The sequence below is a fragment of the Colossoma macropomum genome, unplaced genomic scaffold (genome assembly GCF_904425465.1).
Source record: "Colossoma macropomum unplaced genomic scaffold, Colossoma_macropomum, whole genome shotgun sequence".
NCBI classification, from domain to species: domain Eukaryota; kingdom Metazoa; phylum Chordata; class Actinopteri; order Characiformes; family Serrasalmidae; genus Colossoma; species Colossoma macropomum.
Genome location: NW_023494806.1, coordinates 26,558,577 through 26,676,650, shown reverse-complemented (window position 1 = coordinate 26,676,650; position 118,074 = coordinate 26,558,577). Strand labels below are relative to the sequence as shown.

The 118,074-nt window shown below is 37.3% G+C and overlaps 1 protein-coding gene across 1 annotated transcript; it reads right to left on the bottom strand.

Annotated features, from left to right (window-relative positions):
• Positions 1-19,467: 19,467 nt before the first annotated feature.
• arid3c (AT rich interactive domain 3C (BRIGHT-like)) lies at positions 19,468-114,337 on the bottom strand. Its single transcript, XM_036598889.1, has 8 exons — positions 113,984-114,337; positions 112,670-113,371; positions 52,100-52,172; positions 33,923-34,106; positions 30,239-30,483; positions 27,733-28,023; positions 22,864-22,953; positions 19,468-19,771 (listed from the first exon to the last, which is right to left on the bottom strand). Exons 1-8 carry the CDS (start codon positions 114,020-114,022, stop codon positions 19,599-19,601), a joined length of 1,797 nt encoding a protein of 598 aa, XP_036454782.1. The 5' UTR covers positions 114,023-114,337; the 3' UTR covers positions 19,468-19,598.
• Positions 114,338-118,074: the final 3,737 nt, after the last annotated feature.

The following is a 118,074-nucleotide window of genomic DNA, read 5'->3' as shown; positions in this document are numbered from 1 at the left end:
ACATTTCGCAAACCTGAGAGGTCATTTTGATTTCAGGTTGACTTTAATAACGTCTCCACCCATTCCTTTAATTTTAAGTTCAAAAGTGAAATGCATTGTGTAGTTACAGTCATATGCAAATGACATGTTGTGTTGATTTTCTAAGTGAAAAGAAATGAACACATCCTCTACAGAGAACACACTTCTGCACATTTTAATGCACAATTACTGTGTATTTGCTGAATTTTGTTTGGAAAAATGATACATAAACATAAAATGTGGCCTGTGCAAAAGTTATGGCACATTTTAAATAGACTATTCCACCAAATTAATTCAGTCTGTGGTCCCACAGTAAAAAACCTGTTTAAAAATACTATGACGTGTACAGACTTAAGATACTTACAAGGATTATGTTATGATCTATTTATGAAACCAAAGGTATTACATAATATAGTAATAAACAAAATATATGCAAAATCATCATTTATAGGGTACTTTCTACTACCTAACCTCTAAATTTCAACTTGTGAAAATAAAACTTCCTTTTTTTGCTGTTTTGTTTCAATATTGTTTTTAAAAATATCTTTTTTAAAAAGGTTTGTTCCATGTTTTAATGTCACTACTGAAATAGAGTTTTAGTCCATAGGCAGAATCTTATTTTAGCCACACCCCTGCATTTTAGAGCCAGAAGTGAGACTGTATCCTAATTTTTTAAATGTGTCCCAAAGGCTGAAAATCACTGTGTAACATTAAAAATGGTCACTACCGAAACACATTTTCTGAAAGTAAGTAGTTTTTTTGTGTTTCAATGATAATGTTATGATTTGATGTGTGTACAACTGTTCAAAGCTGTGTTCACTAGTCATGTACTGCCTAGCGTTTTTGAGTTCTGCTCAAAATTAGCTAAAATTGTCACTACCGAAACAGTCACTACAGAAAGGAGACTGAAAATCAGCTAAACATGTCATTTGTCCAGGAGTGTTTAAACTTTTACAAATAAATATATGGACTTTGAGATGTTTTATGACGACGCATGCCATACAAAGCTGTGTTAGAAATATTTATCTCATAATTAATAGTGTCAATGAGAGTACAGGCTAACTGTGAAGTGTTAGATGGTGTAAAAACTGAACTGTTTTCTGCTGTTTTGCTGGGTTATGGTACAAGTGATTGATAAGGGCACAGAGTGTAGCCATTTAAGCCCATAGCCTAGCTAAAGTGCCGATGGCATCTAATTACCTAGCCTCTCCCACCTGAACAATCTGCCAAAGGAACATACACGCGCACACACACACCTGAGACCTTGCCTTTATTAACCTTCACTAGTGTTATTGGCAGCGCTTTGACAGAAGCAAGACCCCAATTATTGTTAGAATCAAAGCTGCTGCTACTAAGCTCAGGCAGAAGCATACAGAAGCTTGTAGCGTTGGAGTGGCTTGTTAGGCCGCTTAGTGTTGACTCCACTGGGACTCGCTCTCAAGTACCTGTCTCTCCCAGCGTTGTTATTCGAACGTAAAATCGAACGGGTGGACGTTGCTCCAGCCATTTTTGTCAAGTACGAGCAGTGCTGTTCTCGAGTGCTAGCAGCAATTTGTGGTGTATCCCATGTCAGTTCCTGATCTAATATCAGGTTGGTGGATTCTACCACTAATTTGTTACTGTTGACATATTGATTGCTTAAGGTTGAGTGCATTATCACTAGCACTAATTAATTTAATGACAGATTCTATTTACTGTATTTGACTGACTGATAGAGTGAGCAGGTTCTCCTTTAAGCTGGATAACATCACCTGTCAAGCAGCTATTCCCATGCCCAGCAATCAGTAATTCCAAACCTTTACTTATTAGATCTTCACAAATGTCCTTTCTAGATCTCCATTTATCTGGAATATCATTAATGCCCAATAAACATATATTGCTGTTGCCATATCAAAACCTCATATTTATTTTTTTGAACCATTTTTAAACACCAGCTTTACACTGTGTGCACATTTTATGAACAGTGGACCAATAGGAATGGTCCAAAATGACTTAACGTCTCATCACAGTAGCATACATTGCAGTTGAGAACATGCCCTATATAAAGTTTCCAGTTTAAAGACTTTTTATGACAGTGAGAATGTGTAGGAAGAATCTGATAGACACTAATTAATGTGCTAATGTGAAATATGGCCAGATTGCAGAAAAGAAACGAGAATAAACAGCATATGTAGAGCTTAACAGAGAACAGTATTACGTAAAATCAACATGTTTGTGAGATGCTGTCTTTAGAAATGAACGCCTTTCATATATTAAATGAGGTGGTTATAAGGAGAACTGTCTCCCAAAATCCTTTAGCATCCATTAGTTTTAGTGGTGTAGATATTTCGTGTTCAGTACCATTTCAAATCTAGGTTCTCTGATGTAAAACAAATCTGGATCATTCTGCTGAATTGGTTTAAATTTGGCGTTTTCACTTTAAACTCACTTTTCACTGACTTGGACTTTAGACTGAAATCCTTTTGCTTTGAGTGATCCTATACTTTAATAATGTTTATATTATTAAAATAAATGATTTTACATTCCATTTAGTCACTAACAAAACAATCATAACCCTGCCAAAAGTTTACCAAATGTTTCAGTAGTGACTGTTTCGGTAGTGATAATTTTAGCTAGTTTTGAGCAGAACTCAGAAATGCTGTGACACAGCTTTGAACAGTTCTACACACATAAAATCATAACATTTTAATTAAAACACAAATAAGTTTACTTACTTGCAGAAAATAGTGTTTCGGTAGTGATAATTCAATGATTTTCAGACTTTGGGACATTCATTGTTTACTTCAAAACAATCTAACTGCTCACCATGTGGCCATGAGGGACAGTGATGCAGTCTCACCAGTCTCTCAGACTAAAACTCTTTGTGTAATATGAAAATGTGGGACAGCAAGTGTTTTTATTTAAATATTATAATTGTGATAAAATATTTCAACTTTACTTTAAAAGAAATTAAAAAGATCTTTAAAAACATAGAAAAACTTACAAAAAATGCAAGTAAAGCTTTTTCACAAGTTGACATTTAGAGGTTAGAGAGGGTTCGGGACAGACACCTCCCAATAGAAAGTACTCTGTACATGATGACTTGTGTATATTTAGCTTATTACTATCTCAATTATTGCCTTGGGTTTATTTATTTATTTATCTATTTATTTTTAACATATAGTACCATACAAAAGTTTGGAAATACTTGTTTGTAATAATAGTTGCTGTTATTTTATTTAACAGTGATTATTAGTATGACAAGTGATTCCATAGCAATAGAATAAAATATTTTGTGATGTCAAGCTTATAGTAGTTCAATCTACAACAGGTTAAACAGTGTTTTTTAAATTCTGCTCAAAATTACCCCAATTTGTCAGTACAGAAATGGTCACTACTGAAATATTCGATAACAAGTTTTGTTAGTGTTGTGATTGTTTGGTTAGTGACAAAATGGAATATTCAATCATTTATTTTAACGAAACAAACACAATTGTAGTTTAGGGTCACTCAAAGCAAAGGGATTTTAGTCTGAAGTCCAAGTCTGAAGTATACAAAAAGTGGCTGTAATTGCAGAAACAATTAATGAAAATAGTGATTTCAAACTTTTAGGCCGCAACAATACAAAAAATAGCTGCAAAATCCTGGTGGGTCTGCTTTCAACCAGGTGTTGCAAGACAGAATCATTTCCTATTCCTGTACATTAAATTACTATTTCCACCATATCAGTCTCAACATTCTCAAATCACATGTCCACATTTTTTTCCCAAAGTAGTAGCATTCCCACTGCAGGTTACGTGAATAGCTAGAAGCAGCCTATAGGCTGGTGATCAAACCACCATTCATGTGGTGGTACCATGTCCCTTTGTGATGTGGAAAAGCTGTGATCATGAACAAGGCCCTCCATTTGTAAGGCAAAACAGAAACATAAGCAAAGGCTAGCACAGGCCAGCTGTGTTTGTTAGGATGTCAGCATGTTTGTAGCGATGCATTCATCACTTGGCTTCATAGCTTCGGCCCCGGCTTTGTGTGTTTTGGTGAATTTGCATTCTAAATGTTTCATATCATCCACACAATGGCGGCTACTGAGTCAGTGTAGTGTTCGGACAGCCGGTCTGGAAAAATAGACGAACAAAAGGGGCGCATTGTGAAGTGTTGGCTGATTTATCTGTGCTTGGGCTTGATGAGTGGGGCCTATGATTGGAGGTTCAGGTCTTAGCTTTAATGATGCCGGTTCGGGTTAGAAAGACAAGTTCTATCTGGTGTGTTGCGGGAAAAAGGTAAGCTATTTCAGGCTCAAGCAATCCTGCAACATTTATTTTTCCCAATAAAGGAGTAGGCGCATCATTTTAATGTTCCACTATTAACATTCCATACTGACAGAAGGCCTTATGGCAGGTTAAGTTCGATTTATGGTTGGTCGATGAAATCCAGGCCAGAGGCAATTTACAGTGAATCTGAAGTGATCAATGGCTGATTTGTTCATTGACTACCTATCCTGTTACCATGGTATTTGTCACCATAGCAACTACTGGTAATTATGGCAACGCCATTTCCAGTAACATGGAAAAGTAAAAAAAACAACTTCATTGTCGAATGCGAGAGAGAAGGCATTAGCACGAGTTGATCACTAGCAATTTGGCAGTTGGCAGTCGATGAAGGAAACCACTACACTGTGCTGTTTAAATGATCATATTTGCCTTTTGTTGATCTTGATTGTCACAAATTGCCCCCTCTTGGAGTTCAATAAGCTTAAAACTCATGACAAGCAGGTGAAATTATGGAATGTCGGAACCATCAAACCATTAATTTCCAACAATGAGCAGGAATGGTGAAAAAAAAAATTGCTAAACACCCATCATTACTTGGGGTCTTAGTACAGGAGATCACCTCAGAGAGAGTGAGAGTATTTAAGGTCCTTCTACGTGCAACATGGAAGGAATCCACTCATTTTAGAATACGGGTGATGGACTGTGACCTGGATAGCTGCCTGAAGAAAATAATCCCATCACAATGCATTAGCCCTTCACTAACCCCTAGTTAATAACAGGAATGTACAGCCCCTCCCCCCCTCCGCTCGGATATCTTTCATGCTCACAGCGTCAACAGAACAAACAGGAGAGGCACATCCCATCAGTGCTTGTTTGTGCCCTTTGACAACCAAGTTTTACTCCGTTCCGAGTCAAAGAAGGGAAATGACCCCACAATCTGTGAGAAAAAAAGGAAGACAGTTGATCCGCGTGGAGAACTAGAATATAACATCCACAATGACCAGAATTTCACAACATTTCTTTGAAGGTTCTTTCAGAATTTCTTTGGAACTGAACTAAAACTGGTTTCCAGAATTAGAGCTGGTGTAAGAAGCGCCCTCAGAAGTCCCGAGGGCCCTGATGAGGGTGTGAGGAAAACAAAAACAAAGTGGGGAGATACCTTATCGCAAGGTAGCAGATACAGCAGATTACAACTGGCTAATTTACCTTGTGTAGCAAACCAGCTTTACAAGTCAATATAATGGTGCACACGTACATTCTAAGGCTACATAGTGCTATTTACTATTTCACTAGCTGCATTTGTTAATGAGCAACAAAAAGGTTCAAACACACACCTAAGAGCGACTTTTACTATTTAAATAGTGAATGTACTAAACTGGAGAACCAAGTATGTGGACCTTAATGAACTGTCCTCTTAGGTTCCCTTTGAAGTGCTGCTTCCTTTGGGGCTTGGGCAGCCCAATAAATCTCAACAGTGACCTCATCTGACCACACCCCCAAGGCAGGCCCAGCTGCAGAAAACAGCCACCTGATCCAGGCTAGCTTCCTTCTAACCGTTTCGTTTGAAAGATTTTTTTTCGGATTTTGGCGGGGCGTATGAAAAAAGGTTTAGGATATGAAAGGCCTCTTCAAACTGTGGCCTGCAGGCCAAACATTTTCTTTTGTCTGGCACATCAGGTAACACTAATGACTGTTATACAGTCAGTAGCATCACAGATATGGAGAAGTTTTGTTATTTTGTGGAGTTAGGCTCCACAGTCAGTTTACATTTTAGTACAATGGTTCAATTATCCAATTATAGAGTTTATAGACACAAAATGAGCTGGAGCTAGATTTAGCAAAACTTACATAACCAATAATTTCATAGGTTTTATGTTTCAGGCTGATGTTTTAAAACCATGAATGTCTAATTTAGTGTTCCTGAAGTAAGAACTATTCTGATGTGGAGATAATTGAGTCCAGACTTTCTTGAAAACTTCTTGGGAACTGCATGAGGCCAATAGACAACACTAGTTTTCTAACTTTGTTGTTTGGCTAAAAAGGCTGTTCATTTGCATGCAGGGCCTATTTGTTCTAGACAAACTGTGTATATGAGTAGGTTGTGAGGAAGTCGGTCACTGCACAATCACGCATGTGCAAAGTTTAGTTATTAAGTGTCACATGAAAGGTGATGGAAGGTTGCTGTGCCCAAAGCTTCGAGTCTATTTTTTGCCACATGCAACTAGAAATGTACAAAAGTTCTCACATTTAAAATATTCCCTTTTTTTCCTGGTGATGCAGTAGCGATCGTTATGCTGAAAGCAAAGACAATCCGAGCACAGTGTTTGTCTACTAAGCTAACTAACAACATTGACCACAGCAGAGACGTGTAGGGCCAGATTCATAAAACTATGTTACGCTGTTGGCACAGTAAATAAGAGCATATTTGCATTAGTGCACCGGTGTCTTTGTAACACCTACAGTGTCCTAAGCAAGAGCCAATCAAAATGTACATGAGGTCATACATATTAAAGACCCACACCAAGGCTGCATTCAGCCCCAACAAACATAGCAAAACGTTTATTTACATGGAAACGGTAATGCATTAAACACTTAACTATGTCAGCTGAGAAGGCCGTTCTTGTCTTTTCTTTTTAAGCAAAACGATGAAGGTGCCCCAAGTGACGCTCTGCTCACCTGACAAAATAAATATGATGAAAAAATTAAAACAAAGAAACAAAGAAAACTTGATTCTCAGGAACAGAGCTGTGAATTTTAAGGAAAGAAGTGCTAACAAATAATAATAAATTGTTTGGTAAAGATGCTTTTAACTTTTAAGTTTCTTTATCGGAAAATGTTTATGCTAGAAAAAAATGACAGGCATGTAAAAATGAACTTTTAATTGTGGGAATTAAATTTCATTTCTCATAAAAAATGTTATTCAAAAATGTTGTTCAATTAGTTATAATTTTATTTAGTTTTTAGTGTTTTTTAACATTTTTAACATCATTTTTTTATTACAACTAAAAATGAAACTTACATGCTGAGATTCTAATTACTATGGCAAGCTGTTCTAGCTTTTATTTCCTATTTTTTCTTCTCAGGAATTCAATTTACACATGTGAAAATTAAACCTCAACTAGTAAATATTTCCTTTGTGACCTCAGGAATTCAATTTGCATGTGTGAAAATTAAAATTCCACCAATAATATTAAATGTTGACAAAAATTCAATTTACACTAGTAAGAAATGAATTTACTCTAGTAAATATGTCATTTTCACATGTGTAAAATCCATTCTAAATTTAAATATAGGATAACAATTTAAAACTGCTTGTAATAAAATCAATTTTGAAATTTGAATTTGATGCAGGAAGAAGAGGCTGTTTTAAGTACAGTGCCAGTTAATTCTGCCGATCTGAAATTCTGCTCAAGCAAGCTGTTAAGGTGTGTCATGATGTTCAGTCCAAACAGATTAAAAAAGTGTTTTTGAAATATATGGGTTAATCAGCTGAGTGTGTATGTTTGTGTGATTTGTTGATTACTTCCATGAGTGAACAAACATGTCTGGAAACATTGCAGTAAATCTAATTTAATCCATGTCATTTCCTTACCAGGAAAAGTGACCGTCAGAGCGGCTCAGGTCTTATTATTATGGGATCGTGTTATGTTATGAATCTCTAGCAGCAGATGTAAATGAAGGAAACATGCAGCCGTGTCTTACATCACACAAACAGTAAAACATGCCGGTAATCCTTGTTAATGAATGAGCAGATGTGGCACCATCACGCTATTTGCACTTAATGTCACGATAAATCTGGTGCTGAGTTTTATGAATCTGGCCAAAATATTAATGAAAATTATAGATGTGTTCATACTGAAGGTAAGAGCTGAATTGATTACCTCCAAATACAGAATAAATGAGTGCTGTCAATATTTTAGCATTTTTCTATTGCACAATTAAGTATGTAACTGTAAACCTCTATATGTTCTGTCATTGTGTGCTATTGCTAAATGAAAGAGCAGTAATACTGAGAGTGGACTGAAAGTTTAACTTCAGTAGAAAAGTTTAAGTTTAAGTTCACTTCATAGAACATTGAGTGGGTCTTGGGACAAACGCTACCACTGCACTTGAAAAAGATGGTTTTTCAGGGTTCTTTAGTAAAGACACTTGTCATGGATTGAAACATAAATACACAAAGAACCATATGCATGCTTACGTGGTTCTTTGCATGGTGCAATGGTTCTTCAGAATGATGGAGAATATGTTGTATATGGTTCTGTATAGCACCAAAAAAAGGTTTCTTTTAGAGTTATGGTGTCAGGCTTGGTGCTATATAGAACCAGCATATCAATTTTTCTCTGGCTTGAGGCTTGATTGCAAAACATAGCACACCAGACCAGCAGTTCATTGTGGTTGTGGATGTTTAGTTGCTTCTGACTTGTCTAACTCATCTACATACGGTTCACAAGCTCCATGTTATCAGGTTAAATTTACCCACCTAGAATTTCTTAAGAAAACATTGTTGATAGAATAGACTGTAATAAAAATGGCAGCTCTTGTGATTTGAAAATTGCATTCGATATAAAAATAATGAATCATTCAACCCTGCTTTGTATTTGTAAGAAGTACACGGCCAAAAAAACTGAATCTGGGGAGAAGATGGACATTTCAACAAGACAACAATCCCAAACATACAGCCAAAGTAACTCAAGACTGGTTTCTAAAAAAGATGAAGGTGCTTGCATGGTCTAGCCTATTTATGGAAAAATTTATGGAAAATTTTGAAATTCTAACAGAGGGACCCTCATAACTTAAGGGTTTGCGGTCTCAGAATACTTTTTCCCTTATTGTTTACATTTTCTAAATATGTCTCTGTTTATGCTTATGAATATGTACATTTTTATTCATATTTTTTAAAGTAGATATATGCTTTGGAAGTATATTAAACACCAAAACCATAGTGCATGAATACTTGCTCCCTCACACTGTGTGAGTCACTACCTACACAAATAAGAACCACCAAGAAATATCAGCTTTGTGCAAAAAATTGGAATAACCCATGAGGAATATCAGGGGAATTTGACTGGATTTGGTACATATCACTATGTAGACCTTCCATGACCAATTTTTTGCATTTTACATCAGTATATAACCACTGCCAGAACTGAACCTCATATCTCCAAAAAAGTTACTTTGCGAGAGAAGGAAAAACATTCATAACTTTTAATGGAAGTTAATGGAGAAATGATTTATTTCAAGTCATCATGGAGCATTTCTATTAGTCCATTCATCTTAAGATTGTGACACAATGTAAAGGGCAGCTGTCGATTTCAAATTTTCAAAAAATGACAACAAAAGAGAAAAATGGACATTTGAGTTTTTGTCCTGACAGCGAAGATATTTTGCTTGGCGTTTAACCACAGCAGCGGCTGGTAGGACAAAACCATGTTAACTGCTGTGTGTTGTATGTATAATGAACTGGGAGGCCAATTAATTGCTATGGCTGGCTTATTACAGCACAGGTATATGCTGAAGTTGCTAATTGGTATTGACAGACCACGATCCAGTCTTTTCAGATCAGCTGAGCTAATCACCCCTGACAGCTATTAGGAGATTTTGGTGTGGAATTTTACTCCTGGGGTGAAAGTTCATCAACTAATCGATGGCTACTAAGAAAACAGGGAGCAGACGGCACTATTGTGTTACTTCCATTGAGTAGTTGTTAATCAGTAATAAACACGTATATAGAAATATAGGAGAATAAAAATAAAGGTACAATTTCTGTTTTTTTAATTGAGGTGAAAGCTCACGCTCTTATTTTGTATCTGTTCATTCTTTTTTTCAAGAGTAGAGCTAAATGTAGGAGGAATAACAGTTGTGTGTATTGTTGACGGTACAATAGAAAAGGAAGGTAAAACTTCCACCATTAGTTCAGGATTTACGTCTCAGAGCACTAGAAGTCAGAGCAGAGCATGAACAGCAGACTAGGCCGCAAGTTGTTACTTGTAAATATGCAATTGGATTAGCAGTGCTAAAATGACCCCAGGCACTGGTAATCTGACCCCTTGATCATGTGAGCACTTTAATGCCTGACTGTAGTGGAGGTCTATTTGGGACGCATGATGGATGTGGAGCAGTACAGCCTCAGGTCAGTCTACCATCAGATCATATGTACAGAGCTGTACGGGAATGCTGCAGTGATGCACTGCTTCACCTCTCCACACTGGAACAGACATTTTTCTATTCTTGGAGGCTGAGTAGTTGATATTAGTTAGATGTCTCACTGGTGCCATGGAAAGAGTTTATCTGCTAATTTGAGGGGGTTGTAAATAAAGCAGTGCCTGTTATTATAAATTCTGCTGAATTTCCAGCATTATGAGGAAGTTCGATGTGGAGTGTTACCATGGTTGCATGTAAGTCCACTAGGGCTGTCAGGATTACTCAATTAAACTTGATTAAAAATATGCACAACAAATTAGCATTGATTAGTTTGCATTATATATATATATATATATATCCTCTCTAACACTATGAGTCTGAAAGGATGTGTTGCTGTCAAGAAGCTGTTACTGAGAAAAGAAATTTCAAAAAAGCTGGTGCTGTTCTCAGTTCAATGTACTGACCACCTCACCATCACTTGGATCATGAGAAGCAGAAAAGGAAACTAAGTTCTAAGACGTAAAGTTCTAAGACTAATTCTAAGACTTAACTTTGGAAATAAATATCCTTTTTTACAACTTTTGGGAAGAATAGACGTTGTAATAAAGGCAAAGGTGGACACACTGAATACAGAAAAGGTTTAGCTGTTGAAGCTTCTGTGTAATGTGGTTCAATATGTTTTCTGTTGAGTTTTGACTGAAGATTGAATAAATAAAAGGTTGGTCTTTGACATTGGCACAGTACTGTACATTTTTGCAGCTAGAGGCCGGTTTCCTGGACAGAGATTAAGCCTAGCCCTGAACTATTGTAAGAGTGGCCATGGTGAATCTTTTTGCGTATTCTTTTTAGTCTGAAATGAGCTGTTAATCTGGTGTTTTACACCATCTGTAGTGTTTTAAAATATTTCTTTTTAAAGATCTAGTTTATCTATTTCAAGTAATTTTTGAATGGCTATGTATGGTTCATTATTGATGCCAGTAATATGAGAAGTCTCAATTAATTATCAAAAATAGTTGGTAGATTACTAAATTATTAATGTAATTGATAGTACACTCTTACAAATAGTGCCTCAAAGGTTATTTTCATGATGCCATAGAAAAACCTTAAGAACCAGAAATATGTGAGTGTGAAGAACCTTTTAGTTTTAAAGCAGTTCTATACAAAGTGAAGTGAACTTTAAAAAAGGTTCTTCACACTCAATCGTATCATTTACAGCAATGTTATCATACTGAAAGTTCTACAGGGAACCAAAACTGGTTCTTTTATGGCTCTGCACGAAGAAACATTTTCAGCTCCTTCTTTTTTGAGAGTGTAACAGCCCTGAAGTCCACCACCAAAATAAGACAAGGTTATACACTTGTGTATAAGTGAGATAAGGTAATAATCAGGTTTTTATTTAATAAATCAATAATCAATGATTTTTGTTTACTAAATATATTTAAATAACCTATAAGGCACAGAGTTCTGACACTGAATACAAGCTATAAACTTTTCCGCCAGGCCAGCCAAAACAGAGATTGATGTGTCAGTGGTGGCCGCCACCTTGTGAAACAGTGCAGCACTTTAGTTTGGAGTAAACTCTTCCTCAGGAAATAATGTGCTAACTGTGAAGTCTACGAAAAACAGCACCGAGGCAAGAAAAAAAAAATCTCCTCCTGCACCTGTCCTCAAGCCGGATTGATGGCCTCCCCTACTTTATAGTAGCCATATTGATTGTGACGGTGGTTGTCAGTGGTGCATAAAATTAACACTGTGTTATAGGGCATGGATTTCTGTCAGGGCCTGACAAGATAACCCATTATCGGCCGACGCCGCTAATTTGTTTTTGTTTATTCTGAAGTGTAATGTAACACTGCTTGAGCCCACGATGATAACTCTATTACCTGCAAATCCCAGGCCAGACCATTGACAGCCACTAATCTTGGCCCGGCTCCTAATTACATCAGGTTCTCAGCCCTTAATTAACCAATCTTTACTCCATTTTAGCTGCTTAATGCTGCACACACCCCTGGCATCATTAGTTTAATTACCCGCGTTTGCAGACTAGGATTCTGACCTTTGTCCTGCCAAGTCATCTTTTTTCCGCCCCCATTTTGTCTTTGCACTAGTTACATCGGCTAATGGCTTATTTCCCCCCTTAATGCTCAACACCTGTGTTTATATTTCGGACCAACTGCCGTTCCCAGTCAATCCAATTATGTTTTGATTGTAATGAGATTGAACGGCGCTTCGTACTGTTTATCACATTTAATGAACAGTAGCTACTCAAGTAGCTACTGGTCTTCAGAACGGTGCTTTTGACGTTATCCGATTAATCTGTTAAGAAATCCGATGAAAAAAGCTAGACTTTAGCTCAGTAGTCAGACTTCTCAGTGCATGTATACTCTTACTCGGATTTTCTCAGTCTGTGCATGTGCAAAAACAGACCACGGTGCTGGAAATAAGCAAACAGCGTTTAACACAGCACCCATGAGATGGCAAAAAACACTTTCGGGCGATGCTGAAACCAACTACATGCTTGACGAAATGATGGTTTTCAATATTTTTTATCTTCTAGATGATGCATTTATATTTTCAGGTATAAAATGTAGACCCAGAGTTTCCCATTGTCTGATTACTCAAGTGCATCTTAACACGGTAATCAGATTTCTGACAAAATCAGTTTTTTTTGTTCTGCAGTTATCAGATTATTAAGTGCATGTAAATGCACTCCCTGTTTTTAAGATGCACTATGCTAGTTTGGGGGATTTGGAGACCTCTCTGGTGGAAACGTGTAATTGCATGCAACATGCAGAAGAACATTTTTAAACGACAGTTATTCTTCAGAACCCTTCTTCGAGACGATGAAGCTCATGACTGTGAGTGCGGTAAAAGAGTATTTGTAGAGAACGCAGTCAAAACTTGGTGAAGGATGTGGAGCTTTGTCCTTCTTTTTGAGCATCCTGCAAAATCAGATCCGACTTTTAAATAATTATTTTAGGTTTTACATGGTAACTCACAGAAGTACACACACCATATTTTTTCCTCCTCACTCAGAAATGTTACCTTTTCAGTTTTAACAAAAAACGTAGAACATTTTGAATGCAAATCATATTAAATCATTAAGTAATATAAACAACAAATTTTTGTTAAAAATGATTTCACCTCTTGTTTTGAAAGCTGAAGAGTGTGTTTATAAGCTCCTGCTGGTGTGGGTTCATGGTGATTTCTTCTCTTTAAATGATGCACACAAATTGTAGGACAGTTTAATAGCCCCCCTTTGTTTGCTTTCACTGTTACAGAGGTGCTCTGGGCTGCCTGTGGGAAACCATGAAGTCTTAAACTGTACACAGTGCTTAACATTCTTCCCAGATGGTAAGTTATGATCTGGGATGCCTGCAGCAGAGACAGTGTGGAATTTGCTCTAGTGCAGCCCAATGGCTTATTAATGTCCCATAATAACTCACTGATTTAGCAGTAAAGGGAATGAAACATATGTACATATTATTCAATATTTTTTAGCAAGCTGTTTGAAATTAAATTACACCTCTCTAGTTATTTTTCCTTTATTTGTCTATCATCCCAATATATTATCTCACTCTATTGCACAAGCCTGTCTACATTCTGTGTTGATACAGACAGCGCATGTTTCACTTTTTTCCTATTTGTTTCAATGCTAAGAAATGATAAAACATGGCAAAAATGTAGTGTTGTTTTTCTTTTTCACAAGCAAAACTATGTATTTTCTTTCCTTTTTAACTTTTCATCAAATTCAAAAATCATAATAAAATACAACCCCATTTCCAAAAAACGCTGTGCAAATGTAAATAAAAACAGTGCAATGATATGCAAATCATTTAAACATATATTTCATTGAAAATAGTACAACAGACAAGAATAGGAAAAGACAACATATCAAATGTTGAAACTGAGAAATTTTGTTGTTTTTTGAAAAATATATGTCCATTTTGAATTTGATGCCAACAACACGTTTCAAAAAAGTTTGGACAGGTTAACAAATGGCTGGTAAAGTTGTGTAATGCTAAATAAAACACCTGGTGGTTAATTGGCAACAGGTCAGTAGCATGACAATATAAAAAGAGCATCTCAGAGAGGCTGAGACTTTCAGAAGTAAAGATGAGGAGGGATTCACCACTCTGTGAAAGTCTGCACAAGCAAAGTGCAACAATTGAATAACGTTTCTCAACATAAAATAGCAACAAACTTAGAGATTTCTTCATTTATGCTACATAATATCATTAAAAGCTTCAAAGAATCTGGAGAAATATCTGTATGTAAGCGACAAGGCCAAAAACCAGTATTTGCTGGCAACGATCTTTGGGCCCTCAAGCGGCACTGCATTAAAAATATACATGATTCTGTAGTGGAAATCACTGCATGGGCTCAGAAACACTTGTGAAAACCAGTGTCTGAGAACACAGTTCATCGCTTTGTCCACAAATGCAAGTTAAAACTCTAAAACGCAAAGAAGAAACAACATATAAACAGGATCCAGAAACGCAGCCACCTTCTCTGGGCCTGAGCTCATTTAAAATGGACTGACGTGAAGTGGAAAAGTGTCCTGTGGTCTGACAAATTAACATTTGAAATTCTTTTTGGAAATCATGGACGCTCTGGGCTAAAGACCACTCAGCATGTTATCAGTGCACAATTCTAAAGCCAGTTTTCATGATGGTATGGGGCGCATTAGTGCACATGGCATGGGTGCCTTGCACATCTGTGTAAGTGTTAATGCTGAACGATATATACATGTTTTGGCAAAATATGCTGCCATCCAGATGACGTCTTTTTCAAAAGGCCTTGATTAATTCAGTAAGACAGTGTCAAATCACATTCTGCATGTATTACAACAACATGGCTCTGTATTAAAAGAGTCTGGGTGCTAAACTGGCCTGCCTGCAGTCCAGACCTGTCACCAGTGAAAACATTTTGCGCATTATGAAATGAAAAATACGGCAAATGAGACCCTGAACTGTTGAGAAGCTGAAATTCTATATCAAACAAGAACAGGAAAACATTTCACTTTCAAAACTACAGCAGTGTCTCCTCAGTTCCCAAATGTTTACAGAGTGTGGTTAAAAGAAGAGGTGATGAGAAACAGTGGTAAACATGCCCCCGTCCCAACTTTTTCAGAACGTTGGCGTCAAATTCAAAATGGGCATATATTTATCAAAAAACAATAATATTTCTCAGTTTCAACATTTGGTATGTTGTCTTTGTAGTATTTTCCTTTATTTTTTTCCTCCTATTTTCCATGGTTTACATGATTTGCATATCATTGCATTCTATTTTTATTTACATTCTGCACACCTTCCCACCTTGTTGGGAAATGGGGTTGTATTTCTCTTCTTTTTATGGACACAAATGTGGTATCAATAGAAATAATATGCATTTCTGACAGAATTCCACCACGTTTCAATGAGCTGCAAGTGAAAAATCAAATTACATCACATGCTTTTGTTAACATCAACTTCAAAACAAAAAGCTGAACTTTCTTTATATGAGCATTCGGGCACTATTTTGTCTATTATTTACAGCTAAAGATTTTAAGCAACCTTTTTGTATTAATGAAGTAATGACAACATCCAGTTGTTGGTAAAGTTGAAAGCAGTACTTTATTTCTAATTATGCTACAAGTTAATGGCAAAACAAACAAACAAACAAAAAAAAATCTCTTTCACCTGTTTTTTTTGTACTTTTTTTTAACCCCTGAGCACCACAATCCAGCTTTCCCATAATGCACTGGATTTATCCAAAGTAAATAAAAGATAAAATAAAAAGAAATGTTTGAAGCTTCATACACAGCGAATAGGATCTAAAATCTACCAGCATAGCATTGTTTACATATCTAACAAAGTAAACATATTATTTTTTCTTTTGTAAGCACATGAGTGAACCCTTTTCTTTTCTTAACCTTCAGCAAAATGATAACATTCGTTGTTAACAAGCTTTCTGATGGTTATCTTGTACTTGTACAAGAATGAGTGAACATCGTTTCTTTTTTTGGAAAAAGCTTTGGTTTCAGGAATCGTTCTTGTTTCACAGTCTACAAACACTCCAGAGATTCCAGCAAAAATCTCCGCAGCTTAGCGATATGGGTCGAAGGGGGAGCTGACAGCTGTTATGAAAGAAGAGACTGTGCCACTGATATGGAAAATAAATAATAAGAGCACATCCCTTGATATGTCAATCAGCAAATTCGAGTGAACAATTGGAATAGTGACAGTTGTGCGTTGATTGTGCTCCGTTGCGATGTTCCGTAAATATATTCATATATTTCCTTCAGTTTTTTGCTTTTATACAATGACAAAAATGATCGTCAAGCTACAATATGTTGTGTCGTTGTGCTAAATTCTAAATTATGGAAACATCCGTTATGTTTCTTAGGTTAGCATCTGTCAACCAAGGCCTGAAGTGAAAACATATCTGCGTTTTCCCAGAATATTTTGGAGCCAAGTGCTAAAAATTCCATTTGAACAATAAAAATTATAAAGATGGTTTGAGTGGAAGGTGACCAAACTATGAGAAGGTCCATATAAAAACTACATTTGACCTTGGGTGAACATCCTCAATCTCCGATGACTGTGAAGTTTCTAGAGCACGGTTCAACATTCAGATGAAACCTCGAAGAAGTTCCAAGTTTTTGGTTTTTGTTTTGAAGGGCCAGGTTTGCTGCCGCCATTTGCAAGTGCATCGTTTCCAAGCTTAAGCTTAAGTGACTGAGCAGCAGATTTCTCATTGTTTAGTCATCATCATAGCAAAATCTCCCATGTCTGGATTGGTAACTTTACTGGAGAAAGGAAAACTGTCAACTTTTAACTTGAATTACTGAAACAAGTCATTTTAGACCATCTGTATTGTCCCATTTGTGAAAGACAGCTAACGTTTTAAACGATGTAAGAAATAAACAAATCAAAAGATTACAAGGAACAAGGTTTTGATATGATGGCGATGAAATGCTTTAGCAAACCTAGCCCTCGTTTTCCTGAAGCCTAAAACATTGTGCATGAAAAACAGTGATTCAAGTAAAACACTGGAATTTATAAAATATACGCTCCAAACCACTGTGCATATACAGACACGTGAAATCCAAAGCAATATCAGTGGTTGTAGCTTTGCTTATATAGTCTATTAGTACGTATTTGGTGCAGAATAAAAACATTTGCGGTGCAGTAACCGATCTATCTGATGTGTCCTGTTTACTAACCCTATATCACATCTATATTAAATAGCTTGGAGAAGATTGTGTACATACAATAAAATCCTTCTGGCATTCTTTTCCATACACAAAAAAGACAATGCCACAGACAAAGACACTAAGCAATGCAAATTACAGCAGAGCCTGGACCAAAAAAGAAAAAGGAAAAAGAAAAGAGTTTACACTTAGCAACTGGCGATTGTGGTCGTGTTTGTTGGCACAGTCTGTAACAAATGAGGTAGATGTGTGTTAATAATATATTCCCTTCTTTGGTATAACGATACAAAATATGATCCAGTGATCTGTTGAAACAAAAGCATTGATTTTCAAGTGGCTTCACAACAATAATAGAAATGAAATAAATGAGGTATATCTTGTATTCATAATCTATTATATGTATGTACAGGTAGATCTGTGAGGTATCTGGCTGTATGTAAAATAACTTTTGGGGTTTTTTGGAAAAAGAAAAAAAAAACATGATTGAACATGGAGCTGCTGCATCGATACAGCCCCAGATTAAAAACAGTAAGATGAAAATTATAATAATAAATAGAATTTGAAATCATATGTTTACAGACTTCTAAAATAATAAAAAAAACAAAAGAATATCCTCCGAATTCCCTTACAGGCAGAAAGAAAAGCAGAGGTAACAAAGAGCATGAGCAGTAGCTGAAAAGAGGGATAAAAAAGAGTAACTTTCAAGTCGTCGCTTCTGTTGACTTTTAAATCAGATCTTTTCACAATAAAGAAACTGTCTCATAAACTACTACTGGTTTGACTTAATCAAGTCCCATTTGCCCTTCTTGCCATATTTGTATATTTTTTTCTCATATCAAGTATAATGTGGCGCTCACCCATATTTTCTTTGTAATTTCAAAATACAAAATCCACTGAGTAGCTTTGAAAGCCTATACTGACACATCTAACCAGCTTACAATGATAATTTAATTATGGAATCTTTCATTTCATTTAATGAACACTTGCCATTAAAGACTGGTGGGAAAGCCTCCTCCAAAAGAACTCTCCAAGCAGTTCTGTCCCCACAACCAGCAAAGAGGCAACATAAAATACCACCAAAGTTACCCTCTTTGCTTTTTCCACGAGGAAATAATATCTGATGTCATGATTTTTGATGATTGTCCCAATCTATAAAAGATTATATGGACGCAGGCCTCGAAGGGGATATTCAATTGATGTCTTTTCTTTACAGAAGAAAAGCCAAAGCTATAATTGGGTACAGAAAGTACACTTATCTCCCTGACTGTTTGATACCCTCAGTTAAGTGAGATGTGCTTAATTATTTTTTTTATATTCCATTTCTGCATGGGCATCATCTAAATGTGGGGATGATGGAAGAAGCTGTGCGTATGCAAAGGACGTCACAAACACCATTACAATGTTACCCATATGCTCTTTGGTATTAGCTGAAAGTAGAGCTAGTCTGTTGTTTGATCCAACAATTCACATGAAGATACTTGAAAAAGACAAGGTGTACTTTCATGCTCAATGGCCAACAAGTATGTACTTATGTGGAGAATCCGGCAGAAATGCCTCATTTGAACATCTGAAGCATTCTGTTCTTGAGCTTTTTGTCCGTTTTCCCCATCTTACGGCCGCATGTGTTTGTGGCACTGTCACGTAGCGAGCCTCGCAAAGAAGCTTCACACTTAAAAACATGTCCTCAGAGGGAAAATAAAAGCTTGCTCCGTATGTATATTTAATGCACTTCACACGTGCTGCCATAAGCTGCTGCTTAATTCGCCTGGACAAAGCAGTAACCTTTTATTCTCTCTTAGAAGTACTTTGCAGGAGATAGTTGTCGGATTCCGCCACAAGGATCATAGGAGGACGTGTAAAAAAGAAAAAAAAAAAGATCTGGGAGCCACCATCAGAGGATACGAAGAAAAGAAAAAGAGAAGCGGATAGTACAGCAGCCTGCTTGGGTCTTTGAGAGAAGTGGAGCAGGTTCGGTGGCTTTTGGGGGGAGCGGCTCAAGGTGAGGCAGCTGGTCCGTGCAAGGAGGATGTGGAGGAGGAGGAAGAGGACGGCTGGATGTGGCTGCTGAGCCCGGGGCTGCTGCTCTTTCCCTGAGAGCCGGCGTGGTGCTGGACTCGCTGGCTGCCCGGCATGACCGAAATGGCTGGCTTGCGAGCAAACAGCACACCTGCGGTCAGTGCAAGACAATGATGTGTCACTAAATGGCAAATCAGCATTCTGAAATACCATATGAATCATAAAAAAAAACTATTTGTGTTTACTCTTTACTCCTCAAACTTCAAAAACCTGTCTGTGGTTCCAGACTCACCCTCGCAACTACATAGCCAACACAGTATTTTCATAGGAATTACTGAATAATTCATAGTAAAGCTCAAATTATTTAATTTTTCTGCAAAATGCACCAGCAAAGCACCAGTGACACATTTACAAAAGGCTATCAAAACTGACAATGGGCTGACATTCAATCAGCTACTTGTTACTATGCAGTTTATGAAGTTAATATACACTGATTGTTCGTTATAGGCACAAACATTACAAAGGAGGAAGAGACAGTGCACTGGTTGGAAAACAGGAAAGCTTTTAACCTTAACATGACTTCAGTTTACAGGGAAAGTCAATCCCTTCAATAACATGAGCTTGCTGGTAAAGCTGCTTGCAGCTTGCAGAAAATGCCCTCCATCGTTGTGGATATACGCTACATACAATAATTGGACAAAAGTATTGGGACACACCTCTTGAGCACTGAATTCATGTGTTTCATTCAGTCTCATTGCCACAGGTGTATAATATCAAGCACCTAGCCATGCAGTCTTCCTTTACAAACATTTGTGAATGGGTTGTTCTAAAGAGCAAAGTGAACTTGAGTGTGGTACTTTAATACGATGCCACCATAGCAACAAGTCGGTTTGCGATATTTCTTGCCTCCTGTTTATTCCACAATCAACTGTAAGTGGTGTTAATGAAAAGTTTAAGCGTTTAGGAACAACAGCAACTCAGCCAAAAAAGTGGCAGATCATGTAAAGTTACAGAGCAGGGTCATGGGTGCAGAGGCACATGGTAATAAAAGTCAGCAACGCTCTGCTGAACCTCCTCTGGCATTAACATCAGCACAAAAACTGTGCGCCAGGGAGCCTCATGGCATGGGTTTCAGTGGCCGAGCAGCTGCAAGCAAACCTTACATCACTAAGCACAATGTCAAGCGTCAGGTGGAGAAGTGTAAAGCACACCGCCACTGGACACTCTCGAGCTGTGGAAACGTATTCTGTGGAGTGATGAATCATGGTTCTCTATCTGGCAGTCTGATGGACGAGTCCAAGTTTGGCAAATGCCAGGAGAACATTATCTGCCTGACTACATTGTGCCAAGTTTGGTGGAGGAGGGATAATGCTATGGGGTTGTTTTTCAGGGGTTGGCCTAGACCCCTTAGTTCCAGTGAAGGCAAATCTTAATGCTTCAGCATAACAAGAGATTTCGAACAATTGTATGCTTCCAACTTTGTGTGAACAGTTTGGGGAAGACCCTTTTCTGTTCCAGCATGACTGAGCCCCAGTGCACAAAGCAAGGTCCATAAAGGCATGGCTGTGTGAGTTTGGTGTAGAAGAACTTGACTGGCCTGCAAAGAGCCCTGACCTTGACCCCATCAAACATCTTTGGGATGAACTAGAAATGGAGATTTTGAGCCAGGCCCCCTCATCCAACATCAGTGTCTGACCTCACAAATGCTCTTCTGGATGAAAATTCCCACAGACACACTGCAAAATCTGGTAGAAAGCTTCCCAGAAGAGTGGAAGCTGTTATAGATGCGAAGGAGGGACCAACTCCATATTAATGCCTATGGATTTAGAATGGCATAAAAGCTCCTGCAGGTGTCCTAATACTTTTGTCCATATAGTGTATATCTTGCCAGAACAAGCTTAAAACAGCATCTGAGCTGAATGCTACAAATTTTTATGCAATTTTTGTCACATTTTGAATATGTTTTGAAACATTAACCTGGCTTTCAGATTCAGGTTTTTAGTTGTATCTGCATTCAGAGAGAAATACACATAAAGATGAATGTTATTGCATATCGCTGCTGTCAGAACAAACCCTTGCATCTCCAAAAAGGTAACTATACAGGACAAGGAAAAACATTTAACTTTTAATGGAAGTAAACAGAGAAAGATATGTGTATATACACATCATATTTCAAAAATCTCAAGACAGAGAGATAAAATTAATGTAAACAGATATTTACAGTATATTATTTATCATCATTTATCCTCAGTTCTTAAAATATTGAGCAAAAACATTCACTATTCACAATTCACTAAGCGACTAGTTTTACATCTACACTACACTATGTTATTATTATATATAACAAACAAAATTAATATGGCAAGTGATTTGAAACTTTTGAACTATATACTTTGCGTATATATTATGATAAAACTGTCTAAAACATTCTGTACTGTGCAGTAGTCGGAAGTGCTTGACTAACAATTGAATAATAAGACTGACATAATGACTACAACTGCTAATAATGAAACTACAACCACTGCAATATGCATGCAAACTTCACACAGTTCAAGTGGTTGAATCAGTTCAAGCAGCTGAATCAAGCAAATTTACAGTGACCCACATGTGTGATGGTGAAACAACCTTGTGTGTTCCAAGGAAATCAAAAAGAAATAGCAGCCACCCCAGAACATCGTGTAATAGCATGCCTTTTTATCAGGTGACACATTTTGACAGCAATCCCTTGCATAATGGTTTTAGACACCATGGCAGTGTTGGTGTGAAATCTTCATTGATTCAGTCTCTAAATCTGTCCTTTTACTGTGAATAAGAAAGAATGAAACCTTCTGAGAAATTTTAGTTTGGCTGTTTTGCTTTTGAAACTGGCTTCCAGTAAAAAAAAAAAAATTCATTTGATCTAATTCTCAGAAAAGTTTCCAGGCACACTTATGGAGGCCACTCCAATGGGCCATCTTCAGGTAATTACAGTCGCTTGCTTGCCAGGCACAAGCACTGTATCCACCTTGAGCAGGAGCCCTTTCCACTCAGGCACGAAAGACAATAAGCCCCATCGACCTCACAGCGCCTGGGCCCAATTTCAAGATATTTAACTTTTTTAACTCTATTGGACTTGCCACTTCATTACAATGGATTTTATAGCAAAGACATCAAATTGTGTGGAGGACTAAGCGCAGGGGGTGCTGCTATAACTTATTGAATTTCCTGCCTGCAATTACATCAGCAAACGGCCGCTCTATTTACCTGTGTAGACAACTCCATTTATTTCTATTGACATGTTGATGCTGCTAATGCCGTTGGTAGACAGGTTCAATGCGGTCTCTTGTCTATCATCTGTCAAGAGAGGAGCCGGAGAGCGAGGGAGAGAAAAACTCAATATGAGCATTTATAAAAGGAACACAAGAAGCAAGAGGAGCGCGCCGCTGACTATCGGCGATAACTCATGAGTGACAGGATAAGGAGCAGTTTATTAAAAGAGTTCAGAAGGAGGGAGAGGAAGTGGGGTGGGGGGGGCTGTCAAAACCATGTCGCATCCATTTGAACTTTCCAGTTATCTCAGGAGAAGGTACTACATAGAGGGTCTGTATCATAACACACAGGCCATTCTGAATATTGTTTTATGGTACGGAGAGATACATTCACAGACTTGTGAATTCACTCTTAGTTAAGGGGGGTTAAGAGGCTTTTTGCTGCTGATAACAAAAGCATGCTGTAATTTTAGGTGGGACAGTATGTGAAATGCTAATAAAAACAGAAAGCAGTGATTACTAAATTCTGTTTGACCTGTATTAAATACAGAAGTTTTACCTTATTTACTTTGCTTTTTTTGTTAACTGTTGCTCATTCCAAATTTGATGTGCTAAAATGTGCTAAAATTGTACAAAAACTACTGATACACAAACTGAAAGTATTTCACCAATTATTATACTGAATACTTCTGGTTGCATAAACAGTTTTGGTTTGTACTATTGTCCTACTGCTGCAGGCACATGCAAACTGTGAACCACACGGCAATGAACCACAAACTAGCAACAGAGATGTTCAGTAAAGTTGATACATAAAATCTGTGCATGTGATGATAATTTTTCACCAGACGATTACAAGGAAGGTCTCCAGCGGGATATTCTAAATTCACTTTTTCTCTGTCTGACGAGGCTGAAGTTGGTTTCCTATATTTTCTTATATTTCTTATTCAAAGTTTACACCTTAAATGGTGCAGCACTTAAATTCTGACAACTGGATGCGGTTTGAGTGCATTGAGAAAAACTGTATTATTCGCTGATGCAATTTTTGTCAAAGTGGCGACCCTCTTTCTCAGATGCTCCTTTTATACCCAAGCATGATTTCATCACCTGATTACTGATGTTTTTTGAACATTTCACAATGTTCCTAGTCCTAAATTTCCTAACTTACTTGGAATGTGCTGCAGGCACCAATTTCAAAATGAGCGTGTTTTTACAAAGAACAATGAAACTGCTTCCTGTTTTTATTTACATTTCACATACTGTCCTGCTGTTTTTTGGAACTGAGGTTTGTATTTCTCACTTGTTGCTTGTTGAAACAACTAGAAAAAATTGTTCGAGAAGAACAATCGATACTGCTAATTATTTTGGAAAAAGAAAAGGAGATATTTTATGATTTAAACTTGATGAAAAGATACTGTTGTGCATGCAGTCTTATTTCGTCCTTTCTAATCAAATAATTCAAATGAAGTCAGTAGTGGAGACCTGAACTTCATACAGAATAGAGAGCAAATCTCAACGCAATTTATTACATCACTGACTACAATATTATGTTAAACAGTATAGAAAAACAACAATGTAGTCTTATGCAAAAGTTTGGGCACCCCTGGTAAATTAACACGCTTTGTTGATTTTCTAATTGCATCACCAGGGAACAAACTTAAGTAAGGTATTTTATTTGCTGAACATTTTGAAATGTGCACATCTACCCAAACTTTTGCACGTGGCACATTTTATGTTTCATATTTCCCAAGTTAATTTCAGTGAATAAATAGAAATCATGCATTAAAATCTACAGAGGAGTGTTTCCTGTACACTCAAAAACAGAGCTGTTGGACATGTTGAAAATATGTTGAAATTAAATCGATTCAATTAAATGAATTACGTTGCCTTTAAGTAACTGGTTTATGTGAAAAATGATAAAATGTATTTCAATTAATGAAAACTCTATGAAACTTCATGGAGCCAACAGTTAAAATGCACTGAAATATTTTAATTTCGTACCATCAGTTTATGTTGAAGAAATCTGTGTATACTGAATGTATTTTATTTGATTATGGAAATGTGTGGTATAATCGAAATAAGTTCACTGAACTTTTTTTTTTGACTGTAGAGGATGCATGAACTTATTGTGAAGTAGCAACAAAACAGGTCATTTGACATTTGGGGTGCCCAAACATTTGCATAAGACTGTAATTATATCACTTCTAAAGGTTAAACAACCAAATGAAAAAGGATATACACACTGCCAATATCAGAGGAAAATCTCACAATTTTTTGTCTTTTCATTTTTTACACATCTGAAAACAGCAGATGCTCTTTATATTGTGGGAACATTTCATAACAAATGAACAAACAAAAATTTTGAAAAGCAAACCTTTCAAGATTTGCAAGAACATATTTCCTGTTTCCTACAAACTTACTGCACTGTATCAGATAAGATTCAGAGATACAATAGTCATAATATTTGAGCGGTAGCAACGTTTTTTGGTTCTCTTTGGTTCTCTTATTGAGGGAAAAGGCTTGAAGGCCCTGACGGAGGCTAAATTATTTGTTGCATCATTTTTGGGGCTGCAGCTACAATAAAGAGCTCTTTAATGTCTATCATTTCTATCTCATGTGTCATTACTAGGGACGCCTCAATGTATTTCCAGACGTGGTTAAAGCAAATAACATTTAAAATAATCTTTAAATTGCAGAGTGTTTGACTCTATTACATCAAGGCCCTGCCCAGCGCTATGGAATTATGCTTCATTTTCCCATCGTACAGTATATAAAGCACAGTCTGTCATTATGACTGATACAAGAGTAACACTCATGCAGAAATAACATATTGCTCATGGAAAGATAGACCCCGCAATCTTCTCACGGACTCTGTCATTATGAAATGCATGACTTATGGCTCATCTTCAAGCCAGGTGTAGTGAAATCATTATCATTTTACTTGTAGCCAGACAGCAGCATTTTTATTCATTTAGAAACAGCTCGTATTTGACCTGAATTTAGAAGGGTTATTTCTCTACAACATTTATACGCTCAGCACACATAATATATTGAATTAAATGTGATGGATCTTTGGAAGCTTAATATTTTGCAATGACGACCTGAGCCGAGCTCTCTGCTTTCATAGTCTGCTATCCTTTACTCTCTGTGGCTTATATACAGTTAAAGGAGTTATTCATCAACTACATAGCCTCAGTATGGGTGAAAATTATAGTGACCCTCTGTTTCCAGCACTAGATTTGGGATTTCGCCAGCTGCTAACTGTCCAGTCTAAACAGCAGAGAGTGTTCCATCCACTCATTTAAACCTATAATGGCCCTTAGAAAAAACACATTGGATTTAATTTCAATATGTTGTACATAGATAGAATCTTCAGACATGTATAGTCACTATACTGCTTTGCTACACATTTGATTTACATTATATAATTATTTTTATGACGGCTCTCATGATGCAATCGGATAATGGAGCTGATCCAGGCATATTTTAATGTATCGGTTATCAGCCATAATAAGCCCCTTTTGTTTCTTTTTGGCGCTCTATAAAACCACTGTTAGCAGTAACAGTGCACTTAAACCTGCATGCATGTAGCTTTACTTTCTGTATCTGACTGCATAATTCATTAAATATCTGACTATGTAATTACTTTTAAATAGGCATGTCCCTGATCTAGCAAATTTGTATAATTACATAGTCAGACATTTAATGAATTACATTATTACATATATTACTTACATATTACATATATTAGCTTTACTTTCTGTACTGAAGTTCAGGTCTACACTTCTGACTTTTCTGTTTCTTTTAATGCTGAACAATAACTAAAACTTATAATAACGTATGTAAAAAAAAGGTTTTATTTACACAAAACAATACATTTCTGTCCAATTCAAATCATAATAAAATATCTCCTTGTATTCCTTCATATTGCTGCTGTCAGAACAAAACCTTGTACCTCTGTAAATGATAACTTTACAGGAGAAGGAAAAAATATGCTTTACTTTTAATGTTAGTCAATGGAACCAGCCTTTTCCCAAGTAATTTTGGGCCGTTTTTCTTAGTCCATTCATCATGAAATTTATAATTTATAATAAACAATGTAAAGGGCAACAGGCATTTTAAAATTATGACAAAAACTGAAAAATGGCAAACTGGAAATACAAGGTTTTCTCCCGACAGCAGCGATATACAAATGTGATACCGATTGAAAGTTGAAGTTTTGACTATATTTCTTGTTTCCGTGAGCTATGCCAAATAATTATAACAGAATTACACCATGCTTTTGTTGTCGGCAACAACGGCGGGAGGTGTTTAAGGTTTTACCTTTTGATCTCTACTTCTATTGCTTTGCAATACCAATCTGTGGCTGTGATTTGATTTTAAGATGCGACCCCTCCTTAAATACTAGAACAGCTGCAGGCCAACATTATATGTGTAAGACTACACAGAATTCTGTGGGTCTGCCAACTGCTGGGAGTAAGTGTGCTATGATATAGTGTGAGATAGCTGAAGTTTTCCTTCAGTGACATTAAAAATTACACATAAAGTGATGGTTAGGACCAGCTCAGCTCTTAAATTACAGAGCCATAGCATAACCCAGACAGATCTATTATTACTCTACTACAAATGCTGTAATTACAGTGAAATATATACATTTTAATGGTAGGAGTTGTTTTTTCACGATCAATTCAATATCATTACATGTTTAATGAGAATCCTGGATTAGACACTACAAGGCCACAGTGTACTATGCTGTAATTAAACTTTAGTATATTCTAGCAGGAATAGAAGTCTCATATATATTCTGTCAGTATAGGGCTACACACCCCTCCCTTCCACACACACACACATGCACACACACACACACCTCTGTTGTTCAGCTTGATGTTCATAGGCAGCTGGGTTGCCATGGCAAAGAGGTTGTGCTGCAGCGCGTGCTGCATGATCCTTTGCTGCTCCTCGGCCATCAGCATCACCTTCTTCTCTGGTGGCTCTCCAGCCTCCAGTTTCTCCCGCAGCTGCTCCAACGCAGCCGCCTGAACTGCCGCAGCAGCCGCAGCCTGGGCAGCTGCAGCCTGAGCCGCTGCGCTGTGGTGTCCTGTCAGAGACACGGGGATGCCCACTCGGTTGGTCAAACAGCCAGGCAGCATGGGGTCTTCTGTGGAACAGAGAACAGGGATACAGTGAGACCTACTGAACTGTCCTTGGTCTTGATAAGAGACAAAAAAGGTCCAAAAATGTTTAAAAATATAGGAACTTAAAGAATGATTAAGTAGGTAACTCTCTTACCTTACAGTGATGCAGTTTGATTATGATTCTTTAGGAAACAATTCAGTGCATCATGAAACCTCACATTTCACCATGATCTGACTGGTTTATTTTGGTCTAATTCAAATTATAATGAAGAAATATTCTCCATCACATGAATAAAGCTCGATGAACTGTTTGCTTTTTTTGTGGAAAACAGATAAAAAAAAACTTTCCAATATTGATGACAGAAAACCACCTTCACACTTATGCATCACAAAGCATTTTTATGCCTATATGATAACAGTGTACCTCTTTTGTGCAATTAGAAGTAGTAAGTCTGTTTTTGATTCATTACTAAAGGTAAATGCATTAAAATAATAAAAGCTGAACCACCAGTTTTAGGACTGAAGTTACTTTTAACCCTTTCAGACTGATGCAAAAATGGGTCTATTTCTGCCGTTTAATCTGTTCTTCTTTTTCAGTGATGATTTCTCAGTGCTGTTGTATTTATTTAATATGTAAAGAATATTATCTAAGCTGAAAATTTGCCGATGTTTATTTAGTTTGTATCACAATCAACATTTTTAAAAAAGAAAACATATAAATAGGAATACAAGTTACCCATCAGTAGTGTAGTTTTGATAAACTCAACAATAAGTCAAAAATAAGTGTGCTTTGAATGAGCTTAACATGCCCCACTCTGAAAAAAGGGTGCATCCAACAGTAAAGGAAGTCTTGTGCATATTTTATACAGTGAAAGAAAACACAGCTGCACAAAGAAAACTCAGATTCTACACGCCAACGCACTCTGGCCAACATGGACATGCACACGCCCCAAATCCTCCATCGCCAAATTTTCAGAACGGATCACCAGCAAGATGCTCAGTTTGATAGACTTAACTGCCATCACTGGTATTTTGCTGCATAAGTAGGGATACATAACTAATCTGTATTAACATTCAACTCTATATATCTGTCTGTTTTAAATGGGAAGTGTTAATTAATAGATGCATTTATATGATGCATGTACAGTTGCATCAGAAACATAGTTACAGAGAATCCTATCTTGTGGTCATGAGAAACACCAAATCATGATCCACACACTCTGATCTATTTTAATCGCTGTGGTGACCACCCTATAAATACCAACAGACCTTAAAAAAGCCTTTGATCCTTTAAGTAGGAAGCTTTGCGTGACTGTGTCTTTTTCCATGTGGGAGCTGTAGTGAATCATTCTCGCTGCACTCCATCGCTCCCACCGCTCTAAGGCGGAAACTGGCAGCCTGGGCAAGAGGAAGTCCTGCAAGCTGTTTCCTGTCTGCAGCCACGACCATCCAAGCCACAATGCGCAACGAGCGTGAGCAAAAGAAGGATCGTGCCATTGCGCAAGAGATACGACTTCTCCTTCAAGCCAGTTTGTGATATGGATTTGAATGAACTCCCACTCGGGTCAAACCACACTCCAATCCAATACATCTAAACATGCATGTGTACAGATCAGGGTTTACTAGTCACTTAATTACAAATAATGATTGATTCTTCTTATTAAAATCTACCTTTTCAATGAATTGCTAGTGATTCCTACAAGGCAAGATGCATAATGATAATATTTGTTATAAATTGTCCTACTGATCTCTCTTACAGTAAGAAACAGAGCCTGATACACATGCATCTTTTTACATTCTTTTGAAATTTCTCCTAGTATTTGTTTAGGAGTGTATTTTATATCTTTGTGGCTTTACAAAACTGCTTTAAAATAAACACTGATGTAGGATTGTTTATTGCCGATTCTACAGTATTTATATCATATAAAATGATTATAGTATGTATGATTCACAACTGACGAATCTAACATTCGCATGCAGTGCTTGAATAAACACAGTTTACTTTTTTATTTAGTACAGATGGCTGTGTCTGCTGTTTTGTGATTAATAAAGAACAGGGCTTATTTGAATACACTGAAATTTGAAAGCTATGCGGCAGAAGTCACAGTTGTGCCCAAAGTTATTTAATGTCATTTAGGTTACTGGGCACTGACCAGGTACAGCCTATCATCATAGGATAAGGTATAATTATGTGATTTCTTTACTGCGCTTCCCACAGAAAACGGAAATGTTCCTCACCTTTCTTGATGACGGGGGTGTGGGCCATTTGTGCTCCGTTGGGGCTGGGCATGCTGATGTGGGGCATGGTGAGCTTGGGGGAGGGCAGCAGCGTGGGTGTGCCTACAGGGGAATAGTTGAAGAGGGCGGAGCCGTAGCTCTGTCGGCGGCCCTCGCGGCGGTTGCTGTCGATAGCTGCCTGCAGCTCCCCGGGCGAACTGAGTCCCCGCTTTTCACATTCATAGGGATATAGGTACTTCATATACCTGAGGAAAGGAGGAAGACTGGGGTTAGAGCAGCATGTTTGGACATTTCATCATGTTTTCATCATTTTATTGTGAAATCAACTCATCTCAACATATTTTCAGTAATGTCAGCAAATTACTGTGAGATTAATCAAAAGGAGGTAGAACAGTCCAATAAAAACATTTTAAATAATTTCATTCTGATGATTCAGGTTTTGGTGTTTTAAAGACTCATGGCCAGGGCCTGCTGGCAGGGCCAAAGTTTTATTACACACTTTTATAACCTGAGAGTAGCTGAGCCAGTTTGCACTGAAGTCCCTGTAGTTACTGAATAATAAGTCTTAGTATGTATTAAGCCTGGGATTTTACAGTGGATTTTTTGGGTGAGTTTTTGATTGTCTATGCAAATTATAAGCAAAGTTAAACTTGCCTGTAAAATGTGTTTTTGAATTTTAAAGTGTTTACTTGAGACATTCTTTGCATATAAAGTGCAAAACATGCTGAAAAATATGTTTATTGATTTAATTAAAAACTTCAATTAAAATAATACAATTTTATTGAAATTTAATTGATATTTAATTTAGTTTATCTTTAACTTTAAAAAAAAAAAAACATATTTATTGTTCTGGTAAATTTATTTTTCATATGTAAATCTACAGTAAATTACATTACTTGCATTGTTACATCTGCATTACTTTTACAGCTGTTTTGGAGATTATTACTGTGAGAGTACAGGAGAATGGAGCTATATCACAGTAATATTGTGGTCCAGGTTACTGTGAAGTGACAGTATACTGTTGTTATTTTACTGTTAATATGGTACAGTAAAAGTGAAAGTAATGCAACTAGTATCTAATCATTTACTGTAATTTTACAGTGATTTTTTTGCAGGGTACTCTTTGTATCATACTTTCTGTATCTTTGCGGTAAGGGGATACTCCACACTGACTGAAGACTCTAAAAAAATACCCAAACAATACAGCAGTTACAACATCTGGCCAACATCTTAACATCTTACATATCTTGCTTCTACTGATTCTCCTGTAGCGTTTTTTTTGCAGCTCTAATCACAGGAAAGCTTGAGGAACTAAATCAGATGTTTTTCAAGAATTAAAAACTGCACAGTGTAAAGGACTCTTATCAACAAGGACTGTGAAGACTTTTTCCCCACATAATAAGATAGAGCAACAGTACATGACTGCAAAACAAAGGAATAAAGTATCTGAAAGAACTTTTCTGTTTACTAGATGTCAGTAAACATGTTATGTCAGTTGTTATCAAATTGAGTCAACTGTACTATATTTTAAAACTTCATAAAGTCACAGCTTGATTATATATGTTTGCCTGAAGTAGATATACAGTTGTTTGCAAATGTTTGGGTGCCTCTAATCAAATGACATGTTTTATTTATTTGCTGAAGTTAAAATAAGTTAAAGCACATTTTCTTCAGGGAACACACTTCTGCACAGTTTAATGCATAATAACTGCTTTATAATGTATGAATTATTTTTCCAATATGTGAAGCCCAGCAAATACATAGAAATTGTGCTCTAAATTCTACATTTGCAATTTAACTTAAAATTAAATAAATTACATCACCTCACATAATGGCCTAAAGAGTGATAAAATAAGGGCAAATTTTGAGTCCCCAAAACCTTTTGTAGTGCTAAATGTTAAATGTTTATATATATCATTAGCTATCTTTTACTACAAAAGGAACTGAGAATTGAAAGTTATTATATCTTAAAGCTAAAGCACATTAAAGACTAAAGAGAGTCACTATATTTTCCCTGTCTGTGACTATGTAATCCAGCTTGAGGTCTCTTGCTTTCCCTTGATCTACATGAGTCTGGTTGAAGGACATCTGTTTTAAAGACCACATGAAAGGACACTTTTTTCTATGAGATGGGTTCATGACCAGGTGAAGCTGATTGCACACAAGTTCTTTGAATGCCATTGTATATGTTTAAGGAAGCCTATATATTGTCTTCTCTGAGGGTGATGTAATTGATGTAAATGATGGTTTGGAGAACAGACTTGCACAAACAAGCTCTGCTTCAACTCAAGGGGTCAAAACTTTGCATATGGAGCAGACCAGAACAGATAACAATCTGTCAAAACACTTTCTGGAGTAAAAAAGCAGGTTAGTTTTGCAGTATTATTAAAGAGATAGGTATGGATAATAATTGGAAATTAGTTATAAATTTTGGTTAAGATATCTTTTTCATTATGCACAGAAAAAAACAATGACTTAAATATCATTGATTTAAATGTGTACACCGTATCTACATATCTACTTGCCAAAGGTAAGTGACGCTAAAGACAAAACTGTGTTTGTGTAATATTTCATTTATTAGGAAATGATGTACACATTTGGTAGTAAATTCTAAATTCAATTTGTTTTTTTAGGGCTGCAACTATTGAATATTTAAATTTTTGAAACTGAATATTATCTTCCACCGCGACCCAGAAGGATAAGCGGTTTAGTTGACGTATGTATGTATGTATGAATATTATCTTAAATATTCAAATATTCTATAAAATAATAAAGGCCCAAGATGTGTTTTCCCCTAATAACTGAACAATATTATTAATATGATTCATTCTACTTATTATTATTATTATTATTATTATTATTATTATTATTTTGCACAAATATACTGCACAAATAATTTTTTATAGTGTTCTAAAAAAACTACTGAATAAAAAAATTACTACTATTACTAAAGTAATAGTTATAAGATTCTGCTTGTAGGAACAGCAGTGAAAGGTGCAAAAAAACAAAGGAAACAGCAACTTTTTAACTATCAGCTTCAAAATGAAACTACACTTTGGTCAATTCTTGATCGAGGGTTTAAAGCCACTCAAAACCACTTTTTACTGAAGCACTGTCAGCTAAATTCATCAACTTTAACGCAGCCAGCACTCTGAATAACTTTCTTACAGCTCTGGTCAGCTAGCTAACCAGCATGCTCTAATTTATTCTCAGTAATTAAGGCAACTGAGAACGTGTTAGCTAGCAATCCAGAGCAGTAGGAAGCTTATTTGAACTTGTGAGAGTCTTGCAAGCTGAGCCAAATTACAATCAACTGTGAGGCCGGAGTGCAGAGCTGGTATCTGTGTGCTACTGGTGACAAGCTAGCATTTAGCTGGATACAAAAACATATGTTTTCCCATAATAGTGTGTGGGACAGTAGTCAATTATTCAAATGTTTTTTCCATTTTCCAATATTATAACAATCGATTTATAACATTTGTTGCAGCTCTACTGCAGCTCTACAGTGACTTCTTAGCCAAAGGTATCTCTTTGGTTCAGTGTTGTAACCACTTCAGCCATGTCATACACACACAATCTTCTAGTCTCTTTACTTTAAAAGCAGATAATTGAATTGGACTCAATGGTCAAGAAGCAACTCGAGGTTATCAACAGGTTGAAAGTGTGAAAGGTTATCGCACTCACTGGGTCCGGAGAGTGAAAGCTGCACTGGTGATGGAGGTAGGGAGGTTCAGGCCTTTGGTAATCTCGCGCCATATTTTCTTATTGATGACTTCCACTAAGCCGCCTTTTTCGGTGACAAGCTTGTAGAGAGTGTAGAGATCCAACACCTGCTTGGCCATGATAGGAATCCGATTCACTGGAGTCCCTGCAGGAGTGGGGGAGACACACACACACACACAATATCCACAATCAATGCCATTAACTCTACCTCATCGATGGGTCTCACCGCCGCTTATAAGGCCAATCAGTCTGGCATAAGTAAAATGTCCTCCCTCTCCAATTTGGAAAAAAAAGTCTCTTTCCAGCTGCTCAATCAAAAGGCTTTACTGTATGTTGGAGATTTACTGGCAATGCATCTCAGAGTTTATGAAGCATTTATATTCATGATTTAAAAAGGGGTCAATCTGCGATTGGCATAAAAAATGTATCTGCATTCTCACGACACACACTGTCACTGTTGTAACAAAACTTTGTGTCTCTAAAATGGTAAGTTTTGGGGAAGGAAAAACTGTTCTTGAATAGGGCAAGTTCTTGAATTTGGTATCGTTCTCAAAATGATCTATGGAACAAAAAATATTTGACCATAATGTTAAGTATGTTTGTTACTGCAGTTCAAAATATATCCAGTAAGTGATGTATTAATTAGTCAGTCTGAAGCCCAGCTCCTCCTCCTGTATGGTGGTATAGAATCTGTGATTGTACCTCTCTCATTCAAATATTGCGTTTCTGAGTCACTTGTATCTCTTGCAGTGTTTATCAAGATAAGAGTGTAACAAATTAGAATAATCAATTTATCATCGTCATCGTCATCATCATCATCATCATCATCATCATCATCAATGTTTTAGTTGCAGTTCTTTTTGGTTAATCATTTTTGTTTAGTTTACTGAGTAATTTTATTTGGCTAGTGTGCTGTTTTTTATCTTGGAAACAGCAGTGAGGGCAACATGCAGGCTGAGTTGAGCTCAGTCATAGCTGGGCACCAGACAGCGGAGCAGAGGATTAAGCGGCTTTTGGAACTACAGGCCCTTCTGAATGCAAGGAGGGCCACCCTGAAAGCAACTTGGCAGGTACTTCATTTGCCTTGGTGTAGCCTGTCCTCTTGGATACAGGATGCAAAGCAATCGGACTGCTAAAACTGTGATCATTTCCCACACGAAATAACTATTTAAAGACCTTTGCTGATTAAATGGTTTGTAGTTTAGACTGCAATTTTTGTGGCTTCCGAAATAGAGAAACATCAACGTTCCAAATTAATAGATAATTAACGGATACTAAAGTTATTTGTGTCGGCTCTATTATTAAATGTATTGTATTTTATCATCTCAATTTGTTGATACATTAACATTGATATTGATAATATTCTATTGTGCTTCACCATTTAGATGTTTGGAGATCAAAGTTGCCTAAATTTGTCCAGTGGGTTATGACAGTCACAAACCACCACAGACAAACTGCACACAGATTTTCTTCCTATATTATGGCCTTTAAGTCAAAACACTCTCTGTTGAGAGAAAAATTGTTGATAAGCAAAAAAGAAAGTACTTTGTAAAACCTGCCTTTTTTTACCTCCTAATTTCCCTGAATCTCCTGTGATAATTTGTGCTCACAATTTAATGCTAGGTCATAAAGAGCGAAGAAGACTGGCCCTTTGTGTGAATCGGAGGCCGGCTGACCTCAAGATAATTAACCTGTATTTTGCTGATAGAGTTCCATTGTGCCCATCGGATTTACCATAATAGCAATCAATACGCAGAGAAATATAGCGCAAACAACAGCAAGCAGGGCGTTCGCTGTGAAAAGAGTGCAGGGAGTAGAAGGATAGTCCATAACAGTAAAAACACATCAATTAAGCCTTGTAATTACGGCTTCATTTTGCCTCTCTGGCATGTGAACTAAGAGACACTATTAAAACAAAAGATTTATCTGCCCACCTGAACAGGACAATGATGAAATTACATTTAAACTAGCAGCACCATCTAAAACAATCAATTGCTATTTCTAACTTCACCCTAAACTGTCCATATATCACGGTACCATTAACCAAAAAAGTTCAGGCTTTTTTGTCCAATTTCTCTGCAAGCTGTGCTTTGAATTTATAAAATTGTCACAGAGGGTAAGATGGTAAGCCTCTCAAAATCAGAGACTGCCCATGTTCATTGCTGATTATATTATGTTAAAAATACTAATAAGCAAACAGTTCAGCTAAACTTGCTACATACAGTATATTTTTACTTAATTTGAAAACACCAGCTGTCCTTTACATTTTGACACAATGAATGGACTAACAGAAATTCTCCAAAATTACTTAGAATATAATCTTGTTGCAATAACTTACATAATAGGTTAAGAGTGCCTTTTCCTTCTCCTGTAAAGTTACTATTTTGGAAATACAAGGTTTTGATCAGACAGCGGCGATATGTACATCTGTACAGCATCAAACTGCTTCATTCATACTGCATTCAATCTAAAGGTATTAAATGCTGTTTGATTTGTGTTTTCTTGAAATTCTTGCCATACTGTGAAGTCTCACAAAGAGCTAACAGCAGGTCTACAGTCCCCCTAAAATTATCATGTCTCATCTAAGGGTTAATTACCCCTGTAATTTAAGAGTAACTTAGCAATAAAAAGAATGCCAAATGCCCCCTCCCGGGTCCAGCTTTAAAACAATAGCCTTCATAATACACAACTCCCCAAAGATAATCTTTAAAACAATTATTTATCCACATACACAAAAGGCTAACCTAAAAGAGCTCGGGGCAATAAATAAAAGCCGGCTCGACAAAAGCCAGTGTCTGGTTGAATCTGACCTGGGACAAGCCCCTTTTACAATGAGATTTATGTGTACTCGATTGCTGAGGTGATGCATTTGTCCCCTCTGATTCCCTGAAAGAGATACAGCGAATAAAAGCCAGAACGAGCTTTTGTCAGGCCAAAGAACCTGATGCAGCCATGTATCATTATGACAATGAGCGATTGCGGATCACGGGGAGGAAAAAAAAAACAAGTTCGGCCGAGTCCACCGTGCCGTTTGCCTGTTAATTGCTTCCTCGCTAAAAGTGCGTAATTGACGAAGTGGTGAAGGGAATAAGCTGCTGGTGGGAGCCAATCATCTCCGTGGCTTGCTTCACTGGTAATGTGTTTTCTTCACACACTTCAGGCAGATAATGGAACAGGAATGTGTCTGCGCTTACTCACGCCTCCAAAGCATGAAAAGTAAGAATAACCAAACCTGCCTTCATTCATGTGTATAAAACAGGAAATTGTGCTAACTTGCTTGAGTAAGTCTCTTCTAATGCCTTCATCAGAAAGACACAACACATGGACAAAGGGGTGGTTTGCCTGCATCCTTTGCAGTTGAATATAAAGAACCGCAGCATCCTCTCCCCACGGTGAAATGAAAGCAGTCAGGCGCAGGCCGAAGACAAGTTGCTTGTGCGCTAGCACAGTATGCAGAGCTCTTGTGGAAGCAGGCTATATACAAAATGAACAGGATAAGCACAAATATACATCCTAAACAGTATCACATTACTTCTGAAGGACTATGCTACATTAATTTACCTTCTGACACTCACTGTTGTGCACAGCAAGATCATGAGTTGACCGTGTTGTATTACAGATGTACATCTCCCAATTAAAAGATCAATGAATTTCCTTTCCAAGGTGGTCAAACATGGCGTAAACAACTGCAATTAAAAATGTAACTGTCGTTTTTATTAACTGTATGCAACTATAAAGTGGCCAAATCAGGATGATCAGCTATTTTTCTTTCTAGCTATTGTAGCTATAGTAGCTCCCAACTGACTACAGAAATAACACTCAAAAAACCAAACATTACGCTGCCCTCTAAAGTGTTGTCAAAAATTAGAACTTTTGCTGTTTTCTTAAGACCCACGACACGGGCTATTTGCATGCATTTGCCCTAAAACACAAACAATACACATTCTGTTCACTGCGACGTGAACATATTGCTGTTGTCGGAAGAAAACCTTGTATCTCCTAAAGGAGAAAACCTACTTTACTTTTATTGTAAGTCACTGGAACCAGATGTTTTTGGACGTTTCTTTTGGTCCATTCTTCAGGAAATTTACACACAATGTAAATGGCAACAGACATTTACAAATTATACTAAAAACTCAAAAACGACAAAAATGGACATACAAGTTTTTCATCCGAAAGCAGCAAAACGATTGTGTAAGCTAACGACTGTGGGGGATAGTGTGCAGTCACCTCAAGTAATTTCGATCAGGAGATCACATAACAATTGTGGCAGGCCTAAGTACACACTTGTGCACAAACATAAACTGTTTCTACAGCACTACCAATTGAAACTGTCTTTATTTTTTGACTAAAAATGCATTATAAATGTTTCTTAGGGATCATGAACTTTTATAGCTGATTCCGATGTTCTTTAAATAATTTTCTTCCCAAATAATTTTCTTTCCAATTTTCTTCCCAATTTAGTCGTCTCCAATTCCACCCGCTAGTTAGGACTCCCCCAATCACACGATACCACCAGCACTAGGAGGGCAAAGGCTAGCACAGGCTTCCTCCGACACCTGTGAAGCGCCACTGCTTCTTTTCGAACTGCCGCTCACGCAACGTCATTAGACAGCTGAACGCGTTCAGAGTAAAGTGCCAACCACCGGGTCTACTACGTTGAGTAGGGAGAAGGGGGGGGGCATCTTACCCACCCAGAGAGCGAGGCCAATTGTGCTCTCTTGGACTCCCGGCCACGGATGGCTGTAGCATCACCAGGGATCTTTACAATTTTGATTAGCCCGTTTTTAAATCCGAAGACTCACACTGTGAGGGGAGAATGAACACATGAACCACTTTCGTACTTTTTACTAACCAAATATATAGTGCAATATAAACAACATTACTGCTCTTCAATGATTCAAACTGTCATTTAATTTAATGTTTTTTCAATTTAAATCAGTTGCCTATTTAAATAACATGAATCAAAGTCATTGTACTATGACACTGTGGTACAGGTGTAGCAGCTACATTTAACACCTCCCTGCCTCACATTATTTACCTAATAAAAGTGCAACATAGATCTGGCAAAATCAAAATAATAATTGGCCAATTGGTGATTTAGTGTTTTAAGCAAAAAAATATACCAATTTTGATCTTGGCCAATTCCGACTGTGCATCCCTGGCGTATCTAAAAACGTATCTGTAAGTGTGTTTGTATATTAAACAGGAACTAACCCAGCACAAATGTGGCATTCTCAATCTTCACCTCAAAAGTTAAACTAACATCCTACTATAATCAGCAAAATAAAACATTTGGTTCAAACTTCCACGTCAACCAGAATAAAGCACAACTGTCCAAGAAGTGTCGGCTTGCTACAGATAAGGTAAGGACTGATTCTGTTTGATGTGCCATGATTCTCATCAGAGGAGATATCAACTTATGTTAGATTCTTTTTTGGTGACTTAAACAAATGACAGAATATTTTCCCAAAAACATCACAGTACAAAGGCACATAAATATCTAACAGTGCCACTCTTTAATGTCCACAGATATCTCTATGGAGTTATTTCTGAATCCTTGTGAATCTAGTCTGGTGACAACAGCCCTTCAGCATGTGCCAAAACACCTTGATATTTTTACGCTGCCAGCAGCATGGCATTTCCACTGGAGGATTTCAGGTATGTATTTGGAAAGTATTATTGCTTCAACCTGAGAAAGGCTCAGAGGAAGGAAGGAAATAAGGGGCGAACTTTGACAAATACAGGAACACCAGCGACTTTCCTGAATATTTTAGTGCCACTGTTTGACGATTCAGTCTTTCATTAGAATTGCTCTCAATTGGCCTTTTATTTTTCTCCTTAGCATTTCAGGTAATTATGCGAAAGGCAAAAAAAGCGTTGACTCTCAGCAGAAAGTGCTGAGGTAGGCCAAGACATCAATTTATGGTTGGGGCCTGGTGGAAATCATGAATCACACTGGGTATTTATCAGTATACAATGGCCTATAACACTTGCATTGTTCCTGTTGCTTAAAGATCAGAAGTTGTAAATGGGTCCATCACTTCAAGTTGCTGACGTGATTGACGAATGCATTCTTCAGTTTTCATCCTTAAGATACCTTAGAGACAAGTTACAATACGAGGATTTACACATGCTGTTCACACACCTCATTCTTCAGCTTCTCAAGTACCAGCGTGACCATGACAGAGTCAATATCAGTTTAAAGCTGATCTCCCTTAGAATGACTTATTACCAGTATTGCAGACCGCATTACTGCAAACTCACAGAATATCAACATTTTGCTACAGCTGTAACTACTCTTCCACTGTGTCTGTGAAAATCACATTTGTAGGTCTGTGCAAAAGTGCTAGAACATACTCTCTTATAGTACATATATGTATACTGTCTTGTTTCTCCGAATCTGTTATAGGAGAAGCAAAGAATGTCTTAACTTACATACGTGTTAATTAGTGATCCAGTGAATCAGGACAGGGCATTTTAATGGATAAGGACATTAAAATTCACTTCTGTTCCTTTGTTTCTTTTTTGCATTCTACTTATGCCACTATTGTAAGTGCCATAAATGGACATTATCCACAACCTGTGTTAGTGAGAAGTGTATTCAGAAGGTAACACAGTGGTTTAAATGTCTGCAGTGTGAACCTACAATACTTCGCAAAAGTCAGAGATCACCCATCATATATTTAATTAATTCCCAGTTAAAATGGCCAATTTATACAAGTTAATTCAGCATCGTATCAGAGGACAGGAGTTTTTTCAGCATCGTATAAGTTTCTGTATATCCTTCTGTATTCTGTAATCATTTTTCAAACTTTGAAAACCATTTTAAAAGCTGCTGTTTTTTTTTTACTGATTTCCTGTTCCCTACGCATTAAATCTTACATTGAATTTCCTTAGTAATATCTCCTAAAAATGAATAGCTTGTACTAAACCTTCTTAGGCTGACAATGTCGAATGCGATCTTAAAGGACATTGTAGATCAAAGAAAAAACATTTTTTGTGAACGCTGCGTGCTTGAGAAGGGTAGCATTGTTCCAGTGACAAGTTAGAAACAAATCCTCTGATAAATCGACAGACTCGACCCAAGACATCAGTGAACGGCTAACAATAACAATAACTCTTTTCAATGCGGAGAAACAAATAAATAATCACAGAAGACACTGTGCTGCAATGGTCAAAATGGATTTTTTTTTACAAAGTCTCCAAAGAGACAAAGCTTCTGAAAGGGATACAATTACAACAGAGCCCTCATTGAAACAGCACAACTAGGTAGCTTTCCAGAAAAAAATGAAAGTAAGTCTGTAGCAGTCTGTAGAAGTCGTAGCGTGCAGTGTTCCTAAGATGTTTATTCTTTTAGGTACGATGTCCTTTGATGTCGCATATGACATTGTTGACCTGAGAGGGTTAATGGCTGTTCTGACTCGTAATTAAATAAATAAAAGCGCGGTCTCAGTACAGTACTGTATTTTAAAGTGAAAAATTAAAACTTTCATCTGCTATCCTAGAGTTTCTACTGTGTCCAAACTTGCCGCGTTTCAAGTAAACACAGACACATAAAATGTGACCATGTGGCTTTTATGTTGCAAGTCTATTTTCTGCCATTTGCTGCAACCATACATACAATAGACTCCCATGACGTTCTTCACTCTTGAGTCACAACTGGATAAAAACTAAGGTATCATGGAAAATTCAGCTATATTGGGTGTTGCTTCTGGGTTAAAACCACCATTTAACAGCACATTCAAAACAAAGAGAAAGGAGCAATGGTGGAGCATTGTTATTTCACATTAGTATTCCACAAAAAACTCCAGTGTACAGTTTAGACTGTGTTCCACTACGCACTTACTGAAAAATCAAGTGATTATACTGTAGGATTTTAAAGTAGCTGGTAACCAAATCATCATGAAAATACAAAGACTGGATTGGTATTGGGTGTTACATTTAGGTAAGTGGATCTGATCAGGAGCCCAGAAAAAATGGAATGGGACCTCCCTAATGTTAAAATAATAACATTTTATTCCAAGTAATTTTATACCATTTCTACTGGTCCATTTATAACGAAACATTCACCGAACATAAAGGCAGCTGGCAGTTTCAAATGACATGAAAAGCAACAACAACAAAAAATTCTGACAGCAACGAAACGTATATAGTCTGTTTGCCTCCATAAGCTGTGCTTAAACATAGGCCTGTTTGTGTTAAGCTGTAGAACAGTGGTGGCCATTTTGATTTGAAAAGAGATACTGCCATCTGAATCCACAGGGGGCCCTGTGACAAACGAATGGTGTTTGGCAGATTATGATTGATGATGGCAGGGGCCAAGGGATACTGGGAAGGCGACTGACCTTTGAGTTCAGGCCAGGCCTACAGGGGATGGCAAAGTTGGAGGCACAAATTCACTTTCAAGCTTAACACAGTGGGGGAACCTCCTGAATGCATTGATTTTTGATGAGAGCTTGACAACTTGAAGCTTAAGAGATTTTCATCAAAGGTTTTCATTTTCATACATGATCTACCAGTAATGCAGCCTTGGCATTCTAAGCTTATGAAAGAAATCTGTACGGAGAAGACGCTTAGATATCACATCGGGGTATTACATGTTATCGTCTATATTTTGGACACTAATGAATTGGATAAACCATTTTATAAGATGCATAAATACACTGCAAGGTAAAATTACTTTGAGATTTGAGATGTAACTGCATCCCATTTCACTGAAACAACATTAGCTTCTTTTCCCGCCTTTTAACCAAAGGCATGAAACATAGCCACCTCTTTACGACCATGCTTTAATCTGTGAGGACACTTAAGGATAACCAGGAAGCAGACTAAGAAAGAAGTGAGTGAAGTAAGTGTGAAAATTAGAGGATCAGAGGAAGCCCTGAGGCAAAAGGGGACACAATCCAAACCCCCCGATCCTAATAACTTCTCTTTTATGGGCAATGGTGTGTCAAGGACACACCCATTTACATGCATTTTCCCCCCATATTGTGTTTTATATATTTTGAAGTCTTTTAATCTTATAAAGCCTTCCTACTTTATCTTTTTCATACCATTGAAAGTCTGTGCATAGTTTGATATTGTCAGTTAAGTTGATTATTCATCATAACATTCGGTAGATTACTTGATATTTAATATAACAGTGACAGTCCTACTAAAGATGAAGTATTGCTTCTGCTAATTCAGTTAATATGGCCTAAAAACCAAGCTAACAAACAAACATAAAAGTGGATCTAAGACAGTCACCTCATAAATGCACTACAAAGGATATCCACACTACTGGGATTTGTGTTCCATGTGTGGAAAACGGTTAAGATCACGATTTAAACACTATATTCTGATCTGCTGGCTAATTTTAGTAGGAGTTAGCAGCATTAGCTTAGGACTGATCTGTGTTTACAATCACAAAAAGCCAAATGCTTGCTTTCAGGGACGCTGATTGGGTGTGTCTATTTTTACACGTCTGTCTTGCAGCAGGCCTCTGTAAACATGTCCATCTTCTGAGGTTTTTAGTTTGTCTGGATTACCTGGTTAATGACTAGAGATACTGAGGGCCAAAGTTGACTGCCACTGCAATCCTGTACGCTGGGGTGGCATGAGGATGTAACAGGACCTGAATCTAGTCCCCAAGTCTGTTTAGAAAGCTTTTAATAGCCTTTGCTCAAGGTGGGGTCAGATAGCAGTAGTGACAACAGAAGTCTACCACATCTTGTCCATGATAAAAGTGCTTTGTGGCCTACTGCATTTGTGATACGGCACTATAAATAAAAGAGTTTCCCCTTACATTTGGACTGCTGTATTTTGAAACATGTAGATGATTATGGTGTTTTCTAGGTTGGATGAGGTCAAGCTAAACTCATTTACTTCTTTTAGCTTTAACCGGCAAAGACGTTAAAGAGGTAGTCTCAGAACACTGGACATAGGAATGCTTAGAAAAGAAGAACACTACTGTACTGTATGGGTTTCTGTATAGATTAAAAAAAATCATTGTGTGACCAATCCAGTTGCTCCAGTTGAAGTTTTGTTTTGCTGTTGTTTCCATGAATGAAGGAATAAAGGTAGTTTTAAAAAACCGTAAGGCCTATCATATTTGTAAAGGTAACATATTCTTGTAACAATATAATTGCAATATATAGCTATTTTGAGAGCACATATAGTTTAGAGTAATGCTTTCAAAATTTAAGCTAAAAAAACAGTTCAGTGCTTTAAGTTTTAATGTTCTGACACAGGAGTGGGTAACAAGTCTGTTCCATTTATACCTTTCAGATTTGGAAGAAAAATATAAACAGATAACTGAGACCCCAAGTAAGTTTAGAGCGATGATAAATTAAATCTAAGATCCTGTGACACTCTACAAACATCTCAGATATTTAAAGCATGAAAGCTGCTATAGAAATGTGCCTAAATATATGGAAGGTCTAAATATATAGAATCCACACGACAGGTCAACATACACATAAGACACAGTATATATATTAATTACACTCTAAAATGTCCGCATGGTCAAAGCTCAAAATGTAACCAACTGTTGCAACAGTTATAAATACGATCTTGGTACCCAATCATTGATCAGTGACCTCTCTGATTTATGGCACATTGCTGAATTTAGCTTTAGTTATGTGACCACTGGTAAGAAGAGCAGGGGATTTTAGTCATTGTGTATAATGTTGCTTAGTTCACCTAGCTAAAACAAGTTGATAAATAACAAATAATTAAATCATTTTGATCTATAAGTGCATATACACTGCTCATAGTTTTTTAAAAAAACAGAGAACTACACTAATATTAGAAGCTAAGACCTTTAAAGGCAGTCTAATATCACAGTTCTGATCTGATATTCATGTTATAGTCTGTCATATGTCTGGATTTTAATAGCTGGCTAGTATTGAAGTATTGCAAATGCCAAGGGAAATATTATCAGCTCAAAGTCATTTTTTGAATGTTGGTCCTTCTGATAAGCTGTTAGACTCATCTGTGCCTTAATGTGTAAATTACATTATGATGTTGTCATAACAAATAGGCTAAATATAATAATGAACATAACACTATGCTATGCTATCTATTATGAACTAGAAATGTTTATGAAAAAAGTATAATATACTTACATTATTTTGTGTAGATGAACATGTTGTGTTTTAAAACATAGTGTCAATCTTAATCAGACAACCACTTACTTCTTTAAGAGAAGCTTGGATTCTTTAATAAACCCGTCATATAAATACAACCCCTTCAAAAAGAAAGACAATGTAGGGTATTTTTACATTGAGACTTGAGATGACTAATGTTAAAACACTGTTGGGCAGATACTGGTAGGAAATGCCAGAGGATATCAGAGGAAGAAAGAATAATCTGATCCAATTCTGTAACAAATCTAGCCTTAAATTCCATCAAATTGCTTGTAATGCAACATAGCTTAAATAAAGCAAGTCACATGATAACAGCAGCCTAATGCAAACTAACATTGACATAAGAACAATGAGTCATTATAACAAGAGTATTACTTCAGAATTATAGGCTGATTATAAACTAACATAGGCTTTTTTTGCACTGTAAGTAATTTAGTTTTGTGGGGTGTTATCTTTTTTTTAAATATTATATAAAATTATAAAATATTATAAAAAGATTATTTTTACAAAAAGTGTGAGTCATGTTGTTGGCTTTGTATTTCTTCCTGTACAGTAGCATTGTGTCTTAGCAGTTTAAGCACTAAGCTCTTAAGGGCTTTCATTTCAAAGCTTAGTAGTTTACAAATAAAAAATATCTGACTGGTGTCTCTGGAACTGTTTGTCCCAACACGTTTGTGACTGCTCTTCCAAACTGACTTCAAAACTTGTCTCTTTACTCACTACATATATCTTTACTTCCCCCTTAAGATTTTGTTGTATATTGTAATCCCATTTCTGTAATGTTCATTTAATTTGGTTTGTACTGTCTACTGTTGCTGTCTTTATTTGGCATTTCCTTATGATAAGCTGCGAAAATGCTCTTTTTTGTTAACATTTTTATTATTAGTGTACATCTTTGCTGGCCTTTTTTGATGCTCTGTAAAGCTGCCTTGAGCTTTGGAGAGGTGCTATATAAATGAAACATATTATTACTACTATTATATTGTCAGTATAAGCCGATACTTAGGTTTCAGAGTCAATATTGGAAAAGACTTCTAAGACTTAAGATGTCTTGTCATGCAGGGAAGTAAATAATTAACTGATTTTCCATTAACTAACAAATAAACAATCGTTTGACCAATGCTATTAAAAAATACATTTTAAAATTTCATGATATTGCAATAGGCTATGGGTTCTGCTAGATAGACCTACTAAAAATGAAGTGAGCAGCTAAAAATATTGGTGTTCGGACCCACTTTTTGAGAGGATGTTCTCTGAGATGAGTGGTTGTGCAAAATTACAGAGAAGGACATGGTGAACAGGAATTGCTTTGCAGAGCTACTGAGATACAGCCAAAGCTAGAACCAGTCATGACATATATGTTCCTTTTAACTTCTAAAGTACTAAAGTGAGTAAAGAATAGAAAAGAATAGAGCTTAGAACATAGAAACTGTTAGTAATTCATATTTATATACTCCAGTCATTTTGTTGACTCTAGTTTAAGGTAATTTAATAATGAATAAATAATTGTCAGCCCTTTAGTTTAAACACAGCTAGGTTCTTATGTAGAGTATGTTTAATATGGTTTTGGACCATAACTTCAAATACGAACTTATGCCTGCCCTCTCTATTAGTGCTTCGTAACACGGTCCACACTTTTATATCTTAGCTACTAGTCCACACAAGTGGAAAAATATCTATGCAGAAGAGCTTTTACTGAAACGGTAATTTGGTATCTTTCACCTTGCGTGAGATCGCTCTTGAAAGACTATGAATATGCCAAGTTTTTTTTTTTCCCCAGCACTGAAACAACTTTAGTACAGTCTAATGACAAACATGGCAATTCACTGGGTGTGCCACATATTTTAAAAGCTTCGGTTGCAGTGGAGCTTTCTGTGATGTTGATACACCTTCAATATCATATTTATCTCGCCCTCACCTGTCAGTGTCAAAACACACACAGGCCTTTATTCACGCGAGCGGGATAGGACGGACACAGGGTGGATTTAATATGAGAATGTAAAGGCACACGAAGCATCATTCACACAAAGAACCGGCAGCTGTCATTCAGCCCCGCCAAGCTTGTTTGATAGGGAGGTTATTCAAACAGTACATTGACTCAGAGCATAGCATAGCATGCATGGTAGCCATCAATCAAATTGGATACAAAGCAACATATAATCTGCTTCGTTTTGATCTGTCACCGTTCGGAATGTCTCCTAAAAACTGATGATATGATTCAGCTGTGACAACTGCAACTCACACGTCACCTCAGTAACAAACATCAATTCAGTCACACTGTATTAGAGCTGTATCAATTACTCGATTAAACGTGATCTCTTGAGTTTTAAAGAATCATCATTTAAAACTGACCTTCTCAATGAATCTCCAGTGATTAGCTGACAACTTGCAAGATGATGATACATTTAAACTGATCTTTCTAAAAGTACACTCTTCTGCCATTTAGTGTTTTCTTTAGAGTTTATACTTTTCCAATAAAGTGTTTTTGAATCTTTGAAAGGCTCTTTGTACCCATCAGTGCATATTTATTGTTTGGCCTTAAAAACGTAAAAAAAACAAAAACTGATTGATTAATTGATCATCAGAATAATGAGCAGATTACTTGAATACTAATATATGGCGCCCTACACAATACCACGCTGAACTTACTTGATCTCATCCAGACATTGTATTCTTTGAGGCAGCAAAAATCAATAATATTAATGGACATTGTTTTGAATATTTAATCTCTGATATTCCTAAAGTGAAGCAGAAACCAGAATGAAGTAATCTGTAAGTGGTAATGCTTCACATATACTTTCTTGGACAACATGTGGCCAGTTTTCAGGCCTGACAGCATTAAAACCGCTACAGCCTTGCACAGCTGGGGCTGTAAGGTCATATTCGTGATCAAGGAAATCACTAAATCATTATTTTGATGGTTCAAACAATATAAATGGACTAAAGATTAAACAATACAAATGGACTAAACTAAACTATGGCTTTGCATAGTCTTTTAAAGACTTAAGATTTATGGTTTACTTTAATGAAAAATATATACAAAAAGCTTTTAAAAAACTTGTGTTCCTAAAAGATAATAAAACATACAAAAATAAGTTTAAAAATAAGTGTGTCCATCAGCTTTTTTCTTTTTTTTTTACAGAGAAAATATGCAATTCATCACTGCGGACTCATCATGAGGGTCAGGTTTAATGGACATTTTTTAATTGAGCAATCATGACAACGCTACATGTAACACAGCATGTCCAGATTTGTACAAAAGCATAAAAATAAAACAGCATGCGCTATCTCTTAAATAAACGCTAAGCCTCTATTCAAAAACAGCCCATTTATGAGTCTGTTTTGATTTTTGATGAGTGTTTGTACAGTCTGACATTAAGTGACGTCAGAGTTTTCATTAAATTTTGTCTTTATGCATGAGCTGAAGTGAAAAGGAGTTATCCACTCCCACATTTTTATGGCATGGCATCACTAGACAGAGCGACTCCTAACTGCCTGTCTTGCTTGGATTAGCCAATGGTGCAACAACAGCACCAGCCATGATAAAAACGACCCCCACATTCCTGTCATCAGACATTTGACCACAGGACACAGAGCTGATTTTTGACTAGCTCCTCCCTGCTTTGAGCTGTATTTCAGGGTCAATAAATCAGACACCCTGGAGAAAAGCTAACCTAAGACGCTCATATAAAAACAACACTAGCTGGAAGTTTTAGCGTAGAAAAAAAGGCTAATATTCTTGACTTAATGCAGCAGGCACTAGGGCTGAACCATTTCTAATTGCGATTTACCTGATAAATACTGTGTTTTCAATTGTGGTCATTTTCTATAAATTAATGCCATGAGTATCCATTTTTTCTGGCTTGAGGTTGTGTTGTCATGTACACAGCACATGGTTGCTTTTGACTGGTTTGACTGATCTACAGGAAATTTACAAGTACCATGTGTCATATAACAATAATCATAATAATGATACATTATACTTACATAGCGCTTTTCAAGAACTCAAAGACGCTTAGGTTAGTTTGGGTTAGTTTTCTCCACTTATAACTTACAATAATAGATATAAAATCAAATCAAAGAAAGCCTTCAGTAGGAGGTTTTTGATACGTTGATGGTCCAGTCATTTCCTTTTTTTTAAAATAAAGATAAAGACTTTATAACACCTAATTTTAAAAGTACTTAAGCAAGATAAATAATATTTATTTTTATACAAGCAAACTGTATTTTTTTTCCAGCATTTACCCTCTGTGAACATTTCTGCCAAAAATGGAGTGAATGCAAACAGAGTTAACCCCATAGGGTAACAGACTGTGGGGCTAGATGTAATAGTAACTAAAAATACAATAAATTCTATACAGCTCTACGCTGTCAGCAGACATGCTTTCCAACCTAAAAACACAAATATATATTCATAAAAATAAACACTATATAAATAGAGTGATGCCACTATGTGAATGCAAGAACATGGCTAAAGTTAAACTGTAATATACCCATGTTACAGTTTAGCCCACGTTAGTTTATGCCCTGCTCTCCACTACTGTGAAAAAGTACATCATGGTATATTATTTCAACAAACATTATAACGGTCACATCCACTGGGCATCAACTCCAGAAACAGTGTTGCAATCATTTTGAATAAGCTGAAACATTCACAGATATGTTGCAACAACTCCCAGAGCACATTTTATATGGTCTATGAATGCATGACTATAGATACATATGCAGCCTAAGGAGATTTTGTGTCAACTCTCGGGGACACAAAGCTGTCATTAATGGATTAGAGCTGGGTTTCTCTCAGCTTACCCCCACTCCTTCACCTGAAGGAATTTGTGTGACTCTGTCTGAGTGCACTTACTAAATGCTTACAGATTACTGAACAAGCCATGTCAAATATGTGGCATGCACTTCTCACATGAGCATGTTCCAACTGATGCATGTATCCATCTGCATTTTATGACATCTGTCTGCTAGTTATGAGTCACAGAAGAAAACAGAGACGATAGGAATACTGGTAGTAAAGTTGTGGCTCTTCCACAGTTAAAAAACTAAAACACTGACCGCATCCATTAACATATTATCCATTTGTATCAATAACCAATACAAATAGGAACAGAACAGTAAGAATTACCAATAATTCTCCAGTAAAGTCATAATGATTAGCTAATCAAATCAAACATTTACTACAACCAGTGTCACGGCAACATACCACATAATGTATAACTAATAGCCAGGATATATTTTGTCACTGTCATATCAAAATGTTTTATTTTTTACACTATTATATGGACATTAAAATGGTCCAAATCAACTGGAATAAAATCTTTACTTAACTTGTTCCTTCTCCTATATAGCTATTATTTCAGCAATACAAAGCTTTGTTTGAACAGTGACGTTTTATATACAGCACAGTACATACAGTACTGTGCCAACATCAATGATGACCCTACGTATTTCTACTTTTCTGTTTCGGATCTGAAAAAAAGCCACAGGTGATTCTGTCCATCGTGCCACTGTGAGAAGACAACTCAACACTATGAGTCTGAAAGAATGTGTAGCTGTCAAGAAGCTTTTACTGAGAAAAGGAAACAGAAAAAAAAGTGCAAATCAATCAAAGAAGCTGCTGGTGTTCTCAGAACAATGGACTCACCACCCTAGAGTCCAGATCATAACATCGCTGAATGTGTTTGGGATTAGATGGAACATCAGAAACACAAAATGCAACCAACCAACTTTTTAAAACTGAACTTTGAATGAGTGAAAAAAATCCCTTCTAGATTTCTTTGAAAAACTGAAAGCAAATCTCCTGAAAATAATGGAAGCTGTAATGAAGAGAAAGGGTCGACACACTAAATACCAGAAAAAAACTGAAATTGTATTTAACATACTTTTGGCTGTTTTGATTGGAAACCAAATAAATGAAAGGGTAGTCTTTGACTTATGCACAGTACTGTACATCACCTTACATACTGATGTTGGATGACTAATTCTGGATCACAAGCGCTATTCCAACTCATCCCAAAGGTATTACTCCAAAGAAGGCAGTTCCACTACTCCACAGCCCAGTGCTGGGTGGCTTTATACCCCTCTTGCAGACACTTGGCATTGGTCGTGCTGAACTAAGCCTGATCCAGAACATCCCATTCTATTAGGTAGGGCTCAAAATCATAATTGTTTTCATAAAGAGTGTAAACAATAGTATTTTGCAAACATTTACCCCCAGTAATCACACAAATGAACAAAAACAGCTGTTCTCTCAAAATAGTTCTGTGTTTTTTTGCTCCTGGGTAGCCAACTTCCTCATATTATGGAAGGCTTTTTAAAGGCTGATGCCTACTAAAGCTGCTTTCTGGGAAAAGAAAGCTTTCTGGTGATGTAGCTCTTTGCTCGGTGAAGCTGGAAATTCATTACACCATGGCAGGCCAACATAATACCAGGATGTTATCCTCCCCACTGTGGCAAGGTCTTCCCCTCTGGGCCATTTTCATATAATCTTAGCATAATTATGAAACAAACAGCAGCAACTCTTTGTTTCTGATAGCATTAATAGTGAGCCATGCCACTGTGATAGCAACCACGCTTCAGAGAGCTGGAACTGAGCTTTAAGCAGGAAACTCAAACTAGCTATCACAATTCCATCTATACAATCTGAGTTTTTACTCAAACAATGAAGCTCAGCTATCTATTGTTGAAAAGACTGTGGTGTGAACACATTTATGACTCTTTGTTTCTACAGGTCTGTTTTAAGACATTCTAGATTCTATTGTAGATAATAAGAAATGTCATATGAGTCATGTATGTGTTTTTACTGAGTATTTTACAGCTGCTTCAAACACATCCCAGCCAATCAGGTTTAAGAACTTGTCACTATCTATTTTTATGAAAGCACCAGATACATTCACAATGCCTTAAGTCACCAATGTGTCACAAGACTTTGCACTTTAATTTGCAGTAATTATCCTTGGGTGATTTGAGTGTGATACAATCTGTAGAGAACAACAGGTCTTACCTCTTTTCTGCATGAAGCTGAAGAGATCGTCGAGAAATTCTTTTCTTTTTTCATCATCATCCAGCTCATACAGCTGTGAAAGAACAGAAGAAAAGCATAAGTTGTAGACAAAATGTTAAGAATATGATGCTTATATACATACTAATTCTGCCCAACATCTAATATTTAAACAACTATCCATCAGGGCTGCTCAACTGCTCAATATATTGTTTGTTAATTGTTATTGCAATATTGGCTCTGGCAATACTCATATTGCTGAAGGCTGTGATATGCTAATGAGCCTTCTAATCAATCACAACAGTTTTACTGTGTCCTGATTCAAACAAGTGTTTCTGTGGGTATTTTGGTGAATTAAGGGATTCACAGAATCCACAAACAGTCAACTATTTTAGTCAAAATAATGCAAGTTCATTATGAACAATGTCACATTATTGACAGATAATCACAATAAGTACTAATACAATCCCAGTATTTTGTCCATGTAGTGCAGATAGAGGTAGGCAATATCACAATAGAATTTCATATCTTAATAACCTAAGTCACAAATCGTTTTTCTGAGCATACTGTGGATATAATCAGTACTTGCAGAACACTGAACAACTGCAAATAGGATTTTCACTAAATTGAATTTAGTGTAGCACAGTATGTGAATTGTTAAACAAAAGTCATTGTACTCATAGTTTTTCATAGTATTTGCATTACGTTTGTTCCAATTTAGCAAACCTTAGAAAAACAAAATATTGCAAAATATTGTAACATTGTGAAAACAACCCCTACATGCAGCCTTATTGTCCATTTTATCTAACAGATTATGAATGTAAAGACATATAGTTATCTCAGTATTCTACATGTATATTACTCCTATTAATATAATTACATAAATACTGGTTAGCCAGTTTCACTCCCAAACCTATGTGTATTTTAAGTGACTTTCTTTACTACCAGAATATCCATTATGTTTCTTGATTTTGCCCTATTCACTGAATGGACCTGGAGTCAAAGAGCCTTTTAAAAGCTGCCTCCTGAAAGACTTGACTGCAACCTGATAGAAATATGCTCCTCAGCCTTCACTTTCAATAAGGCCCAGTCCATGTTACCGGGCGAGCAGGTCGATACAGGAAGACAGAAGGATGACCTTTGGAAACAGCGGGGCACATGGAACGAGGCCCCAGAGATAATAACTGATCATTTAGAAGTGTATTAGCTGTCACCAATATTAAAGGACCAATGCAATCAATGCCTGAGGAAAAAAAAAAAGCTACAGTGGGGGTGGAAGTGTGAAGGCAAAACAGGCTTTGAATCATGATTGACATTTCAAAGGTGAGAAAAAATAACCAAAGAATATGTTAGTTTCAATATGGAAGCGTCTCTGCCTTACAGAACGACAGTTAAGAGGAAAAGGTGAATTTACTCCTGAGCTATCTACATAATCAAGCTTATTTTTTTTCTTTCAGTTAAATGCTGAATTCAAAGTAATGCCTATGAGGTTATCTATAGAATAATGTGCTTCACATGAAACTAATACAGAAACTAAGAGGGCTACGTGATCTAGTAACTGCCAAAATTGTTGACTAAGAGAACATAACCATTGAAGCACGATGTACAGAACATGCAACTTGATAATCCTGCTTGTCCTGATGAAAAAAAAAAGCATGCAAAAGGTCATATCTGAGGAACTATGCCAGAGATGTAAGGTGATTACCTGAAATGAATTGTTTTGGTGTGGGAAAAAAAAACATGCAAAAGGTCATATCTTAGGAATACGCCAGTGAGGTTCAGTGAGTTCAATCTAAAAGAAAATTAAATAATTAATATGAATTATTCAATTTAAAAAGACTGTGAAGCTAAAATTAGAACAGAAAGAAAAAAAACATATACGTGAGATCACCCCTGGGTAAATCTTGGGATTACTGAAATATACACTTCTCTCAGAGCTCAGCTACAGTCTAGGCCACACACGCGCTACCGGAGCCCGGAGCTGACAGGGTGAATTACAGATTAATTAGGATGGAGGTGATGTAACTGTGACGACACTCACCAGATAGGCCACCGGTAAGCTGGAGCAGCAAGAGATGGAGTAATTACGCCACAAGCTTTCGATCCATATGTCACAATACCTTACACCACAATGTCCACAACATTTCATTAAATATTAACCAATGGAAAACATGGTACATTAGGCTTCTGCTTCCCCTTTCAGAGCCTACATTACATTCATTTTCACTCTATTCAGAGGATTCTGAGTGCATGTGCAGGAAATGGGATGTGTAGTCCGCCAAGATCTGAGTTTTCAGAAGATACACTACTTTTATTACATATTTACAGCACTGCGCAAAAGTCAAGAGACCACCCTTTATTTATTTAATTTCCAGTCAAAACCTTTGAGTCATTGAGTACAAGTTTTTCATTTTCAGGAGAGATTTCTGAGGAGATAAGTTGCAAGACAACCCACTTGACACATGTAAGAAAATACGTGAAAAAAGATACAGAGACAATGAGACTCCTAACAACTGTGCAAGACCTGGTAGACCACCAAAACTGCCATGCTAGTTCTTTAATTTTTGACAGATAGAAAATCACACTGCACTTTTCAGATCTGGAAAAATCCACCACGTCTGTCCATCCTTCCACTGTGAGAAGACAACCCAACACTATTAGTCTAAAAGGATGTGTAGCTATAAAGAACTGAGATACTGAAAAAAGGAAAGAAGTTTTTCATATCAAATCAAGAAGCTGCTCGTGTTCACACAACAATAGACTGACCACTCCAGAGTCCAGACCACAACATCACTGAATGTATTTTGGATTATTTGGATCGTGAGAAGCAGAAAATGCAACCAACTTCTAAGACTGAACCCTGGAGGTGTGGAAAAACATTTCTGAACGAAAAGTCTCCTGAAAAGAACAGAAGCTGTAATAAAGGCAAAGAATAGACACACTAAATAATAAAACTTTTGGTATTTTTTAGTTGTTCAGGTGCTTCTGAGTCGTTTTCTGTTAAATAGTACTTCATAGCTGTTTTGCCTAGAAATTAAATACATGAACAAGTCTCTGACTTTTTCACATTACTGCATATATAATCAAAATTTACCATAAGCCAAGTATGCAAGAGAAGCTAGCGCTCACAAAAGATCACATTTAGAGTCAATGCATTGTTGTTTCAGTCAAACCTAACTTTACCCAGAACACGCCAGGGGCTCGTGTATAAGTAACACTTGAGGCCAGTAGGTCTTGAAGTGTGCAGTGACCCAGTCCTTCTTTTTAACAACTAGTCAGCTGCTCTGTGTGTGTATGTGTGTGTTGACTACAAGGCCTCTAAATTATTCCTCCCGGTCTTGAATGTCATGAGCTGCTCACTGTGTCAAACTCCTCTGGCTGCCGCAACGCTAAGCGATCATGCTCGGACTTGACCTTGAATGGTCTGCTGTTTGTGCATTTACAGACACAAAAAACCCCAAATGGCTTCGTCTGCACAATTTGTACATATTACTTTAAATAAAACATCAACTAAATTAGAAATTAAAAGGCATCCATCATGCTAAGAAAGCTTATTACTTTCAGCATTAAATACCAGCATATAGCGTTGTAGTTTTGTCATGTTTGCTTTCTAACTCACTATGATCACCTTCACTGATGTGAAATATTTGATGGTAAAAAAAAATCCGCTAAATCTGATCACATTTGTATTTGTATAAGATTTTTAGGAGAGTAGGTTCTCCATCTGAGTAATCTGAGCACAGTTTTTTGACTGCTCTTCTCATATGCAAGGTTTCAGTAGAGGGAGCTCTTTGCAATACAATAAATTCATGTGCACGCATAAATGTTCCAAATACAGGACTGTAGACTGAAGAGCTTAAATCAGTCATTAATTCCTAAAGCCAGAGTTTTTTTTCTTATGCTAACACATAATTTGAGGCTGTTAGATGGGGGGATGTGCCTAAGTTGACACTGCTTCATATTTCTAGAGAGATAAATGGGGTAGGAGCAGGCAAAGTGACTGGGCTACATTCTTTACCACTGCAATGCGAGTACCCTGATTTGTTTTTCACTGTCAAAAAGAACTGAAAGCAGCGTGAGTGAAATCTCGGATATGACTTTGAACTCAAGTTCAAGCGAACCTTTAGGCACTCGGAGCCTGTCCTGTAACATATCACACTGGAGCCTGGTCAGTCAACAAACGGACGGGTGTTGACACAGAAAATTTGGAAATGCTTTTGATTCTGTCACCCGTCGCCCCTTTAACACTGCAAACATTGCACAGTCTGTGACCGATGTGTGTACTTGTCCAAATGTCCATCTCAAGAGACTGAAACAAAAGAAAGTGCTCAAAGTCAGATCTCCACTTTATTTAAGCGACTCTGTCCTGTTTACTATCACTCCATGATGTTGTTTTGTCTGGAAAGTGTTTTGCGCTGCTTTTTTGCATGTATATGATTACATAAAAAGATTAAGCACGCTTGTTTTGTTTACTTTGGCATATGCTGCTCATTTCGTCATGGAACAAACCGGGACAGCGCTCTCCCATGTGAAACTATAGGCAACCTAAATAAAGTACAAGCTGGAAGTTGAGTTATTAATAGCAAGTATAAATAACATTGACAGGATAGTGCAGGGCAGCAGTATTCGAGGAGAATTATGCTTTTGGTATCACTTCCACAAAAAGCTCATTACATATGGGGAAAAACACTTTTCAAGAACACTTTTCGAACTTCACAATGACTCCACTAGTTTTATCTACTGCTTTTTGTGCACGCAGTTTGACAAGGACAGAAACACAAGTCTAAAACACACAAAATATTTTGGAGTTACTAATATTATTCTCGCTTCCTGACCTTCCTGAGGCCCTTATCTTCATCATTTGCATAGGAGTGCAGTAGCCCAAAGAATGTTATGGGCTTATTAGCACTTGCCTCTGGGATCCAAATTCTCTAGATCACCTTTTGCCATACTGTTCACATACAATTAGTGAATTACATATTTAAATACACAGCGAGTTACACAATACATTACATTCAGATTACATTCTTACATTCAGAGTTTTAGCTTGCAACCTTTTTCTGGGGCAATGTAGAAGAAGATGGCTTTTCTATTCACAAAACAAGACTTTGTACATGGCAACTTTTCATTAAATAAAATCTTAATAAAACATCAGCTCTTTTACTTACAAATATATTGATGAACATGTAGAATTCACATTTCTGAAGTTCTCTGCTTAATGCAATGGTCTTGTGAGAAATAATATAAAAATATAAAAAGGAGCTGCAAATTCACATACGTGATAATCTTGGCCAATAAAATTGTCTATTTATTTTAGATTTTAATTTTATTTTCTAATAGTTTTAGTTAAACTGTGCTTTACTGGCAGATATGACCATCAGTTCTTAACTGTCACACATCTTTAACTAAACCCCAGAAACTCACAGTCTTAAATAACAGAAATATTAAAGCACCTGAAGATGACTTCGCACTTTTAGTTTGTTAATTACCTCTTATTTTATTTGCTTATTTTTCATTGGTTCTCTTAATAAAAGGGTAGTCTTAGTGCTGTTTTGGTGCTAGTGTTATTCTAATTCTGAAGGTTAGGCTTGGAAACATTCTACATATATTTGTTATGATGGTGTTCAGATTCACCAGTTCAGCATGTACTGCTGTGCTACATAGTGAAACAGGGAGTGGCTCATATTGGGTTCCCTAGTAGCACAAGCATGTAAAGTCTGTCTTATCAGACAATGTGAGCTTGATTTTCAGCAGATGCTGCAACCAAAAAAATAAAAAACCTGTCACTGAGTATTTGTGATATCTTCATGGAACCTGATAAAACTGTGTGCTGTCAACATCAGTCAATGTTACCAGCGAATCAATACATCCGTCGTGCTCTGAAGCCATGTTTTTTTGTTATTGCTGGTCATAACTTACTCTTTGAGAAATCTGCTTTTGACATAATGACTGGTAATTTGAGTTGAACGTTACAGGCTATTGAAAAATCAAACTTCTCGTCTTTCATCTGGAAATTTGTAAGAAAAATAGGCAGATTTAAATCATTAAGAGTGCAAAAGTCAGAGACCACCCTTCATTTATTTATATTTCAGGCAAAAGCTATTATTACAGTTTTTTCTTTTTTTGGGAGATATTTCTGAAGAGTTTAGATTCAAAATACTCCCCTTGCACAAGTAAGAGCAAAGTCAAAGGAAAATAAGTGGAAAAAACAGGGGCTAAAAATATTGCTAAAAGATATAAAGAAAATGGGAGTCCTAACAGCTATACCACAAAAACTGTCACCATCAGATAAACAGTACCTAATGGGGAATTCCACCAAATTTTCACAATTTCGAGTAATTCAGTCCTTGACATGTAAAGTGGTTTATTGCAGAGAAACTTGCAGACCTGGATTTCTTTACAGCGGTGGTGATGGGAATCAGGGGTCTTTAACGCAAATATAGCCAATTTATTTACTGTCTAAAACCACCAGTGAACCTACCGTGATTTCTGAGTTTTTATATCTGATGTTGCTGATGGTAAAATAGTGATAAATCTGAAAGTTTTCTTTGGGGACTATTTTGCCTTACTACACCTTTCATGTACCCCGCCACCATGAATGAATTAAGATAAATTGATTTAAGTACATTTTAAGCCAAAACTTTACCACAAAACTATCTTAAAGCAATGCAACGGACGTTGCAGCGTATATTAAACCATTTCATGTAACAACTTTCTGCGAGGGAGCTTTCAGAGGTAGACATGATTCCTATCACCACCACTGTGAACAAGTCTGACTCGGTTTCTCTAAATGGAGTGTTTCACTTCAAACCACTCTGAATGACTCTGTTTACATCTCAACTGCTTAATTGTGTAGAATTTTTGAAAAACGGGTGGAGTTCCCTTTAAAGCCTTCATGTTCAAGAGAGAGGACAAAATCAAGATACACTCTTCCTTCATATCTGAAAAATCCACAGTTGTTTCTGTCCATCCTTCCACTGTGACAAGACAACTCAACTGTTAAGATGCTATTACTGAGTAAAGGAAATAGACAAAAAAAAATACGAAAACAAAGAAGCTGCTGGTTTTCTCGGAACAACGGACAAATGAACATAAATATTGAAACAAAATTATATTCTACTTAAAATGAACAACTTGTACTTAAATGCTATTTTGACTGGGAATTAAAGAAATGAAGAAAGGTCTCTGACTTTTGCACAGTATTGTAATATTTATATATGATCATTATGATTGTGCACAAAACGCTATAGAACTAAACATAAATTGACTAGTACAGCATGTACGATTTACTACCACCTCTGATAAGCATAATTTCTGAACAGAAAAGGAAGAGGGAAAAAAAACATGACAGCAGAATCAATCACAAAGCCATCCTTTCCCATCTGTCATTGTGAGTGTGTGTGTGGGGGTCTCAGATCCTCTGGGAAACTGCTGGACTAGGCGGATGTGTGTGAGCAGCTCTGGTGTAAGGGAGCAGGAGTTAATTAGAGAACAGTGCGCCTGGTCATGCTGGCACCAGGCCAAATGGCTCTGTGCCAGCTCTACTCCCATTCCTTCACACACACACACACACACACACACACACACACACACACACACACACACACACGAGGATGGCCCTCCTCGGAGCGGCGTGCTGACATAATGAGATGTCTAAGCTAATATGAAGTGGTGATCTTTGTCTCTCCTTGGTTGGCGGAGCTCCTCCTAATGGGATTTGGCCAGCTACTTGAGCTGATGGACTGGATTACGTGGCAGTGAGTTGAGCGTGTATTGGCAGGGATAAGTGCTATTTTACTGGGGCACAGACTTACACAGTGCCCTGGCTTTTTCCTCACTGGACGTGTGAGGACAGCCAGGACTGCATTTCCTCACAAAGCAATGGTTGTTTCTATCAAACCTAACATTTGGCCGGCACTACATTCAGACTCTTGGTCACTGTCCCCTTTAACTTGTTAAAATCTGACACCAGTGCAGTTACGAAGCTTGCATATCCATGTTAACCACAGATTGTATCATAACCATAAATTGTGTCAGCATGTGTATTTTGAGCTTTCTGTGTGCTATCATGTTCTGTATCACTGTATAAAAGAAGCAAAATGCTGCCTTTATTGTTGGATGTATTGTGATCAAGCGTTTGCTGACATTCAAAACAGAATTCAGATCATCAAGGGCTTATTATTGTTTCGTTTTAAAAGAATAACAATAAACTGGCAACTTGGGTGTCGTTCCTGCTTATCTGCTCTCTTGCTCAAACAATAAAAACTAAGAATTTTCATCTTTGTTAGATCATGTCCTTTTAGATAAATGCAACAACAGCACCGAAAAACTGCATTATTATTGGATAAGATGGATTATTGGATTAAATTTCAGAAATAGCTACTTTTTGTTGATGTTAAAGCTTTGAACATTTTGTCTCTATTGAAGATATTTTAGGTATCTTCTGTGCCAGATCTTGATTTGCATAGGGTTATGTACTAGGGCTGCACAACAGGAACAAAGTACTAAATTTAAATTATATTACTACACATTGTGATTTAAAATGAAATGATGAATCAAAAATGGGACATGGTAAAAGACTGACCTGCTTTGTTTTGGCCAAAATACTTTTGTTGGCTTACAAGAATAACTTGATCCATCAGAACACCCACAAAACTCATCCTGTAATTGGCTGAGATGCTCACAGCACATATAAAAAAAATGTGACTGGTTATTTGCATATTTGCACCTTTGCATACTGCAGTCTTCTGTGATAACAACATTACAAAGTTCAATATTGTGATAACATCAGGGTGGGCGATACAGCAAAAGTACACTATCAAGATACTTAAAGACATTTTAGTGATACACAATATCTATCATAATATTTTGTTTTCCTGAGGTCTGTGAAGTTGGAACAGGCAAGAAAAGAACCAGTGGCACATTTTAATAAAACTGTCAAAAAATATGAATGTAGCATGATTTCAATGTTTTACATGCTGCACTACACTAAATCCAGTTAAACAGGACCACTACACACCATTCCAACAGTTGGTCAGTGTTCTTTAAGTACTGATGATATCGGTGATATACTCACACATCATCTACAACACAATAAATACTGTCGTACTGCCCATGCATAGACACGCTCTGGACTAAGGGTTCAATCAGGAGCTCATATGCAATAAGACTGCAAAATACACAAGGCCACAAAAAAGCATACTGAACTGGTGACAATCAAAACAGAAATCCTTGAAATATTTTGAAGGCAAATTGGAAAAAGGGAAGGTTTATGAAAGAAATAAGTATTCCTGTCATGTAAATTGTACTACACAGCAAATCGATGTAACCAGATAAGTACATCCTACAGCTACATCACAGTGTGTCCTCTAGACAGCATGCTAGATTTGGCCGTATCCCAACAGGGGGCCTTTTACAGAGCTGACTCCTCTTATCCCACATGAATCACTCTAAACGTGGCCACCTAAACATTTTCTCTAGGTTTTACCCCTTTATCTCATAAAGTCTCCCTTGATATAGACAGGCTGTCTTCTGTCTACTGGTGAAAACTGATCTCCTCTAACCCTGCATGGTATTTCTGTGCGTATGGATCAAAGTCAGGCATGGCACTAATTTATCTGCACATTTACAGCCGATGTCCAGAGACCCCCTCCCATCATCCAGCTCTGAAATAACTGTTCTGTTACAACAAACGTGAAACACTGTGACAGCTTGAGAGGTGCTGTATCTCTGTTTATTTTTAGAGGGCTGGGAAGTCAATCAGAGAAATCAGCAACTACTTGAAATCCAAATAATTTCATGAGACCTTATCCTCAAATCTCAAAGTTATGAAGGACGCTGACCACAGTTTATGTGGCGCCACTGTGTAAATAAAGAGAAAAGTTAGTTTAATCACATGGAAGTCTGACCTTGATCGAATTAGCATCAGATAAGGTATTTTGGATATACACATACCTCATGCATACGTTACAAGGTCATGGAAAGCAAGTGAAAGCACAGGTTAGCATAGCATATGTCATCTGTCTTTACTTAAAGAATCTATATTTTTATAGATCTGCTTTGTCGGTGAATTTGACTTCTTCAAAGATGAATAGAGAAGATTTTAATGAAAGTCTGGGTGCATTTAGACACATATCTATATAAATACAGACCCAAATTAAAATATAATAGAATTTCCAAGATCATTTTCTTCATTTATTATACATCAAAATCACTATTTGTTAGAAATTTCATTTAAATGAATCCCGTTAAATGAATGTTCCATCAAAAATGCTGATGTTTTACCATAAACCTAGAAAGGTTCAACCAAAAATACTAGTGAATAAAAGCTATTGTGGACTAGTTACAAATATGCAAATGAGACATTGCAAGTTTTTCTTGCTTTGTTAACCACATTAGCAATTATTATGAAGATTTCCTGATAAGTATCAAATTAAGCTACTTAAACTGAAGCTGAGGCATACTGTTGCTGTCCAAAAAAAACAAACAAACATGTATCTCCTTTTTTTAAAGATTTTTATTTTTTTTATTTTTATCATTTGAACATATCTGCTGCACTACATTGTTTGAAACTCGCATGATTAATAGACCAATAGAAATGCTCCACAATAACTTGGAATAAAATGTATTTACATTATTGTACATTAAGTTAGAGACTATTTTTGCCTTCTCTTGTAAAGTTACCATTCTGGACAGTTGTGATATTGTTCTGCTTAGCATAAAAAGTCAACCCCCAATAATACTTAAGCACTTTATCATCAATTTGTTATAAGCTAGTCTGTGTTGATCAGCTTCTAAGAGCATAGAACCCATCTCTAATTGTGTGACATGGCTAGAAAAGAAGGCAGTATGGTTTCAAACTGTTATCAAACCTAGATAATGGTCCAACCACCTTGTATTGAAAATTATATTACAGTAAACAAAAACATCCCAGAAGCATTTCAATTACTGTCAAATCAACAAAACAGCTCAGTTTTTCTCGTGTTCTTGTTTATTTTTCATAAATTTAGCCAAGTGTTTTCCTTAGGTGTTTACATGAGGGTGTGGTTTCTCAGTACAACAGCGTAAAACACTGCAGTGACCGTGCAAAAAACATTTACAGTCAGCAGATACAAAAAGCACATCTAACCTCAAAAGAGCCACAAGCCCTTTTCTTTACCCCCTGCACCGATGTACTCCACATCTGGCTCTGATAAACCGACTTTTACCTTTAGCTTTGTTGTAGTTTAATGTGAATCAGATTCCACGTGCAAGAGCTCCACTTTGACCTCATTCATTAAAAAACAGAAAGTGGGTCATTTGACAAAAATTGAGACACTTTAATAGCACGTCCCCATAGCATAATTTAAGGATTATACCTTAAACTGCACAGCACTCACATTTTGTCCTTTAATTAAGGTAGGGGCAAAAGAAGCAGCAAATCATTCAGAGCCAGTCAAACAGTACTGCATGAATTATATATTGTCTGATTGGGGACTGTTTCTTTATGTCTGTTTTCTATCAATAATTCAGCATTATAGCTTGTATGCCCATTCCACTGATGTGGCCAATGACTTTCCTCTATTCCTTAAGGCAATAAAGCTGACTCAGAATATAGCAAGGGGTTTTGTACTGCTTTCCACTCTGGCCGCAGCTAATGTTCAACTTAAGACGGTCTGCTTTATAACTGAAAGAACAGAAAATAAAGGCAACAGATTAGATTGTCTGAGAGGTCACTATTGAGAAATGAGAGGTCAGACCTGCTTTTTATGCAAAACGGAAGGAGCTCGTGTGAACAAAGAGCATTCAGGGGAAGGTTTGATCTTGGTTAATATTTTTTTTTGTTAGATTCCTCTGAAATATAAACTTCCTGCCTCAAATACTTTTGTAATCTCATTGTTTATTTTTATCCAAAATTAGGAACAAACAGTTCTTTTTTATGTGGGGTTTGGCATCTTTCTCTTTTCAGTTTCACTCTTTTACATTTTTTCATAGAAGTATACAGTTTAGAATTGTAAATCTTCTGACCAATTATCAATAATCACACACAGCTCCATTTATATAAAAGACTGAAAAATCAGGCCAGAACCTGACTTTTTACGGTGGGTGTGGGAGTTTTATGCCCCTTATCAACCCTGACCTTTGAGGCACTAATTTGAGCATATGAAGGCCTGTGCAGACAGGTGCTACATGGGTAAGTTTATCAAGCTCAGCTATTAGACAGGTCTAATTGTCCTCTCTTCTTCGCAAAAACAGGGTATTAGGCCAAAGGGTCTCTACAACAAACCCATAAACTATACCACTCAGAAAGGCAGCAGAGAACCGTGACTATTAGAGCTAGGCCTTCAGTGTGAGCCATAAATGTCAAAACATGATCAAATAATGAGGGAAAGAACAGATAATGCTGATAAAGCCAATTAAAGCACTATGGGATTCTAGCAGTTTGTTATGGCTAAGCTAGCGGCAATTCACATTAACATTGTTAATGTGGCCGTTCTATCTTAAATACAGATTTTTGAAGCCTTTAAAAGACATTCCATGTTGTATTGAAATCTTGTGAGAGACATTTTAACATATATTTTACCTTGTTGACTTACTCAGTAAACAGCCCTCTCAGAGAGCTGCCACTGCTTTCAGTTTCTAACATTACAACAGTAATCACAGTCAGTGACATATCTAGGACTTCCAGAAGGCCTAGAGCGGCATTCTCTCTCACAAAATTGGTCCCAGCCACTTTAGTTCAGCTCCTGAAGTCCTAACCAATTCGAGAGCTCACTTGACTCATACCAAGGGGAAGATATTCTGATTGGACTATTTTCTGCTGGCTGTTTCCAAGAATTTAACCTGAATTACAGAGTGACTCAGCTATAACAGCAGAACAACAAATTATTTTTAATATTTAAAAACTATGGGGGCACGGCTTTGGAATTCACTTTCAATCTGAAGTTTCTCCAGCAAGGTTTGCTATTAGCATGCAAGTTGCCATGAAGCTACATTAGAAATTGCTCATGAATGCACGTTTGCAATAACAACTATTACAATGACAGGCTAAGTAGTTTTCAGAAGTTGCTATAATAAAATATAAAGTAGGTCGAAATAACAGCAGACCGCATTATTGGTTGGCAGGGGTGGGGGATAAATGATCACTGTGATTTAACTAGAAAATACACCGCTAATTATTTTTAAATATCACCTAGGACTAACAAGAAATAATTCATTTTCGCACTAATGTTAAAAAGATTACACACCAATCGTGAGGTTTTAAATGGGGATTGAACATCTGCACTGTTTACAGCATTTTACATGCAATTCACAGTGTTGAATTTTGAGACATTTTAGATGATTTTTTAAAGAATCAGTTAACCTTTCACTATCTACACTTTCACAATGCAAAAGGTACAGACACTCATGTATCTCCAAAGACTCAAATATCTGCCAGTCAACTTCTGTTCCAGTCACAGTGTGCTCCCTCACAAACCAACGGCTTCGAATGCCAACTGCACGGACTGCCGTAGCAGGACGCACAAATGAGGGTTGACATTTTATTTCTTGGGTCCACGCTATACTGAAGACACTGAAAAAAAAGTCCACAGGCTTCCAAACTCAGACTGGAGGATGGTACTTTAATAATTCGAAATGTAAGCGAGTAGCTTGTATACTCCATACAGAAAGGTTAAAGGTGAGCAAATAACACCCAACCTCTCCCACACTCTGTTCTCTTTCTCTGCCCCCAGTCCTATTATTACAAGCCTTCAAACTGTTCCAATGCAGACCCGACTCCCTTAATCTTGACCACTTCAAAGCCCCATGCCCTCTGGCCCTATAATACAGATTCAACCTCATGGTAAATCATTTCGTCAAATAAGGTTTTTGTCTCCTTTTGCCTTTTATCACTGGAGATATCCTGTCTGATGTCTGTTAGTCCTTGTAACACAAAACAAGCCTCTTTCCCATGTCACTGCCGGCCACTCCCTTAGAATTAAAAGCGGCCCTCGTTACTGTATCATATGCTCTCAGGAAACCAGGCTTACAACATATAGGTCCACCTGCCTTCTATTATCTATGGAAAGGGACACCTAATCTTGATGGATAAGAAAGACCCCAGACATTTAATCTGACTTCTGGTAAAGGACTCTGGCCTTAATTTGATTCTGTTGAATCATGACACACGTTTTCAAAGATCCAGGTAGATTGAGACAGGCTACAGATCACCTCCCGAGCACAATTAATGTGACAAATGCCTTGGGTGTGTGTTTGATGGATTGTGTTTTCTCTCAAAGATCCCATTTATGCAAAACGGAACCCTACATACTACTTGGGCTTTGTGATTCACTGAGCCACATGATTTCTGAGAGGCCAGAAAAAAAGATGATGATCCGGAAAAGTAAATCACAGTGATTGAATAAGTGAGACAGATGGTTTGGGAACCACCAAACCCAAAAAAACTAATGGCCAACAGCAGGTCAGTTGACAAAATAAGTAAAGGCAAATGTTCAAAATAGATATTGCTAAATTACCTGTTTTGTTTTGTTTGTCTCAACCATTCAGGACAGCTAACAGCTAGCCACACTGCTACCAAAAAAAGGGTAATTTTTACAATCATGCAATGTAACACCTGCTTACGGAAATCATATGTAAATTGTTCTTTGAATTTTTTTGTCATTAAATTTGAATGTGCCTACAGACAATGTCTGGCATCTAATAGCATTTTCTCATGGATTACAAGGACCATTTCATTTGAAAATGAACTAAACACAACTGCTTCAAATGAATGTTTCAGTTAGGCATTGCGAAGTTCGCATTCATCTACTTTAAGATAAACATAATTGTTTTATTGTAATATATTACATCACTTGAGAAATGTATGCTTGTACTAAGAAATGTCACGTTTTAACCCAATGAAACTGAACATCTTCTTCTCAAAAAGGTTACACTATCCCTTTAAACAAGAATCAACTGAAAAGTAATGATCTACAAACAGCAGTTTCTTAACTTTGGTCCTGCCTGAAACAAAATAATGTTTATGCCCAAGCTTGTAATAATGATCACACTGCTAAGTTGTGGCTGCGTTATTACTTTATGATTATAGTTTGAAAAAATAAGCTATGATTAGCTTTAAGTATAGAGGTGCAGATCCAATAAGAGACTCATGAGGCAGACTTACGAGAAAATGTAATATATAGCATTTAAATGTCAATCAATAATCACCTCATGATGCCATAAATAGCCTCAAAGCACAAGCATAAAGGGTGGTCTTCAACATATGGCATGATGACAGGATTGTTATATTGACTCCCCCGTTGTCAATCATTAATTTATGGGAAAATAGAATAAGTGTAACCTTGGAAATTAAAACAATTTTTTGCTGAGGTGTGAGTAAACATTGAGTGCATCCCTAAACCCCTCAGCCCTTCGTTTCAACCTCAGGTCATTAGGAGGAAGCTAGAGCTCTGTAGTGATAATAATGTGGCTGTCAGAGGTTGCAAGGTCCTCATGGGAAATGAAAGGCTGCTGCTAGTGGTGGCCAAGTACGTGTGTGTATGTGTTTGGTTTTCAACATTTTCAGGACAAAAATGTCCTGATCTTGTAGGAAAAACTGAGAAAAATAGTACATTTTTCACTCATTTTGTACAGTACTTGCTACACATTTCTCTTTTTAAGCAGGATAAGTAAAACTATTTATACTTAAGTACTGAGATTAAGGTTCGTCTTAGGCTTAAATTTGTATTATCGCATACACAAAACTGTGGGCGTCTCTGGTCAAAATAATGTTTTGTTGATTTTCTAAGTGAGAAAAAGTTCACACATCCTCCACAGGGAACACACTTCTGCTCATTTTAATACACAGTTAATGTTTCTTTGCTAAATTTAACATATTGGAAAAAAAATTAAAACATGAAATGTGGTCTGTGCAAAAGTTACGACACATTTTTCTTTTACATTTTACTTTTTCTAATATGTTGAATTCAGTATCTGCTTTGTAGTCATGCTACTGCATTTATAACCCTGCAGAAAATTAAATATTATATTTCTCTGTAAATCTAATCCAGATACATGTGTTTTATAAACAATTATGTACTGACATTGGTATTGGCAGGTATGTACATGAAAAATATCACATATTGGAATCGACCCAGAATCCCTATATCGGTGCATGGCAACAAAATATGGGACACTATTCTTAGTAACATACATATATATATATATATATATATATATATATATATATATATATATACATATATATATATGAAAACATTTTGTACTATACCAACACCATGTCTCTCAATTTTTCTATTTTTATTTTTCTGTATCACAAAAGCTGCACATTGTATGAATACAGAAATGGTCCAAAATTACCTGGAATAAAATCTCATTAAATGAACTTACATTAAAATTAAGGACATTTTTACCTATAAAGTTACTATTTTGAACAAAAATATTTTCCTGTTAATAACAATTAACTGACAAAATAAGCGGGAAAAATAATTTTGTTTAATTACGCTGTAATTATTTGCTTGCCCAACTGCAGAAGAATGCTATGTTCAGGTTCATAAGAATGTAGCCCAGTAGCAAAGATCTACAGTATGATTACCTCCCTACAAAAGACCTCACACCCATTACTGTCTCCGGTGACACCATGAGAAAGCAATGCAAAGAATGTCACTTTGCAAATTTGCAAAGAAGCACATTTAGAATCCGATCCTACTACACTGCCCAACGCCAGCAGATAAGGCCATCGCTAGCTGTATATAGTCAAGTTACCACAATACAGGAACTGCAATGATCAAACTTAATAGAGAGCAGTATTTTTAAGTTTGTTATAATGTATTTAGAAACTACTAGCTTTCCCAGATATATTTATCAGAACGCAGGGCACCACAACAAACTTTTTCTGAGGCCAGAACGTGGACTATTGCTCTTTGGAGCCTATGTCTATGTGATACAGTTCAAACACTATCCCATCATTAAGCTTTTTTGCTTCCTTACCACCCCCCCAACCCCATTTCGTCCGGTGCTTGGGCCCCTCCTCCATCCTGTTGTAATTGTATGATGTTTACCCTCTCAGCCCAAGGCCGTGTCTCTAATTATCCCCACATGAAAACTGGAATGTCCAGCACTGTCATTAAAAATAGAGCTAATGCCCAAAGCCCAAGCTAGCAGCAAAAACAGGTGTGATCGTTATATCCCAAACCTCTGTTTTTTTTTGTTCTTCTTTTCTTTAAGTCAGTTTGAGGCTTTATTATTGGGTCAACAGCAAAAAAAAAAGTGTCCAAATCTTGCTTAGTTAATAGTAATCCATGATGCAAATCTTGTAATTATTACATTCTGGTGCAGTAGAGGTTTCCCATGATACCAAAAGGAAACCTTGGTAACTATGTGTCCAGTTTTATTTTATAGTAAAACTATAATGCCGAGTAAGATGTTTGCTTTGACACTACTGTGCTAGCTTGTCCCTACTTACATTAGTAATTGAGTACTATAATGATTACTTTTGATGAAGGAATCTTTTAAAACAGCTCAAAGAACAAAAACACATAACTGAACAGTGAATTTAACTACATAGTTTTTTAAGATTCTAAATTTCCAATTCATTCAATGTATACGGTGAAGTTAACCTGCCTGGGCTGATGCTGCAATGCGCTGTAAGGGCTAACAAAGCACACAAATGTTTAATGCAAAAACATTACATGGCGCACGAGCGGCGTGGGGCCATAGCCAGAGAACAGTGCAAATGCAACCTCAGCAGGAGCTCTCAATGGCTACAACAATGCAGCTGCTCGGGTGCGCCTACATGGAAGCTGCTCCATATTTCGGTTTTGCTGACGTGCACGGGTCTGCTATAATTCATCTGGGGGAGGGTGGCATGGTGGGGGCTCACCATACTGGATGTGTCATTCATAGCACAGTACTGGTACAACTTGCTTTCATGCAACTGAATGTAGCCTCTATCATTTGTAGGCCTGCCACGATCATGAGATGTTAGCTGACAATTAATTGTTATATAAATAACTGCAATTAAAATTTAACTGTCTGCTAACTAATTAACTACAAGTCTAAAGCAGATAAATTGGCTTATTAGCTATCTTGCTTAGCAAGCTCATTACTTTGCAGCTAACAAGAGAAGATACACTGCACTGAAAATGTGAGTGAAATGCTAAATGCTAACATTAGTATTAGCTATACTAGCTATTAAATTACCAAATAAAACACATTATGCATGTTATGTTACACTTTATTTCATGTTATATCACTCTAAACGTCTGGAACTAGAAAAGTTAAAAGAACGAAGTGAATTCTTTTATTTACATTTCTTTAGCTGAAGCCAACTAATCATGTTAATCATGTTATGCTGCCTCCAGTACAACATAGTTATGAAATCTAATGACTGTGGAACCTAACTGCAGTTAGATTAAATAATTGTGATCAGGCAATTATGTAATAACTGTGACGGGCCTGATCATGTGTATGTGCCTGCTCATTGTATAGTGACGTTCAGCCTCTGGAACGTGGTAAATGAATGTGCAGTAGGATTGACAGTCTAGTGACTAAAACAAGTTGTATAACCGCAAGTTATATAAAAGCATTTCTATGTGAAATACATAGATAACTTTCTGCTCTAAAGGCCAAAAGGTCATTTCACAATACACATTAGCTTACCTATCTGACCCAAAGCATGAGCCATATTAAGGCCAATGCTGTCGTTCCTGTGTTCTTAAGGTATATAAATGGCTAACTAGAAAGGCCTCAAAGAACACCTTGACTAAATGTCAACGTTAATCAGTGCCAGGAATAAGCCATTCTGCATTTGATATTAAGATGCTGCTTCACGCTAGCTGGCTGCGAAAGAACGCGGCTTGAGCTTAATGTTTTCTAATTGTCCTGTTTTCCCCTCGGACCGCTTCCTGTCCTGGATTAATGTTTAGGAGTTGAAGCTAAATGAAAAGCATGTGATGTCTGGACAAGTACGGAAAATGTGTAGTTAGTGCTAATGGGTTTCCAAGAACATGGTGCATGCTAAAATAAGCTACCTCCTGATCAATTATCAAATTCTCCCTTTGTGTACTTTTGCCATCGCGCTATATTAAACAACAGCACAAACAGTACAAAGGGGGCAAACATTAACATCACCCTAGGTTTATCAAGCTTTTATACTTTAAGAGATCATCATACACCTAAAAAAACAGTTAACCATCCAACTGAGGATTGTAATATTCTGACAGTTTTAGAATTACAGTCAGCTGTAAAATACATACCAATAACTGCTTAACCATTTCTTAATATTGTATGTCTACTGACAAGGCAAAACAATCCAACTGTCAGACTAAACTAAACTAAAAAGGTAATGACTGCCTTTGAAAGTCAAGGCTATTTATTTAATTCTTAATTAAATATTTATTTATGGGTCATTGACTTGACAAGCATTTTTTGTACCCAAGTCCATTATTTTACCATAAAATCATTTAATAAATACATCATTTATCATCTTATTTTACAACATCTCCTTTATGCGAACACAATTCCAGTGAATCCAAATAAAATAGTCTAAAAATAGTACACTTTAGACAATAGTCTAAAATGACAGGAGGTGCAACCCTTCAACCACATAGGCAGACTAAGTAAAATTAAAGAAGCAAATTTAGTTTTATTAAATTCTAAATAACATAGTTCAGTTTAAAATTAATTTTATGTTTGAAAACTATAAAATCATAATGTTGCAAAATAAATACTGCAACCTTTTTAGTACTCAACTAATTACAAAACTTTTGCCTGTACATTTTGAGTAAAGGACTTTTATTCTGACATGCTTTTAAGAAATAGTGGACAGGTTTTTGCCTCACAAATATTGAGAAAATTGTCATTTTTGAGTCATGTTTTGTTTAATTCAGTTTACAAAGTCAGGTGGTATGACCCCAAGAAAACCAGGAAAATAAATAAACATGTTATCTATCTAACATAGATAAAAAAAATGGAAAAAAATATAACCTTGAGTTCAGGGACAATATAAAATAGTTCACACTTGTTTTCAGAAGTGGTACATAACTTTGAAATACGATATTTTTTTGTCAATGTGTGGTTGCACTACCTGACATCTGGGTGGTAAAATTGATTATCCTGTTTAAAAACAAATTTATACAATTATAAAAGCTATGTAACACATGATAGATTCTTGTAGATCCAAAAATAATTTTTACATTTATTTTTTAACATTTCTAAATTTACGATTTCTAAAATTAACATTTTGAAATCATTTTTCTGTCAAATTTATTTCATTAAATATAACAAATGACCTGACTGAGAGGCGTTCTACACTGGCTCAAATTTCATTGCACCCCCATTTGGTCTTTCTTGTGAAGTGTGACTGTAGTCATCAATTTTGCAAACAACTACACCAAAATGGCTATGAATACTGTATATGTGAGGAAAAAGTATCTCACTGTTTTCATGACTGTGGTCAGTAGTTTTGATTACTCAAGAGCCTCCATGTAGCAAGTGTGAAGATTAACTGAAAAAAGCACATTTTTCAAAAATTTATGACCACAAACATCTCAGCCAAATGAAGCCATGACAGCAATACGCCTTAAATAATGGCTGTGAAATGAAGAAGTGGGCAGAGACGTGGCATTGCAGCTTCTGGAACATCACACATTGCTGTTGATAAGGAGGTCACACTTTCTGCTGGTGTTAACAAACTGGCATTTTGTGATTACTGGCAGCAGACTTTTTCTTTCAGACAATGGCAAAAAAAGGGTAGCAGTAAAAAGTGGGTAATGATTTGGTAATATTATGGCTTTGCTTAAAATGACTTATTTTTAAGTTGTTACTAAATTTTAAGTTAGTGATTGTGTCAGGAACAAGTCAGTAATAAAATGGTAAAATAATGGCAACAAGTTGTACTTACTTAAAAATGACATGCTTATTTTATAGCTGTCAATAAATAACAAGCTAAAATAAAGAAAGATAAACAGGTTATATAAAGATGTATGTGCTGTGATTTGAGTTTAAAACTTCTTCTTAAGTTTTGTACCAGGTCTGTTATATTACAGTAACAGTGTTTTGCTAACAGCTAAGACAACAGGAACATGTGATGTTGCATTTTTCATTGCCTGATTCTGACTCAGTACTTAACCTCACCTGTTTCTCAAAAAAACAACACTTGTCTGTCAGTAGACTTCATGTAAAAGTAACAGAACAAGAACTGATGTTATCACCTGGTGTAGTAACTGAGAAACAAGATGGAACGAAGTAAGTTTGCATTTTACAGCTCCAGTAATTTACAACCTGGAACTGTGTCTGTACATCATACTGTATATGACCATTTAAAGACATAACAGGTTAGAAACAAAGCAAAAAACGAGTGAACTAGTATTGTACAGCCCTAAAATCACATCATTACAGCAGAACTACTTCACTGTTTTTAGGGCAACCCTAATATTATAAAAACCCTGTAAGAGTTTAAAAGGAGTGGGGTGATATGATGATTAACCAGAAATTATGCTGTAAGAGCTGGACACTACAGAATATAAAATGTAAAGAACATTAAAACAGAGGGGGCTAAAATGACTGAATAATTGTTTAGTATTATTGACTTTTTTTGTATCAACTGCAAAATTGACATTTTATTTACAGGTAATTGGAATTTGTTATCATTACTTTTCCATTGCTGAATTATTACCAATACAATCACTAACTTATTATTTATTAACAACCAGAAAATTAGCCTGTAATTTTTAGGTTAGTACAACTTGTTACCATTTTACAATTTCATTACCAACTTGTTACTGCTATAATTACTAACTTTAAATTTAGTAACAACTATGTCACATTTTAGGTTAGTAAAACTTGTCACTACATTACAAGTCATTACAAGCTTATTACAGATCTGTAAAGTGCTACTGCAAAAAAGCCATGAAACAAAGCCTGTGCCTGGTGGCTGTTACCTGAGTTATTGTGGTAACAGCCTCCAGTGAGGGCAAAAACTATTTTACCTCTGGTTTAAAAAGCTGTCATTCGTTTACTGATTTCATCCAAACCACAGGAAGACACTACTATTCGCACACATTAACATAATTCAACTTATATATCCTACACATTAATTGAAGCCCACATAGATGAGACTAGTGTAGAAATGTGGCTGTTAAGCTGCGCTGGTTGAACACGCTCAGTTCTGCAGGTGTATGTTTTAGGACAACGTCAGGTTTCAGACATCAGCGAAAAACAGCTTCAGGTTTTGGGAAAAAACTGTCTCAGCTCTCATACATCAGGCCTTAAATGCCCTCAGGCAAAATGGCTTCAGATAAAAAGGCATCAGGCTAAGCTAATCAGCCTTGGACAGTAAGACTCATGTTACAGTTGCAACTCTGTTTCTTATTACTAGATTAAATGAAGTTTTGTGGCCAAATTAAAGGTACAATACAACCACAACTTTTACTGAACTGTGCTTTCATTCTGCTCTTTTATTTCACAAACACTACATGTCAGCTCACATGCTCTGTGTTTTCCCGCGTCTACCTCAGTGCACAGGATTCGTCTCAAAATTACCAGACAAAAAACTGTTATTATTTCACAGTGCTGTGCAAAAGTTTGAACACCCCTGGTTAACACATCCTTTACAGGAAACAAATATGACACTTTTTCTGCGATTTTTAGTGCACAATTTCTATTCATTTGCTGAGTTTTTCATACCAGACAAAAATAAAACATAAAATATAAAATGTGCCATAATGTTTGCATAGGACAATTTTCCCCCATTTTTCGTTAAATACAAATAAAAAGTAACTGAATAGAAGTGTGTTCTCTGTAGAGGATGTGTTAACTTATTTACACAACACTACATATAATTAGATCAAAAGTTTTTGTATACGACTGTATATGTTATTTTATTATATTATTGTCCTCTCCCTATTAAAAAAAAACCTGGTTTAATAGTTTACTGAGGTTGTCCACAAAAATACCCAAATAAAAAATATATTATTCAGAACGTATTCAGAACTTATGACTCCAGACTGTGCAACAGTTTGCAATAAAAGATCAAAGCGCTCTTTCTGGATGGAGCAAATATTTTGCAAATGTTTGAGCCAAACAGAACACTGCAAACTGTGTGTCCCATTTAATAACACAGATAAAACAGTTTCCGTTTTCTGTAAGTTCTAATGGTGAGGACGCAAGGAAGATTTGCCTTTTAGGACAGGAGACAGAGAACCTTTCATACGGGGTAAATACTCTCGCGACAGAGCACCATTAAGACAACGTCTGACAGTCTGATAAGCCAAGAAGCCATGCAGAATACAACTGTTTATGTTTAACGAGCAAAGAAGCTTCTAGGCTATGCCTAGGAAGAAAGTTACTTACCTATAAAGGTTAGTTAGATTAGGCCAGTACAATAATCCTTACCATTTCATGAGGGGAGTATGTATTAAAGGTGGGTAATGTAAAGATATATTTTTTATTATTGTGAGAAGATTCTGTCAAAAAATGCTACAATTATATGCTACTTCTAGAATAATGAACCACTTGCATGTATCACACAAAAAACAGATTTAGACCAACGACAGAGAGTCTGATAACAACAATAACAACAACCAGTGTGAGTGCACAAACTGCACAATAACAAGTAGCTGATTGGATGTCAATTGAATAGATTATTTTTCGAAAACTTTGAACTGAATATGTGACACTACTACCTCAGCAAAAACTAAATGCTGCAATACGTAATGTGTATCATGAAAATGCCCTTCAAGAATAATGAGTATGTATTTGTCACACTGTCCACTCTTAGTCTGTGCACAGAGTACATAACAATACAATGTATCATATTGTTTTAAACCCTATCATGCTGTATAATCGTATTGTGCCTACCAGGGCTAGCGTTTTAGCTTGGGGCTAACATATTAGCTTGTGGTGAACTACAGCTTTTGTTTCACATATTGTACTTTTGTAATGACGAATTCGCCAATAAACTGAAAATGGAAGCACTTTGCCTGTATCAAATCAAGACACTTTAGTACTGTATCGAATCAAATAATGAATTTTGTGAAACGAACATGGAGTGTGGTTCAATGCTTGTTTTCTTTTTTCACTAGGGGATGAGTTAGAGTGGTTTGGGTGTGCTACTGAGACCCAAACATCACAAGTTATTCATTGCTATGTAAACCCAGTGACACAAAGGGTGACTAGCAACATCAAAGCCTAATGACTGGTGTACTTTGGGTTGGGGGCCAGCACATGGAAGCCCACCTCTCCAACGCAACCAATATCAGACAAGGAAGAGTTTCTACTCGTTGCTATCTCTCACATGTATTGTACAATACAAGTCAAAATCACTTTATATAAAATGTGCAGATGCTCATGTAAAAATAATAATAAGTTCAATTTTTATAGCGTCTTCCTCAGACCCAAGGTCGCTTTACATAGGCCAAAAAAAAATTTAAGTTCATTGTTGATCAAAAACTTCATAACTTTTTAAAACAAACTTTTAGTAACAGTAGAAGAGCACCACTGACAAATTCAGTGGTGTTTCAACACTAAAAAATAAATATAAAAAAATAAGAAAAAGTCATAATGCATTCAATTTCCTCCTTGGCTTGGCTATAAACTGCTCACTGTTTAATAGTGGAGCCCTTGCATGGTCACACCTTGCTATAACTTGTCTAATGTTTAACTGTTCCTATTGAGAGAGCGGTTTAATGTACAGTGATGAAGCATTCATTTATATGCTTATTAATAGAAATGGTCCATTAAGCTCCACAAAAAATTAATAATAAAATCTAAGTACAGCATGACCTCCATAACTTGCTTAACATCACCCACGACTGTGATTCAAACATTAACCTAAAACATAGAAAAAGACATACAAAACATGTCCTTGTCCCACGTTGTAGCCAGCCATGTGCGGTATCCTTGCCCTGAAATAACAATTAACCTGTCCTGCTTTGTGAATCAGGCCTTTGAATAACAAATGGAGGGTCAGTTTTACTTATTTCATTCCTAAACGACAACGTCAGGGAAATTTGCGGCTACTGTAGACAGTGAGGGTATTTCTTTAAGGTGTCTTGGCTCATTCTCAAAGCATAATATTTGCATTATGAACACACATGCATTTCACACTCAGCGATGCTGCCACATATTTAAGTCACTGGAATACATTAGAAGAGTTTTTCAACTACTAAAGAAGCTTTTTAATGCTATAAGTATATGTAAAGCATCTTTTGAGCTAAACTACACTTAAAGGCCACAGTTTACCAATGGGTCAAACACAAACATTTAGAGTTTGCAGTCCTTAAAATGGCCAAAAGAGAAGCAAAATGAATTTGCTTTGGATATGTGAAAATAACTATACCCAAAATGGTAGATAAGCCATGCTAGCTGGAGATGTTGAAATAGCTTGCTAACAATAAACTAGTCGGCAAAAAGCTAAACATGCAAACATGAAGGGGCTGTGTCGGGTCGTTGCGGTCTGTAGCGCCACTGTAGACGTTTCACACAACCACCAGCTCCAGTAAATGAACCTCTACTTCTTGCTGAGCACTCGCTCTCTCAGACGCTGACAGTTTTTGAAGGGGAAAATGAAAACTGTTCCTCTGAAAGCGACTGAAGCAGCAACTTTAAAGCACAAACTGCACTCAGTGTAATGACAGTCAGCAGCGGGGAAATTTCCTCCTTATGACAAAGTTTATTTCCTTTGTTAACTTCACTAACCCATTTTTCCTCTGCTCACTGTCAGCTGAGAAGCCACTGAAACTGAGACAACGTTGTTGTATCTTCAAGCGTAAGCACAGTAAGCTCTACGCACTCGACATCGTTGTCACTGTTGTTGCTTTAGTGGAACCAGCGTTACCCTGCAACCAGTACTTCCAGCAGAAAAACTGTGAATATGCAAAAAGGTTCTACTTGATCAAAAGGTAGTTCGTGACACAAACAAAATAAAAATGAACTTTCAGTTGTTCTTTACAGCTTAAACTAATGCTACAACAGCAGTAAGATAACACATTATTAATGGAATTTTTTTCTGTTTCCTGTTGGCCTTAAATAGGTAATAAGGATCATTATATACAACCCTCTGCTATCTTCTGGAAAGATCTATGTATAATTCCTGGTGTACATTTGTCCATAACAAATTCAATCAGTGATGTCAGCAAAACCTCAAGAAATGACAAATCATCATAGTTTACTGCTCATAAGGGTTGTACAGGAAGCCACATCATTATAAATTAAACCTGCTCTCAGTTAAAACTGCATGTGAAATATTATTTTTGTTTTCTAACAACACCTGACTTACATTATTTGAAGATAAGGAGTAACATGATAAGTTTTTCTGGAAAAAAACGAAGCTACAAATCCACTGCATGACCTTGGTCTGTCCCATACTTACACTTTCAAGTGACAGATTCCATTCATTTTTAGACAGAAGAAATATTAAGGCTTAATTAAGGCTTAGCATTAGACAGACTCCATCAAAAATAAGGGGACTTTTTATCAGTACTCTTTGAAGGCATGGATTCTGTGGTGGCTCAGTTGGCAAATCCTCAGTGCACAGGGTTAAAAAAGTGGCTTTGCACAGTAGGACTAAAAAATACAGAAAAACCTGATCTTAATAAATACCTACTGAATACTGATATTCAAAACTCAACTTGTTAACTTTCTAATTAAGGTGACTAAAAGTGATTAAATTTGACAGTTTGTATTTATGTTCTGATCAGACCAGTTCTCAACCTGCAGCTGAGCACGTTATGCTACATTCGTGCCTAGTCCGCTCTGAAGCATTCAGCCTATTTTATTTATTTTGATAATCAGTGCTATCTGATCTCTCTGCCAAGCCAAAGCAATAGCACCGTGGCACGCAACGCATCAGACAATGCTTTTTAAACAATGCCAGTGTCCCATGACGCTGGATATGTAGCACATGGTGTTTCCATTCAGTCAAATATGTTTATATCATTCTACATCCTTGGCTTTAGCTTGTGTTACCTTTTAAGGCGTCGGATCTGCGACACTCAACAGAATGTATTAGAACTGATAAGCACAAACCCTGATTATGTGCTTATTTTTAATCCAACTGGACAGTCCAGTAAACCTTTGAATTCTAAATAATATTACAAAAAGGATATTTTTGGTGCTATAATCTGATTGAAGCTACTACAAAATAATTCATATACACAGATATAACTGCACACATCAAATTAATTCTGTGTTAATGTATATTAATTTATTAAAAATCATTGTGCTGTTTGTAGAATATTCTTTTACTCTGTTATGTTGCTTGTCCACCGCAGCCTTTAGCTAACAAACAGTACTGCTTGGCAAGAACTGTTTATGGTGATTATTACAACCAAGTTAAATGATTTACTGAACACTAGGTTATTTTATTATACTGCAATTTCTTGACTTCACTTCTTAACCACTGTAATTACTAATGCATCAAAAAACAAAAAAGCTCACAATAAATAACAACATAAACAAAAAGTTAGCAAAAAATAAACTTACTAAAGTTATTGCAGTATGTATGCTACAGTTTGGGCCATTAATTCCAACCTACTTGACAAGTGAAAATGGCTGAAATTCAATGCCTTTGACAACAGAATGTTACAATGCATTCCATTATTTTTAACTTGTTTTTGCACTTTGGCACTGCGGTTTGTGAGTTTTTCATAATTTCAAAACTGTAACTACAGATGTCATTGGTGTTCTAGCAAGAGCTTTCCTTTTTGTTTCTGTCGTTTTGCTGTGTTCTGCATATTGGTGTGATATGACGTTTTCAAAAGGATTCAAACACATTGTGGAGGAGTTCTATGGGTGCTGTACCCTCTCTCGGCATGAGCAGTGATTATAAAACGCTTGTGTAATGCTCATCAATGAAACTGATATAGCAGCCAACATGTTCATTGTTGATTTGCTGCTGCTTCAACTGTTTGCATTTGTGTCTACTCTGAGCAACACAGGGGAATGAAGGAAACTGTTTTCAAGTCTTAGATTTTGACACTTTGTTGTAGGTCTATCTAATATTTATTTTTTTAGTTTCAGTCAAAATTTTAGGACATTTTTCTTTTTTGGCTGAAAGTGGTATTTTTTGCCATTTTCAACCTAAACTTTTCATGGGCCAAAATGTCAGTGCATCCCTAACTGTAATCACTGTATCAGATGGCTGCCTGTAGCTATATTCTATATGTTACATACAGCTCAAGTTACTTGTTTCTGATATTTTAGACAGTTACCAACACCAAGTACGGTGATAACTCCTCTGTGTGTAAATATAGATGCTAAAATTCTAGATATCTTAAAACTTAAAACCTAAATTACCAACCCATGTGTCTCTAAAACTGCCTGACTAATTCACTACAATACTTCTGCGAATGAAGGAGTGGCGCTCCAAGATGTCTGAACATTGGTCATTGTTTTGTACTGCATGCGCTTAAACTGTTTACCATGCATGTTTATACTGGAAAAGCGGGACAAATGCCTTATCAAGAGTGGAGATAATGTCTTCTGCTGCTGTGCAGGAGATGGAAACCAGTCGATAGGTTTCTGTCAGCGCCGGAATGTGAGCAGCAGTAATTTACTCACGGTCTGGGACTGTGCTGGCTATGCTAGCCCTCGATAGGGTGGGCAGCTGCTGAGAAATTCCTTAAAGCTGTCCATCACAGCGTCCTACATCTGAAAATTTTCTGTCTCAGAAAAGAAGGAAAGAGTTACGGTAACTTTTTAAATGATAAAGTAACTTTTGAACAATAACCCCCCTTTTCCACCAGTGGAGCATTTGAAACTGGACTGCAATTACATGTGAATTATTATTATTTTGGTAGTGCTGATAATAATAATTACATAAATGTTGAGTAAAGTCGGTTCCTTAGTCTCCTCTTCTTTACTTCCCAACATAACCAACCGATTATCATTTAATGTCACAAATTTTCCCCATCATCAAAATACAGAGAACGCTCTGATTTCTTTAAATCTCGTTCACAAAAATTTCATGCATGTCTTGTTTGTCTAGAATGCCACTATCCTAATGCTGCAAGGGTTCCCCTTTATTATTCTCCCTTCTATAAAGATCTTGGATCAGATCTGTGTAAAGCTGTTTGAGACAATGTTCATAGTGAAAAGGCTACTTTTTTTTTCCACTGAGCTGAACATACAGAATTTATAAGACAAGCATGTGTCTAGAATGCATGAAGCAACTTGTCTCGATTAATTCAGTGGTCACAAAGTAAACTATGTATTTGGGTAATTCTCACAAAACCATTTCAAACCATGACCATAATTTGATAATCATCATTATTGTCATAATTGTAATAATCATTGTGCAGATAAAAACATTCATATAATTAGTAGTAGATCAATTGGAACTCTATATGGTACAGCAAAATGTTGAATAATTCATTTTTCTATTTTAAAGTATTGCCATTTCTTATACCTCAACTCTCATTACCGCAATCAACCCACCTATCTCTTTCTCATTACTGATATGTTTTATTGTATCACTTTTAACTGTTGAGTCCCCTTACTCTAATGTTTTTCTTGTCAATTCTAAGGGAGTGAACAAAAACAACAAAATGTCTCGTGGCACAAGTTAAAAGGAAAAACCTCTATGGCTGTCAAAGATGTAAAGTATCAAGACAAAAATGCAAAATTCTATATTTTGTTTGAATTAATTACCAACGTGAAAAGTTAGAAAATCTTACTCTACTGCAGTAGTGAGAATCTGGTCACTGAAATAGGAAAATGTTACCAAAAAATCAATTCAAAATAACAGATTTGTAGATTTGAAAGTTTTAATCATTTAAATTTTTCAAGTTGGGTCACAGTATTTCTCATGTTTGTGAGAATAACCCATTTGGTTTAGTGTTGTAAAGTTTTAGGCTGGCTTAATTAATGCTACCCAAACAACAACATAAAAGGAACTCTAAAATACACCCTGGATGCTTTTTTTGTTTTTTTACTTTACTTTAGGTAAGTTTCTGGATCAACTATTCACACAATCAGAATCATGTAAAGCAGTTTCTTATCCCAAGTATATCTGTTGTGTTGCTACAACAAATATCTTTCAGTACAAGCTTAGAGAAATTTCCTGTCCATAAAACATCAACATACTCAATGATCTAGAAAGCAATTCATAGAAGATCCACAGATTCTCCATGTTTGGTTCAACCATTAACCGTCCCAATCAGAATCATGTAAAGAACTTTCTAGAGTAGTATTTATTATCACTGAGACTTCCACAAAGAGATGGAAGCCTCTGATAGAAAAACCTCCATCAGCCAAATGGAGGAGACAAAAGGAGCTCACAGGATGAGACGATGGGTAATTGCACTGCTATAAAGTTGCAAAGCTGCAATCTAGACCAGCGATTTGGTCAGTTTCACCCCCCCAACACATAAGCACGGAACCACACCCAGACATTGAGACAGACAATTCAAATGCTCCGTGCGAGAGAGGCATAAACCCTAAACCCATTCCACATGCTTGACTGCTCCTCAATGAAAGCTTGCTCCAGCAATGATAATGAAGGTGTCTAGTCTAGAGGTGGAGCATTTGTGTTTTCGTGTGTATACCAAGAAGGAGTAACCAAGAATCTCTATGACTGTGGCTTTCATTTCACATCATGAAAACACACTGTGCATTCTTGATGCACGTCCTTCATATTTATGTTCGAACTGATTTAAATAAAGCTTAAAGAAACACCTTCCTTTGTTTTTCTGACTCAATCTAGACTTGAGCTTTGTGACCAAATGACACAACAGCAAGCCCTTTTACCCTCTTATTTTCCAGCCTGTCGCTAAACCAGAAACTTCCAAGCGTGTTCAGTAGTCTGGTGTTGCTATAAACAAAGGAAGGGGTGGGGAGGGGGGGCTTTTTGAGCAAAATTAAAACAGACAGCATTTAATTTCATATAAACTTGGCAGGTCTGCCAATTCAAACGTTGGGAAAGAGGACTGTACTTGCAAGTGGCTGAAGAACTTTCAAACAGCACGGTAGTTACACGAACGCAGATGCATCCAAATGCCATTTAGATGGTCTTGAAGACACCATGCAACCACTTGCTTTGACTTCCAGCCTTGCATGTTTGGACATGCTTTCACTGCTCCTTATTAGAACACAATAAATGGCTGGAATGGAATGGCAGGCCACTCCTCAAGCCCAAAAAAAGCACTTAAAGCCACAGAGTTTCAGATAATTAGGTCTTGCTCTTTGATGCTCCACTGCTGTGAAATAAGTTGAGTTACTGGCTCATTTGTAATGAAAAAAATGTTGGCGAGAGCAGTTGAGGTTGGAGGATAATCGAGGAAAAACATCAATTTGTCTTTTAACTGAGCCCTAACAGGGACCTGAGACCTAACACTCCATCAACCACTGGTTAAAGGAGCACACATCTAGGCTATTTTTGGCTGAAGTCAAGGGGATGCCATGTGTCTGCGTCTGCTGTAAAAACCAAAAAGCTGCTGCTTACTGTACACAACCAAAACCTCTTCTATGATGGAAGAACCAACCCAGTGAGACAAATTTAGTTAATTCAGTCAATTATTTAATTAGGCCTGACCAGCTACAAGTACTTTCTTTTTTGTCTCAGTGGAATGGTTTGCAACCATTTGAAAATTTGTTGAACTATGGCAAATTGATTTTTTCCTGTTTTGGGACCCTCAGGAGAGGTTTAGACCTTAACCTTAACCTAGTGTGTAGGTTTAATAACTGGTTAATACCATAATCAAGAGTATAAGCAGTAGTATTACTTTGCCAATTTTCAGTGAGAAGCAGCACATACTGTAAAACATATGGTAAAGAAGAAGCACCTGTGTACTCTATCTTCAAAATGAGACCTCATTACAAGAATAACCTGCAACTTGTGATATGACTGCTCTAAATCAACCCCCTCTGTTTACAGACAATGCAGCAATCTACTGCTCATGGTCGGCCCTCTGCAGCTCAAGCCCTGTCTGCATCGGAATATATTTACCCAGATGAGCAGGGAGTACTCAATGTTTTTCCTTTACTACCTCTGCTGACACATCCTGGGACAAAAGGAGCCTGTCATGGTGGGAGGTCCTCTTTGGGTAAGTGGCCACTCAGGGCTCCGTGTTGTCAGTCTTGGCGACGTGCCCGCTGGCCCCCTGACACCCAGCAATAATGATATTAGTGGAAGGTGGAGGAGACAGGACGTCAATGGGCAGATTTGTTCAATTTAACCCCTCTGACCCGAGCCCGGCCCCCTCAATCTGTCAGCCGGACCCCTCCCCTCTGAGCTAAGTAGCCTTTTAGAGCCAGGATGAGAGGAAAAAAAGTGAAGAAAGAGAAAGAGAGTGAGTAGAGAGGAGAAAGGATAGAGATGTACCAAGATAAAGGTGCGAAGCCTTTGCGGAACAGGTTGATGCCAATACGAAGTGTACGGATGTTTGCTTTTTTGTGTTCGATGAATGTTCTAGACCACATTTGGAGCTACACAAAATGGAAAAAATAGTAACACTGTCATTATTGCTACATACACCTTATAATATTATAAAAATCTGAAAAAAGTTAAATGGTTAATGATTTGCCTGCATTATTTTGATCAAAATAATTTACTCATGTTGGATTCCATTCATCAAAACACCCACAGAAACATTTATCTGGAACTGTGACTGAAAAGATTCTCACAGCACACAGTGAACAAACACTGTGATTGGTTAGAGGTTCATTTGTACGTTGCAGCATTCTGCCATACTGGCATAAGCAATTATCATGGTCATAGCAGGTAAACAGCCAATAGGCTGCAGGGTCCTGTTGGAGGGTGTTAATATGGCTTGCTGGCTGGCAAGGGTTGAACAAGTATTGGCTGTTTGCGGAAGCAAATGGGCAACAAATAAGCTGCAAGTGTGCCACAGAGAAAAAACACATTAGTAGCATTAAATGTTACACACACATAGAGATTTTTGTCCAAGAAAACTGGCTTTTCAACTCATGTCAAAGCATGCCACAACTGTCTCTTTTGGCTTTCATTTAATTTTGACTGACTTGTACATGTTCTGTGGCACAATGAGCTAATAACACAATGTTGATGTTAAAGATATGATGATAAAGATAGAAGGCAGCGAACTGCTGCTCTATGCCAGTGGTTTGGACGGCAAAGGCTTAACATGCGCGAGTGCGGACAAGAGCCAAAGCCCAACATAGACAGATGGGCATGATGTGTAGTTGAAGCAGGCAGGTGCGGGCATTAATAATCACGTCTGTGTAGACCTCTATTCCAGTCCCTTAAAGTTTTCTCTTTGAGGCTTCTATGGGCTTACTAACAAGAAGTGACTGCAGGTACACAATGCACAGGAGGAATTCCCTAAATCTTGCACAAACATGTAAAAAAATGCATAGAAAAATGTCAGCTGCCAACTCGCGCGCAGAATCAGCTGAGCAATTGGTTCACACCGCACCATTTTATTCCCTCAACCTCTGCTTCCCTCTGCCGTAAAGCCTAAATCTCGCTCCCTGCCGTCAGGCATGTGTAGCGTATTGCCTGCCCGCTGCAGCAGCAACAGCAGCAGCAGCCAGCAGCCAGCTGGAGCCAGGCCAACGAAACGCTGCCAGATAAGTCAGCGGGCCACAAGTGTGAGCAAACACTATGGAGAGAGGTCAAACAAAGTGTTGCGTGACGCAGACCTTGGCAAAAGCCCACAATTTAGGAAGGGGTGGGGGGTTCTCAGTATGGGCAGGCTCTGGAAGCCAGTTTTGACGGATGGCTACTTCATGCACGAGCAGCTGCAGCTGCTTTTGAAGAAGCTGTGCAAACAGGGCTCGGTGCTGAATAATACTGTCTGAGACAACAATGTGAAAAAGCTTAGGAAAAAGTTGCAACAGATGTCTTTCTAATCTGCCTGATTGATAAATTTGTACTTAATGTGCTTGTAGTTAAAGAACCACTGGAGGTCCTGCAAGAATTGTGAACTCAACTGAATCTAAACCTCAACAATTAGCACAAAAGTACAACCAAAATTCAGGTTTCAATTTGGCCTGCTAGGAGAGGTGTAGTAATGTATCATGACATATGAAATTACAAAATGTGACAATGTGCATCATTGAGATGTGACAATGCACTGTTGAAAATGGGCATTTTATAATTATGGCATCAAATGCAGTTGCAAACAACCAGCACCAATCAACAGCTCATTCCAGCATGTTCAGTAGTAAGCTGCACAACAACATTAACACACTCATCATTTTTTTGGGGTTTTGTTCTAAACATTGTGAGCATATTAAATCGTGAACCCAGTACCCTGAACCTTTTTTCTAGTTTTCAGATACCAAAATGTCACGTAGAGTCAGAAACCATATAAGCACTTCTGTTTGAGATGAACCTAACAAAGACACCATTTAAGCTCAGTGCTAATTTATGAGGCATGAGCTTCCATTACTTGTTAGCTACATTAGCCCTATAACCCCAGTGCAAAACTGAGGAACCAAATTTTGTACAGCAGAAATGTCTTCGCTGACTGACTCCATTTGAAGTATGGGGAAGATTTTCCATTGAATTATCACTTTAAACTAAAGAAACATAAAATTCAAACATGGCTTGCTTGTTTATTCGGAAGGATGTCGACATGGGAACCCCCCTCGCTACGCTAGGTTTACATAAGAGGAGTGAGTGGAAAAAACAGGGGTGGGGCAGGAACATCTACGGTATTTACAGATTGGTGACTTGATCGCATGTCATTTAAGAGAACAGCAGTTCGGCAGCAAGAAGTGAGAAACAGTCAGCACTCTGAAGTGCATGGTAAAGTTCGGTGACACAGCACTGCTGACTACTCAAACTGTCAAAGAGCAAGACGAAGCTTCCGAGTAGGGCTGCATGCTCTATCGTTTGTTGACTGTTATCACAATGCAAACGGGTGCTCTAACTAATTACAAAATTTGTCTATTGTATCCTCTAAGGATCTTGACCAACTGCACATTTTTCCAATACATGTTTCTGTAGGTATTTGAACATTCATGTAGGTATCCAGGCATTCATGTGATCCAAACAACCAAAAAAAGCTTCATCCACACAATGGGGAAACTGACATATTTTGATAACCTGCAAGGCATATCACATTTGCAGTAAATAGCAAGATAACTGTGATAGGAGTATTTTGTCCATACATCTGCATGGTGATGGTTTTTACTAGGGGCAGGGCAGGTAACGACTTTGTTTTAATGACTTCTGAAATCAAAGCTACTCCAGTGACAATGCAACTACCGATATACCACCATTCTATAGCTTTTCTAATCCCTGACAGTAAAACTTCAAACCTAGTCAAGACCTTTCTGCTAAATTCTCCCAGCATCATAAATAACTAACATTACTGTGTACTTGGAAAAACATTTACTCACAGATGTGCTTTCAAGTAACTGATCTCATAAATCTTAAGTCTTGATATCTGCAGGTTATCAGCATACTCTGATTTTTAACAATAATTTACAATTACAATGTGGAAATTGCAGGGGGGGAGGCTGGATTAGTCATTTGCTGTTCTCTTCCTGCTTGTTATTCTCTTGGGTACATGCACAGTTAATCAGAGTGGCAGAATAAAGCCTCAGAACATTTTTGTTAAAAAAAAAGAAAAGAAAAATCAGTTGGCCACGTGTTCCTAGTCCTGCAACCCTGCAGTGTGCAATGGTGATTTCTCCTGTCAGGCAATGCGATCAAAAATAATTGCTCATCCTGTAGGTGCAGTCCTACTGTTGACTGACACTCTAACCTCGCTAAGTTCCAGCAAAAGCTTTGAATCCAGAAATATCTGCTAACATGGACTGACATGGTAATAAAGGGTGCAGTATGTAATTTCATATTCAGGTTCATTGAGGTTGACACCATAATCACTGGAGCAATAAGTGTGAGATTCTACAAAAGGGTCACCGATTAGTTTTATAAAACCAAAACAGACAAATGATAAATACTGCAAACACCTACATATTTAGCAGATGCTCTTACCTAGAGAGACTTACAATAATAGCTGAATGCAGCAATTAGGAGTAGGGCTGTCACTATTGATTATACCAATTATATTCATGTTATGTAAGCACCAAGCTAGCTGTGGTATATGATCATTTCCCACACAGGGCTTCATACTACTTAGGCCAACTCTTCTTAAACATGGACAAACTAAGCATTTAAAAGCTTAGCATTCAACAGACATTCAAGTGGCACATTCTTTATTTCGTATGCTGCATTTTCAGTGAATCCTTTAGAAAAAACTAACTGAACATTTCAATTACTGGAGTTGGCTCTTAGCCTAGACCTAGTTAAACAAAACGTTTTACTTCATGTACACTTTTACTTCATATACCTACAAATACATTGTTGCCATTGGAAAAAACTCGTATCTCAAAAACAGTAACTTTACAGGAAAAGGAAAAAAACATTCTTAACTTTAAAAAGTTAATGGAACAGGATTTTAAGTAATCATTTTGGTTAATTTCTATTGGTCTATTTATCATAAAATTTAACACAATGAAAAGACCAGCTGACAATTTCAAATGGTGTGAAAAAAGACATTGGTGAAATCCTGCTGGTGTGGGTTTCCCCTTTTTTTAGTGGTGCTATTTGAGTGCTAATAATGCCTCGATGTGGAGAATTTTCATTCTGCCAAACATAGTTTTAGAATCTCCTGCAGACACTACCTTCATCATTTAAATTGCAAATTTATATCTAAGCCAATTCATCAAGAATGTACATTTAAATGTAATATTGGTTTTAATTGAGTAATCAATTTTCATTGAGTAATTGTAACAGTCCTATTTAGGAGTTATGCCTATGGACTTCTATCGATGCAGCAGAGGACTTTCTTCCTGGATGAATAAACAAACGTTCTATCTTCTGTGTGGACGGATGTGGTACTATCCATAAACACTCATTATAATTCCAATATTAAACCAATAATAATAATGAAATTTTCCCATTTATCTGTGAATAATGATATATTGTGCACCACTATTAATGCCATACCATTACTAGAGGTAATCACATGACACTGCTTTTTAAATGAGTGTTCCACAATGCTTTGTACAGCTATCAACTGAGAAGCATTTATAACCTTGTGGAAAGTTGTGGATGAGTTAAAGTTCATTGCTCGCAGCTCTGGTATGTAAAATATAAGCTGTGTGTGTGTGTGTGTGGAGGGGGGGTCTTACAAACCCCTCCAGCTGAGGATGTGCATAAACAGAGGAGTGGCTGCTCTGACATATCAACAATCTGGCTCCTGTGTGAGGCAGCCTTTTATGGGCTTTGACAGCAGGGCTCGAGATGGTTACCATGCCTCTATGAGTAGACCTATAACCCACTTTCACTACCTAACCTGCGGTCTCATCCTTATCTGGCCAGCCTAACAGCCATCTGATGCAGTTATCACTCTTTCCATGTTCATATCATAGCACAGGCACATTACACACACTGCCTGATCTACATGTCACTCTGACATCCTTATATCACATTTAAATCAATAGCCACATTGATTATACTGTATGTCAGCCACTGCAGTGGCTTGAACTTTGTAAGACGTTAAGTTACCAGTAGTTCGTGATCAGCCATTTGAAATGCAACTCTTCTGCACCTCTTTCTACATTGAGTGCATCTGTACTACAAAATGTTTATTTCAGCATGCAGAAAGACAATTTTAAATCTTACAATTCAAAAGCTATTACTGTTCTTTTGCTACACTACTATATTCCACAACTATGTATTTAATTACACGGTGAGTTATGCAATAAATTACATTTACATTTGATTTAAATTCTGTGAGGTCAGTCTGGATGTCTGTTCCGATGTCACAAAATTCAAATCATAATAAAATACATCCTCTCCTACTTACAAACACAAACAAGGTTTTGATTAAAAGTTTAGAATCCACAGATTCAACATTTCTCAGTTTCAATGAGCTACAAGTGAGAAATAATTAAAATCATGTTTTCATTATCAGCAGCCACAGCTGAGACTTCTAAAGGTTGAACTTTGTTAGAAAGTCAGCAACTAAACTGCTCTCAGATCAGCAGATAGGAAACACTTTCATACAACTGCTGACAAAGCCCAACAAATTCTAAAAAAGATAACAATACCTCTTTAGCATTCTGCACAGAGGTAACAATCTAATCTGTGTTTGTTCTGACATTCTGAGCTCATAACCAGTTTGTTTGGTTTTGTGGGTTTGGCATTTCCAGCAATGTTGAGACTCAACAGCAAAGCACACCATTTGCATTGTTTTTTTCATACAGGCCACAGCAATTATCTTTTTGACCACATGTTGTTTAGTCTACTTTGTGTGTGCATTAATAGATGGGATTATGCCACATTTTGCATCTATAGCACAGTTCTTGATTCAAAACCATTGCTCCAAGGCGTATTACTATTACTATTACTTCTGTATATGCGAGTCAGTGTTGGAGATCTAGGCAAATCTTGGAAATACTTGAGTTTTTTCTTGGTAAACCTAAAAATGAAGGTTGCTAAATGGTTGGCTTGGGTGTATGGCTCAAAATAAAATCTACTACATACTAACATACTAACCTTTACCTCTAGACTTTATCAAGTGAGTAAAACTGCCGTCTTACTCCAGCAGGTTCTAACAGAAAGGTATGCAATAGACGTCAATCTTGCTTCTAAATACACACACAACCATTTCTCCAAGTAACATCCCCCCGTCGCCGCTGCTGCTGCAGGAGTTCTAACTTCATTATGATAACCTAATTTATATAATAGATGACCATAAATCAGGTCATAAATCAGCAGACACATGGCAACAAGACTTTAAATGACAGGAAATCGCTGGAATCCTCTCATCAATTCTCTCCTCCTGTTGCCGATCACAAAGGTCCAACAAGCCAATCCATGAGGACGAAAAATCAGCATATCACCACACAAATGTTGGGGAGAAGGACGGAGATGGGAGAAGTGGCTAAGCCAACAAATGCATCCCTTGTGGCCATTTTATGATGCTCTAAACAAATTGGAGCAGTGAACAAAAAAATTAGGAGGCCGAATAATTGAAGGAAAGAGGTCAGCAATCCTGAGAGGAGGGGGGTCAGAAAGAAGGGATGAGGCAATGAGGAGGGGGGGAGGAGCAAGGAAAAAGGAGGGGAGGGAAGGCTATTAAATTTATGAGTTAGACTGCCACATCATCAGTTGGGGGGCTGCCATTTCCTTCCTGCCAGAGGACGAGTCTGTTCAGCATTGTGTAAGCCAACGGTAAAGATATCACCACAAATTATACCTTCTACCAGAGCCTCCATCTGTGGTACATCGAAAAAGAACACCGTGATTGCCATCTAATCCGCTCTAGGCCCACACCCAGATGAAGGCTCTTCTCCGTGTTGTTGGTTGAAACACTGCACTGACACTCATGCATTAAAAAATGGGCCCTGAGTGATTATAAAGGACGTTATATAAACAGGAAAACGACTTGTTTTGGTTTGAAGATTTTTTGGACAATTAGCAAGAACTGAGCTCTACTTCTGTATAAGTGCCAGTGTCATCACAGTTCCTCAAAATTCAGACTTAGCATCTCTCGTACGAACAAAAAAGGAGAAGCTTAATTTACTAAAACAGAGGGTTTTGCATTTTAAGGAGTATGCAACACCCAGCCTACAAAAATGCTGGTCTGCAATAAAGCAGTGAAGTTCGTTAGTCTGAATAATCTGGCTGTGTGGATAGCAGAACCATATAAGGCCAGAAACACTGACCTTTTTCAAGCCCTAAAATATGTGACGGCCAGTGTATATAAGAAGAGTTCCATTCCAGAATGCTGTATATCCATTAACAACAATTTTGAAAATAAGTTACTGTGATTATATTTTAGTGTAATAAAATGTGATAGTTATAATTACGAAATCTAAAATTAAAATATAAATGTTGCTATAATCAACACAAATAAGCATTTAAGCTTGTACAGTTGTGTTATACTTGCTATCTCACCATCAAATTGTAATGTAGCTGCAAATCTGTTGCTTCCACATTTATCAGTGACTAATTTTCTGTTGATCAACAGATTGCACTATCACATATACTGTTATACTGCTGATAACAATACATCGTTGGAACAGGAGGATGCACTGTTGTAAGACAGCATGTAAGCCTACATAATGAAACTGACTAAGAAAGCCCTTAAATAAGAGCTTTATGATTCTGGCCCTAAATAACTGAAGAGGGGGAACATTTATCCAGGTTATCAGAGTGGACAAAAGAGAATTTTATTTTCTTGCAGTTGATGAAAGAAGTGGAATCACAACAGTCAAACCATAGAGCTGCTATGAAGATCATACTATAGCCACATAGTAATATGGGGAGCTTAAATATAAACAAAGTAGAGCTGTCACATTTTCTTGATTAAACTTCATTACTAAATTCAGAAATAATAGTTTAAAATTTTCCTTTTTGATGAACTGAAAGTGATAACTTGGCAATTTTTAAGATGATAATACATATTTTGTTTTTTTTTTTTCTATTAGTTTCTCATGAAATAAGAAACAGAGCCTGATAGAAACCCATTCATTAGCATTTTTGCCTTATGGTGTAGTTTATTTTTCAAGCCATCTTTTCAAGTATTTTGGAATTTCTGAAAGGCTATGCATGCTTTGTCATTGCTCAGTTAAGCCTATGTCTATTGTTCAGTTTTGTTTTAAACCTGATTACCTGAATAATTGTCAAAATAATCCAGTATAATTGATAATGACAGCCCTACTAGACACATGGAAATATGAGGAGCTTAACTTATAGGCAACAAAATAATATGCACGCACACATCCTTGCATTCCTGCCTCCCTTAAAAGCTAAAATTACAACACACAAATTCTCTCATCATACATGCTCTTCTGATACATCATTATAATATATCCATTCTAGCCACCGCTGCCTTGCGTGTGCCATCAGTGACCTTTTTCTTCCTCCTAACTCTTTGATCCCCTTAATGATCTCTGACCTAGTAAGGAATCCATGAGCTGCGGACACTGTTTTATGGTGAACTGGAATAGGGGGGAGGGGGCTTTGAGTAGGTCAAAGGTCATCAGATTCTGCTTATGCTAAACAGAAACAAAGTGTCAGCAAGCCCATGTTAGATTTCACAGAGGCAAATGCTGATTAAAGAGGATCACGTTACTCTGCCATCTTAAAGGGGCAGGAGCACCACTTTTCAGATCCCAGAAGGAACGTACAGCTCCGCCAACGTGGAGAAATAATGATAACTCTTTATAACACTGAACTACACTGGATGCATTAGCCATGCTCCTGTAAACACAGGGATTCAGGACAAAGAAAAATACTCCTTCTCAAAAAGATTTCAAGGCAGAGATAGGGACATGATCTGAACCAGGGACGGTGAATATGATGATATCATTACTGTGATAATATGCTTTTTCTGAGTGTTTCTCAGCACTTTAGAACACTGACCAACTGCATGCATCAGAAAAAAGAAAAATTTAGACCGATTAATGAGAGCCTGTAAACTACTGCACTCAGATTATGACAGAAATGATTCCTATTTGCATCTTAAGGCACTATTACGTATTTTGGCAACTTATTTTACGTGTATGAATAGTAAAATTGCATTGTTAGACAAGGAACAGTGGAACGTTTCTGTAAAATAAAACATACCAGACTTTCTCAATTTTTTGGCAAAAAAGCTGCAGCAGAGACCATCACAAAAGTACAATTACTGTTTGTTGCTCACCATACAGCAAAAACACTCAACGGTAATGCATTGTTGTGGATTACTGTGACTGTGGATCAGGAATTAAAGGTGCAGTGTCTAAGATTTAGGGTGATCTATACGCAGAAATGGAATGTAGAATACAGAACTATGTTTCTATTAATGTATAATCACTTGTAACATGGCGCTGCCATGTTTCTACAGAAGTCCAGAGCAGACAAACCAAACACTGGCTCTAGAGGGTGGCTTTCACGTTTTCACGTTGAAGCGGCAGCTTAAATTTAGTGCCGCTATAGCACAGATTGGAAGAAGAATGAATGACTGCTGCTGGTGCTGGCTAATCATTTTGTGCTGTGGGAAGTTTGAGAACCTAAATTTTCTGACAAATGGAAGATCATACTCATTATTTAGCACAAGAAAAAGCAAGGGAGGGTGAATTCTCATCATCAAAGAAGCAAAAACATGAAGAACCTAAACGAAATCAGGACAGGAGGCAGTAGAAAACCTGACGGCCACCGTAGGTTCTACTACACACTTGGAAATGGAGTGGTGAGGGAGGGGCACTGCTAAATGCCATTAAATATTACACACTGCTCCTTTAAATGTGTAGTCTAGTCAGGTTTTGTGTTTTTGCTGGTTCATGTTCCCTGCACTTTTCAAAGTGTTATCCTCATGTCTACAGCTACAAATAAGAAGAATAAAAACTTCAGCCTCCCTTTGAAAAAGTAATGTTGGTTTGTTTATGTGACTGGTGAATACTGATGCTGGGTGATGATTAAAAAGTGTCAGAATTGACTTAACTTTATGTGATCTTACTGATATTTGGTCAACTAAATAGTTCATCCCATTTAATACAATACTAATGAGGGAGTAGGAATCCATTTCAGCCTCAGTGCATAGTTACAAGTAGCTGATGTCTTTTTGTTATTTTATTAATCTATTTTAACAATTGTTTATTTGTCTCTTGTTCTGTCTTCAACAGTTTCTGGACTTCATAGTTTTTCATATTTTTAATTGCAATAGAGCAACTTGTTTGCAAACCCCACCAAAACTAAATATTGTGACATACTGCGTGATGTTTTATTTTTGCTACATCGCCCATCCTCAGTCTGAGCATACATTCAAATGATAGCTGCGTTTCACTCACTTAATTGCCCTCATTTAATCAAATCATTAACGTGACCAGGTCTCACTTCAGGCCACGTAAAAATATATATTCCTGATTATGGCTAAAAGTACCTCAGCTCTTAATTGTTCGGCAGGGTTCCTCTGCAAACGACTTCCTCTCTGCTATCTGTTATAAAGTTTTATTGGTCAGGGATCACCCCCTAAAGAGGGGCTGGCACCAGTGAACTAGCCTCATGGTCCACTCGATTCTACAAAAGAACCCCAGTCTTCTATGTAAGTGCTGACTTGCTCCCAAATTATATAGGCCTCCATTGGATTTTTCTTGTTACTTTTTTTCCCGTCCAACAGGGTCAATATTGATCTTTCATCCCCCTTGTGAGTAACCTTGAGTAATCCTTTTCCTGCTAAGGTCCTTTCTACACAAATACGTTTGTCATGAGCACCGAAGGGAAGAGAATGGAATTGAGGAAGGAAAAACAAATCCATTACCTTGTCAAATTTCTATTTAACGTCATTAGGCCTTATCCTAGGAGATGGGGATAATGTCCTCTGTTGATAGAACTGGCTGCTTTTCAGCAGCGTAGTCCATCATGATCGGACATGTTTGAGTCTTTGTCTGAAATATTTATCTCTGATGGTGGTCAAAAGTTTTGCAAAGATAGGCAGTCTAGGGCTGCATAATAAGGACAAAATAGTAATACTGCAATTACATGGCTGCATTGTGTCATTGTGATTCTCTTTACAATACATTAAAAATGTTAATATTAAATGTTCACAATACACAAAAAAGTTATTTTTGGTTAGAAGGCTTATTTGCATATTTGCATTCTCTTGCTGTATCTGTATTCAAAGGCCAATGTCCCAATAATAATTACTTCATTTATTCATTTTATATGGTCTGACAATTTACCAGCTTACCTTTATACAGCACAGTGGTCAGTTCCAGCACAAAGGTAGACCATCTTGGCTCTGACTTTTATTAATTTACTGTTCTATATGGTTCCGGGCAGACCGAGAGCCAAAAACAAAGTGAGGAAGTACAACTGTCTTGTCTCGATTGGTCAAAGATCTACAACTTTAGGACATGTATCTAGTTTGTATTGATTCTGAGGGGACTTCAATCTAAATTTACTGATTGCTTCCCTGCCCCTATTTGAGGGTGCTGGGTAGCAGAAGTGAGTCGTGTGTATTACCGATAAGATGTCCACGGATATGGCTTTTAACCCAATTAATCAGTGTGTGTCCTCCTATTTTTAAACCACAGACTCTTGCTAACAGCAGCTAGAGACAGTTACCTAGGATGCACTGTAAACCTTGCAAGTCATTCAAAATAAAAGAAATATGCATTGCAAGAAATTGGGGAAAAAGGAAAACAGAGCAGAAAAATATCCCAGCAGAATGTCTCTGACATCTAGATGTATTCTGAAATCTTTCAGAAATCCTAGTGAGCAATTCAAATTTACACCTACAAACAGGGACATAGGAAATGGGGGTTGCTGAGGGGACTGCAGCACACTAAGATTTGAGATTGTTTAACTGAAACATCTAAAATAAACAAACAAATAAAATTAAACTGAACATTAACATAATCTTAATATAGTAAAGACCTATGTGTGTTTGTTTTAGGGTGAGTTTGTATTTTACTTATACTTTTTGAAAATCTGCTGTTGCCCTGTGCTCTTTAAATGAATGCTACATTTTACAGTGAGCTGAATCGTGAGGAATACATTTAAAACATTTTATTATATTATCTATATATTGGAGGGATTTTGGGCCAAATGAGTAAGATAATGGAGGCTGCCTCAGATGAGTTAATGAGCTTAATCTACAGCTAACCAGTACATCCCTGGATGTTGACGGAGACTCTTCAGTGGATGATGTGCTAACTTGTTAGACTGTCAGAGAAACACATTTTAATCGTTTCTGGACTCGTCATCAGCCCAGCCTATTTAGAGACAAAAGCCGCGTTATCTCAGCCTTTTCAGTCCCGTCCTTAAAAACGCAAACACGGCACAACTCTCATATTCTAGAGTAACAAAGTAAAACATACTTGTAAATAGAGGCAAAACCTTCACATTTTACAGCTCTGTTGGAACATAAATTCAACATTTTACAGAGCTGTTGGTCTGTACATTCTCTCCGTCTTCCCAAGATGAAACATAACGAATACCAGAACAGTGATTTCAGTATTTAAATACTCGCATCTCAAAAGATTAACTGAGTACTCCAGTACCTGTGCACTTCCCTACACTCGACATGCGGTCAAGTATTAAATCTCAGCGTATGAATATGGGTGTGACACAATTGGTTACTACACCAAATTTCAATAATCACTGTGTACATCACGTACATGCTTTTCAAAATTTTATCGTTCCCAAATAAAAACACCTTCCTGCGTCCCTGCCTACAAACAATGAGACAAATTGTCCCACTGTATAACATAAGCCTCAAGAGAAAGGTGGCCTGTAAAAGGAGCCTGTGCCGCCAATAACATTCTTCTAATAAAAAACACTCTAATGATGTTGGGATGAAACTTCTCCATATCTTTTTATTTTCTTTCAGATTTGCCCCAGAAATAACAAAAGTACTTGCTATAATTCACTGTGGATTTTCATCAGGGTGTCTGCGATGTGTGTCTTTGCTTTTATAATGTCATAAACCATCATCCAAAAGAATAAATAGACACACTGTCTTTGCTGAGGCACAGACAATAGACTTTTCTGTCTCTGGTAATGACAACATCAAAAATAAATGACCTTGCCCAGCTCTGTTTATTTTTGCAGACAGAATGTGAAACAATGCGTTCAGCGGCGTTCAGGGCAAATCTAACATTCCTGCCTCTCCGGATATGCGCTTGAGGAATTTTCTCCATAGGAAAATCCACAGAGGTGCAGATATGATTTAATTAGATTTTAAGATACACTGTATCACTGCTTTACCATATTTCTGTTTCTGTTTGTGTTCACTGTGTTTCATCGTTCTACCAAGTAAGTAATTTGTCTTCTCATATATGATCACCAACTGAACTAGACGCACGAAACAAAAGAAAGAAAAATAACACAGCGAACTCTGTGTGAAGGGTGACGTGCGCTTGTTTTCATTCTGATGAATGCTTCATCGTTCCCCTCAGACTTGATAAATCATCTTTACAGCTGCTGGAGAGGAATTGGGAGGAGGGTGAAAATCTGTTAAACAAACAGCCTCTGGGATACGGCCGGCCAGACGCTGTTTTCTCTATTAATTGTGGCCCATTTCTCTGCTGCCGTGGTCCTGCCCCCCCTTTTTTCCACCACTTCTTTCACTGACCCTCAAATCTTTTAGCACCTGGGTGTTAGTTTATCTCCATTTTGAGCAAAACAAAAGTCAATTACTTCCGCGGTGAGAGAATGTCAATTGCTGTTGTAGTATTTTCTTTTTTCCTTTTACTTACTTTTTTTTTAAAAGAAGAGGCAAAATGAGGTTTGTTTTTTGCCAAGCAAATTGCTTATGGGAGACAAAAGCTGGAGACTATGATGGAGGATTCTGTTGTGAAATGGGGGGGGTGGGTTATATCACATGGCTGTGGAATCCAGGCTTTAACTGACCCCTGAATTTATTGGAGGCTATTTAAAAACAAAGCAGGCCCTCTCATCTTCACGTATGTTGAAAACCAAGATATGCTTTAACAGGATGAGATTTGATAGAGCCTGGGACTCTGAAGGACAATGCTGTAATGTAATGGGATGTAAATGTGCTTTTGCAACAACGGATCAACAACAGACAACGTTATATTAAGCCTATACACTGCAGGCTTATTAGTTTTCAATCTTAAGACATATTAGTAACTACTATATTTAATGACTACTAAGGCTGCACTATATACTAGTTGTTTGTGGCTTTTGCAATTGTGATATCACAGGTGGCTGCAACACGCACAAGGGCCCTCTAACCAATCACAGTGTTTTTTTTACTGTGTGCTGTGAGCATCTTGACCAATCAAAGTTGTTGATAAGTGTTTTTACTGGTTAAATTAAGGTATTCTTATAATCAAATAGCAAAAAGTAAATTGGTCAAACCATTGCAAGTCAATGCCACGTTATTGATTCACTTCGCATTTTTATTACAGTGTAAGGCATATCATAATCGCAAGATGTTGTAATATAATCTCACAGCTGGCATTTCATACGTGTCAGGCAGCCTTAGTAAGTACCATGAAACTAATATGTCAGTTGTGTGAATGAAGCATTAGATTAATTTAAAGAATTAAAGAGTTCAAAGGGGTGAACATGCTGAACAATAGCATTTTTCACATATTTCATGTTTTTGCATGCAAAGAATAAACACGGCACCCTTTTCTCTGCGCTGCCTGTTTATCCAGTCATACTGGTTGGTAACACAACAAGCTTTACCAGTCAAGATAAGCCAATATAACCAGAGATAAACTACTGTTTTATTTAGATTTTTGCTTAATTATTGGGGAGCACTTTAACTGCAGCAGTAGACATCACAGTGCATCAAAACCGAGTATCGTCTTTCACCATCTCATCAGAAAAAGAGCGCTAAAGGAGAGACACAGGCTATCGGGCTATTGTTAGTTCACTTGACTGTCACCGCACTGGGAGGGGGGGTTACTAGTAAGAGGTTTCTCATTGTAAGGCAGGGGGTGGGGCGGGTGAGGGGTGTTAGTGAGACTTAAGTGACAGAAGGGGAGAGTAAAAGAAACAAAGTGTGTGGGGGGCGTACTACTAACCTTCTGAATCAGAGACGAGGAGCCGCTGCCGTCGCCGAAAGCAAAACTTGAATTTCCCAGCTTCCTCCCTGGCCCGCTGCTTTTTCCTGACTGAACACATGTCAAGGGCACAGTCGAAATCACGGAAAGTGGTGGCAAAATTATCCACAATTTGACGTGCGCCCTGCTAGTATAGACAGGCACTAGGGCTGTAAATCACTGACCTCACAAAAATTCTTTAAGAAAGAAATCAATGCATCATAGGCTTGTACAATAAATTATGATTTGATCATCCCTACACAATCTGACACTGCCGCGACATCCAGTGACACTTACAATATTTCACTAGCTGAGCAAGTCTGCCATTACGTTTTGGAATTCACTCTTTTAAAGTGGCAGAAATGTTTGACATTTTACTTTCAGACTCTACAGAATCATCTAAGGCTGGCTTTATACATTTTAGCTGATTAATGTGGTAAACACGATTCATAACGTCTTTCGATCTTTAAGTATTTATTTACAGCCATGCACGCCTGTTACTGCACACTCCATTAGCAGCGATTGGAAATTAGTGTCAAAATTCCTCAAGATCAGCTTTTTCCCAGAGATGCACATGAGTGACAAAAGCTCCAACACTGTGGCGGCTGTCAAAAAACTCTGCTGGGCCTGGCTGAGTTGTTTCTGACACAATTTAAATCTAGGGGTGACATACTCTATAAAAAACGAGAGCACTAGTCAACGTTTTCTCAGTGCAAAAACCAACTTCAAACGGCCTGAATCGAGCTTGATAATAATGCAGTTATGCTGAAGCTTTCTTACCATTATGAGGGCATGCTGAGGGAGCTTCAGCATAACTGCATTATTATCCTTATTATTATTATCATACTTTATGTATAATTTAATAAAAAAGCTTGTTCAAGACTGCGTTATTCATAACTGCTTGTTCGAAAGAAACGTGCAGTCACAATGTCCCTGTTGTTTAAACCTTAACAGCGCCACTCCATGGTTTTAGTTTTACTTTTTGTGCATCAGTTTTTTTTGTTTTGCTCTGGATGATTACATCGTTCATCAAGTTTCTTAAAAATGGTAAATCACGGGGAGGGAAAAATCAATATCACACATGCCTAATGCATCACTGCAGTCTCTTTCCATTCCCTTAGTTTAGTATGGTTCAGAAGTTTCTTTAAAAACACACTGAAGTACTTTCACTGCCGAAGTGGTTTTGGGTTTCGAAGTTCTAAAATATAGAATTTGGGCTAAAAAAATAAGCATAGAATGTTCCAAAACCAATGCAAATGAATCACCACCATCAGATTAAGCCCTTAACAAGAACTATTTCTACATACAACAGCTGTGCTCAAACACCACATCTAATTAAAATACAGAACAGGTGAGAAACGACGTGATAAAAAGTTGGTGTGACATTTAAGAGCATTTGCACTGATGATTACACATGCCACAAATCGACAGATTAAAAGTGGTTAGCAATGTGAAACCTATGCAAAGATGTCAAGCTCTCATGGACAAAGATAATGACACTTCCTTTCCCTTCGTTCTCTTCCTCTCTGCTCAGTATTTTTTCTATTCTCTCTCTCTCTCTTTTCACAGAGCAAAGGGAGCAGATGCTAAAGTGAATCATCCAGCTGCTCCATCATCAAAACAAACAGACCTGCTCCGCCTGTGGGATTAGCAGAGGTAATTGACTTACGTTACATCTGATCTTTACACCCGACTGTTCCTCTGAAGCACAGTGAATGGGCCGGGCTGAGATTACCCTAAATCTCATGCATTATTTAGTAGTGGAAGAATTGGGGCAAAGGCTACCTTGACGATAGCGTAACACAAAACTACGTACAGTCCACTCAAACCTTACCAATCCTATACTATTTCTCACTTGTAGCTCATTTAGACAAGTGGTGAAATTCTGATGAGAGTGCGATTCTAAACTTTGTACCGCATTTGTGTTTGTAAGCATGAGTCTCATATTTTTTCTTCCCACTCATGACATTTGTGTATTTTTATGTACCAAAAACAGCCGTAATTGATTTCTAAATGACATTTTCCAACCTCTCCTCATCAGAGTCTTTGTTACAGTTCCTTTAAGACTGATATATGTAAATGTTCTCTGTACTGATTGGCTGTCCTGTATTGTACCTTACTCAAAAATGCAGACCCTACACATTGGTGTGAATGGCCGGAGCTAACCTGCTGTATGCTGAACGAGCAGATACATGAAAATGTGTTGGTTTTTGTGACATCACAAAAACAATGTATGTTAAATGAGCTGTTTTGCAGCTTAGTTTCCATGTATGGTTTCCATGTTTTGAAAACCTAACAATGCTCTTATGTACTACAACAAACCCTTTTATTTTAACAAAATAAGGACAATCCAGTTTTTCATGATATAAGCTCTTTAACTTGTTGATACAGAATGTAAATTCTGTATTTATCTGAATAGGACAGCAAAAGTAAGGTTTAAAATAAGCAGGTTAAGGTAAAACTGCACACATTCACATTGGACTTTGCAGGTACAAATACTTGCATACCATCACTGTACAAAAAGAAATAATAATAAAACAATAAAAAATAAGTGTCTCCATTTTTAGCACAGCAGCTACACTTTACACTGTGTAAACATTTCTTGAGAAATGGACCAACAGAAATGCTCTGAAATCGCTAGGAATCTTAACTTATAATAAAAGTAAAGAATGTTTTTGCCTTGTCCTATTAAGTTCCCATTACATTTTTTTCTGAATAGCTGTGATACGTGACTATCAAGCTGAGCTGTATCATTCAGCTGCCTCAAGCAAACCAATCAGACTATAGTATTCCAATGAACTGTGTGTGTGGTGAGTGTGTGTGTGTGTGTGTGTGTGTGGCAGGGCTGTAATGAGGAAGCTAATCCTGGAAACGTGAATATCTGATGCTGACCCTAAGCCTAAGACACTCAATGCTTGATTCCTGTCTATCTTACGTTACCACTCCTGCCCTTAATGAATGCTGACACGCGAGGCCATATGGAGCGAGACCAATGACATGCGGCCTCAGCTGCCTGTTCCTGCTCTACTGTCCTCCTGACCGCAGCACATGCAGCGGCCCTGCAGCAAGGAAATCAATTCAGTTTTACCATGGCAAATTGAGCATTCAATGCTGATACGCTGTGCCAGCTTACTCAATATATTTAAAACAAAAAGAACATATTTAACAATTTGGTATACGTCTATTACTACCTGCTATCTCAGAGCGACAGAAAACACTTTTATAATGTTAAAAAAGGCAGAATTTGGATTCTTCTAAGGAGGAAATGGATGCTTCTAATCATATATTACAACACTGTGCAGAAAACAGATCACTTCATTTATTTCATTTCTAGCCATTAAATATTAAGTTATTCATGTTTGGATATCCCTGCAGATTTCTTTGAAAAACTGAAAGCAGATGCTCAGAAATCAATGAAAGCTGCAATTAAGGTGAAGTATGGACACTTTACATACTGAGATTTTTTATATTATATTTTGTTGTTGAGGACTCTGTGTAATTTTGTGTTAAATATGTTTTCTACCTTCATTCCTGGCACTGAATAATGAATAATTATGCCTACTGGCTTAGATATAATTAAATAAATCGCTCTCACTGTCTGTCTTTTGCACAGTGCTGTACATTAGAGCACCACTGCTGCTAACAGTAAAGCATGGTAGGCTAAAGCAGCTTTGCCGTATAACTGAATCTGCAGAAATGGTGTAAGACAGGCCTACAATACAAACATACACTGTAGCAGGTAACAGAGACAGCTGCGGAATATAAGCCTACCATGCTGCTTGAACACATGCAAGTCTTTTACAAAGCTCACATGTCAAAATGTGCCATTTTAACATGCACTGAAATTTGAGCAATTCACACTGTATGACTGAACTTCAAATAGAAACAGTGTTTTATTGTATGCCTATTCAGAGGCCATATAACTTTCAAAACTCACGTAAGCATACACTACATGCCATTAAGCAGACAGTATGAGTTAGGCTGTAATCACAGATGTCCTACTATGATGGAGTAAAGCCTTGCCTTGGGATGTTACTTCACACTAAAAACCTCTGGGCTAGAATTGTGCTATGTCAATAAAACACCGTCAACAATCTGGGAACTTTTTTCAAGACATGTTTATGCACCTCACTGTCAGCTGTGCATATGGCTTAGCCCCCATGGTATAGTTTGCCATCCAGGCAGCTATGTATGCTAAAGTTTATTATAGACCAGCCAAGGCAGTCTTACCATAATGTATGCAGCTTTTGAAAGAGGTAAATTTATAGATGAGGTCAATGGGATGCACAGATAGGCTGTATAACTCATTACTAATATCCTTAGTACACCCCCACTGTATTTATGTAGTACTTTTACACTATTAAAGCATATACAGACCAAAGATGGGGTGGATTTGCCCAGAAAAAAGGTCACAAATACATGGACCCAAATTAGTTATGAGAAGCTTAATTGCAGTCCTTGAACAAACTTGCTATCGTACTACAGAACCCAAGATTCACAGTAAAAACTTTGTAATTTCTTGACAGCAGGTTAGAGGAAACCATGCAGCTTCTCACTCTGTTAAACTCTAACTAATGATGCCATGTGGCCTATGAGCTGTTCAGAATCACACCTCATTCTTGGTCTAAGGGTAGAGATCTGAAGACGTGTAAAAAAGCATTGGAGACCATTAGCTATACAGAGGAATGACGGAAAGGGTTACAATGTGCAAGACTTCAAATCTCACTGGTGTTCTGAGGGAGTGTGGCTACATGTGTTGGCATTAAAAATGGTCAATGATAACTACTACTCTGTTGTACATGGAGGATTCCTTTGAAGGCTCCCTTTGTAAGAAACAATGGTTTGTAATACACAAAATTAGGAAAAACAAGGCAAACGGAGAATGAGGTAACATAATGCACCACTTCAACTGTTTAAACATTATAGAAACGTTTCAAATCATAGCCTTAAAGATTAATACTTGGAAATTTTGTTACTAGGTAACACTGGTTTGCACTCAGTTAAATTGAGTTCAGCTAACTAGATTTAGTGTGTCGTTAGCAAAACTGACAATATAAGATGTCTAATTAACTACTAATGTAATTAACTACAACCCCAGGTATTACTGAGTATTATTTTGAACTAGTATCACTTTTCACAGGGGGTTGCCTACTCTAGATTCTCTAAAGTGCAGCTACTGATTATCACTGCGGCTTGCGGACACCATCAGCAAAATATTTTATTGCTGAACTTACAGCACCCATATGTAGCTTACGCCTAATCTTTAGTTGATGAATATGTGGATTTCTATCCTATAGACCCCCGAAGGTCAGAAAAGCAAGTCTTCTGTTAGTTTTGGAACCACCAAAGCAGAGACAGGTATACAGTAATCTATAGTGATTAGCTTGTTTGTTTTCAGACTGCAAAAAATGCAGGTCTGAGTTGAATTAAAGGGGTTGTCAACAAAAAAAATCATGCCAATTAAAATGTAATGACAATAAAAATATGAATTAAGCATTATTAAGATACTGACAAAAGTAAATCCTAAACAATAATTCAAAAAGCTAAAAAACTCATCTTCTCTGCCTGATCAGGACATTTCAGACTGCATGGTGGTTGACAGTGGCGTAGCCGTAAACAACACCACGGCAGGAGGCGGTTGACTTTTTTAAGCTTTTGTTTTCTGGCAGTAGTTGACTTTGCATGTCAGTGAGATTACGGAGGTGAAGTTACATTCAATCGGAACAGGGAGTGACTATTGTAACTGTGTTGATTTTAGTGACTAACACAATTAGGAATTTGGCCCACCATACAAACAGCATTGGCTTGTGTTACATGACTATACTGTAGTTAGGTGGCTACAATAAACAACAAAGCATCATTGAAGCATCATCTGCATTTTATAAATTACCGTACTGTGTTTAGGTGGTTAAGATCATTGACATCGTTAGCATTTTCTGAAGTACAGAAATGTGGCTTGGTGGCTATGATAGATGACAAATTATTCAAGCAACGTTTGCATTTGTTGGCTTATTTAATAAATTAATACAATTTAATTACATATTAAGTTATATAATTAATTATATTTACACTAATTTTTCATTCTGTGTCAAGCTGAGTCAAGACAATGGTGTTTCAAACTAAAATCCTAAAAAATCTATACATAAAATATCTTTAAAAAAATCTATTTTCCACAGAATTTCCACTTGTTTCAATGAAGTACGAGTGAGAACTATTTCACTACACCATGCTTTTGCTACCACAGGTTTTCACTGCAACTTCTAAGTGTTAACTGAGTTGTTCAGCCTTCTTCTTCAAGAAGCTGCAGAAATACTAGGCCAGCACAAATAAAATTGAAAACTCAGATGAAGGCTGTTCAAACAAGCCAGCCAGCCCACGTTTAAATGAATAAGGAACCTTTACTGACAAAACACAAGAGCTTCAATGGCACATTGTATCCTTAAAGGCATTTTATTGGCACTCCTTGCTTGAGTTATGGTGAAAAAAGTTCCATGCATACTTTCACTGACAGAGCTTGAGTGAAGAGCGAGGCTTTGACAAACACAGCCTTAAACAGAACACTATGACAAGAGGCCAGTTGCCCAGCTACCCTCTTGGGTGGTGTTTGTAAATGCAGCTCTAGCTGCAGATGTGAGAAAAGTTTTGAAGGTTTTCTCACAAAAGTTAAGGTGAAGATTTGGTCACACACCAGCACTTGGATACGGAATGTTTTTCATTTTTTTTTTTACAACGAGCTTGTGGCCATCTCTGTAGCAACCCCGTATATAAAAAGCCATTTAGAACGGTGAGCACTGCAGGAATGCCATTAAATATTTCCAATGATGGCACAAATTCACAAGCAAGAAGCCGCAGCTGTCGGGCGAGCCTGTGTTGGCTCTCATACCACAGGATGTTTGCACTACCGCTGCTGGGTGAAAAAAATCGCAACCTTCTTGCCATATGGAGGGTTTTGCTCCATGCATGTGTTTCAGCTTGACAGGGGCTGCATGCTGAGTGACTTAATGGATCTCCGGACTCGAAAGGTACGGCCTAAGCTCCACAATCAACCAGAAGGGGCTACCAGAGGGGTGGAGGGGGCGCCATAAAAAGAAAGAATTTCTTGTATTGACACTGAGGGTTTTGTATGCATGTGTCTGCTTGTGTCTACGTCAAAGACATGCAGCAAGTATTTTGTGAAAATATTAATGGGTGTTACTTGAGAGTTGACTTGAATATATAATTTAACCTTTCACTGCCAATCCAATAAAGTGGCCAATGCTGTCTCTTTATCCACTCACCTATATTTATAACATGCTTTGTTGATGCTGTTGACTTGTTCTGACATGTAAAGAACCTATGTAGCAAAATTATGTGGAATACTTAGATTTTTGGAATTTTTATTTGTTTGTGTCATTCTTTTTAAGCAAGCAAACAAATGCATGCTTCATAGTTTTGTTGCACTGATGAAACAAATTGATAACAAGGCCTTAATGATCTAAATTACATTCTCAAATGTAATTTAGATCATTCAAAAACTAATGCAGTGCATCTAACAATAGAGGCAGCACTGTGCTTCATTTGTATAGCGATAGACAACACACCTCCAATTCCCCATGCTTACATATTTTCCTATGCCAAATAGATTTTAATGAGCTGAAAGGACTACGCTCATTTTAACAGTTTAAGGAAACTTTGCTAAAATCCCTGAATGTGCCACCACCGATACATTCGCTGAAATCATGGTTAAAAACATCACATTGCCAAGGATAATAGGTTATGACTAGTCTTGCCTGCAGAGAACTTCTTTCTTCACTTCTTGACCTCTCTGCCACATTCATCAAAGGAACAAATGCAAAGAGATTCTTCAACAAAATAAAGAAGTGGGTATCACAAAGCCTCTGCCCAATAACAATGTTTATTCAATCACAAAGCCTATTTCGTCTTCCTGGCTAAGGAGGAACTCTGTCTTCCTTTCAGTGATTTCACAATTGCCTCATTTCCCTTTTCGTCCAAGAGATGTTTAACTTAACTCCAGTTCCTCACAGTGTGAATGAGATCACCGCCGACTGCTGCTACATTGAGTAATCTGGTGTGTAATCACGTGCTTCATATCTAAGAAAGGTGAGGTGTCTAGATGTTAAAAAACAGCTGCGGTCAAGTTTTTTCTTGGCTGTTCTGATTGCTGGGATATACTAAGGAAAGGCTTTTTAGAAGAATGCTTATACACAGTACTGTGAAAAAAGTCACATACTTTATTTATTTAATTTACCGTCAAAATGGCCATTAAGTACAAGTTACTACTTTTTCAGGAGTTTTGAAGTGATTAGACATAAAGTATTCCACGTGCCTAAAGGAGGGGAACGTCAAAGAAAAATAAGTGGAAAAAACAAGAGTTTCTGAAATTGGAGTTCAAAAAACATATTCAACACAAAGCTGCCTGTGTTCTCCAAACAATGGACTGGCCACCCCAGAGTCCAGACCTTACTATCATTGAATGAGTTTGGATTGTGAGAAGCAAAAACACAACCACCTTCTAACACTGAACTTTGGAGGTGTGAAAAATATCCCTGCAGATTTCTTTGAAAAACTGAAAGCAAGTCTTCTGAAAAGAATAGAAATCGTACTGAACTGAATGGAAAATGAAGGCAAAGGGTTTTATGTTTTGGTTGTCAAGGCTTTTGCGTAATCTTGTGTTAAATATATGTTCTCTGCTTTTTTTTTCTAGCGCTGCAAAAATGAATAATTGAATAGCCATTTTGACTGGAAATTAAACAAATGAAAAGTGGACTCTGGCTTTTGCACAATACTGTATATTGGATGCAATGTGCCCTTGTATTCACTCACACTTGAATATACTTTTAAAACAGCCCTTATAAATCCACAAGCTGAATCTGACATCTTGTTGTTTTCTGTATCAACTGTACATTACATAACTAATTAACTAGTATATAAATATATATGCAGAGACTGAGCAATGCATTGTATGTACTACAGACACTAATCGAACTGATCACAGTTTTTAATTAATGAATTCATTTATTCATCTTAATTCTGGAAAAAACCCAAACACGCCCACATTAATCCTGCCGCAAATACTGCCCCGATTTTAGAGTTAACACATTCAGAGTCGAGAAGCCAACCATTATCCCTGATCTGCCAAAGCAAACAAAAGAAGGAAACACAAACCTCCTCTCTGCAGGCTTCTGTAGTGAAACCATACACCGATGCTGCCTTTCCCTCCGCCCCTTCATCGCCTCCCAGCCCCCCTCTATGGCCTACTGAGAGAGGCTTGTTATGGGGAAAAAACCATTCTGAGAGTTTTTCATGTTTGCAAAACATGGCATTGGGACGACAAGGGCAGCGGAGAGATCAAACACAAGCCCTGAATCCAAAGTTCAAGTTGGACTGAGCAATCAAACGTTTTAGGTTCAAAGAGGCAAAAAAGAAAAAAAAAAAAAAACGCTTGCTGTTTTTTCTGATTTACGCTCTGACAGGATGATTGTAATTGGTTTTAAAGATCTTCAGAAAAACCTTTTCCACTAACTTAAAGGCTGAGACAGACATATGCACTGAGAAAACTGATGCACTGAATTTATTTAATTCAAACGAATCATTTCCACATTAATACAAAGTATCAACACAATTTTGTCTTCAGTTTATTTACATCCGGCAATAACTGTGTTGATGTAATATGTTTTATTCATGTGAAACTAATGTACACATTACAAACAAGCAAATTCAATGCATTGCTTTTTTGAGTTTACATTAACACTGTATTAAAACACATTCATTTTACCACTTTAGTCTTACGCATTTTGCTTTTTGCGCATTAATTTAAAACACAAATCTAAACAAAACAATCTAGCCGTCAGCATCCTCTAAAACTCTACGACTACAGGCGAAAGTGTGTCAGTAAGTGAGGATGTCTACCGTACGCGCTGCTCTTTGTGGACACACACATGCACGTTTGTATGGCTGAATTGTGTTGAAGTATGCAGTTTGCTCTTGTTTCGTAATGGCTTGGCCGCGAGCCGACACACACGCGCGCTGCCAGAGAGGGAGATCCCAGGGTTTTTGGGCGGGAGCCAGACTGGAATGCCACCAGGTCTAGTTTTCTGCACTCCTGCCAAAACTCCACGCAACTTCTCATTTTTTTCCCTCGCCTCGCTCTTTCTTTAACAACAAACGTTCATATGGCAAGTGCTTCCAGTTTTGCCTTTTCGCCTCTTCTGTCTTTTCTTGCTCTTTTGTTCTATCATTCTTGGAGGCATATATGGTTTAAGATGTATTGCAACCCATATGGACTAAAGATGAAAGAAAGACGCAAATTAGAACAAATAATATACAGTGTACGATACAACTCTACAGCAATAACCTGGTCTAAACGGACAGTCCAAAGCAAAAACAAATGTAAAATGTTATAATTTTCACCAATTAGCTTGATTTAGTGAATGAAGAATTTTGTTTTTCTTCTTTTAAAAAATGTTTATATATATATATTGTCAATTGGTAGCTGATCTCTCAAAGATAAACACACATTATTTACTGTCATTAACTCAAAGATGAGGAATTTGGTCACAATGTCCGATGTAGTGCATCCTCCCATCCCCCCAAGCCACATCTTGTTCTTATTTCAGAGAGGCATTTATTGACTTTAAATGTGGTCTTCTTTTGCAATGTCAAAAACAGGCAGTATACTGGCTCCAGCCAGTCTGCCAAATGCCACCGGCATCCTTTCATTGTTCCTGTGTGTGACCTGATTTGTGGAAATATCTTAAGACTGATTATGAAAAGCATGTGATTAGATCAGTAGTTCTATTTTAGTTGTGGTTTTTGCAGTAGCTGACAGTCTTTTACTGACCTGAATAAACCGTAACTGACAATTCTCAACAGCACCATTACGTAATATTCTTTTTTCATAATAATTGGCATCATATGATCAAAATATTGATTACTAATACGAAAAGTCCTACATTTTGACCTCATAGTCAACATTTCGCCTAAACATGTTTTAATGTATTACTCATAAGTCGACAAGGTAAAACTTCAAGATCTAGCCTTCACCATTCATTACCAATGAAAGCTGGTTTCATGTGCGAATAAGAAGAGAAGGCTTCTATATAGTAATGTTCCATTTTATGACCCTCAATTAAGGCTCAAGCCCTTGTTTGAATTGCATTTCCACGCCTTAAATTACACCAGTGCATACACTAATGCAGCCCCCTAATGTACATATCTCATTTAGCCATGGCTCTGAATGATCTATCATAAATAAAGAATGAAAAGTCCATCCAGGCCCACTCTATATAGATTTGTGTTAGCTTAAGAGCTCAGCGCTCATTATATCAATCTAAATTATCCTCAGAGAATACTCTTGAGCTATCTTCTGGGGGAGATTATAGGAGCACTATGCCAACACTATTGAAGTGCATAATTCTGCCATGCCATTACATGCTCGCACTGCATAACAAATACCTTAGTTTTCTCCTATCAGAATTCCCTCCTGCAGAATGTATATGAACAGAAATGGCCTAATCACTGCAGTATCACTGACAGAGACATCAAATTAAATCTTTATTGAATGAATATAATTGCATTCAATTAAATATGACAGAATGTAATGTTAACTGGGGTTTATTTTAAGTGTAGTAAAGTCACAATAAAAGCTGTTAGAAGCAGGTTTCTGGGATATAGTGCTCAAAACAAAGCCTAAAGACATTTTTTCTCTTTAGCTCCTTTACTGAAACGACCCTCTGATCAGTGCAGTTTCATGCCATATGATCTGAATTACCAGAATAGGTGAGAGGCAGAGGAAGATGCTGAGACATTTCTGAGACATGCAGCAAAGAAAAGGTTCATGGCGTGTTGACTTTTGCAAAATCAGTAAGAACAATAAGGTTTACAAGCTGTCATTCTCTGATATTCATGGTTAAGGCAGGGTGGACTGAGGTATAATAGGACATTAGGCAATATGTTAGTAACATGTGACAGTTCATTAGTTAATATGGGATATGTAGGTCATATGCCCTGAATGACAAACCCAGTCTTTTATATAGTTCCCACTAAATTTCCTCTTTCTCACTAAGAAAGAATACACCAGTAAGCATCAGCTGAAAAAGAAATAAACACATGAAGTGTCTTAATGTGCTGCCATAACAGGAAAGACTTGTTTTTAATGTACTTTAATTACTCTGATATTATTTTTCATAGGAGTTCTGCAGCAGACAGAGGGGCTCTCTGAACAGAAAGTGATCAAAAATCAGGGATTAACCAAAAATAACAAAGGATTTGCCCCAGAGCATTAAAGTGTCTCCTGTTACCTGATGATTGATAATATCTGAATCCACCCTGCTTGTGTCTGTGTAGGTGGATGAAGGTATTATTTCTGACTCTTGCATATCAGATGAATGGTTGCTACTGCAAAGCAGAGGGAAGGCAAATTCTTTTTAATATAATTCAGCCTATTATAACTATTCTTGCTCACTAACAAGGAGTACACTAATCGCATCATCTGAAATTGGAATAAAGACGTTTCAGGTGCTCCTTATTACCTGATGTCCCATTATAGATTGATATACCCTGTTTATGACTCAATGTCAATCTCTACAGAAGCAGCATTTATGACTGTCGCCTAGCCAGATTGTCCTTTACTACACTGTGTGCCATAATGCCCTTTTTGTCAAAATAATTCTGGCCTCAATAAGTAGATTAAGGTGGTATTTACAGCATTCTTGCTCTTTTACCAAGAACACAATAATGAGTATAAGCTGAAAATGCAATTAAAACAAGCGTCCCTGCCTTTATGCTCTAAAACGCCTGGATCCATGGACTGTTCTTGTCTCTATGAATGTGGATAAAAGCAGTATTTCTGACTTCCTAGCAGTGCAGCAGAGAGCAAAGTTTCTTTGTTTTCTTCTGAAAACAAATGCTATAGCATGAATAATAAGCTGAAGCTTGTCCCATAAAACCTGAATCCACCTTGTTTATCAGTATTAATATCTCTATGTAAGTAACAGAAACATGAGTTCTGGTCACTGCTCAGCCAGAGTCCCCCTGGTCTACTTTATCTACTTTTGATGGAACAGCTTGGTCTCATGCTGGCTGCGCTCTTACCTGCTTGAACTGCTCCTGGTAAGTCCACTCGTGCTGCTGCGGGTTTGTGTGAGCCGCCAGGCCGCTCGGTGAGCCGGGCTGCCTGGGCGCCGTCAGGTACGGAGGCTGCTGCACTCTGGCCAGCGGGAGAGCACCTTTCGGGGAATGGAGGCTGTGGCGAGGCGGGTAGTGCGCCAGGACGCTTTCGACGCCGTCCATCTCCTCTTCTAAATCGCCCTCGTTAGCGCTGTCACCTTCTCCGAGGTCGTCGTCGTCGTCCTGGCCGCCGTTTTCCTGCTCCTCCAGCTCCTCCGCGTCCTGCTCCTCGTCCGTGTCGGAGCGCTGAGGGGGCCGCCGGAGGTCTATCTGTCCTACGCCGCTGCTTCCTCGGTGCCTCTCTGCGGAGCTGGGCGCCCCTGCACCGGCCAGCGCTCCGCGGACGGACGCGTGATAGCGGCGGAAAGCGAGAGCCTGCTGCTGCATGTGGGTCTCCACAGCCGCCCTGAAGTCGCCGTCTCTCTCGGCCTGCCGGAGCTTCTCCTCCAGGGCTAGACGGGCAGCCTGCTGCCGCTGCAGGTTCTCCATGACCGCCTCCAACTTCATACCGCCGCCGCCGCCGTGGCTCTGCTGCTGCTGAGGCGTAGCGGCGGGGAAGTGGCCGTGCGAGGCGGCCGAGGAGGGGACGAGTAAGGGGAGACTGCTGGCCGACGAAAACGTGGCTTGCTGTGGGTGAAAAAAGAGAAAAGACTTCAGTTTTGGAGTATTACTCTAATGACAACAGTGAACACGGCGTACAGGTAAACAAGATAGTAAACAAGATAAGATAAAATACGTTAACTGACGACGGAGCGTTATCTGCCTCAGAGTCACTCGGCTAACATGTGTCAAAGAAAAACACCGCTAAACTGACCAGACTGTTTGTATTTTCAGTGATAGGTAAACGTATTATTGTACAAAGTTGGAAAACTTACGAATAACTTGGACATTTAGGCAAAAACAGATGGAAAACGAGCTCGAACCGCCTGTTAAAAGTTATCCTTTAAAAGTTCATGTTAGCCGTCAATATCGTCGTGTGTGCTAAAGCTAACTTATACCTGAGCGAAAACAATCTGCTGAAGAAAGATTTAAAAGATAAAAAAGTGATTAAAAGTTTTATTTTCACGGGGGAAAATAATGCAACAGCACATTTCACAGTCACAGTACTGTAGCTGTGCCTGAACACAACACGTGCAGATACCCAGGTGAGCTAAATACCCGACAAACCGGCTATAAAATAAGACTTCGAGTCGATGTTAAATTAGCTGCTGTAAAATAAAAAGCTCAGCGGATGCTCACCAGTGCAGATTTAGTTGCTATGCTCGCGTTGTCCACCATGCTTCTCCCGTCAAAGGCAATTAATCTGTTCAAAAAGTGTCCCTTTTTTAGACAAAGTCAGATGGCGATGTATTCCTGTCTCAACACCGACATGTGACGACCGCGATTAAACTCGGCTTTAGAAAAAAACTATATGAATATAAAGGTTATAGAGGTGTGTTTTCGCGGCGAGTCCACAGGCGCTGAGGGTTTTTTGGCAACAAGTGGCAGCTGTGGGCGGAATGACCTCTGGAGGCGAGAGACAAGCCCTCCTGCTCCCATTCGCTTCCAGCACGTCAATGGGGCGATAAACAGTGAGGGCAGGGTCTCCACTGAGCCCTGAACACCCACCCGGCTGAACAGTCAGCGTCCTCAGACTGTTTAACTGATGCCCTCACACCTGACCACTCATGAAGAAGCGTTTGAGCGCCAAATGTGCACTTCATTTAAGGGAACTCGAGGCTTGTATGGCAAAAATACAGAAACTTTGAAAAAGTAGTGATGGCTGAACACTGAATACGTTATCCTGAATGTATTCAGTAGTGTATTCCGATCCATTCATTAAGGAATAACATTCAGAAAACATTCAGAGCACATCTTGATTTTTTGTTCCTCACTGTTACTGGCGGACAGTTTTACTTCATGTAATTCTAATATTAATATGTTTCATGGCAAAAATCACTTATTAAATTTTATATGAAGTTACAGAATTTTCAACTTTTTTTCTCACCACTTACCTCAGTCCACTGCTGCTCCCATGATCCTCCAAGCACGAGTCCAGTACAAGACCGATGCTAAACTTATCACTCGAAAGCATGTCCACTACTAAGATTATTAGTTTAATCATCAGTCCAGAGATCTCAGTAATGCTGAGGTAAATAACTGGATCATCACATTGATTTATCAGTCTACTCAGTCTTTAGCAGAGCTCAGTAAAACTGAGATTAATAACTGATCATCTTAGTGAGTGCGTTTACATGCACTCAATAATACGATCATAATCGGATTTCTGTTGTCTGATTATTTAAATGGTCATGTGAACAGCATACTCTGATTTCTTAGATTGGAGTAAGGTCTAGAAATCCAATTAAGAAATCGGATAAAGAGAGCTGGATTTCAGCTCAGTAATCAGATTTCTCAGTGCATGTAACTCTTACTCTGATTTCTTTCGGATTTCTCAGCCTGCGCATGCGCAAAGACAGACCGTGGTATCGGAGATAAGCAAGCAGCATTGCCGCTTGATGGCAGCAAAACACTTTTTTGGAGTGATGCTAAAACCAACTACCTGCTTGACAAATGACGGCTTTAAATATTTCTCATCTTCTGGATGAGGTATGTTTATATTTTCAGGGAAAGTGGCACGATGTTTTAAAAAGAAAGCCGCGGCATGAAGTTTGAGTTTTATATTACGATTCCGTCACGTCTTCTGTGAGTTTATTAGTTAGTTTATTGGTATTGCCTGACTCATGTAGACCTGGACTTTCCTCATTAACTGATTACTAGCTTTGGGAGCATAGCAACAAACTTTTTTGCTTTCTTCCTTCATTTTGAATTTCTCTGCTGCACTTGGATGCTACATCTTATTTAATTTTCTCTCTCAACACCAACAAAATCACAGTGAAGAACCTCCTCTCCATAATGAACATTATCACTTAATTGCCTTGTTCTTAGCAATCTGTCTTTACACAGTTGTGTCATCACATAACAACATCAGATAGTCCATTATAGCCATGACCAGGGCTGCACTGAAATTACTGAAAATAATCACTGCAGCTAACAAATAACAGCTATTTTTAAAATGTGTATGTAAAATTATGGAACATGTTAGTTAACATTAACAAATACAGTATATCGGTTTAGTATCTTCATGGGGGCCTTAGGTGGCTGCTTACTTTTCTCTAGGGCAGAGACCTCCCCTGTGCGACATCATGATATAATACAATAAATACAGTCAACATTTTCATGATACACAATAAGTTCAATTATATTTTGTTTTTCTGAGGTCTCTCAGTTGGAATTGTTAATCACATTACTATTAAAACTATCAGTATAATGAGTTTTATTCAGCATTTCATATATTGTACTAAATCCAAAAAACAGGACAAACTATGCCCTCTTTAGGACTATTAGTACTATATAGTACTACTCTGATGGGAAAGTGGGATAATGTGATTTAGCCTCAGAGTGTCCAAAATGTTCTGACCGATTCTTACGGGATAAGAACTCTCTGTATAAATGGCTATTCAGTTTACACATTACTTTTGCAACAAAAATGTAGAAAAAATGTCCAAACTTTAATTTAATCATAATTTAGTTTACCCATTTACCTAGCTGTCTTGAGTGAATGGAGTGTGTCATTAGCATGGGACTTTATACCCAACAGTCAACATCGCTGCATAAAACCAAACTTACGTTCTTTTATTTTTTTCATGTTTTAATATTCAGAGCCATACACTTGAGGCAGGAAAATATATATCAGCTTGATTTGGGCCCTACAGAACACCATTATATTTCTTTGAGTGCCCCTATACTTGATAAAAAAAACACCCTTTTCACAGGATATGATGGAATATTTATCTACAAGGCAATTCACACAGGATTATTATAACTCAGAGTTATTTGTAGGGTTTGTTTTATAGTGGTTAAAAGTTATCAAAATCTTAATTAACACCGGTGGGTGCAAATTACTGACATCGTGGATTCGGACAGGACTAAAATCATTGAGAAACACCAGCAATAATTACACCACCCTACCTCCCCTTGTAGAACTAGTTCCATACAAATAGTACTTTTGGAATGAAGCATGCACTTGAACAGTGTTCTTTAGGTATGAACGATATCCTCAGTATGCCCATAAAAGCATATTGTTATGTGAAGTTACATAATTACATAAAATAATAAATATCAACACACTGACCATCTCCAGGCCGACATACAGGGTACTTTAATAGAGCAGATGTAGAAATAAGTACTGGACTTCATGAAGATTAGCCTATGTGCGGAAATATTGTGCAGAACTCATTTGCAACCCAATTCTGTGTTATTTTAGCCTTTCTATCTATCAATATACTAATAACTTAATATATTGAAAAGCATGCTTTTTGGTGGCTGGTAATTTAGATATTGTTTTTAAACTACTTGACAGATTTTAATTATTTTTTTTTTTAAGTAGTTGGTTTTCTTTGCACATGTGTAAGCTATCATACACTATTTTATTTAGCCTTTCATTTCTTACTTTGATATAATACTTCATAATAAACAGACCTATATAAATGGTTAAATATGTAAAAGATCACTTTACATTCATCCCACACTGCAGATGGAACATCACAGTCTCTCCACTTGAGGATGGGGCTTCAACAGCTGGGTGAAATATGTAATCACAATGAGCGGTGGCTTTCTATAAATACACCCTACTATCTGCAGAACATATAATTGCCATGTGCCTTTCAATTACTGCAGATTTGTAATTATAAAGCCATTTTACAGGCCTTCAGTGCCTTCATGTAATTTAGTGAGGCAAATTAATCACCATCACAGAGATCAGATATGATGTGATTACTGCCTTGTGTCTTTATATTAGACACAACAGAGTAGATAGACAGATATGCAGAAAGACAGGCAGGCAATAAATAACAATAAGGACATACAGTAAAATTTGTGGCGTTTTATTCATTCTTACAATGTATATTTGTGTCTGATCTCTCAGAAGTTACTTTTTTAACATCTCTCTCAAGACTTGATACCTAATTTAAAAATCCCTCTCTTGCTTATGCAACTTGATTAAAATCACATGAGCATTTATTTACTTGTAACTGACACACAGATATAGAAGCAGGCCTGAGGTCTTGACACCATGATTAAGTTAAAGTGACTGGTGATCAATGTGTGATCAGCACAAACTGCATCCACAGTGTGTGATGCAGGGTAATCTCTGAACATTTGAGGACTCTGAGCAACATCCTACTGGGGAAGGGGGTGGTCCACACCTCACCAACCCTAGTTGTATTCTTTTGAATGCAAGAACAGAACTATAATTTATAAATAATTATTGTTTGACAAAGCAACAACGT

Excerpts from the sequence above, each read along its gene's own strand:
- arid3c (XM_036598889.1), bottom strand. The coding sequence starts at position 114,022 with ATGGTGGACAACGCGAGCATAGCAACTAAATCTGCACTG. Across the intron at positions 28,024-30,238 it reads CACCCCCGTCATCAAGAAAG|AAGACCCCATGCTGCCTGGC; the intron begins GTGAGGAACATT and ends TCTGTTCCACAG. Across the intron at positions 19,772-22,863 it reads AAATGGAGTTGTCTACACAG|GTGTGCTGTTTGCTCGCAAG; the intron begins GTAAATAGAGCG and ends CACTGACCGCAG.